General features: G+C 37.0%; 3 protein-coding genes across 3 annotated transcripts in view; all 3 read left to right on the top strand.

The window, feature by feature from the left end:
- LOC129740942 (UDP-glycosyltransferase UGT4-like) overlaps positions 1 to 18,904 on the top strand; it is a 20,671-nt gene extending 1,767 nt beyond the window's left edge. The window contains exons 2-5 of the mRNA XM_055732601.1: positions 7,496 to 7,745; positions 7,823 to 8,050; positions 17,682 to 17,897; positions 17,965 to 18,904. Coding sequence (XP_055588576.1) covers positions 7,496 to 7,745; positions 7,823 to 8,050; positions 17,682 to 17,897; positions 17,965 to 18,890 — 1,620 coding nt within the window. The 3' untranslated portion in view covers positions 18,891 to 18,904. The remainder of the gene's footprint in view (positions 1 to 7,495; positions 7,746 to 7,822; positions 8,051 to 17,681; positions 17,898 to 17,964) is intronic.
- An 8,822-nt stretch (positions 18,905 to 27,726) lies between these two features.
- On the top strand, positions 27,727 to 33,721 carry LOC129740943 (UDP-glycosyltransferase UGT5-like). Its single transcript, XM_055732602.1, has 2 exons — positions 27,727 to 28,005; positions 32,045 to 33,721. Exons 1-2 carry the CDS (start codon positions 27,753 to 27,755, stop codon positions 33,355 to 33,357), a joined length of 1,566 nt encoding a protein of 521 aa, XP_055588577.1. The 5' UTR covers positions 27,727 to 27,752; the 3' UTR covers positions 33,358 to 33,721.
- A 16,494-nt stretch (positions 33,722 to 50,215) lies between these two features.
- On the top strand, positions 50,216 to 140,114 carry LOC129740939 (thioester-containing protein 1 allele S3-like). The gene is made up of 14 exons (XM_055732591.1): positions 50,216 to 50,379; positions 57,400 to 57,577; positions 70,094 to 70,468; positions 70,525 to 70,858; positions 77,922 to 78,202; positions 86,046 to 86,143; positions 86,201 to 86,456; positions 102,980 to 103,192; positions 103,246 to 103,291; positions 103,355 to 103,768; positions 110,456 to 110,752; positions 110,810 to 112,077; positions 139,759 to 139,912; positions 139,968 to 140,114. Exons 1-14 carry the CDS (start codon positions 50,294 to 50,296, stop codon positions 140,057 to 140,059), a joined length of 4,092 nt encoding a protein of 1,363 aa, XP_055588566.1. The 5' UTR covers positions 50,216 to 50,293; the 3' UTR covers positions 140,060 to 140,114.
- Positions 140,115 to 144,179: the final 4,065 nt, after the last annotated feature.

Genomic DNA, 144,179 nt, shown 5'->3' with positions numbered 1-144,179 from the left:
TAATATTTTCTTAGATGATTGTTCATGCACCGTTAATTTTTTTTTTAAATGTCATTCTTTTAGCAACTCAAGCAATATGGATGTAAAATTTTCGATAGACTCAAAACATTACCATTACCAAATCATTTTTGATGAGTTTTGATAACACCAATAGAAAGTCATATAACTGATAAAAAATCACCTTTTTTTATTTTGGTTGATTTTTAGAAGATGTTAGGAATTTATCCAGTCAGTTTGAGAATTAAATGTTATCAATTTTGTGATTCCCAAGTAAATTGCATCACTATTATAAGAACAGATTGGAGGATCGGGAAACATTGAAAAATGCACACTACCTTTTATGCTCAGTGGTTAAAAGGAACTTTTCCAAAGTTTAGCTATATAGGACTCCGACTCTCAGTTTCAAAAGTCAGAAAAAAGGATCGTAATAAAAAATATCATCAAACTTAAAAGAATATAAAAATTTTACATTTAAGTAAAAAGCATGCCACCTAAAATTTCGGAACATTAAAGTAAAGAGAAAAATCTGAACCAATACACACAAATACAAAAAAAAAGTTTCGTACCAGATATCAGATCAAAAAACAATCTATCAAGCACAAGTGAGTTTAAGAATATAAACACTTGAACTCGATCAACAAAAATAAAATCAAGATCTAAGAAAATCGGCTTTTAAATTTAAGTTCAAATATAACTGAAAATCCAGATTCATAAAGCCAAATTCAGAATATTGATATAAATTAACAATAAAATTCAGAATTAAATTTAATTGTTTGGATTACAGTTTTTTATCTTATAATCATCAACTAAAATTTTAAATAATTTGTGATTGTTTTGAATTTTTATTCAAAATACTCAAAATAGATTTGCCTTGAATGATCAAGGTTTCAAATGCTAAGAGAAATGTAATCCAAAAACATGACAGTTTAAATCCTTTTTTTTTTAATTTCCTAATTTATAGTGTAATTTGCCAATCCCTAACTGAAAATTGAAAAAAAATAATGATGCCACTAATTTTAAAGACATTTTTAAACATTATGTTGATTAGAAAAGTGTTGCTGTAAAATGAGTTGAATACTGACTTTTCCTGTATTGTTAGATATTTGTCAAACTCAGCTCTGTCAATTCACAATAAGATTCAATAAGTGTATTTAGTACAAAGTCCGAAAAAATGACATTGAAATAATGAAAAAAAAAAATTAAAAATTTAGTTTATATTCATTATTCTTTAAATTTTCTGGTTTTGTCCAATTCATTTTTTAATTTTTCTATTTTGACGATCATGCTAAAAGAAAACTTCAATGTATTTAAATACAGAGGTAAACACAAATCGAAAAAAAACTCCGTTTATAACGACTCTAGCAGAAAGATCCATTTTCTGTTTAAATCAATCTTCAGCAATTTAAAAATACTTGATTTTTTTTTTGTTTTGATTATAGTCGTTTTACCATCATTATGGCATTCGCGACTTTATCAACGTTGCAGTTGGCGGATCGTTATTGAAAAACTATCCGGTACAACTGCGTTCGATGTTTTACTCTTGGGCTTGAACTCGCGGACATCGGCTCAGAAGGTAACAGACTTGCCAACCCGAGTAACAATTTTAGCTTTATTATGGTCAGCAAAATATCGTTTGGACTATCGCATTAATCTTCATAAAAAGCTAAAGCGCATTCTATAACATCACTTGGACTCTGATAAAGCCAAAATCAGGCTATTTGGCTAGAAACGTCATCAAGACGTATAATTGTTGGTCATTAATGTTGGTCACCAAAGCTTTTAAAAAGCTATTATTAAACATGTTAGAATATTTTGTTTGATAATAGCTTTTGTCTGTCAGTTTTCGGAGTTTTTTGTTTTCCAGCAACCATAATGGTTGATGAATGATGATTGCATTATTCAGATATGATCTGGTAAAATTAATTGCTAAAAAAACCAATGTTTTAACCATACATTTAGCGTCTTTTCTACTGCCAGTCAAGATTTTAGGTAAAATGTATATGAAATAGTATCTTAAAATAAATGCGCCTCGTCAAATCTGATGGTCAATCATGATGGAATTGATGGAAAAAGGCCTGAAAAAATATTTTCCAATGCTTGCATTGTGAATCCATCAACATGGCGTCATTTTGTGCCCTTCGATTTTGCAACCAACATGGCGTGAGTCAATTCATAGTTTTATTGTGGTTTAATGATGACCCCAAAAAAAGCTACGATTTGACGTTTCTCTCGCAAGCCAACCAATTACACGCTAAGGTTGAGTTCCTCATTTCTGAGTTGTTAATCATTAGTACAGTAAATGAGGACAGACTTTTTGAATGAAAAGGGATTGGTTTTGAATGACCCGTGGAATAAATCATGAGTTGAAGTAAAATTTCGTTGTCTGACGCCATCTTGAAATCCAAGATGGCGGCTTCCGCTGAGCTTTAAAATGGTTTAAATGACTTGAAATCGCATGAAACCCCCACAAAATGGGTATCGGGTGAAAGGGCTAAACGAGTAGAAGTTGAATTTCGCTATCAGACGCCATATTGAAATCCAAGATGGAGGCATCCGCTCAACTTTTAATGCTCAATGCTGACAAAAAGTCGCATTAAACCACCACTATACGGGTATTGAATGAAAAGGCTAAGCTAGAAGATGTCGATTTTTTTCTTTCCGACGCCATCTTGGAATCCAAGATGGCAGCTTCCACTGAATTTAAAATGCTGTTAATCAATGAAAATCACTTGAACACATCTTTTTTTCACGTAATACTACATTAAAACTACTATTTTAAGACAATTTAGATCATTTTAAATCACTTTTATTATTTTTTCATTATGTTTCTAATGCATTTAGAACTTTTCTTGTTTTGTTTATAGTTTTTGATTTTTTTGCCATTTATGTAACTCTATTATTCCTATCATGCTATTATGTCTAAATTGTATTGGTCTTATTCTAGCGAAAACTATAAGGTTATGTTGTTTCTGTTAACCGTCTTGTTTAGGCACATGTGCCAAATTCGATGTTGCCAAAATCGAATGTTGCCAAAAACGAACGGGGTCTGTATTGTGGTGGTTTTTGTGGGATTTTCAGTCACTTACAGATTTTCAGAGAAACGTGAAAAGAGATATTTGACTTCTATCATTTAGCCTTAGCACCCAATACAATATATTAGAGAGTTTCATGCTATTTTCATTCATTTACAGTATTTTTAAGTTCAGCTGAAGCCACCATCTTGGATTTCAAGATAGCGTCAGAATGCAAAAATAAACTTTTTATAGCTTATCCCAATTGACAAACACCCATATTTTGGAGGTTTCATGCGATATTCAATGATTTAGAGCATTTTTAATGTTTATAGAAAGCTGCCATCTTGGATTTCAAGATGGCGTAAGATAGCAATATTCGACTTCTACTCGTTAAGCCCTTTCACCCACTACCAATTTGGGTTTCATGTCATTTTAAGTCATTCACTACATTTTAAAGTTTGGCGGAAGCCGCCATCTTGGATTTCAAGATGGCATCAGATAGCGAAATTCAACTTCTACCGGTTGATTTCTTTCAGCTTATACCCCTATAATATAGGTTTTATGCGATTTTCAGTCATTTACAGTATTTTCAAGTTGAGTGGTAGCCGCCATCTTGGATTTAAGATGGCGACGGGCAACGAAATTTGACTTCTACTCGTTTATTACTTTCACCTAATAACCATATTGTGAAGGTTTCACGATATTTCCAGTAATTTACAGCTCTGAAAATAAAAACGGAAGCCGCCATCTTGAATTAATGATGGCGTCAAGCAACAATTTTTTTTCTACTATTTGGGCCCTTTCACTCAATAGTCATATTGTGAAGATATTCATACCACTTTCAGTGATTTCAAGTTTTCAAAGATGTATTTTTTAATTTTAACTCAAAACCAACACACATAACTTACCAAAAATGTGTAAAAATGGGAGTTCCAATTCAAATATGTGCTATCTAATCTGAGCGTGTCCTGTTTTGACATCTTGATCGAGAACTGTCACTAAGTTTTATGGCGGTTTAATAATCATGCACTGAGTGCTATTATAGAACATGCAAAAGAAAGCTTGAAGCAAACTTCTAAGTTTGTGTTTTATTATAGTTTAAAAAGAGCATTCATAACTCTTTCAAAATAACTAAAACAGTATGTTTAATGAAAGTTTTATTAGCGTTTCCAAAACCATCTGAAAACATATGATCGAAAAAAAGTTATAAGCATTCTGCATGACCATAATAAAACCGCCATAAAACGAGCTGCACAAAAAAATGCCATAATCAAACCATAATAAAACTTCCTAATGCTAGTTGGCATAATCTGTGTTACTTGGGAATTAATCCCTAGAGTTAAAAACAGTATATTCTTCTTTTGAATTGATCGTGATCATTGCTGATGGCGAGATTACTTATATTTATCCAACAACTAATATTTATTCAACAATTGTTTAATAATTAATTTTATCTTATTTATAGAAAATAGCGCCTTTAAGTATGCATTTTCATTAGCGTTGAGACAAAGTTATAGAATTATCTTCTTCTGTCAGTTATAAATTGTGAAATGATATAAAACATGACCAAATTAGTCAATTGACATTCTATCTTGGGGTTTTGTTTGATTTTTTTTTAAGGGCAAGGTCTTCGTGAATAAAGGATCAAGTCTCCTTCAATAGAGGATCAAGTCTCTCTTAACTTCAAATATATCGCAATTTTTTACTCCCACGAAAATGCTTCCAGTTCATCTACGGGTAAAAGTATTGTTCTAATTATTGGAGCATAGAAACTTGAAGTTACAAGCTGTTAGAAAATGTAAAAGGGTGTGAGTTGCCAAATTTTTTCAAAAAAAAAAAAATGGTGAAAATAAGAAAATGGGATCAAGTATCCCCACTCTCCCCTATATATGATGTGGGATCCTATCTCATCCTATATCCTCCACCTTTTCGATGAGGTTTACAAATATATATATTTTAATATTGTGAAAATGTTTTTTTCAAAGCGTTGTATCTCTGAAACAAGATAATTTAGGCAAATCCTGTATCGTTTTTTCCGGGAATTCACCACGGGGATTAAAACTCATGTTCAATTTTTCATTTAGGTAAGATACTTCATCAGTTATCAATAATTGATTTCACTCTAAACTGATAAATTTTAAAACTTCTAAACGCCATATCACTTAAACTATATACAGGTGATAAAAAAATCATGTTTTAGACGCAAAAATCCTCCAAAATCAGTTTAAAAAAAATAGACTCCTAAAGTATGTTTATGTATTCATTTTCCCAGAAGCTCCCAGCAGAAATCCAGTTTTAAACTTTGAGTTGAAAATCCATTATGAAAATGAAACTTTTGTTATTTAAATCGCGATAAATTTAGACTGTTCATCAAAGAATTGAATTTACTATCAGAATTTAGCCCTCAACTTCAGAGTTTTTATTTTATATTATAATTAAATAAAAAATTTGGAAGTAATCTATAGGATTTCTTCCTTTTTTTCGTAAATTTTTTTTACAAATTTGTTACTATTTAATTCGTTTCAGTTCAAATAAAATTTAAAGTTTGAAATTCCAGAGAAAATAAATGGCAATAATGATCCAAAAGCTTCATAGTTCAGATTCAGGTTTTGATAATCTTATTTAAGAATTAAATTTATATCTATAAAAGGAAGAGTCGAAACTAGAATTGATATCATTAATTCGATATTATCGAATCACGATTCAACAATAAACTTTAGAGAAAAAATAATATATCATAATTTTACAATCAATTTTGGATTTATAGCAATTATTATCAAAAACTTTTCTTAAATGTTAGGTTTAACAGATGTGTAGTCGTAAAATGAGAATCTTTCAAAATTAGATGAGAGCCTTGCGCTGATATGGAGAAGCTCAAGTTTAATTTTGTCGGAAATTTTAAGATTTTTTTTCTACATTTTCTTCTCCAAAAATGAGTGTATTATTTTCATTTGTAAAATGGCATTTATAACGAGAAATTCATAAAAAAAAGGTCATAGAGTGACAATTTTCAAATTGACAGACATTACGAAAATAATCTTTTCATGAAACTTTTTTCACTGTAAATGTTTTTGATTCACAGATTGTTTTATAAAATGATGTATAAATTGTATAAACGGATATTAAAATAAGTAAATTGAGAAAAATTATTCAAAGTTTACACAATTCTTCCCTAATTTCATATATTTCAGAATCAATAACTCTGATTTCGAAATTCTTTACTTTCAAGAGGAGAAGAAGGAACAGTTTTCAGCTAATGTTGAATACTCATTCGCCACGACGCCCCTCCCTGCCGCCATTCGGTTTCTCAAAATGAACGTTTTTTCATCAGTTATTTACTCCTTTTTATTGAATCAATCTTGAAAATTTGTACAAAATTGTTTTTTTTATGCATCAAATTAATAAATTCTTAGAAGCAACATAATGCAAATTGTATTCATATACGCTTCAACCTAATTAATCAATAAATCTGAAAGAAGCTATAAATGATGTGTATTATCAAGCAATAAATATACGAATTACAACAAATTTTTCTCCCTGTTGCCCCTTTTCACCCCATTTCAGGATACTGTTTTCAGTGTCGAAATGTTTACTTCTAAGCACTGAATGGCATAAAACCTTTTCGGAATCTACCTTAAGAAGCCCCTGAATCGAAATCAGAAATTGGAAAACCAACTTATTTTCGATGAAATCAGTATTTAAAAATGAAAAAAAAAATCAACCTAACATTGAGAAAATTCATTTTTGTTAAAAGTACCTACTAAAGGAAATTTTTCATTTTCAATCCTCATTTTTCATCAATCATTTCCACTGCCAAGCAACGGTACCGAAATCCCTAGGCTATTTACCTGACCATGGCCGAATCACACTATTATTAGAGTGAAATAATGATTTTCGTCGTTTTAATTATAAACAGTTTGTTTACATGCTGCGCATCCGAATACTTCTCTCTCTTTCGGATGAAACGTGTGTGTGTGTTCCCCCATTTGGGACGACGATGACCGGTTAGTTGGACTTGGGATAGTTTCTTATACCTGCTACTGAAACTGAGGAAACTAAACACATTCCTTCGGATGAAGATGAGAGTCGTCTATGCATCTTGCGGTTTCACGTCCTCCAGAATAAGATTGTTCATCGAATGATTTTCCTAAGAATAACCGCGTTTATCGTGTCCAAATTCACGAAATTGCGGTTAATGAGACGGATTTAAAACTTTCCATGAGTTGAACAAATTTGTACCGCAACATGGTACGTGATGTATTGCTATTGATATGCATCAAACCATTCAAATAGGAACACGTGTGTTCAATCTCGTAAAAATGATGGATTTTAACGACCATACGTTGAGCGCCAATGACGTGCGCTAAACGATTGCAAAACGTCTCAACGGATTGTCATTCGCAACGATCCCGAGAAATGACCGTCCACATCGACCTTATCTAATGTCACAGTCGTTCATTGTCCCACTTATCTACTTGCAGCGTTTCTCACCGATGCAATGTTTGCTGTTTGTGCTGGCGATCTTCGGTCCAACCGCGGTCAGCTGCTCCAAAATTCTTGTGCTCGTTCCTTTCCCAGCGCCGAGCCATTGGCTTTGGTTGGAGCATTTTGTCCAGGAACTGCTGAATCGGGGCCACATGGTAACGGCCATCACCAATTTTGCGAGCCCGGAGAAGCACGAAAATTACACGGAAATACTTATAGACCCACCCTACGATATCCCGTACTATTGTGAGTGATTGACTCCGGAATTCATTTAGCAAGTAAATGCCTTAATCATGCAATTTGCAATCTCTGATTGATTCCAGTTCCCATAGCGGATATTTTCGAGTCCAAATACTCCAGCGACATCAAGAATTTGTTCCTGTACTGGAATGTGGGACTTTCGACGACGAAATATGCCCTGGAGAATCCGAACGTGCAGGAATTCATCGAACATGACGACACCGATTTCGATCTCATCATCTCGGAGCAGTTCTATCAGGAGGCGTTTCTGATGTTTGCCCACAAATACCGAGCACCGATTGTAACCGTAGGTATGCGTTTAGTTGTAATTTTCAAAACGATCAGGATTGATATTGATAGTAACGTGTAACGGAGTAAACGTATACAGAATGAATTAAATACGCAGCGCTTATTATAAACCTTTTTATTAGTACAGTTCCACTTTTATACACCTGGGAACTGGGGGTAAAACGCCACCGTTAGAATAAATTTCTTATTACTCAAAAGTCAAAACTGAAAAAAATAATCTATTGAAATCGACAGTTTTGAAAATAGAACCGTTCTTTCTCAGAAATTCAAGTACAAAATCACTTTACTTGAAGAAACATCTGTTCATCATTAAATTTCATAAGGGCTTATAACATATCAGCACTAACATGTGAAAAGGGTATAAAAGCCAAAGTAAACAAATCCCGTTTTCAGTGAATTCAAGAAGCCCAACATGAGCTCTACTTATCACAAAACCCGTTTTTAGTTTATTAATCCATTAGATCTTAAATACAATTTGAGCAAAGAATCTTAAAAATATATAGCTATAATATGACATTATTTTCACAAAAATTGGTTTATTAAACCTTCACTCCACAATAAAGCAAACGGACTAGAAGCATAACATCAAAAGGGGGAAAGTGCGGAAAGACTCATAAGCGTTTGTCAAAAAATAGGAGAAATTTTATCTCTATTTCACACACACACCTGAGACTGACAGTACAAATCAAAGGGTGTGTAAACCATTTTGATGAAATTCATACTCCAGCTAGATTCTATCTCCATGTTTTTTTTTTCATTTTTCCTTGAGAATACTTTTTTATCGATAAAAACATATTCATAACGCTCCTACGCACCGTTTGGGTCATATCAACTTGAAGTACATACTCCATGTGAATTTTAATAAGCGATTTAAAAATAAAGGTTGCAAAATTTTCACATAGACCGTTTTCACGTGTTGATACTTATATGATTTGCAATGCAATTGAGGTAAAGTGCGCATAAGTTTGCTATGCATGAAACTCATGTATTTACGTTCAGGCGATTTTTATTGGTGCAAAGAAGTGCTTCCAAAAATGTAGGGTAAAACTGTACAAAACGCACCAGCTAAGCATAATTGCTATTTATAGCGATACCAATCATTTAAGAACCAAATTGAAAGTTGACGACGATTCAAGGATGAAATTTACGTATTACCGAGAAGAAAAAATATGATAAAAACTCGATTTTGACTATATTTTGGTAAAAAAAACTAAAATAGCCAGAAAACAAACCGCGGGGTAGAATGCCAAAACTAGTGGACAGAACGCACCAAACAGGAAGGGTGGTAAGAAATAGAATAATGATTATACGGAATGTAATTATTGAATCACCAAATGTTTAATTAAACTTTCATCGTATTTTTGTAAACTACCATTCTTTGGCTAAAAATCATTGCTGAACTCATCGAAAATTTCGCTTTTCAAAATTCACTTTTTAATATCCTTATATATAAAACGCCTTCAAGTAGGCAACGAAATTGAATTTTTTTGACTGATATAGTGATATCGCGGCAAACATGGCGGCCGATAGTTTTTTTCGAATCGAATATTGGTGCACCGTTTTAACTCGAACAAGGACGAAATTTGTTATAACTATGCATTGTTATCGTAATTTGGGAGTCAGCAAATAAAAAGAAAAGCGTTTTGTTTTGATATTCGGGTTTTCTCAAAAGTTAACAGCATTCAAAATTTGAGCGTAAAACACGTGGTATTGTAGGCATTCTGCCCCAATTTCCATATGATTGATTTTTGATAAAATTTGTAGGAAATTAATAAAATACAACAAAATATTTATAGTCTTCCGAAAGTGCACATGAGTGGTAAAACGATAAGCTGTAGTTTGGTCAGATTGCGCAGGCTGTTTTACCATAAAACCTTATATGTTACTTATAAAAAATTATAAGTTTCACGCTGATTCCATTAATTCCTCTGTTTCTAAGAACTAAAGTAGATTTTGTGAACTTTTCATCTATTGAATGATGAAAAAGCTTGTTTGCTACAATAAAAATGAAGAAAAACATCATTCGAAGCCGGTAAGTTTATATTTGAGAAAGAATGACATGGGCCATCTTACCCCGCTGGTGCGTCTTGTACAGTTCTCCCCTATGCGAGATGAAAGCAGTATCAATTTACCTCACGAAAGGAAATATGTATTGCTACGCACAGTGCTGCCAGATCAACAAACAGCCATATGAATAGTAAGATAAATCCACATAAAATTCATGAATTTACAATTATTTCCGTTTTAATTGTAATAATTTTATCCAATTTGACATTCAAACTTCTATGGAACAGTTTGTCTTCTGAGCGCTCAAATTTCGATCAAAAATTTGTAAAATACCAAAAAATAAAAAAGAACAACTGACAAAACAGAAATTAATTAAACAAAATAACATAAACTATGAAATAATAATTTCAAAAAAATAACAAAAATTACAAATTTATAAAAACAGACAAAGTAACAAAAATTACAAAAAATTTGTAAATTTTCAATATTTTCATTTCCATATTCTTTTAAAATTTTTGTGAAATCTTCAATTTTCCCAATTTTGGTTATTGTACCCAATAATTTTTGTTATTTGATTCCATTTCTTAAACTGTGGTAGGGGAGATGCGGGCATAACGGCCACCTTGGAAAGGACGCTAATTTAACCATAGAAAAAGGTATAATATTTATGTGAGTAACATCATTTTTTCGTGTTCAGATACTGAAAAAGTTTTCTTCCTAACTGGCTTTAACTTGAAAAAGTAGATATAAATGTTTGAAAATGCATTTGAATTTTTTTTTCATAAGTTGAAAAACAGTCAGTGTAGGGGCATTATGAGCAGTATAAGCACAATTAATAGGGGAACGATGAGCGTTTTTTGCCGTAGAATCTAACAGCGAATTCAACTCGATGAAGTCAACTGAATTATAGAGCTACTGAATAGTTTCATCTGACGATTTGGCCTATTGGTAAGGTGTCCAAGATCAGATGACTCGAGTTCGATTCCTAGTCGAGGAAATTTTTTTTTTCTTTTTCCCTTATAATCGATGCATTTTGCTCTAAACCAGGGATGAGCAACCAGCATGTGGTCCGCAAGACCCTTATGCGCGTCCCGCGAAGATTTTCCTTATTTTTATGCCTTAATTTTTTTTTACAATGGATTTTAGGGAAAATTTATATGACTTGATCAAATATGCATTTATCTGCATTTGCCCTACAATCATTCAGAAATTTAACTTTTTTCTGGCATTTAAGCATTATTTAGGTTTTTTTCAAGGCATAACGTAATATTGGATTTATTATTCTGGTTACATTTTTCCTATTTATTCAACTCCAACCACTCTGAAAAGCAAAATCCATTAAAGTGAGTCGGAAAGCAGCCAAAAATCAGAGGCTACACAAGATCAAGATCAAGTAGGCCTACTGTTCGGCAGCCTGATAGTAATAGTTACGCTCAAATAAGTATAAAAACTTCATTTTTGGCTCACTTCTATTGACATTTACACTATGAAGATCATAATTGGCCACTTTGAATTGTATATTGTTTTTTTTCTGATAGCAAAACTGTAAAATATGTAACCGAACTGGTCCGAACTCAGGAGATATAACCAGCGGTGTTTAAACTCGCCTCGGAAAGAATCATTCGGCTGATTTTTTCCGAGTTTAACTTGTTGTGTGCAGATCGATTTTATCTTCGTTCCAATCATGACGTGATTGCACACAAAACAAAGAGAACAGTTCCGAGTTGATGTTTTCCCCTCCTCGCAGGAATAAAATCACACCAATGAAACAACAGAACGAAGCTTACCGTAAACGAATGCTCACGAGCGATCGTTGCCCGACGGACCGAGTTAACATTCCTCGCACCCTTCTCTCGCTCGTTTCCCGTTCCCCTGTATCTATCACTTTTAGCCACGCCCCCATGCGTTGTCCGATTGATGTGTTCGGCTGCCGAACGAAAACGATTTTTTCTTTAATTCGCTGAACTGTTCGTTTGCTTCGCTGATGTTTCTCCCCCGATTGCTGTTTACTCCTGCCGAGTTTACCCGAAGCTTACTTCCTGATGCTTTCCGAGTTGAACTTTAGATAGCATCATTGCAGATTGAGTTTAACGAAATAAAATCGTTCTGCAAAGAAGGGCAAAGTGCGAGTATGTAGACTCGCGATTTTAACATCTCTGGATATAACCAGTTAAAAATGACTATTTTTGATAAGTATTTTCATCACTCGCAAAAAAATTATATTGAAAAAAAACTGAAAGTTGATATTTTTCTGAAAATTTTCATAACTGTGACAGTGATACAGTAATAAGTTCTATGGCAAAGTTGCTAGAATTGGTACAAGCTAAAAACTTTTCTTAGACAGCTTAGCTCTAAAATGGATATTCAAAAATTTATTTTTTCTAACTAACTACTAGGTGGATTATTCAATTTTTTAAAAAACTTTTTTATTAGCCCTTGTAATGTTGGTCATTTGTCTCGAAGACACTATAGGGCTGAAACGCATAGTTTCAGCACAAAATAGTTTTGATCGTCTTTTTCATATGTTGCCCCTGTGTGCGTTGGTTCAAAAGGTTGCTCACCCCTGCTCTAAACGGTGAATCCTAGATCCATCCAACAAAGCAAAAACATAGAAATATTTGTCTGTTCGTAGAATAAAAACAATTCACGAGTGTGTGTACATAATGTTTCTGGTGCTTTATTGGCGGATGATACAACTAGCCTTTCAATGCAACAATCAAAATAATCGATCATGAATGGTATATGAAAAAAAAATCGCCCCGACCAGGGATCGAACTCGAGTCTTCTGTTTACCTCTCCGGCACCTTACCAATAGGCCAAATCGTCAGATGTAAACAATTCAAATTGTAGCTCTATAATTCAGTTGACTTCATCGAGTTTAATTTGTTGCTAGGTTCTATGGCAGGAAATGCTCATCGTGTCCCAATTATAAGTGCTCTGTTCGCCTCGAATCAACAAGTTAAAATAAAAACGCGTTTGAAAAATCTTAAATTTAATGATGATGAAAATTGAAGAACAATGTGTTCATCATGTTACAGTGCGTACTTTATAGATCAAGATAATTTAATTATAATAAGAGCTTATTTTCCGGTGCTCGAAAATTATAATATTTTATTCACTTGAAAACCTTGTTGGTGTTTTTTAAATATCTCTGTAAAGATGATAAGGAGATTTCCGTGTTGCTGAAATATTAATTCTAAAGGAAGAACGAAACTAATCCTCATGAAAGTTTATTTACGGAAATACGAACTTTTGTAAAAAAAAAAAAAAAAGAGAAGTGCTTACTATGCCCCTGGGGCTCGTTATGCCCTTATCACCCTTATTTTTCATTTTATTCTTATTTATTATTCTGCTTTTGGTTTATTGGTTATTTTTAGGACCACCTTAGAAAAAAAAAGAAAGAATCACCTATGAAAAACTAATTTTAAGATATCTACTGCCTATTCGAATGCCTTCATTCAACACTGGAGCTTTAGAAAGAGACTATGATAAGTGATTTTGGTCAAAGATTCTTTCCCAAAATAATATCAGACCTCGACGTTTCATGCATTTAAAAGTTCCTAAGTCGGAATCAAATTTAATATTTCGATTTTACTAAGGTCTTTTTTAAATTTTGAGGGTCTAAAAAGGCATTTACAGCAACCTACGTACACGTGTTAATAGAATAGATTGGCATTTTCATAAAGGATAAAAAGTGTTTGTTCTGCGTATTGTAACCCCAGTTTCTCTAGGTTTTTTTTGCGCATGAGGTAAAATCTTGTTTTTGAAAAAGTATAGCAAACAATTTGAAGGGTTGTCATATATTGCAACAGTGTTTATTGCTGTCATTTTTTTTGTTTCGATTAAAGTCGTTTCAACATCTTAGGCCGATGACATAGTAAATACGATTCGATGCGATGCGGCGAATGCGAATCAATGCGGTGAACCACATTTAATGAAAATGTATGTGAATCGCTTAAACCTGACATACTCAACGCGGCGAAGCAGATGTCAATTTGTTCCGCCGCTCGAGTTCGCATAGGCTGCTTCCGTAAATTTTCCGCCAATTCGCATCGCATCGTATTCACTATGTCATCGGCCTTAATGTCATTCGCGACTTATATCAACGATGCAGTTGGCGGACAGTCATTGAAAAACTTTTCCGGCCCAACTGTGATCGATGTTTACTCTTGGGCTCGATCGCACGGACATCGCCTCAGAAACCAACTGACTTGCCAACTGAGCTATATCACAAGCCCAGCTGCTGATATGCTGACAGGTTATAAAGATAAAGATTATCATCCAGAATCAGGTTTAGCATCAGCATCCAGGGTTAGGATTTGAAAATTAGGACCAGGACTAGATGAGAAACCGAATCCTATCTAGAATCAAGATTCGGATATAGAATTAGAAAACTGATCTGTATTCTGGATACTGATCCTTATTTTAAACCTCATCAGTATGTAGTCTCTGAATTCGGCTCTTATTCTCAGCCCAGATTCTAGCCTTGATCCGAGGTCAAAGATCAGATTCAGGATTAGAATCAAGGATACAGAATCATGATCGAATGGTGATCACGATAAAGGTGCACTAAGTTCCAAAATTAAGGATCAAAATTGGAACAATATTTAGAATCGGGATCTACATACAGAATCAGGTTCAGAATTAGAATCCGGGATCGAACAAGAAGCATAGTCAAAGGGATCATAGGTTTTGAACCAGGATATGAAACATGTTCAGCCTACTAGATCAGAATTAAGCGTTGACTCAAGGTGTAGCTCAAGCATCTAAATCTTGACTTAAGCAACTCTTTTTATTTAGAAAAAAGCATTTTGAAAACTTAGGTGGTATCGTCGACATAGCCAGTTTTTTCATATCTGGTGGTTGAAAAAGGATCAATCAACCTGGCTGGTACCAATTACCGCAAAGCTCGGGTAGAATCTTCAATCAAGCGTTATAAAATTTATAACTTTATAATATAAAGACAACAGATGGCCCTGCCACAAAGAAAGCGCCAATGTGGTCTAGAGAAGAGGCTGACGCGAGTCTGGTTATGATTACCAGGCTTACTGGGTTCGATTCCCGGTATCAGCAAGAAAACTTTTGGGTTCTAATCCCAAAAGTGGCCGGCAGGTAAGATGTGTTTCCTCTTGAAACTGACTATAACAAATGTTCAATCAGTTGCCATTTGGTCAGGTATATACGGATGCCGGAATACCTCTAAGTAAACTAGCCCACCTGATTGACTCGTTCTTCCAAAAACATACTTACATCAACACACGCAATACATTCACTCCATAGCAACTCGTAAAAATTCATGGGGTCCGAGTATGGTGTACGCACAGCATTGGAGATTTGTCGAACTTAGTAATCTTAATAAGAATGCATGTGAGCTCATAGGCAGAAACTGCGGTGAATCCGTGCACCCATGGTGGTGGATAACCAACATACATACGTATACATACATGTTTGAACTAAATTTTACACTTTTCGGTCAATGAAGTTGTTTTAAATAAAAGAAGAATGCTGCATACAATTAGGGGTAAAAAAAAAATACAAAAAAATCTACTAGCTTAAATCATAAACATTAATGTTCGAATGGATGATATTTTGAAATCAACAAACGTGTGATGCAAAATAACCATATTCCAGAATATGGAAACGAGATTTCAAAGGTGAATCCCTGATTTCCAATTTGATATATTGTAGCCCAGACTGGTAACTGAACTATAAAAATGATTATTTAAAAATAAAATTGATGATCGCCCGAAATATACTTTTACACAAACAGTGTTGGTATAGGATAGAAAAAAAAACAATAAAAAGTTTGAAGGTGAGTTTATTAAGCCAATCCGTCGTACTGGGTAGTGATTTTTACGGCATCAAAAAACGCAATGTATTATGTTTTCTATGAAAATATAAATCTTAAAAAATTATCTTAAAGATAATTCGACCAGCTAAAACCTGTGTAGGGGAAGAGGTGGGACCATCATAAAAAACAGCATAAGATGTGAGAAATTATGGCATCAACGTTTTGTAATGATTAAATGATAACTCGATTATATTATTTTAAAATAAAATTTTAACAAGTTCTGTGGTATACAAATATTGTATCTAACTCCGTTGTTGCATGATGCCCCGTTTGACGGTACTTACTTGAGCGCGTATCAATTGTACTCTCATTACAGCTCAAAACTTATCCTTTGAAAGGCAATTTATAATCATAGAATCTATATATATAAAAAGCAATTTCTGTATGTTTGTTTGTTTGTTTGTTTGTTTGTTTGTTTGTTTGTTTGTTTGTCCTCTATAGACTCAGCCGTCTTAAGGGCTAGAGAGCTGAAATTTGGCATGGATGCTCATTAGGACCAGGAAGGATGAAAAATGTTTTTAGATTTTCCGATGACCCCTTCTGAAGGGGGTCGTCCATAGAACACAAATATTATTTTCGCGATATTGACGTTACTTTTCGTCGGATCGTGTTGAAAATTTGCACATGAGTGTTTTGAAAGACAAGCAATCGATTTCAGGTGTCAAATTTTATGTAAGAGGTCAGCCAAAGGGGTCGTCCATATTAACTGATCGCTGTTTTTGCGATATTGATGTTATTATACATCATATTCAGATGAAAATTTGTACACGATCGTTTTGAGTGACGTGCAATCGATTTGAGCTATCAAATTCAGTGTAAGGGGCCGGCAAAAGGGGTCGTCCATATTAAATTTTCAGTATCTTAGTGATATTGAAGTTTTTATACATCGGATTGGGGTGAAAATTTGCACATAGGAGTTATAAGGGACAAGCAACAGATTTCACTTATCAAAACTAAAATCAGAGGTCGGCCAAAGGGGTCGTCCATATTAACTATTCACTGTTGATGCGATATTGTCGTTATTATACATCGGATTCAGACGAAAACTGGTACACGAGAGTTTTGAGAGATGAGCAATGGATTTCAGGTATTAAATTCAGTGTAAGGGGCCGGCAAAGGAGGTCGTCCATATAATCATAGTCGTCCATTTCAATATTTTTGCAATATCGTCGTTATTTTACATCGGATTGGGATGAAAATTTGCACACGGTAGTTTTCAGGGACGAGCAACCGATTCCAGATGTCAAATGTTTTGCCAGGGGTCGACGAAAGGGGTCGTCCATATAAATTAATTCTTCACTATTTTTAGCAACATTGACGTTATTATACAATGGATTGCTTTGAAAATTTGCACACGGGAGTTTTGAGGGAAGGGCAATCAATTTCAGTCATCAAAGATTGTATAAGAGCCCCCGAAAGGGGTTTAGCTTTTTGGCAATAATTGCGTTGTTATGCAATGATCGTATCGAAATTTATACACGTGGTTTTTTGGCACGGTTAAAGGATTTCTGACTTCAAATTTAGTAGCAGATGACAGACAAAGTGATCGACCAATATTTTTGCAATTATTACTTAACAATGAATTCAGAAGTGCATCTGGAAAATGCTTAGCAATTGCCTTCATACAAACTGTTCATGACATATTCCAAGTTGAAAGCGAAACGGAGTTCGTATGGGATCAGCTAGTTTCAGTATAAAAATTAAACATGTCAACGATTTCTCCTTTGATGTTCTTCGTGAAACATACATTTTAAATTTCCTACTCCCCATTGCAGGAACCCTGGGTTACACCGATTCGATGGACCGAGCCATGGGTCTTCTGACACCCTGGTCATTTGTGCCGCATCCCGTTCTGCTGTACATGGACGAGATGACTTTCAGCCAGCGATGCTACAACTTCATGATTTCACTGGCCGATGCGGTGATTCGGCGATACTACTATATGCCTCAGCAGGATAAAATGGCGAAGACATATTTTGCCACAATTGAAGGTGAAGTGTTCTTACGTTTTAATTGAAATCCCGGAATTTGCTAACGAATCGCATTTCAATCCCACAGGTCCCGAATCATCCCCATCGGTTTACGAGCTTGAAAAAGGAATATCTGTGATGCTTATCAACAGTCACATCTCGACTTTTGCACCCAGACCAGCCATATCGGGATTGGTAAATGTCGCCGGTGCTCATATAAAACCGGCAAAACCTTTGCCCGCTGATATTCGTCGATTTCTGGATAATGCCAGTGAAGGAGCCATATTTTTCAGTTTAGGATCTTATGTAAAGAGCGCCGATATGCCAAAAGACAAACTGAAAGCGTTTTTTGAGGTTTTTCGTAATTTGAAACAGAAAGTGCTTTGGAAGTTCGAAGACGAAAGCATGAGAAACGTGCCGAAAAATGTGATGGTCCGGAAGTGGTTGCCTCAGAGCGATATATTGGCTCATCCAAACATAGTCCTGTTCATTACCCACGGGGGAATGTTTGGTACCCAGGAAGGAATCTATCGAGGGGTTCCGATGCTGTTTATACCATTCTATGGGGATCAACACCGGAATGCTCTGCGCGCTGAACGATCCGGATACTCACTGACGCTTAACTTTGCTGACGTTAACGCGATAACATTGGGATCCAGGATCAACGAACTGCTTACCAATCCCACCTTTAGTCGACTCGCGAATAAGGCTTCGGAACTGTTCCGAGATAACATAGTTCCTCCGATGGACGAAGCAATGCACTGGATCGAGTACGTGATTCGCCATAAGGGAGCGAAGCACCTGAAGTCCAATTCGGTAGATCTCAACTGGATACAGTACTTGCTGTTGGATGTGATTGCATTTTTCGTGGCTGTGCTTCTGCTTGTGCTATATATTGCTTATACTATTTATAGACTGCTGTTCGAGAAACCTTCTAAACAGAAATCCAAAGATTCAAAAGGTTCCAACGCCAGCAACAAACCAAAGAATGCCAAAAAGACCAAAACACACTGAATAAATTGATGTCAAAGCGTTTCATTACTTTTAATTTTAACAGTACAACCTCTTTCCGAAATTCTAGTTCATGATCATCTTGAATTGCCAATCCCATCTGACATCAGGAAGCGTCCATATCGGTTGAAAATCAAGAGAGATATAACGATTTTATTCACAGTCTAATCGCTAGGCTTTAGGACAGCATCCATAAAAAAGAAATGGTTTAAAATTAAAGATTTCATGAATTCATTAGACGTCCCAAAAAAAATGTGATTGCGTATACAGCCGTTTGACGAAACGGCTGTAAAATCGAGATAAAAAGCGAACAAGAAATCATTGCGACACCGAAAATGTCATGCCAGTTTCCTTATAATGTTTAGAGTAAAACCAATATTTTAGGGTAGTCTTATACATACATTTACTTCAAAAGGAAATTTAATCGATGGAGCTTTAAGTGTAAAATTGAACGCATTTTCGCTTGATACCCTCCATCAAAGTCTTTACAGTGCCATCCGGTACCAGTTTCCCAGTTTTTTAGATTTTCTTAACATGTCCTTCTCGTCTTTGACTGTCTTCTTGCTCTTCCGAAGTTTGCACTTCATTATTGCCCAGTACTGCTCTACCGTATGATGAATCTAGATATGGTGGTCTCCCTTTGGCAAAAAGTAGGCGAGGGTTGGATGCGGCGGTGGGGGCAAAACGCAGCCAAAATTTGACAGCTGGCTGCTGGCTGGCTGGGATGCCAGGTGCTCTGGGGTGGAATTATGAATCATATTCGATTCGAGTTACCCGTTTCGAGTTGAACTCGAATCGGATTAGAATCAGTATTACGAATCTCGTTCGAGTTCTAAATTTTAACGTATTAGATTTCGAGTAAATCGGGTAGTAGATCATCTCGAAACGTTCCATTCGAATCGAGATCGGTAATGCCAAAGTTGGTCGAATCGAACGAAACTCGATTAATTCGAGTTCCATAATCCCGCCCCTGATTTTAGTAAAACACGGAGTTTTGCCAATCATCAATATATTGCTCAGATAAAGATTTCGCCATGATTTTTGCAAATATAATCCATAGAAGCGAAAAAAATTAATCCGGCTAAGTTCCGGGCTGGTAAGCAAACCTGGAAGACGTTGAACCAATAGACGACGGTGCCAGTTTTGTCGGTAGCAATGAGTAACATAGTTATCCATTACTTATAACAGATTTATGCTTATTCAACACTATTTTCTTCCAAGAGCTGTCTGGAAGCAGCAGAAAGTCATCGAATCGAATGGTATCATGGCGATGTATGACATTCCATCGTCCGAGAAGTGGCTGGCCTTCCTGCAGGAACATCTGATCTTCATCGAGATGAAACAGCTGCTTCAGGAGGACCCCCGTCTGTTACCATCGTTGCTTCAGAAGATCCAATCGAGTAATCCGAATTTGGTGCAAAATTTGCTATACACATAACATACGACGTCTTATAGGACACGACACATAACGTTCTTACTTTACGGAAAAAAGGATATAAAGTTACTTTTTTGTCGACCGGTTTCGGGCTCGATGTTGTCCATCTACAGGACGATGTCCGACTGATTACACAAAGGATAATTAAAGCTCCAGTTTCATACTTGATGAAGTATTCGTCGAACGCAATTGGCATTATGCGGATTTATGGTTGATCAGGTTGAAGAGAGGTGAAATGATCGGCGGATCATCTTCGTTCATCAACAGTTTTTCAGCGGTGCTGATGAACATCGACTCCCAAGCCTTCAGATGTGATGTTTTTCGTACAAACTTCCTAAATTTGACCTTTTTCCAATCGATGGAATGGTCAAACTCTGTTGTGTGGGCGGCAACACTCGATTCATTTATCCTTCCATTCTCAACGGCATTTTTGTGTTCTTTGAGACGAACTTTGAATTTACGGCGAGTTTGACCAATATAAATAGCTGAGCAGCTGCTGCATGGAATTTCGTAAAATCCGGATCTACCCTCCTCAGGAATCTTATCTTTGAGCGAGACTAGACGATCCTTGAGGGTGTTTCCACTCTTGTATGCAATTTTTAGACCATGCTGCAGAAGAATCTGGCTGATTCCGTTAGTCAATTTTGGATAAAACGGTAGACTAACTCTTTGCGATTCTTCTTTATCCGGTGTTAGTGTTGTTGCATCACTTGGGTGCTTTTTTCGGGCATGCTTGTGAAAAATTTTACAAACGAAGTCATTGTCGTATTCATTCACAATCCCTGCATCACAAATTTTTTGCTTCTCGTCTTCAAACTCAGGCTTTTCCATTGGAATATGGTACAGCGGACGGGACTTAGAGTGAAGGCGGCTTGTTTTTGAGCACCAAAGTGATTTTAGTCGACCGTAATATACCTGTCAATTGAGGTTGGTTTCTGGTAGATTTCCAACTTTATTGTGTTGTCCTCTATCCTTGAGATCAGCAAGCCAAGTAGGGGAGTTTTCCCTTAACTTCTTTCTCAACCGTAAATTTTATCGATCTATGCTGATTATTCAGTAGTTCTAGTGTCTGTGGGAGGTAACGTTCTTTTACAGAAGCAAAAATGTCGTTCACGTAGCGCCACCAGACACAGGGAAAGAGTTTTTCCCTTTTCTCTAAATCGGTCTCAAAATCGGCAATGAATACTTCTGCCAGAAGGAGGGAAAGTTTGCTCCCCATGGTAAGGCCAAAGGTCTGTTTGTAAAACTTACCCCGGAACATGAAGTAGTTCTGCTTCAAACACACTACTGCGACAGTTATGTAGGTTTCAATCTGGTTGGGAGGAACTCGGCGGCGTTTCAAATGTTTTCGTAGGCTATGGAGGACATCGTAAGTGGGGACACTGGAAAGAGTGTGGAGACGTCAAAGGAGACCAGAATTCCGTCTCGACGCACTTTGAATCCTTTTAGGTGATCCACAAACTCAACCGAGTTTTTCAAACTTTTGCCGTGTTTCACCGGATATTTCTCCATTTCCTCAACCAACCACGCTGCCATTTTTTCAGTGGGTGTACAAATGTTGGAGGAAATAGGTCGCATAGCAATAGGGTTTTTATGAATCTTGGGTAAGCAGTATAACGAGGCTACTTAAGGATTTGGAACGAGGAATTTCCTTTCAAGTTTAACATCATCTATATGAGAAGCGCAGTGCATATTATACGACACCTCTTCGGGCACGGGTACTCATCATGACCGCGTCGTTACGTATCGCTAACCCAATGGACCTTTGTTGTACCCAGCGTCTCCAATTTTCACATTCACAATAGAAAAATATTTCAAATGAAAGGCCAAAGCAAGCTACTGTAAGTTTGCTTACGATGATTTCTGTTGAAATTCCTCGGTGTTTCGAATGATGATGACGTTAATGATTTTCAAATTGCACCTGATGATTTTCAAATGAAAATCGAGATCTTCAATTTCGAACGAAAATGATAATTGTTATTTTTATGTAATTTTTTGTTCAATTTAGTTTTTTTGTGATTATAAACTATTTTAAAAGGGAACTAAATCAAGAGCTCTAAATTCATTTAATATTTATATTAATTTTAAGTAAGAGGAATTGATTTAAAAGCATCAAAAAATTCTAATATTAAAAAAAATATTTTTTTGCAATTTTGATAGCTTGATTCTGTAAAAAACGTCCTGTTAATTTGTATTTTTAGACTAATAATTTACTTATTTGAAGATTTTCAGCAAGGCATGATCAAAGCGTTGATTTTCAATCGAAAAAAATTTCTTTCATTTGACTGTTATGCGGACTGGTCTGAATGTTTAACCCTTTCCTTCCCACGAGGTTATTCACGTTTTAAAAATAGAAATATTGATTAACAACTAAAGTTCTAAAACGAAAGATGCATTATTTTAGTCTACTTTTATGATCCAGTTGATAAATTTGAGTTTTGAGGTGGATCATATATGCTCCATTGGGAAGATTACAACACAGAGTGTGCAAATGAAGAATAAGAAATAGCGGCCAAAATACAGGGAATTTCATCACCTTTTTGATCACAAACTAAAACGATCCTATTTTCTGAAATATTTCTTGGGTATCAGAATGGGGGTAGGCTTAATAGCGGCACGTTATCCAAACATACGGGAAAATTGTGCCTATATTTTTTTGCCTGAAATTTTTGAAATTTTCAGTTTTGCTTTGAACAATGGCCGCCATGACACTTTTCACCAGAGAAACAAAACATGCCGTTTTTCGAATAAAAATCACGAGTTTTGCAAATATTTTGAGACATGTGGTCATTTCAGTAGATGAAATACCTATCCTGAAGAGAAAAAACTTTTGACGGAATGATTTTCATGAGTATTGATCAAAAACTTAGCAAGATGAAAAGTACCTTTTGTTCCCAGTGTATCACCTGTGATCCACTTTACTTATTTGAAAATTTATATGTTTTAGTGGAAATATAAGCAAACCATCATTTGATTTTGCTTACACAAGCAATTTTCTGCACGTCAGTATTTTTATTTGAGAATAATTATGAAAAATTGTGAAGTTATTGAACATCAAATGACGACTTGATTTAAATTTCAAAAAAATCCAACTTTTGCGCAGCTTTTAATCTGCCGAGCAAAAACTAGTGAATCGATTTTCTTCAAATTTTGTGCAATGATTCTTCATTCATACTTGCACATTCGATGAGAAAATGTTGTTGATCCAAAGCGCCCAGATCAAATGCGAGCTATGCGAAGTTGTGGATCACCTGTGCTACCATGGGAAGGAAAGGGTTAATGACTTTCATAGCAACCTGAAACTTATAAGTTTTCATTTGGCGGCAAAAAAAGTTATTCGATTGTGAACTTCCAAAGCAGTCTACACAGTATTAAATATTTAAATGTTATAACCTGCAAATAAATGGAACAAGTTATTACTACTAAATTTACATGACTTATGACGTAATGTAAATTCCCGAAAAGAAAAAATGCCATTGTGAATTTCATCAGCCTTGTAAAAAAGCATGACAATGATTAAAAAGATGTTCATGATGGTTAACCTAACCGAATTCCACGAGCTCCAGATTTAAAACGGCATTTTCTTGGCGCATCAAATCGAGCTTGCTTCTTACCAGTCGGCCGTTCGGTGTTTGTTTGTGAAACGATTCTGCTACAGGGTGTGTCTGAATTTTTTTGTAATTCCATTAATACTTTTTGGATGGATGATTTCGAAAAAATTTTTTCATTCTTTCCCAAAAGATAGCATGAAATTTATCCAGTATGTTTCTTGGTAATATTACTTGTTATTTGTTCGTTGGACATTCAAATATTCTTTGCAAAATGATGTAATGTGTGGAAGGGGTAATGAAACTTGTCGTTTGTTTGTTTGAATATTAAACAATTCCCATCGATTTACTTCTATAAAAATCTTTGGACTTGATTCTTTGACTTAAATTCAAGAATAAAAAGAAAAAAAGCTTTCTTGTACTGAAGTTTTCATAACGACAAATTAAGAATATTCGTGTCCTTATTCTGCAATATTTTATCTAAACCATAAGTATTACTTCTTTTTGTGCGATTCATTTTTAATTGTAAGATTTCATATTAACCTTATCGGTTAGAGTTATTCTTATATAATATAAAAGAATTAGGGACAAGAGGTGATCTGTAGCTTTGAACAAAATATCACTTCTATCCAATAAATTTTATGAAATTTTATCAAGTAATATACTATTTTGATTTTTTTTTTCAAAAAGGCAATAAAACATAATTTATATATGTTGTGAACAGTTTTAAAAGAATTCCCTTTTTATTTTTATAAAAATCGGCAAACAATTAGACACACCCTGTGTGCGACTGCAACGTTTTTGATTCCAAACATCGTTTCAAGCAAAAGTCGTGTAAAAATACAATAAATTGATCCGAATGAGAAACGCATGTTTTTTTTCAGTGCTGTTTTATAATAAACAACACATATGACTGAATTTTACATGAAATCAAACTTTACATGAAATGTAAAGCTCAGATTTATTTTCTGTGCAGTATTTCTCAATTGGGCGGAGCTCTGGCTTGTTGGGAGGGTTCTTGTCTTGGGAACCACCTGCACGTTGTTGGCGGCGTACCACTCCATGGCCTTTTTACCGTAATGGCAAGACGTCAAATCCGGCAAAAACAGTACGGAACATCCGTGTTTCTTCAGGAAAGGCAGCAGACGTTTATTTAAACAATCTTTCACGTAAATTTCTTGGTTGACAGTCCTGGAAGCTATGGAAATGCTGATTTTCAAGCCACAGGTACAGATGGCTTGCCAAAACAGATATTTCTTCGCGAACTTTGACAGTTTCATGTGCATGAAAATATCTGCTACCTTTCCCCTTCCTTTTGCCGTAAAAAAAACTCCTGTTCCGGAAGCTGCTTGTAGTCGGCTTTGACGTAGGTTACGTCGTCCATTACCACGCAATCAGATTTCGTCAGCATCGTCGTGTACAGCCTCCGGGATCGCGCTTTTGCCGTCGTATTTTGTTTATTATCGCGATTTGGAGTCACTACCTTCTTGTAAGTTAATAGTCCGACTCGTTTTTTGGCTCGATGCACGGTTATAGACAGGGGACTGAGAAAATGGAGAATCATCGACAATGATGAAACAAATTTTGCAGCCAATGATTGAATTTGTTATAATTTGTTGCAATTTGTTAGAGAGAATTAGAAGGTTTCAGTTAAAATGAGAGGAACCGGTGCTCAGAGAGAGTGAAAATGTGCTAATTGTTGCAAATGTTGCAAATTGTTACAATTTGTTAAGCAGTTGAGGAATTTTGATCATTACCATTCCAAATGCAAAGAATTCTCTCTCCACTGCAATCCCTTGGTTGTAGACAATACACCCAGCTTATTTGCGGCATCTGCGGAGAGAGGTTAGGGTTTCGCTTGAAACTACCAGCAGCTCTCTTTGTCGTCTCAGCGGCTTCCGGTTTTCGATTTCTCCCCGATCCAGACTTCCTGGCTGTCGACAAACGTTTCCCAAACACTTTAATTATATTTGTAACGGTTGATTTGGCAACTTTTAGCGATTTTGCCAGCTTTGCGTGCGAGTAGCTCGGGTTTTCGCGATGCGCGAGCAAAATTTTGATACGCTGCTCTTCTCCCTTGGACGGCATTTTGACAACTGAAGAACTCCAAAATCAAAATAGGAGCAACATTCTACACACGCACACCTTCAAAATGAGGGGTGTTCAGGTTTTTTAAACGCAAAATTGAAAGAAATACGTCAAGTTGATATTGACCAAATTTTGATCGTATCACCTTTTACAATATAATTATATGGAACCCCCACCTCCCCTCTCCTCACCACTCTGCAAGGCGTAAGGGTTTATAACAATCTTAGGAACATATCTCGTACCCAAATATCTTCCCTTGCCAAATTTGATTCCATTCTCTTGATTAAGGCTCAAGTTATGCCAACAAAATTGTAAAGGAGTCCCTTTCCTAACTCCCCACTAGAAGAAGGGAGTGGTTCCAAATATCGATAGGAACCATTTTTGTGCCAAATTTGGTTCCGTTTGCTCGATTTGTTCTCGAAATATGCAATAAAAATTGAATGGGATGCTCACTCCTCCCTTCCTATCTTCCCAATGGAGGAAAGATGGGGTCTCAAATAATCATAGAAATATTTCTCGTATTTCAATTGCTTGATTAGTTCTTCAATTTTATAAAAATAGTACATGATCCCCCTCTATCTTCCTATCTCCTCACTGAAAGAGGAGATGGATACTAGAGTTTCAGGGAAATATTTATCGTGTCCTACCCAGCAAACATTTGAGAGGGTATAACGCAGGAACTACAGAATTATTCAAACAAATATACCACATGAAAACGCTTTTTATGAATCAATTTTGTGGTATATATTTATTTTCATAGTATTCCGTCTCACGACATAACTTGACGAACATAATTTGTTAAATTCACTTTGTCCATGGCAACCGTTCTCCAATTTCTTGGACACCCCACATTCGCTAGATTACGCTCCACTTGGTCTAACCACCTCGCTCGTTGCGCCCCTTCTCGTCTCATTTCTACCGGATTCGTAGCGAACACCTGTTTTGAAGGACAGTCGTCCGGCATTCTCGCAACATGTCTTGCCCAGCGTATTAGGCTAGCCTTCGCCACCTTCTGGATACTGGATACGCCGTAGAGTCGCGCGAGCTCGTGAGTTATCCTTCGCCTGCACACCGCCAAAGATGGTTCTTTGGCAGTTGTCGCTCGAATATTTTCTCCGAGTGTACTCAGTTCCTCCTCGAGCAATAAATATCCATGTCTCGTGCCCGTAGAGAACAACCGGTCTACATAATGAGTGTCATGTGCAGCTTACACTTTGTGCGAGAACTAAGTTTAATTCACGTTGCTGCAACTGAGTTGCGTTTCCCGTCTCCTATTGTGGAAAAGGTCCTAGACAGGCCCGTTTTTTTTTTAATTCAAGCAACAACATCTGCGGATATTAAAAAAACGCATCTAATGCTTCCCTCAAAAAAACCTTGGCGATTTAAATCAGTTTGAAGATTCTAATGGTGTAAAATGTGTGCAAAGAATTACTACCCGTTAGTTTGTTTTTTCTCCATTCCTAGGAATATGTTAAGCTGTAAAAGACTTGTTTTTGGGGTTCCAAATGGTTGGGCTCGTTTATTTATAGAATATGGTAGAAGCGACAATTGTCAACCAAATCAAAAGCATGATTTAGTGCGAAAGTCACGAATTCTCATGCAAAGAAATTGAGCGCTTACCTTCAAAACGTTTGACTTTGATGGCTTGAAGACGTTCTTCACAAATCACAGCAACGAGTAAAAAAAATAAACCGGCGATAGCACAATTGAGCTTGATTAGAAAAGACACCTCTATGATTGACTTTATGGTTTCAGTTTTGCATAGATCTCGGTTTGGATCGGACGCACTCCAGAATGGGAACATCGAATTTAGTGATCGTTTTATTAATCGCTCTAATCAGCTGCCTTTCGGTTACTTCCGGGAGCAGCATCTTGTTTCTGGCCCCATTCAACGGACCCAGTCATTGGTTAATGTTGAAGCAAATCATCCGAGAGCTGGCTAGCCGGGGTCACGAAATCACCTGTATCACTGGCATCAAATTCGGCGAGAAGCTACCAAATTACAATGAAGTTTTCATCGATCCCCCCTACCCAATGTGGGACAAGTGTAAGTACGAATCGCATGTTTCTCTTAAGAATTTTTTTTTTGTTTATGATATATGTAATAGCTATAATTCCTTCATTCCAATTTCCTGTTAGATAATTGTGAACAATCTTTACAAAGTCTGTACGGTATTTTTTAAATGCCTGAACACTATAAAATAGATCTAAAGAATCTAAAGGAAATCTAAAAAAATAAATTTTTAGCATAATTCTTAAAACAATTCAAACCAACAAAATTATTTTTATAGCACACTATAATGCTAGAGGTCTTTCAAATAAAACTGCATTAGACATGTTGGGTTTCTTATTAAAATGTGTAAACAAAAAAAGTTCAAAAACTTTCTAGAAAACAGAACAAAAATTTTGTTCCGTCTCTGAAATTTGTACCCGTTAGAGTTCCTGGAGTATCAATTTGACACTGCTTACTAAAATCGCTATAGCTCTCTTGTTTCCCAACCGATTTTTACAAAATTCATAATTTTTAATTGAATGATTAATGGCATTTCGATGAGCTATACATCCTAGGAGGAAGAATATCTAATGGAAGTAATGAAAATTATAGACGGATTTAAGATTAGATTAGGAAGCATGAAAGGTGTTAAAATTGAGCCAAGAGCGTGTCATATTTAAGAAAAATTCTTGCCGTTCAAAACCATTTTTCTCGCACCATATTATTGTCTAGAAAAAGTAAAGTCGATAGGCCAATTTTGCATTGATCTATTCAATGATACATAGATGGATTGAAGTACTTGTTTCCGTACCCCGATTTCTTGTCATCTTCAGCCTCGTCATCTGAGGCGATTGGCAATGCTTGAGGTGTTGATCTTTTGCGGGGCGGCGAAACGGTCAAATGGATTCTTCGTTCTGTCGAGTGATGATGATGATTTAGTTTTGTTGTTGCTGTTGTTGGTCCTTCAGTTGGTTCGGTTCATTCAGTGTGGTGTGTTTTTTCGGCTGCTGTTTCTTCCTTTGTTGGTTGAAGATTTCGTTATAAGACTTCACTATTTTTGCGTTGCTGGTGGTATTCGCTGATTGAACTATTCTACGAGCGGCGTCCAGTGTAATGTTTTCTTCCGTTTATACTTTGAGAACAGCAGTTTCGTATACGTAATACGTATGCGGGGCAGTTTCTGTGAGCATCAAAGTCGGGGTTTCAATAATTCCAGTCGTTGTTTTTTTTTCGTTTTTCGTCTCACATCCAATATTTTTGCGACGATAGCTCTGCAGTGTATGCTGGTTTAAGGCGATCGATCGAAATTTTCACTTACTTGCCGTCCATGCTGATGACGAAATACTTCAATTTCCGATCGATGACTTCGAATGGACCAGAATATGGGCATGATAAGGATGATCTTATAGAATCGTTCCGCACAAACACCTACTTGCATGTGCTGAGTTTGTGATGAACGAAAATTTGGGATGAACATTGCCAAGCAGTTACGAAATAAGTTCGATTCGAAAACCGAAAAAGTGATGTTTGTCGGATATGCTCCGAACGGTTTCCGCTTGTGGAACGGAAAGAAGGTGATTATCGGTCGCGATGTGATCTTTTGCGAAGATGAACTGTTGTTCCGTCCGGAAAAGGAAATGAACCTTTAGCAGAAAAGTGATACCGTTGTGTTGAACGAGAGTGTTTCGAAAGATGGTGTCTTGAACGAGAGTGTTGAAGAACCAAATCCCGTTGATATTTTCTCGGATGTTGAAACCGAGGATAAGTATCTCGAGACGGACGACACCTTTCCAGGTGAAACCGTCGTTGAAGAATCGAATATCCGTCGCAGCGGAAGGCAGCGAGATTCACCAAGTTGGCAACACGATAACGATATGAATGTGTCTGTTCTTGCTCTGAGTACAGAAAATTTTGTCGATGGTATTCCTTCAGACGTGAAGGAGTTGTAGATGCGAACGGATTGGCCGTAGTAGGAGCGAGCGATTCGGGAAGAACTGGATTCTTTGGAGAAGAACGAGGCCTGGACGTTGGTCGAATCACCAGTCAACCGCAAAATAGTTGATTGCAAGTGGATCTTCAGGATTAAGAAGAAGAGTGACGGCACGATCGAGAAATACAAAGTCAGGCTTGTTGCTCGTCAATTTACGTAGCGCAAAGGCTTCGACTTTTCCGAAACATATTCGCCGGTAGCCAAAATGACCCGAAACTGCATCTCGAGAAAGGCGTGAAAGGTACATTCACGGACAAGCCGTACTGTGAGTTGGTCTGGTGCCTGGTACCTCACCGTGACTTCCAGGCCCGATATCTGTACTGCTGTGAATTACTTCGCCGGCTTCCAGTGTTGTGCAATGGAGCAACACTGGGTGCATCTGAAACGTGTCCTTAGGTATCTCAAGGGCACCGTGGACTATCAGCTGGTTTATCGACGATCGGATGCTGAACATCCGCTGGTAACATTTACTGACACTGATTGGGGCAACGATCCCAATTAAACGGAAGTCGATTTCGGGATTGGTGATCCAGATACATGGACAAACCGTCGCTTGGTGTACAAGGCCCTGTCGTCTACCGAAGCCGAGATGATGGCGCTTCGTCTAGCAAGCTGTGAGGTAATGGGGATCGTGAACTTGTTGAAGTCTGTAGATAGGGAAGTTCAATTGCCTGTTACAATGTTTGAGGACAATCAAGCGTGTATGTCAGTAGTAAATGACCCCAGAAAACTTAAACGGATGAAGCACATAGGAATTAAGCTTTTTTTTGTAAAAGAGCTTATAGATCAGGGCAAGCTGAAGTTGTGTTACGTTCCAACAGATAAGCAATTAGCAAACATCATGTCTAAGGGCTTAGCTTCATCCAAGTTTAGCACATTCAGGAAGATGTTAGGAGTAGTTAATTGAAGCGGGGCGTTAACATGGTAGTTATTAGTGCCAATTAGCCTGTTTAGAGTTTAGTGTGCAATCCCGAATGAGAAACACAGAATACAACCCTGTCAGAGAAACATCAAGAATAAATTTTCATTCCTGTTCACTTTTTATACGACTCAACACGTGTGTTTCGTTCTTCCGTGGAAATATTGAGAATTTAGACATTGCAGCACCAATTCACTTCAACAAAATACTACGCACATGGTACATTTGAGAACAAAACATATTTGACTCAAAAACATCAGTGCGTATGATAATTTTACTATGGTAACCATTCTTGTTGTTTATACTAATTAATGATCATTTATCATCAAATCCATGAGTAAGCAAACAAATTTTGAGCTGCTTTCAAGTTTCATAACTTTGAAAATTTTTCCAGACCATCGGGAGAACACACTAACATTGACCGACGTGTGTCGGAAGTGTGAATTATAATGTTTATAATTATGTAATTATGCATGCATGGAAATAAACAAACAAACAAACAAACATTGTAATTTTACTATTTAAATGAAGCTTCTCTCTCCTCCTAATGTTTACCATAACACATACTAGTTTCAAGACACGAAGTAAAACAATGCATCATTTCATTTACAATTTTATGAAACGCAGTCGAATTTACTATGCGCAGCCAAATTGAGCACATGGTAAAATAGCAGTGCTTAAGGTATTTTAAACAACAAAACATATTTGACTCAAAAATATGGTTATCCGTTGTTCATTTAAATCACGGATTCAGTAGTTTTACTATACTTTTTTTTGTGTGTAGGTGAGGCAAAGAGAAATAATTGTTCGACAAAAAAATGAGCAATTTTTGAAAAGAGTTGCAATCCATTAGGATGAATATTCATGCCGGAATCAAACAAAATCAACAAAACTGATTTTTTCTGTATAAGGCATGCTCAGTTGATGAAATTTGCCAACCTGTTGAATGAAAAATTCTCTTGAACACTTCAAAAAAGTTTTAATTTTGATTTTTTTTTCAAGAAACAAGATTTGTTACCCACTCACTGGTCGGTGATTAAATAAGTCCAATTTGACATTTAAGCAATTTTTTTTCACTTTTTTCTGTGTTCCAACCCTGGTATAGCAGTAGAGAGTCAAAATATAATTAAATAATAAAATTTGCATTGAAATTCTAATATAATATTTCTCATTTCCTTTCGCAGTTCCACTGGCAGCCATCTACAATACAAAAGGATACACCAGCGATTTCAACAATTTATTCCTGTATTGGCGCCTTGGGCTAGACAACAGTCAATATGGATTGGAAAGTGAAAACGTCCAGCGATTTCTGAACCGCGATGACCTGCACTTTGACCTGGTGGTTTCCGAACAATTCTTCCAGGAGAGTTGGCTGATGTTTGCCCACAAATACAACGCTCCGATCGTCACGATAAGCACCTATGGATACTCGGATTTCTTTGATCGCGCCATGGGACTTCTAACGCCATGGTCTTCGGTTCCACATATGCTACTGGACTACGACGACGGTATGAACTTCAGCCAACGAATCTACAATTGCATCATATCTTCTTTGGACTATATAATCCGTGAATTCGATTACCTTCCGAAGCAGAATGCATTAGCCAAACAGTACTTCGCTGACCTGGAGCGACAACGTGGACCTTTACCCAGTGTACAAGCGTTACAGAAAAATATTTCGCTCATCCTAGTCAACAGTCATCCAATGCTGGCAAAACCACGACCATCAATTACGGGTTTGGTAAACGTTGCTGGAGTCCATATTCCACCCCCAAAATCTTTACCGTCTGAGCTTCAACGTTTCATGGACGAGGCAAAACATGGCGTTATCTACTTTTCGCTTGGAGCATACATGCAAAGCTCAGAAATGCCCTTGGAGAAACGAAATACGATTCTGAAAGTATTTTCAAAGCTCAAACAACGCGTTATTTGGAAGTTTGAATCCGAAAAAATCGGAACGATACCCTCAAACATTCTCATACAAAAATGGGCGCCTCAGAGTGACGTATTGGCCCATAAAAACGTGATCCTATTTATTTCACACGGAGGCCAATTCGGAACGTTCGAAGCAATGCATCACGGAGTGCCCACCTTGTTTATGCCGTTTTTCGGGGATCAGCACCGCAATGCGAATCGTGCTATCCGATCTGGTTTCGCCATGAAGCATCTGTTCCAGGACATCACGGAAGAATCATTCGGAGCGCTAATCGAAGAAATGGTTGATAACAAAAAATACCTTGAAACGGCAAGGGCGATTTCGACTCTGTTCCGTGATCGACAAAACCATCCGATGAACGAGACAATGTTTTGGATTGAATATGTGCTGCGACATAGAGGTGCTGCACATTTGAAATCAAAAGCCGTCAATCTGTCGATTGCTCAATATCTGCTGCTTGACATCATAGGGGCATTAGTGTTTGGTTTACTAGTTACGATCTTCATTATGAAAAGTTGTTGTTGTAAGAAGGGAAGGGCGAAGAAACTAAAGAATCAATAAATAAACAGCTCTCACAATGAATTGTATTGTCTACAATAAATGATTAATTCACAGGAAAAATTATAATGATTATTGAGGTGGTCTATGCCGAGTGCCGACGATATCCTGCTCATTTCGACCTTCGCTTCGCCAGAATGGCCCGTAGTAGATTGCAGAGCGCTGTCAATTCGGTAGCCGATAGGGCTCCCACTGTTGATTTTCACCCATTAAATCTTCCCTCCTACGATTTGGCCCCAACAGAAGAAAGCTTGGCAAACGAACACCCACCCCCGAACGAAATAAAACATCGTACGTCAGGCATGTCAAACTCGTTTAAGCGTGCGGGCCGCATTAAACATTTTCTATGACGTAGAGGGCCGCAGCCAAAATCAGTTAGAAAACATAACATATTAGTTTCGTGGAAATTAGATATAATGAAATGGAATATAGTTATAAGTAAACTTGGAATGAAATTTTGCGTTAAATCTATTATAACAAATGTCGTCCAGATTGCAGTGGTCTATAAAAAGTTCCAAAACATTCGAATTACACTATAGAACGTAGGAATTTTTCCGTGTTTACTCTATTCTTATCGAAAATTAATGTTTTGAAGCATAAGAAATTGCAGAAAAAAGGGTGTAATAAGAAAACTTCAACAAGCAAATGTACCGAAATAGAAGCTGGAGAAATGTTGAAAGAAGTTAGTTTAGGAGGAGGAGCAAAATTTAGAGAATACAAACTTATTCAGTTCATAGAAACCTGGTGGTCCAAAATACCAACCAGAGTAATGATCAAAGAAACGAGTTTTAGCCTTAAATCTTGTTACATTGCAACCAACGACGATATGTTTCGATAGAAAAAGCCTAGATCTTCGTTATGAACAGACAGAGCAGTTAAAAATTGTAACATACCGTCAAACGGGGCATCATGCAAAAGCAAGGTTAGATGCAACATTTGTATACCATAAAACTCATTCAATTTTTATTTCAATATACTGTAATAAAGTTATCATTGAATGATAACAAAATGATGATGACATAGTTTTTAACATCGTAAAATAGTTTCTTTGAGTTTTTGATACTCATACAAAAATTTAAAAAATCACGCAATAGATGTACAAATTTTACATTTTTCGTTGCCGTAAAAAACTTTACCTCGTATGACGGATTGGCTTAATGATATCACCTACAAACTTTATATTGCTTTCATTATCAAATACCAACACTGTTGGTGTATACATATTTTTCGGATAATCACCAATTTTGTTTGAATAAATATTTTTATAATTCAGTTAGCTGACTGGGGCAAAATCACGGAGAATAAAGTAGAGTTTTTCCAACTATATTCCGTCTATATTGAACTATATTTCTGATTAGTTCTCGGCTAACTATAAATATTAAACTTTGAACTATATATATATAATAGATGATCTGGTTGATTTTTTGCATTCAACTGTACATATAATAGATTCGATTATAACCGTATGATTGATTTTGTGCATTCAACTATACATATGATAAATTCAACTATAATCGTATGATTGATTCTATGCACTTAACAATAAGTATAGTAGATTCAACTATAAAAATATAATTGATTCAATCATAAATATTATAGATTCTACTATATCTATATGATTGATTTTTTGCGTTCAACTATATGTATATTATTAAGATTACTATAATACAGTTGGCTTTAAGTTGTGTTCTACCGCTACATCAAAATTAATTTTATGTATCTAGCAATTTTTAAAATTTATTTCAAATCACTCATTCGTCATCCAGTTTGGATACATCAAGGAGGTACAATGGAAACAGCATGCTTGTTCGGTCTCCCGCTCCGCTGAAATGTTGTTTGAAGGCCCTCCGGAAGCTTCCAGTGCGGAACCAGTAAGTACATTTGACCCAAACTATAGATTTGCGAATGATTTCCTGCAAAAAAAAACTTATCTATCACTGATTTAATAGAAATGGGACAAGACACACTACTTGCCGTAGTTGGTGCGAAAACCAGTGCCTCCGCTCCCTGGTGGTCAACAAGGACCGTTTCGAGCCGAACAACGACAATCGGTGCCACCCAGCCGGGATGTCCAACAATTCCTCCAGCGGCATCGATTCCTTCGTTTTGATTTGAGCTGCTGCCGCATCTGGATTGAATTGACCTAAAGGGAGGAAAAAAATTGCCACAAGTTTATTTAAAAAAAGCAAATGTATGCACCTTCACTAATTACCTTTTGTTTTTGCGATTGGTAAACACCCAGCCACCTGCTGCTGAAGGCACTCTGACTACACTTATGTAAATACATTTCTATTCAAGTATCACACAATCAATCATAACAATATAACAAAACGTAGAATCAATCATACATTTGTAGTTGAATCTATCATATTTACAATTGAATCAATTATACCACTACAGTTGAATCTATCATATTTACAGTTGAATCAATTATACCACTACAGTTGAATCTAATATATTTATAGTTAAATGCCTAAAGTCAATGATACAATTGTAGTTGAATCTATCATATTGACAATTGAATCAATTATACAACTACAGTTGAATCTATCATATTTACAATTGAATCAATTATACCACTACAGTTGAATCTATTATATTTATAGTTGAATGCCTAAAATCACAATCACAATTGTAGTTGAATCAATCATATCTACAGTTGAATCAATTATACCATTACAATTGAATCAATTATACCATTACAATTGAATCTAATATATTCAAAATTGATTGCATACGGTCAATCAGCAGTTTGTAGTTGAATCTATTGTATTTATAGTTGAATGCATAAAATAAATCATACAGTTGAATGCATTATATTGATAGTTGATTGCGTAAGGACAATTAGAAGTTTGTAGTTGAATCTATTATATAAGAAGTTGAATGCGAAAAAATCAACTGCATTTCGATTATTGGTATAACAAGCTGAAATAATTGGAACAACTGTCGTCTTTTTTCTCCGTGATGCAACAAAATGCAAATCAGAACTAAATCGCGTTTGTTTGTTTACATGAAAATTTCATTCATCCTGAGATTTATTTACATGATTTAAGATAATAGAATATTTTGTAGTATTTTTTACCCCTAAAAGTATGCAGCAGATTAACACTTTTTTCTTAAAAACATTTTTGACAGAAAAAATGTAAAATTTTATTCGAACAAAACTAAAAATTACTGCAATCGGTGCTTTATGCATTATGACAACACAAACTTACCCCTTTTTCTTAGTAGGGTGAAAATCGCATGTTTTGGTAAATTTAAAAATAACTGGTAAAAACCAAAATATTTTCTGACTACGTCAGTTTGGTGTCCCATCAACCTTAAAACTTTTGATGTACAACAGGTATGATTATCTGTAAGCATTAAGATTTTAGAAGCCATTGAAGTTGAAAAGTGTTGCAAGTTGCCCCAGTTGACGGTATACTTTTTTATTCAAGAAAATAGCATAGCCACTTCCCTAAGCGGTCCAAAATAGGTCCGTTACCATACTAACAAACAAAACCAGACTAGCCCAGTGGTCGGCAACCTTTGGAGTCGGATGAGCCTAAAACTTTAAATGTTCAATATTTCAGAGTTTGAAAACAGAGAGTTAAAAAAAAAAATCAAAATATATGAAAGACCAATAAACATTAAAGTTTTACGAAAATAGCTTGAAGCCATTAGACTTTTTTATTCTTGCACCTGGATTTTTCTTTTAAATCTGTTTCTGACTACTATCAAGTACATACATAAATTTTCTTTTGGATCGTCAAGTCTTCTAACATGTTTTGATTGTATATCAATTTTTATACGTTGGCAATCATCAAGATTTAAACACATAAAGCTCAAATGAATATTTTGCACGATGTTGAAGTGAAAATATGAACATATTTACAAAGACAGAATATTTATAATTTCTTCGGCAAACAAAAACTTTTAAAATAACAAAGTAAAGGAATTTTTTTTTAAATTATCGAGCATTTTTAATTCATTCCCCAAGATTTAGCTAATTTTTGACTGAATCCAGAAGTATGAGGTATAATTAAACTACGATGTATGTAGTCAAAAATTTGAATCTTCAAAAATTGTGCTCCTGATAATTGGTAGCATTTTCAAAATTCATGACGCGATCGTGTCTTCAGAATTTTATGCATCTGGAGAATTCAAAAATTGTGCGTCCAATTGCATGGAAAATAAAATTCAATAAGGCTGGAACAAATATCAATTTCTTCTTTTGTCACCCTCTCCTTCGAAAGTTCCAAAAAACAAACCCCGGAGGGGAGAATAAATAAAGTTATAAGTATTTTATGTAAATTTCGACAAAAATACTCAATTATCCGACAGATTACAAGACCAAAATACAAATTTTGGAAGATGGAAGTTTTTTCACCTTTTGTATTTTTGTTTTTATTGAATTATTCGATAAAAAAATTGCGTGATTTATAGGTTTTGTGCAATAATGTAGCATGCAATTTTGTTGCTTACAAGCTTTCGTGCAATTTATTCCAATTTATTTGTTTACTCCTAGTTTTGGTGATATGATGCTTGAAATTTCTTAAATTTCTCAGTATTGATTTAAATCAATCTCTCCAAGACTTAAATTGATGAATAATTTTACGTAGATAATCTAGATTCGCATATAAAGTCAAAATTAAAAAAAATAATTCTGGCAGCAGTTCCTAGTTTTTTTATTTCATAATTTTTAAACTGTTTTTTTTTATTTTTGTTAAAGACTACACAAATTTTTTATTTTTTTTTTAACCAAGATTTTGTTTTTGGGATTTAAAATTTGACTAAGTCGCATATTTTAATTAATTGGTAAAAACCAACGGAAAAAAAAATCAGGAGCCCTAATAACAGGCGGTCTTTGCGAAAATTGATTATTGCTGAAAAACTTTATATTTGAATTAACTTTGTAATGCTATACAGTTTTGCAAAACCCGCATTTCGGGAGTTTAGTTACATTGAATTGTTTATTGTTATTTTCAAATCTTCGATGAATATTAATTATCAATTTTTTAAGCGTAGAAAAATGGTAAAAGTAGTCAATTTTTTATAAGTTATGTTATGATACTATGCACTACTCTGAAGTGTACGGTGAAAGAAAAATATCACGTTTTCCCGCTACTAATGCTTAGCTGTAAGCTATGATGGTGCATTGTTAAAGTCATGGGTCAGGCCTAATAACTTTTTATTTTGTCTTTAAACCAGCCCATATGCTTATCAAAAATGAAATAAAAAAGATTTCCCATGGGGAATTCCACATGGCTGTGGAAGTCCCTGCGTTCAGCAAACGAGATACTTTCACGTTTCGTCTGTCACTTCTGAATAATGTTAAGGCTTGAATACGAAATAGAAACGAAAGCACATTTAACCTTCCTTTGAGGTTAGGGTCTTCATGACCCGAAATGTACCGTTCCGATACGATATCTCAGGAACGGTTAAAGCTAGATGCATGAAATTGCCTAACTTTTTCTAAAATGAGAAGCTCTAAAATTTCTGATTTTTATATTTTTGAATAGAGCTACCAAAAAATGGACAATCAGCCTGTTAGGGTCATAAAGATCCGGATTACTGGTTTGAAGGTAAAATAAAAACTACTGAAGCGATTTTTATACACTGTACCATTTTGAATTTGATCAAATACCTCATCGGATTCGTTTAAAATAAATTTGGTTTTGTTTTTGTGGTCTTCAGAAATGATCATTTTCAGGCAAAAATGTACCAAGACGAATTCAAAAACATTAGATTTGAGACTCCATTCGGTTAAAGCATCCATATGATATGTTCTTTGGTTGGATATCACTGTCTTTGCTCTCTTTGTGTTTTATTTTTCACTGACGTTATTGTTGCCCAAAATCTTTGTTTTTTTTAGCTTTCAAGTGAAGGGTAATTTCATTGGATTAGAAAACCGACTATCAGCTACGTACCTAACGGCATGAGATTATGTGCTGTACTGGGAATGAGTTAAAATTTGGAAACACAATTTTCTTAAATCTAGTTCTTATCGCTTTCCTCACGGGAAACGTACAAATAGTGGAGACGCGGGTTAAATGCGTCTATGGATAGGTATCCTGACCAGATTTTATAGAATGTTTCAATAAAGATGTGTAAAATATATTTTTTTAAATCAACTGTTCTTAATTTTAACGATCTGTTTTTTTCCACGGTAAAAAATTACATCGGATAATTTTACTTTAAGATTTAAAAATCATTTTGATTCACTTTTAAGTTCTTGTGCCGCCAGCTGAGACATCAGCATGACATAATTAAAATTTTACAAAAAAAAATGATATACATATTATGATATTACGATGTTTTCTTATTTCGATGAATCAACATTTAGTACTCGTAGCATGTAAAAAAATATACTATTGTATCAAAAAGTCTATACAATCATAATAAGGAGATTGTAGCTCACCTCCGTCGTATCCCTTTTATTCGTCTTGATTCGTGAATGCGTGTTCAAGAGCGGAATAATTACTTTCTACTTTAATTGGCTACTTCACATGATAAACATACGCTTTTTAAACTATTTTTTTTTTTTTAATTTTTGTCCTTGATATCACGAAGTGAAATAAATTACTGGTGCACTCCGCCGTTTTGATAGTCGAACAGGGCCGGATGAGGCCATCGGGGGGCCCGGGGCATTTTTTCTCGGGGGACCCATATAATTCGTTTTTTTTTTCAAATGCTATCCAAGAAAATACAAAACCTTTTAAACGTGTAAAAAAACTGGAGATGCGTTTAGTAAACTGTCTTCAAATAGCCATGTTGTCTGCGTAGAAAATTGTGCAAACATTGCGGAAGAGTTCAGAAATTTTATAGGAATAAAAACTCTAATTTAAGCTGTAAAATGCAAAATTTAATTCTCATTTTTTTAAAACACTTATCACCAACTAAAATTCTCTAATTTGAAAAAAAAAAAAATGACCGGATAGATATCTTAAATGATGTTTATATCATCATTGAACGTTTGCTTGTGCTTATTCGAGAAATATTTACCTAGTGACAATTAGGAAGTATCATGAAGATTTGAAACATACAAAAAAACTTATATTCAAAGGTTTGAAGAAGTTCTCAATAGCTGAATAAAACTATGATTTCAAAGTAGTCGATGATTCCTTCATCGACTACTTTAAAATCATAGAAAAAAAAATTCAAAAAAAAATTTACAAAATAATTAAATCCACATTCTATAGACATACAGATATACGAGTTTAAGAATTCAAAACATTAAATCACGTTATATTCAGAACCAAAATTTAATGTCTCAAATCCAAATCATAATTTCTAATCAAGTTTTGAGAAACAAAATATGAATTAAAGAAAAAAAAAGGAGATACAAAGTTACAATCAGTGCAAAAGCAGAAATTGCACCAAATGCAAATTTCAACTCTGTCTTTGAAACACAAAAAAATGATTTCATGAGATGTTTTTGAATATGATTCTCATCAGATAATGTTGATTTTATCAAATTGTTATTCTAAATGTGACGAAAGTTTCATTCGATGCCCTCAAAGCCAAAGGGGTATTAGGGCAAAAATGATCGGTTGAAAAAAAATTGAAAATAATAGATGTTTAAAATACAGAAACAATTATCATTGAAAAAATCAAATAAGGAATCCAAATGAGTTTAGTACCTCAAACAAAGATCCTGAATTTTCAAAATTCAGAAAAATTATGAAACTGAAGAAACAACGCAAGAATTGAAAATCCCAATGAATTGAATCTGGAAAAAGATAAGATTTAGATCATAGAAATATCAATATAAAGAAAATCACTCAATGGTTCTAGCAACTCAACCATCAGATCGTTTTTATGATAATTTGAGAAAGATCATTTGGAAAATTATATGCTGAATTCAGGATCTTTACATCAGTGATTAAATCAATTGAAAATGTTCCAATACAAATTTCAAGTCTAAAACAGAAATTGGGATGGAAATTCAATAATTCCTGTACTGTCGATTGGTCCAATTTAAGCAACTACAGTTTTTTTTAAAGATTTAACTTTCAAAAATCGGGAGGGAAAATTTCAATAATAATAGCATAGCATGGGGTGACTACACACATCTTGCATTGGCTGACTGATAATGAAAACCAACACGAGATGCCAAATTGAGTACCTGGATTCAATACTCATTTCAAGCGCTACTTCTGAAGATCAGTGTGGTCATCATGGTGGCGAAGGTCTGAAACAGCAAAAAACTCTTTAGGTGCAGAGAACTCATACGACCAATAAAGCTGTTTCTGATGGGAATTGGAAGGGTAAACTATGTATAGGAAACCCTACAAGGCAAATAGGATTGACAAATTTCAACATGAAACAATCTCACCAAACCCATCGCCTGCCTGAAGTTAGACACTTTTATATTCTCATCCAGTAGTCTGCAGCCCATTGTTAGCCATGGACTTCTTGATTTTTTTAGATTTAATTTCAAATAATCACAGCAAGCCACAACATGATTTGTCAATCGATGGTGAATTTTCTGATAGCACTAAAATTCACATTTTTCAGCATTGGTTATTGAACAAATGCATTTTGTTTTCCACACACAAAGCGACACTCTACTATTCTAATTTAAACATTAAAAAAAACACTAATTTGGAATATAAGCCAACCAGTGTAAGATTCGTTTTGACTTCAATTGCAAGAGACCAAATGTTGCGTAGTACCACAGCAACAACATTATAACGCAAGCCCACGCGTGTGGTTTCCGAAAAAACACAAATTTCCATGTCGTATATCACTTCCAGTAAAATACATCTTCGGCCATCCGGTAACAGCTTTTAATCAAGTATTTTCATAAGTTTCACAACTTATAGTAACTAAAAATTGAAATTTTCGCGGAAGGTGAAAAAAACCAATTTCAATAATAATCATTGAAAGGTGAAAAGTTATTTTAACACGCGGTTTTAACCTAGATACTGCCCGGGTAAAATTCTGAAATGTGTAGGGTAGAAGCACTAGATATTGAACAGGTACCAGGTATTGAACACTAGTAAAACATTTACCAATTAAAACTGTAATATACAGTAGAAAAATGAATCAAAATTCGTTGTGCCACTGTTGAAGCATTTTCTACCTCTGTTCAAATTTTTATCAAGAATCTCGGACTTTATAAGCCCCAATCTCCGAAACTAGAATATGTGTTCAAATTTTAGCTTGGTTTTTCGACTGGATGAAAAAAACAGCCTATCTTTGATTGGGGGAACAATTGGATAAAAAATAAATAAACGTCTAATATAATGGTAAGAGTTTTTCAACTAAGTCTTTTTAAATGATTTCTGGAAGAGTGGCAGCCTTTATTATCCTTATTTTCTTAAAATTTAACAAATTAAAGTGTTCAATCATTGGATCACAGAAAACGCCAATGTATCAATTATTGAACGTTCAATCTTGCAGTACTTGTTTCGTAAAGAAATGCATGTACCAGTTATTGAACAAACATCGGTTGGTGTTTGGAAATGTAAACAAACTGTTTCTTGGTTGCCAGCTCAACCAGAATCGCCCCTGCAAAGCATACTATCAAGCGAAAAACCCCTTAATATATGCAATGATATTCAATGTTTACGTGTTCAATAATTAGATCATTGCTTGTTCAATATTTGAATCATTGTGTTTAATCATTGGGACAAAATTAATTTTGAATAAAAAGGCTTAAATAATAATTTCAAAACATATTTCCGCGAAAAAAATATATCGATTCGAAGCAGAGAAATAAGCTTAAGCTACGCTATCAAAATTATATCAGAAAAACTTTTCGTTATTATTCATTGGCCACAAATGTGTTGAATCCCAAAGATGGTGTTCAATATATAGTGTTCTTACACTATTATAAAGCGAAATTAGCTGCTATTTTAGTGCAAAAAAACAATAACTTTCCGCATAAATCAGTATTATACAGTGACTATTCCTATTATCTTCTTCCCAAGCCACCCAAATGATATAACATCTATAGTTTTGGATTATTAATGTAAGATAAGGCTTATCATTTTTTCATGAAATGGAATCGTTTCTTAACTTAATTTTATTTTTCAGAAATAATATGAGAAGAGATTCATGGAACTAATTTATTTTATTACAAATGCTTTCAAACAAATAATCATTTTCGTTTTCACACAATAATCAAATTACCCGCAGAGATATCGCATTAGCACCTTCCGGATGTTGCAAGAAGGACATTCCGCTGTCCCTTCCGGTTGTTTCAAACGCCTTCCATATGGCGCAGAACTGGTTGTTTTTTTTTTCATTTTCATGGAGTAAGGTTAAAGTGGATACATGAAAGTCAAAGATATTATAATAACTAAGGAAGCATATTTTTGCTGAACGAAGAGGGTCGTTGCTTCCATAACGCGTACTTCTCGGTTCCAGAGATAACCAGTTTCTATTTCGTAGAGTTCGTTCTGGCGCATAAATATTACAGCGAGAAAGTAGCCAGGAGCAATCAATTTCGTTCCGAAGAATTTTTGCCACGAACAGCGATTGACCGATGGAACGACGATCCGACAGCGTATGAAGTCCAAGCAGGGCACAACGTTGTGCGTATGGCGGTAAATTCAGAGGATTTTCCCAAGGTAGCTCTCGAAGAGCGTAACGTACGAACCGACGTTGAATTGCTTCAAAACGTGCTGTCCATGCGGCTTCAAAAGGCCACCATACAAGATTCGCGGATTCCAGTATTGATCGCACCAGACAGCAATACAGAGCTCGCAAGCAGACCGGATCTGTGAATTCTTTGCTCAGACGTATGATAAATCCCAGCATACGGTTAGCCTTCTCGAGTACCTTAGAGTAATGCCGCTTAAAAGTCATTTGACTGTCCAACAAAACGCCAAGATCCTTAATCTCCTCAACACGATGCAACTGCTCGCCCATAACATTGTAATCATACACAAAGGGATTTTTCCTGCGCCCAAATGTGATAATACAGCATTTCGCAACACTCAAGACAAGTAAATTGTTAGCGCACCAGTTCACAACTGTGTCTAAGAAGCGTTGCAACTCGAGGCAGTCAGATTGACTGTTTATGACTAGGAATATTTTTAAGTCATCCGCATACAGCAAAACTCCACACCCAGTGAGCAACAAATTGATGTCATTACAGAACAGCGTAAACAGTAAAGGACCCAAATTGCTGCCTTGGGGTACCCCGGACTTTGGAATAAAGTCAGAGGATTCAGCAGAACCAATTTTAACAGCCAATCGACGATCCGTTAGGTAGCTTCTAATCCACGCGCACATTCGTTCGGAAAACCCCAATCGATGCAATTTTTTCAGCAGAATATCGTGGTTTACAGAATCAAATGCCGCCGATATATCGGTATATATCGCATCGATTTGTTTGCCGTCATCCATATTTGATATGCAGAAGGATGTGAAAACCATCAGGTTTGAAGTTACCGAGCGTTTAGGAACAAATCCATGCTGGTTCTCAGAGATCCAGTTCCGGCAAGCTGAAAACATGACATTGTTGACGATCTTCTCAAATACCTTCGAGCAGGCAGCTAGCGATGTGACACCTCTGTAGTTAAGAACATCTTTTTTGTCACCTTTTTTGTATACTGGGCACATAAATGATTTTTTCCAGATGGCAGGGAATTTTTGCTGTTCTAGAGACTGATTAAAAATACGCGTAAGAGGTTTCACCAGTACATTGCGACAATTTTTCAGTACGCACGCCGGTATTCCGTCCTGTCCGGCTGAAGTCGAATTTTTCAAATTAATGATAGCTTCTGAAACCATTTCTTCGCTAACAGCAAAAACATCCAGATCGAGCACATCGACAGGTAGTCGTGTTACGGCAGCATTCGATTGACTGGCAGATGGCGACTTATCTGAAAAACCACTAGCGAAGTGCGTCGCAAAAAGATAGCATTTTTCAGCAGGTGACTTGGCAATACGGTTGTTCAATTGGAGTGTAGCTGGAAGCTCGGACTCCTTCCGTTTGGAGTTCACAAATTTCCAGAACTTTTTTGGATTGCGACGAAGCTCACTCTGAGTGCGATCCACATAACGGCGATAGCAAATTCGATTGTATATTCGGTATTGCTTAGTCGCAGCGTTCAACTTGCTTTTGACGAATGGACATCTGGAGTTACTAAACTTCCGCAGCAATTTCGAACGTATCTTTTTCAGCCGCTTCAAGTGAGCATTAGTCCAAGGGGGTCGGAGAGGAGGTCGCACCAGGGGAACGGTATTCTCAAAAGCGTCATCCAGAATTGCTCTCAATGTATCAACAGCCACATCTACGTCAGTACAACTTTGAAGATCAGACCAGTCAACTCCAGACAGAATACGGTTCATGGTATCAAAATCCGCACGATTGAAGTCACGAGCTGATGCATCGAAATTCTCAACAAAATCGATGGGACACGGGAATGAAATTTCGAACTCCAAAGGAGGGTGGTACCCGTCTATAGGGACAACGACATCGCTGACTTCGATTATGGGGCTAATCAAAATAGAATCATCCGAGAAAACCAAATCCAGCGTACGATTTTGAGAGTTTCGTATCCCGTTTCGTTGACTTACTCCATTGAGTGTCATTCCATCCAATAGTGAAGCACTAGCTGTATTTATCACTGAAGCAGAATCTAACACCATGCTGTTGTTCTGGCCAGGCATCCAGATTAGTTGCGATTGATTAAAGTCACCAAGCAGAATGACATTACATGCAGAGTGTCGTAGCCTGGCCGCTGATAACGCGTCAACATGTAAATCGATGACTGATCCATCGTGACTTTTTTCCGGTGGTACATATGCTGTCCCGATCAAAAATGAGCTGTTATCATAGGATATTTTCACCCACAAATTTTCTATGCTGTCAATATTAAGATTTTCGATTGATGATCTAAGTTTTTTTGATACCGCTATGAGGACCCCACCACCTCTACTACGGCGACTATTAGCATTACTTCTGTCACAACGAAAAACGTTATAGTCAGAACAGAATAATTGACTAGACGGTACGGATGAATCGAGCCATGTTTCAGTGAATGCATAAATTTCGTAGCCGAGCTCTGATGTAGCAACGAAGCATTCTGCGATTTTAGATTTCAATCCACGCACGTTTTGATAGTACAGCCGGAGACCACTGGGCGAATTGAATGAATGTTGTGGTGTATTCTGATGATGGACAGGACGGGTTCTGAAATTCGAGAAGCGGTCACTGAACGCAGCGGGAGATGAAGAAGAAAACTTGCCTGACTGCACAGGCTGGAGAGCCCCGTTGCCTTCTTCGCACACAGGGCCGGGACGACTGCTGTCGCTGGCTGGAAACTGCGCGACTGTGGCGAAGGGCTCGGGGGCCTCCATTGTGCTAAGTTCGTTGCGTCCCGGTGATCCAATCACCGTTTACCATTCGTGATCTATGAATTTTGCACTAAACGGTGAGTCGTATATCCAAACAAAGCAATAACGAAATAAAATATGTCTGTTTGTAGTATAAAAACAATTAACACACACATTATGTTTCTGGTGCTATTTTTGGCGGATGGTGCTACAAGCCGTAACAATGCAACAATCAAAATAAATGATCATGAAAGGTAAAAGAAAAAAAATCACCTCGACCAGGTATCGAACTCAAGCTAACGGCTGTTGCCCTATAATTCAGTTGACTTGAAAACGCTCATCGTACCCCGATCAATGGTGCTCTGTACTCCCCGAGGCAACGGGCTTTAAAATTGATTATAGAGAAATATCAAAAATTTAATGATGGAGAAAACAATGTGAACATTATGTTTCAGTTTGCGCAAAATTCGAGTTTTCATCCGATTGCTATCAAATTTTCAGGGAATGAAAATAACTATTAAACTTCATTTTACCATTTTACGCGTATTTTTTTTACAGTCCAAACGCAAATGCCCGCATCTTGGTCTTTTTTTTTTTTTTTGTATTTTATTTTTTTTTTTTTTGCTCACACCAAAAGGCTCAATTGAGCCTCCTGGTAATGGACGCTACTGTTCTCAGCATGTCTGGCAGCAAAAGGCATTAAAAAGTTATACGCGAGCAAAATTTTATTCATGCTGAGAACGCAATAATCGGTTATTTAATGCTGGGAAATGTGACGATACTAATTAAACTAACTGACACCATGAATCTCAATGGAAAGAGATTTCCTTTTAAGAGATTCATGTTAAAATTAAATTTTACTATTCTTTACAACAACAATTAAACAAATTTACAAAAAAAATAAAATTAATAAGATTTTAAATGTTATACTAAATTTAACCCTGGCCATAAGATTCTGCACAACCTATGAATTAACCGTTTTTTGCATGTAAACCCATACATTCTTCAATTCCTCGACTGTCTTCACTACCTAAGGTCGTTTAAGAAGGTGCTGCTTCATAATCGCCCAGTACTTCTCGACGGGGCGGAGCTCCGCAGTGTTGGAAAGGTTAATCATTTTTGGCACGAAATTGACCTTATTGTCCGCAAACCACTTCAGCACGTTCTTGGAGTAGTGGGCCTCCAGGAGAAAAAGCAGGCGCTTCTAGAGGAACTTTTTCGTGTACACCTGTCCGTTTATCGTAGCCTGGGTCACGAAAGGTGCACTTCGCGTCCCGCACGTGCAGATGGCTAGCCAAACAAGGAATTTATTCGCAAGTTTGGACATCTTCTGAGCGCGGACATGCTCCGGAACGCTGAACTTATCGATGGCCGTGAAAAACAGGTTGCCGGGGATCTGTTTGAAGTCGGCCTTCACATATGTTTCGTCGTCCATGATGCAGCATTCGACATTCGTCAGCATGATGAGGTACCATTTCCTGGCACGGGTTTTGGCGGACTTGTTCTGCTTCTCGTCGCGACTAGGGGCCTTTTGTACCTTAAACGTTCGAAGCCCAGCCTCAATTACGCGGTTGTGTTTTTTTTTAGTTGTACGGAATACTTTTTCCTTCACTTCTGGGCTTTCAAACGGTGCACACAGGAGTAAATGCATCTAATAAGCGATCAAAATTATTTGCGGACAAACGGTAAACGGTAGACATTTGATGTTTTCACAACATTTTTATATTTTTTGATGATCTATCATATTCTTGAAAGAATAAAGTGATGTTTTCACCTGGAAGGGAGATTAAAAAATTATTTCTTGAAATAATTAGTGTATAGACTTGACATCTTCACAAAAGTTGTAGATCTTGTTGTTTTAAGCAACTTTGTCGAAGACACCATCAAGATCGCAAGAAAATCATAAAAGTTACGAGCATTTTAAAAATAACGAGCATTTAAACAAGTAATTTTGAGTTTTTATTTAATATCTTTTTAAGTTTACAATTTACAAACTTGGTATATTTGAGAAAGTTTTTCAAATTGTTGAAACACACAATTCGGTTGAACATTTCAACTAAGAAAGGAGATATACTACAAAATATCCAAAATAATGCCTTTTCTCTGTAAGTTATAACCTTAAGAGTTTGGACAAGTTCGCATAATTTTTGAGTGGCTTTTGTTAGGTGGAATTCGCGATTCCCAACGTTTTAGCGATGGAACGATGCGAGAGATCCTTGTCCTCACGATGAATGAGCAAGATTTTATTACGCACGAGCTGTTCTTTCGGCTCCATTTTCGCGAGTTCTGATCACAGGACTTTAAAACTTGCAGGATGTAAACAATGCACTATGAATTCAGTGCAACCATATTTGCATTAAATTCTACCCAACGGTTAAAAAGTTAGAGCAATTTCATAGTGTGGCAATTTCATCGTGGACAGTTCACCCTCTAGATCCAGATGATTAAACGACCATAAAAGAGCTTATTTTCCGGTGCTCAAAAATTATAATTTTTTTGTCATTTGAGAATCTAGTTGTTTTTTTTATATTTATGTAAAGATGACCAGGAGATTTCTTTTTTGCTGATGAAAATCAATGCTGTAGGAAGTACGAAATTGTTCCTCTTAAAATTTATTTAAGAAAATATGTACTTTTGTAGAAAAAAGGAAATTGCCCCGGTTGCTCGTTATGCCCTTATCTCCCCTATATACATTAACTGTCAAAAATATATTTTTCACAGTAGTCCTTGGCTTCATTCGTCGAAACACGGAATTCTTTAATGACTTTTATAGTTTGAAAGCCCTGTATTGTGCTCTTGTGCGCAGCATTATCGAGTACGGAGTACAAATTTGGGCTCCATATCAAGCGGTACATTCGAATAGGATAGAGAGGATACAACGATGCTTTATTAGATATGCTCTACGACAACTACCATGGAACGACTCATCTGACCTCCCGCCTTATGAACAACGCTGCTTGCTACTAAATTTGCCGACGCTGGCATCAAGGCGCGTCTTCCTGCAACGGCTTTTTATTTTCGACATCCTTCATAATAACGTTGATTGTAAAGAACTTTTATCGTTGTTACCGTTCAATGCTCCTGTGAGAACAACTCGATCCCTGGATTTCTTCAGGCTTGCCGTTCGACGAACCCAGTATGGTCAAAACAATCCTTTAGATACATGTTGTGCTCGTTTTAATGAAGTAGTCAGTGATTTCGATTTTAATATTTCCAAGAATGTGTTTAAATCTAGAATAGGATAGCTTTTTAATTGTTTAAATACTTTGAACCATCTGCGAAGATCAAATAAATAAATCTTTGAATATGCAAAGGATAGTGAAGAAAAATTCTAATTTTGGGTAAAAGAAAGGGGTCCTCCATGTTGACTGATTTAATTTTTTGCAAAACTTTTGGATGTAAGTGAGGCTGTATTGAACAAAAAGCCACTTAGTTTACTATCCTCTGTTTGAACAACTTCTCTTCGGAATACATAATTATGGTTGAATAGGAGATTGTACGGAATCAGCGGAGTAGCTTATAAAATAGCTTATTAGAAGCTGGTGTCCCACCAGTTCAGTTTCAGCCGTTGGTTGGATCGGACACATCTTCGAAAAAAAGTGTAGTGATAGTGATAGTCGTGTTAAATTTAGCACTGTGAGCCTTGTTGGAAAACCCAAAAAAGATGATAACGAAGTTGCCGAATACTTGGGTTTTCCCATTTTTGTTGATAAGTGGTTGTCTGGCAGCTGTACCTAGGACAAGTAATCAGTATGTTTCCAAAACTCGTTCAACTTCTTTCTTAAGCCCACTAAGTTTATTTGAAAAGAAAATCATCAAAAAAAAATACCGCACCCTGAGAAAATTGTAATGAAAAAAGGATACATAAGCCATTAGACTGGCCCAAATTTGTATGGGATGATTTTTACAACAATTTTTCAACGCGACACCCCCTAGATTGATGTATTTAGGTGGAAAAATGATTTTCTGAAAGTTTCAGGTCATTTGGCAGAAGCACGCGCTGGCGCAAAGGACTTGAAAATTGTATGGATCGAAATCCATACATACAAAAAACCGACATACTTTCACTCTTTGTGTTTCAAAATATGTTTCCAGTATGCTAGAAAGCCCAAAGTATCAGGAAATGTAGTTCAAACAATGACAAACAAGTTTGTAGAAGATTGTGAAGCGATACGAGTTGACTGTGATGAGTTATTTGCAATTGGATGTGTGATTTTTTTCGTATTTTGTCGATATATCGTGAACGGTGTACCTATAGGTGGATTATTTGTTATAACTTGATCGCATTGTCACACAATGAGAATAACAGATAGAAAGTTGACTACAGCGCAGCTGATTTGATCAGTGTTACCGAGGACACAAACTTTCTATTCGTTATTTTCATTGTGTGACGATGCGATCAAGTTAGTGCGATTATTAGCCCATACACCGTTCACGATATATCAAAGAAAAAATTGCGGATAACTCATCACAGTCATCTCGTATCGCGTCACAATCTTCTACAGACTTATTTGTCTTTGTTTGAACTACAATTCCCCAAGTTCTGAGCACTGGAAACATATTTTAGAACACAAAGAGTTAAAGTGTGTCGATTTTTCATTCATTTTGCCAAAAATCTCCATACAAATTTCAAGTCCTTTGCGCCAGCGCGTGCTTCTGCCAAATGACCTGAAATATTCAGAAAGTCATTTTTTCACCTAAAGGCACCAACCTAGGGGGTGCCGCGTGGAATATAAGATTTTTTTTTGTTATGGGCCAGTCTAATGAGCCATGCTTAGACCAATTAACTGGTGAAAAAAGGTTGAACGGAAATTTGAACTCATTTTGTGTTCATAACTGTAAGAAATTTGGGTCTCTAATGTGCGGGACGAGAAAACCAGCTATTCATGTTATTCAGTGTGAAGTGAACCAAGTAAAATGCAATAATCATGACGGATAATGAAGAAATCGACCTTTGAAAAGAGTTACGTACACAATTTTTAGCAATGCCGGAGATTGATCTGTAATTTTTTTTTCAAATTTAAACAACTTTGTCCAAAAAACTAAAGCCCTAAAAAAGTATGCATTTTTTTCATGCTATCGGTGGACCCCTTATCAAAATATGCGCCATGTGAAACAATGTGTAATGAAACATAGCATTGAAACGAGTGAAATTAAAATCCATTGAATTTGCACAAAAATAATTTTCGTGTTAGAAGACGGTAAATCATAATTTATGATAATAATAAAATGGGGTTAATCGGGACAATTTTCGGACAATTTCGTAATATTTTTATCAAATTATGTAAGGTGGACCTAAACAAAACTCAATAAAAAAAGTAATTCGGATTTGTTACTATCAATTTGAAACAACTATTTTATTCACCCCCCAAGTGGGGTGGATAGGAACAGTGGCTTATTTATCGAGGACTATAATCTTTGAGCTTCCTTCTTAATGAAAGTGGATCAGTGCGTTGTTTTTCGTTTCGCAGATATTTTTTGTTTATTCCATTTCCCTGTAATCACCTTTAATTATTTTCGAAGAAATGTGAATTGTAGTTCTTACACCCGGGGGTAAAAATTATCGTGAGAATTTATTAGGTAGTTCTTATTTTTTTTTAACTCCATCCAAAATCCCAAACACTGTTATGTCCTTTTTTGATTAACACCAAGAAAAGTGCACCAAAGATTTATTTTATTTACATAGTATACCGTCTACGACATAACTTGACGAACATAATTCCTATAATTCACTCGGTCCATGGCAACCGTTCTCCAATTCCTCGGGCACCCCACGTTCGCCAGATCACGCTCAACTTGGTCAAACCACCTCGCTCGTTGCGCCCCCGCTCGTCTTGTTCCTACCGGATTCGTAGCGAACACCTGTTTTGCAGGACAGTCGTCCTTTGCATTCTCGCAACATGTCCCGCCCAGCGTATCCGGCCAGCCTTCACCACCTTCTGGATACTGGGTTCGCCGTAGAGTCGCGCGAGCTCGTGGTTCATACTTCGCCTCCACATTCCGTTCTCCTGTACGCCGCCAAATATGGTTCTTAACACTCGTCGCTCGAATACTCCGAGTGTACGCAGGTCCTCCTCGAGCAATATCCATGTCTCGTGCCCGTAGAGAACATGAGCGTCATATACAGGTTACACTTCGTGCGAGGGCTAAGTCTTCTCGACCGCAGTTGCTTGTGGAGTCCATAGTAGGCACGACTTCCGCTGATAATTCGCCTCCGGATCCCCACCAGTGAGCCGAGATAGACAAAGTCTTCGACTATCTCCAGTTCGTCGCCGTCGATCGTGACCTTGTTATTACTGGACAAGCGGGTTCGGTCGGTCTCGGATTCGCAGGCCAGCATGTACTTCGTCTTGGACGTATTGATCATCAATCCAATCCTTCCTGCTTCGCGTTTCAGTTCGCACACAGCACTGCGTTCCATCCATCGTCGCCTTAATCAGTCTGATCAGCTTCCCGGAAAAGCCGTTCTCGTCCATGATTTTCCATAGCTCGTTACGGTCGATCGTGTCGTATGCGGTTTTGAAGTCGATGAATAGCTGGTGCGTAGGGACTTGGTGTTCCCGGCATTTTTGGAGGATTTGCCGTAATGTGAATATCTGGTCCGCTGTTGACCGTCCCTCCATGAATTTCCTGCGCAATTTAAAATCAAAAGCCTGTTTTCCAAAACTCAAAAAAAAAATTCTTCAAAATTTCGTTGCAGGCATGGCACATCACTATTTGCAGTGAGCTTCGTCAGCTTTCATGGTTGAAATTACGAGATTTTTTTTATGTTTCAAATTTGTTTTACTTTAAGAAAATTTTCTTATTACATTTTATTTATCGTGATCTGTTACATGAAATACATTTCAATATCTTATCTGAGTTAAATGATCATCTTTTCAATTTACATTTTAAAATATTTATGAATATGTGAATGCGAATGACCTTTTTGCCTTTCTTACAGAAAGGTATAGTTATCGGTCGATTTGGGAGATCATTAATTATGGGTCTTAGATATACCTTTATAGGTACCTATCTAATCAGCTCGACGAGTTCTGATGATGTCTGTGTATTTGTGTGAATTTTTGTAAACTTTGTTCTCGACGTTTTTGTGAAACTGAGCAGTACAATAAAAATGTTTTTTATATTGAAAAATTTGTGTTTTTTCTTCTTCAACCTATAAAAGAAAGAAAAAAATACAAAATAGTTTGCAAAAAAGTTTTTCATAGTAAATATCAAAAATCATCACTCCAAAAAACGTGTCAATTTGGCTTGCTAGCCACAACCAGCAATCACTAAAATCAAGATAATCGTATATATGACGTCAAATTATACGTGGCGTCATAGATACGCGCTTGCTATCTAAATGTATGGATCTGTCGATGTGTGGAAGGGAGAACAGACAGGCTTCACTCCCACTCAGGTTCGATGACATCATGACAGAAACCGTGTGGGAGGAAGACGACAACTAAAATTTTCTCGGCCAATCTTTAAATTTTTTTATATTAATGATTCAATTTGCAACCGAACCATTCCAAAAATTTCGGAACCGAAGCTCCGAATTATTAAACATAAAAATGGTTTCACCAAGGGGTACGACCCCGAAATTAATGAAGTCGTTGATGAGTACGTCATGCCCACACTGCATGGTACGAAAGCGATAGTAACTTCGCCCAACATTATATTCAGGCACAGATTGCTCTGAGAAGGGGAAAACAACAAGGGTACGCGGGCGATGTATGCACATCCTCTCATCTTCTCACGTGCCGTTCGTGCTTACGAAGCTTTTTCTTAAGCAGCAACGACAGGAGAGTATTTCGCCCGTGGAAGCAAATTAAATCCAATAAGACAAATGCTACTGAATCCTCTCGAGCTTTAAGCTCTCGGGCTTGTTTTTTTGTTCCCTTTTCTCTTCCTCTCTTCAGATCTAACGTTGCATTGTTGTTGTTGGGGTTGGTGTCTAGAGAAAAACGATGACGGCTTGGAGGTCAATCTGAACTTTCACTTGCTGAAGCCAATGGAAGATGACAACCAAACAGTAGAGTTTGAAGCATTTGGGATTTTTTTTGGAACATGCATTTAATGCTAAAAAGCTAAAAATCATTATTGACAAAGTTGAAGAAACAGGAAAGAACTCCGAATTAACCATTTTCGCCAGGTTGACCAAATAAAAAAAAAATGACAAAATCGACAAAATGGACAAAATTGAAAACCAATTTCACTAAATTGACGAAATTGACAAACTTGACATAATTCATTGATTTGACAAAATTCACTTAGTTGAAAAAATCATAAAATTGATCAAATTTATAAAAATGACAAAATCGAGAAAATTGGCAGAATTGACGATGACAAAATGGACAAAATTCACTGAATTGACAAAATTGACAAGATTGATAAAACTAACAAAATTAACAAAATTGAAAAAATTGACAAAATTGACAAAAATAACAAAATTGACAAAAGAGATGACAAAATCGACAAAATTCATTAAATTGACAAAATTGACAAGATTGATAAAACTGACAAAATCGACAAAATTGAAAAAAATGACTAAATTAACGATGACAAAATCGACAAAATTCACTAAATTGACAAAATTGTCAAGATTGATGAAACTGACAAAAATCGACAAAATTGACAAAATTGACCAAATTGACCAAATTGACCAAATTGACCAAATTGACGAAATTGACAAACTTGGCTTAATTCATTGATTTGACAAAATTCACTTATCTGGAAAATTCATAAAAATTGATAATATTTATTACTATGACAAAATCGACAAATTTTACTGAATTGACAAAATTGACAAGATTGATAAAACTGACAAAATTGAAAATAATTACTAAATTAACGATGACAAAATCGACAAAATTCACTTAATGGACAAAATTGACAAGATTGATAAAACTGACAAAAATCGACAAAATTTACCAATTTGACCAAAATGACCAAATTGTCAAAATTCACAAAATTGACAAAGACAAAATCGACAAAATTCACTATATTTACAAATTTGACAAAATTGACTGGCGAAAGTCACAAAATTTACCCAATTGACCAAATTTACCAAATTTACAAGATTGACAAATTGACAAAATTGACAAACTTGACAGAATCGAAGAAAATTGACAAAATTGAGAAAATTGGCCAAATTGACAATGACAAAATCGACGAAATGCACTTAATTGACAAAATTGGCAAAGCTGTCAAAATTGACAACATTGACAAGATTGCCAAAATTGACCTATTTGATAAAACTGACAAAATTAACAAAACTGACCAAATTGACAAATTTGACAAAATTGACAAATTTGACAAAATTGACAGAATTTTCAAATTTGAAGAAGTTGCCAAAATCATGAAAATTGTAAAAATCGACAAATTAACAAGATCTAGAAAATTGGTTAAATAGACAAAATTTTACTGAACTAACAATGCTGACAAAATCATGAAAATTGATAAAATTGACATTATTGACAAAATTTAAAAATGACCAAATTAACAAAATTAACGAAATAGACGAAATCAACAAAACAGAATAAAAATCTCAAAATAACAAAATTAAAAATACTACGCTTTCAAAATTTTCAATATTTTTAATTTTCAAAATCTATTGTACCGATTTTATACATTTTGGTATCGTATTTTACTCTAGCATTTGAAATTTTATCCAATAATTTTTATCTATGTATATGTTTCCTCTACTTGAGAAGTTGAATTATTTGAAATACATGGTCAGGCATCTTTTTTCAAATTGTATTCTTAATTTTTATACCCCTTCCATTTTGAAGATATCATATGCTGTAACTCCAATAGGAGTAAATTGAGTGAGATAATAATGTCATAGAAACGGAATCATACATGATATTCCAGAATCTAGTCATTCAAAAAGGTTAATTTATATGAAAATTATGATTATATAAAAATACTTTTATCCTAATAAAAACTTTTAATCTTTATTTCCTAAATTCATTTTGGATTTATTGCGTATGAAATTCATTAATCATAATTCATAGTTCATTTTGTTTTATATGTACCCAAATATAATTTACAGGCTGTAAGAAAGGCTAAAATCCACTGTAAAGTGTATTAAATCGGGTTTTTTTAATTGATTTCTTTTATCATATTCTCCCTAAGCTTTTGAATTTCTGAAGTAAAACGAATCTTTTTTAACCTCTTCGAATTGAAATTATTCGCAATGATAAACGATTTAAATTTCTTGTTTAATGATAAAAGAATGATAAATAAAACTTAAAATTTGTAAATTGAATTTTGCTGCTAAAGCTTAGTTCTTTTGAAATGAGACATTAACAAATTAAGAGAATTTTCAAAAAAAAAAAATTGAATAAAATTTAAATTAAATTTAAATAAAATTTAAATTAAATTTAAATAAAATTCAAATTAAATTTAAATAAAATTGAAATTTAATTTAAATTAAATTTGAATTAAATTTAAATTACATTTAAATCAAGTTTAAATTAAATTTAAATCAAGTTTAAATTAAATTTAAATTAAATTTAAATTAAATTTAAAATAAATTTAAATTAAATTTAAATAAAATTTAAATTAAATTTTAATTAAAATTAAATTAAATGTAAATTAAATTTTAATTAAATTTAAATAAAATTTAAATTAAATTTAAATTAAATTTAAATTAAATTTAAATTAATTTAAATTAAATTTAAATAAAATTTAAATTAAATATAAATTAAATTTTAAGCTTTATTATATTTGAATACATTGATAACTAACACCAATAAAACTATTTTGTTTTACTTTTTTCAGCATATCCGTCATTGGATCAAGAACGATTTTCCCGAATGCTGACTTTGTCGTTGCGGCTACTAACTATATGTCAAGGCCTGTTAATCTGGAATTTACACTTCATGGTCAAAACATGTTGCGAAACATCACAAATAAGATATCTTTGCAAGGCAGACAAGCGAAAAATGTGAAATTTACGGTAATTTATTGATTTATTATTAGGATTAACTTAAACTATACCCTCGGAGTAATCGATCGTCCTTTTACACCACATATGGGTACTGGTATAGGAAATCAAACAGATTTTTTGGGATAAAATGTTTGGATCTCAGTTCACCAAACACAACCTCTTCGGTTCAATTCTCATGATAATTGATGTGTTCAAAAATGAACGAGTTTAGAGTTCCTAAATTAGTTCTGCCTAAACATGTCCTTTCCAGCGTATCCGGCCAGACTTAATCACCTTCTGGATGCTGGAAAAAGGTACTACGTACTGCCATTCGTTTGGAGGTGGTGAAATCTATGAGTCTTAGGCCGTTTTCGTTTGTCAGCCGGTGCGCGAGTTAAGAATTCTGCCAGAGGGACTTCTTTTAAAAAAAGGTCTACACCTGACTACTGTTCAACTAAAACTGAAAGAACACACCTGTTACATTCATACATGTTACCGACTCGTGGAATGCCTACTCAGCGCTTCCATTGTGGGAATCGGTCGTCCTCGTTGCCGGTTGATGATACTCGATGCCGCTACTGATTCAGGTGACACCCAAAAAGCTGACTACGACGTCTGGCAGGAGACGGCGTTAACTCGCGCTGAACCTTCCATTTGTCGGTTCGAATTCCTCTTCCTGGCCGACCTGAGCATTAAAATCCCCGATGACGATCTTGATATCATGTTTTGGGCAACTGTCGTATTCACGCTCCAGCTTGGCGTAAAATTCGTCTTTGTCGTCACCGGTACTTCCGAGGTGAGGGCTGTGCTCGTTAACAATGCTGATGTTGAAGAACCGGCCCTTGATTCTCAACCGGCACATTCGTGAGTTGATCGGCCACCACCCGATCACGCGCTTTTGCATCTTTCCCATCACTATAAAAGCTGTTCCAAGCTCGTGTGTGTTGCCGCAGCTCTGGTAGATGGCACGACCGTACCGTGGAGCCCTTCTAGCATACCTCCTGCAGCTCTACGATGTCGAATTTGAGGCTCTTCAATTCGTTGGAGAGCATGTGGGTACTGTCCACAAAATTTAGAGATCGGCAGTTCCATGTTCCAAGTTTCCAATCGCTATTCCCTTTTCGTCGCGTGGGTCTTCACCGATTTCCATCCGAAATTTGTTGTTCGTTGTTCGTTGTTCGTTGTTCGTTGCTTATGTTTTTTGTAGTCACAGGCTCGCAAGGCCCGCAGCTAACCCCACAATATCGCAAGAGGACCGTCGGGATGTTGCTGTTTTGGGTCCCGAACACCACAGGACGTTGTAGCACTCCGCACGCCGCCCCTGAAATGGAGAACAGACGCGTACGAAAGCCCCTAACTCAGTCTGCATGCGACCAAAGCATCCACCGGGGTTGAGTACCCGATTTCCGCTAAGGTTGCTCGCACCCCAGCTAGCACCACGGGGAAGTAGAGATTCGGAGTTTTGAGACAAGAGGTCATATGACCACTACCCGAAGGTTGGGTCTATGTGGTCTCGAGCTGCACAATGTCTACAGTTCGCCGTCCCACTAATTGAGCTGTCTGTTTTAGTCTGTTTTAGCACAGGAAAGCAAGTATCTTTTTAAAAACTACCTACCTACCTAAGGGTCCAGCGCCGATTGACCGGCGCATAGGGCTGAGATAAAAGATCTCCACTGCTGGCGATCCGGAGCCAGCGTCTTCACTTGCTGCCAGCCAAGGTTCTCGTCAACTGTGTGGATTTTAGCGGCTAGACTTCGCCGCCACGAGCTTTTGGGCCTGCCTCTTCTTCGATACCCATCTGGATTCCTTTCAAGCGCCTCTCTGCAAATCTCGTTTTCATCTCTTCGCAGCATGTGCCCAATCCATCTCCACTTACGTTCCCGAATCTCGATTTCTAGCGCCTTTTGATGACACCGGCGATGAAGTTCAACGTTTGAGATCCAGTTGCCAGACCACCAAGCGCGGATGATGTTCCGCAGGCAGCGATTCACAAAAACTTGCAGTTTTTGCGTCGTCACCGCATATGTGCACCAAGTTTCACACCCGTACAACAATACGGATTTGACGTTTGAGTTGAAGATTCGGATCTTAGTTCGTAGAGAGATCTGGCGTGACCGCCAGATGTTTCGGAGACTCGTAAACGCAAATCGGGCTTTTCTGATCCGGGTTTCGATGTCCTTCTTGGTACCACCATCAGGCGTAATCTGACTATCAAGATACTGGAAGCACTCCACTGTCTCAACCTGTTGTCCAGCTACCACGAAATTGGAACGATTTTCTGTATTGATTTCCATCGACTTGGTCTTTCCGACATTGATTTCGAGACCTGCTGCCTTGGAGCTTTCGGTGAGGTCGTCGAGTTTGCTCTGCATGCCTTGTTGTGTTTGGGTGAGCAAAACAATATCGTCTGCCAGGTCAAGGTCTTTCAGTTGCTCCATGGTTGAAGGATTCCACGGCAATCTTCGGTTTGGTCTACAGTCAATCGATCCAGTCAAGATCTCATCCATTACGATGAGAAAAAGCAGCGGTGACAAAATACATCCTTGTCTCACTCCAGCAGTTACCGGGATTGGTTCGGACAAGACACCGTCGTGCAAGATCTTGCACGAAAATGCCTCGTACTGTGCTTCGATGAAATGGACTAGTTTCTCTGGGACCCCTCGTCGTCAAATGCTTTTTCGAAATCAACGAACACCAGCAGAAGAGAGTCCTGGAATTCGTTGATTTGTTCTAGTATTATTCGTAGCGTTGTGATGTAGTCCACACATGATCGTCCGGATCGGAATCCAGCTTGTTGCCGTCGGAGTGTAGCGTCGATTTTCTCCTGGATCCTGTTCAGGATCACTTTGCAGAGTACTTTGAGGGTTGTACAGATCAAAGTTATGCCACGCCAGTTACCGAACTCTGTTAGGTCTCCTTTCTTTGGGACCTTTACGAGGATACCCTGCATCCAGTCGACCGGGAATGTTGCAGTATCCCAAATGTCAGCGAAAAGACGGTGCAACATTTGTGCTGACAAGGCAGGGTCGGCTTTGAGCATTTCAGCAGGAATGCAATCGATTCCAGGCGCTTTGTTGGATTTCATGTCCTTGATTTCCGCTTCTATTTCAGTCAGACAGGGTGCTTCCGAGTTGACGCCATTAATGCGACTTAATTTGGGCGCCTCAAGCTGCGGGTTCTGTTGGCAATTGCTATGTGTAACTCGGAAAAGTTGTTCAAAATGCTCAGTCCAACGCTTGAGCTGATCTGTTCGATCTGTCAGCAGCTGACCTGCTCGGTTTTTCAGCGGCATTCTTGCATTAGTCCTTGCATCACTAAGGCGGCGAGAAATATCATATAATAATCGGATATCTCCAATGGCGGCGGCTCTTTCTCCCTCTTCGGCTAGGGAGTTTGTCCAGGCTCTCTTGTCTCGTCTACAAGCTCGTTTAACTGCCTTTTCCAGCTCCGCATATCGTAAGCGGGCGACTGCTTTGGCTGACCCGGTACATGCCTGCTCAATTACGACTTTCGCCTTTCTCCGATCATCGATAATCCTCCAGGTTTCATCCGACATCCATTCACTTCGTCTTACCTAAGGGTCCAGCGCCGATTGACCGGCGCATAGGGCTGAGATAAAAGATCTCCACTGCTGGCGATCCGGAGCCAGCGTCTTCACTTGCTGCCAGCCGAGGTTCTCGTCAACTGTGCGGATTTCAGCGGCTAGACTTCGCCGCCACGAGCTTTTGGGCCTGCCTCTTCTTCGATGCCCATCTGGATTCCAGTCAAGCGCCTCTCTGCAAATCTCGTTTTCATCTCTTCGCAGCGTGTGCCCAATCCATCTCCACTTACGTTCCCGAATCTCGATTTCTAGCGCCTTTTGATGACACCGGCGATGAAGTTCAACGTTTGAGATCCAGTTGCCAGGCCACCAAGCGCGGATGATGTTCCGCAGGCAGCGATTCACAAAAACTTGCAGTTTTCGCGTCGTCACCGCATATGTGCACCAAGTTTCACACCCGTACAGCAATACGGATTTGACGTTTGAGTTGAAGATTCGGATCTTAGTTCGTAGAGAGATCTGGCGTGACCGCCAGATGTTTCGGAGACTCGCAAACGCAAATCGGGCTTTTCTGATCCGGGTTTCGACGTCCTTCTTGGTACCACCATCAGGCGTAATCTGGCTACCAAGATACTGGAAGCACTCTACTGTCTCAACCTGTTGTCCAGCTACCACGAAATTGGAACGATTTTCTGTATTGATTTCCATCGACTTGGTCTTTCCGACATTGATTTTGAGACCTGCTGCCTTGGAGCTTTCGGTGAGGTCGTCGAGTTTGCTCTGCATGTCTTGTTGTGTTTGGGCGAGCAAAACAATATCGTCTGCCAGGTCAAGGTCGTTCAGTTGCTCCATGGTTGAAGGATTCCACGGAAATCCTCGGTTTGGTCTACAGTCAATCGATCCAGTCAAGATCTCATCCATTACGATGAGAAAAAGCAGCGGTGACAAAATACATCCTTGTCTCACTCCAGCAGTTACCGGGATTGGTTCGGACAAGACACCGTCGTGCAAGACCTTGCACGAAAATGCCTCGTACTGTGCTTCGATGAGATGGACTAGTTTCTCTGGGACCCCTCGTCGTCTAAGAGCAGCCCAGATGTTTTCGTGGTTCAGTCGGTCAAATGCTTTTTCGAAATCAACGAACACCAGCAGAAGAGAGTCCTGGAATTCGTTGATTTGTTCCAGTATTATTCGTAGCGTTGTGATGTGGTCCACACATGATCGTCCGGATCGGAATCCAGCTTGTTGCCGTCGGAGTGTAGCGTCGATTTTCTCCTGGATCCTGTTCAGGATCACTTTGCAGAGTACTTTGAGGGTTGTACAGATCAAAGTTATGCCACGCCAGTTACCGCACTCTGTTAGGTCTCCTTTCTTTGGGACCTTTACGAGGATACCCTGCATCCAGTCGGCCGGGAATGTTGCAGTATCCCAAATGTCAGCGAAAAGACGGTGCAACATTTGTGCTGACAAGGCAGGGTCGGCTTTGAGCATTTCAGCAGGAATGCAATCGATTCCAGGCGCTTTGTTGGATTTCATGTCCTTGATTGCCGCTTCTATTTCAGCCAGCGAGGGCGCTTCCGAGTTGACGCCATTAATGCGACTTACTGTGGGCGCCTCGAGCTGCGGGTTCTGTTGGCCATTGCTATTTGTAACTCGAAAAAGTTGATCAAAATGCTCAGTCCAACGCTTGAGCTGATCTGTTCGATCTGTCAGCAGCTGACCTGCTCGGTTTTTCAGCGGCATTCTTGCATTAGTCCTTGCACCACTAAGGCGGCGAGAAATATCATATAATAATCGGATATCTCCAATGGCGGCGGCTCTTTCTCCCTCTTCGGCTAGGGAGTTTGTCCAGGCTCTCTTGTCTCGTCTACAAGCTCGTTTAACTGCCTTTTCCAGCTCCGCATATCGTAAGCGGGCGGCTGCTTTGGCTGACCCGGTACATGCCTGCTCAATTCCGACTTTCGCCTTTCTCCGATCATCGATCATCCTCCAGGTTTCATCCGACATCCATTCACTTCGTCTTCCACAAACTTTACCGAGAGTACCATGGCTCGTCGTGATAAAGGCATTCTTGATTCCACACCACTGTTCTTCGACTGTTCCGTCTGTCGGCAGCTCCGAGGCTCGGGATTCTAGCTGTTCAACGTATGCCCTTTTCACCTCTGGATTCTCCAACCGGCGGACGTCGTATCGACACCCGACTTTCTCCTCGCGCCGTTGGACACGCGCAACTCTCAGTCGTATCTCGCCAAGGACGAGGTGATGGTCAGATGCAATGTCTGCGCTTCGTTTGTTGCGGACATCAAGAAGGCTCCTTCTCCATTTTCGGCTGATGCAGATGTGGTCAATTTGATTTTCTGTTCGGCCATCTCGGGATACCCAAGTGACCTTATGTGCTGGTCGATGGGGGAAGAGCGATCCACCGATCACCATGTTGTTGTTGCCACAAAATTCTACAAACAGCTCTCCGTTTTCGCTCATCTGTCCTAGGCCATGGCGCCCCATGATGCGCTCAAAGTCCTGATTATCGGAGCCAATCTTTGCGTTGAAGTCGCCTAAGTGGATTTGAATGTCACCCTTCGGAATTCTCTCAACCACGCTGTTCAATTGACTGTAAAACTGCTCTTTCTCCTGCAAATCGGCAACGTCAGTTGGCGCATAACACTGGACCATTGTAAGGTTTCTAACCCGTGTTCTGAATCTGGCTACGATTATTCTTTCGTTTATTGGTTCCCATCTTATGAGGGCCGCATGGGCCTGCGGGCTTAACAGGAAACCAACTCCTCGTTCCCGAGTAGCATGTTCTCCTCGTATGCCAGAGTAAAGCAATACTTGCCCAGACTGTGTCTTGTGTTCTCCAGTGTAAGGCCAACGGACTTCGCTCAGTCCCAATATCTCTAGCTTGAGGCGGCTAGCTTCTCTAGCAAGTTGAGCCAGCTTTCCTGGCTGGGCAAGGGTCAAAACATTCCAAGTTCCAATTCTAGTCCGTGTTTTCATGCTAAAAGTCGTTGCCAAAGTTCCAATTCGGTTATTTCTTCTCTCAGTTTCTGTAACAATAAAAGATTTCAGGAGCAGTAGGTTGTTAGCCTAAAGTCCCTATCCCGCGATGGGGCTGCCATCTTGGACTTAGCTGGCGGGAGCCGCATTTCATAAATTCAGCCGCTTGCTGCAAGACAGACGCTGTTTGAGCCGCCCCTGACCTGGAGAACAGACGCTCGGTTGTTGTTGCACACCGCCCCTGACCTGGGGAACAGACGCGTGCGGCCACCTTCTCAGTCTGCATGCGACCAAAGCATCCACCGGGGTTGGGTACCCGATCTCCGCTTAGGTTACTCGCATCCCAGCCGGCACCACGGGGAGGTAGAGATAGGAGTTGTGAATAAGAGGTGATATGACCACTATGGGGTCTCGTGTTGCACATTATCCACCGTTTACCAGCCTTCACTTCGTCTTCCACAAACTTTACCGAGAGTACCATGGCTCGTCGTGATAAAGGCATTCTTGATTCCACACCACTGTTCTTCGACTGTTCCGTCTGTCGGCAACTCCGAGGCTCGGGATTCTAGCTGTTCAACTCTGGATTCTCCAACCGGCGCACAGTGGTCCAAAAGGGCCTAAGGTGGAACTTTTTTCATTGTGCTTTTGACTTTCATTTTACCTACTAAGTGTCTTCACAACATTTGCTTATTAGATAGTTTCCCATAACCTGAAAGTATTAAAAATAAGTCACAGCCTACTACGATAAAAATAAAAATACTAACTTTGATGTTTGAGAAGATAGAGACAAATTTTGTTCTACAAAGTTGAAGATATTATCAAAATATGAAACTTTGCTGAAATATTGAGAGCTATATCTCTATTCAGTGCAGAGTTATAAAGCTTTTAGTTTAAAACATACTTTAAATTTGTTTTTTATACTTAACTATTGTTAGTTTTGAACTTACATAAATATTGAGACTTTATAGACATAAATTACATAAATATTGAGACTTTAGACTTTTATTGAGACACTCATTACGCACATTTTGCATTATATCTTAAGTCGCTATGACCTTTCCTTCCGAAGTTATCGCAATTTTAAGTTTAATTTAAATTAAAGTTAAATTTTGAGAACTTCTAGGGTAAAATGGGGCAAGTGGATCCATAAACAAAGTAGCACATCTTGAAGCTTGATTTGAGTACTACAAACTCAGCTAGAAACTATTTGTCTCCACGCGCCCGTTTTTGAGTACAATTAGCATAAATTTGATGAATTCTTAGTTTTTAACAAGAAAAAAGAGATTTATTGTCATCGTTAAAATTAAACCATTTTTAGAATGCACATAACTTCAACAATTTTCTACTAAAATCAACAAATAGCATATCAAAACGCATTGAAATTTTATCCGCTTTTTAAATAAAATATTTTAAAAAAAATTCATATTAATCTTTTTTATTAAAAATCGTAAAAACATTTGAAAAATTGTTTTAAGATACTACCGGTATCATAAAATATTCTCCAAAAAATATCATTGAATAGCTCTCTTGATGTTGTAGCTTTCATTTGAAGACACCAAAACAGTTTATTCATTCCTTGAAAAGATCTGACAGAAATAATAACAATCAATCTCTATTTTCTCGATAAAAACTAAGAATTCATCAAATTTATGCTAATCGTACTCAAAAACGGGCGCGTGGAGACAAATAGTTTCTGGCTGAGTTTGTAGTACTCAAATCAAGCTTCAAGATGTGGTACTTTGTTTATGGATCCACATGCCCCATTTTACCCTAGAAGTTCACAAAATTTCGGTAAAATTAAACTTAAAATTGCGATAACTTCAGAAGGAAAGGTCATAGCGACTCAAGATATAGTGCAAAATGTGCGTAATGAGTGTCTCAATAAATGATGTGAACATCATATTTATGTAAGTTCAAAACTAACAATAGTTAAGTATTAAAAAACAAATTTAAAGTATGTTTTAATCTAAAAGCTTTATAACTCTGCACTGAATAGAGATAGCAAAGTTTCATATTTTGATAATATCTACAACTTCGTAGAACAAAATTTGTCTCTATCTTCTCAAACATCAAAGATAGTATTTTTATTTTTATCGTAGTAGGCTATGACTTATTTTTAATACTTTCAGGTTATGGGGAACTACCGTCAACTGGGGCAACATGCAACAATTTTCAACTTAAATGGCTTCTAAAATCTTAATGCTTACAGATAATCATACCTCTTGTACATCAAAAGTTTTAAGGTAGATGGGTCACCAAACTGACGTAGTCAGAAAAATTATTGGTTTCACCAGTTATTTTTAAATTTACAAAAACATGCGATTTTCACCCTACTAAGAAAAAGGGGTAAGTTGCAACAAACTCTGTAATTTATGAAAAATCAAATGAAAACGATTGAAAATTCATAGTTTTTGATACATTTGTGATGTCATTACTCATAAAACACCAATTGCAGTAAATTTTGGTTTTGTTCGAATTAAATTTTTGATTTTTTCTGACAAAAATGTTTTTAAGAAAAAAGTGTTAATCTTTGCATACATTAAGGGGTAAAAAATACTACAAAATATTCTATTAGCTCAAATCATGAAAATTAATCTAGGAATGGATGAAATTTTAATGTTAACAAACGCATAATGCAAAACAATCATATCCCAGCATATGGAAACGCGATTTATGAGATTTAGTTCCGATTTGCATTTTGTTGCATTTTACCCCAGACGGGTAACTGAATTATAAAAATATTTATTTAAAAAAATTGAGTGATTGTTCGAAAAATATTTCCACATGATCAATGTTGGTATAGGATGAGGAAACCAGTATTAAGTTTGTAGGTGATATTATCAAGCCAATCCGTCATACTGGGTAAAGTTTTTTACGGCATCGAAAAATGTTAAAAATTGTACATTCATTGTTCGATTTTTCAAATTTTATATGAAAATCAAAAACATAAAAAAACTATCTTAGGATTTAAGAAACTATGTCATCATCATTTTGTAATCATTAAAAGATAACTTTATCTCATTACATTAAATTAAAAATTGAATCTGTGTGGTGTTATATAAATGTTGCATTCTACCCCGCTGTTGCATGATGCCCCGTTTGACGGTATCTAACAAGCAAATGTTGTGAAGACACTTAGTAGCTTAAATGAAAGTCAAAAGCACAATGAAAAAAGTTACACTTTAGGCCCTTTTGGACCACTGTGCGGCGGACGTCGTATCGACATCCGAATTTGTCTTCTCGCCGCTGGACATGCGTGACTCTCAGTCGTTCCTCACCAAGGACGAGGTTATGGTCAGATGCAATATCTGCGCTTCGTTTGTTGTGGTTATCATGAAGGCTCCTTCTCCATTTTCGGCTGATGTGGTCAATTTCATTTTCTATTCGGCCATCTCGAGATACCCAAGTGACCTTATGTGCTGGTCGATGGGGGAAGAGCGATCCACCGATCACCATGTTGTTGTTGCCACAAAATTCTACAAACAGCTCTCCGTTTTCGCTCATCTGTCCTAGGCCATGGCGCCCCATGATGCGCTCAAAGTCCTGATTATCGGAGCCAATCTTTGCGTTGAAGTCGCCTAAGTGGATTTGAATGTCACCCTTCGGAATTCTCTCAACCACGCTGTTCAATTGACTGTAAAACTGCTCTTTCTCCTGCAAATCGGCAACGTCAGTTGGCGAATAACACTGGACCATTGTAAGGTTTCTAACCAGTGTTCTGAATCTGGCTACGATTATTCTTTCGTTTATCGGTTCCCATCTTATGAGGGCCGCATGGGCCTGCGGTCTTAACAGGAAACCAACTCCTCGTTCCCGAGTAGCATGTTCTCCTCGTATGCCAGAGTAAAGCAGTACTTGCCCAGACTGTGTCTTGTGTTCTCCAGTGTAAGGCCAACGGACTTCGCTTAGTCCCAATATCTCTAGCTTGAGGCGGCTAGCTTCTCTAGCAAGTTGAGCCAGCTTTCCTGGCTGGGCAAGGGTCAAAACATTCCAAGTTCCAATTCTAGTCCGTGTTTTCATGTTAAAAGTCGTTGCCAAAGTTCCAATTCTGTTATTTCTTCTCTCAGTTCCTGTAACAATACAAGATATCAGGAGCAGTAGGTTGTTAGTCTAAAGTCCCTATCCCGCGATGGGGCTGCCATCTTGGACTTAGCTGGCGGGAGCCGCATTTCATAAATTCAGCCACTTGCTGCAAGACAGACGCTGTTTGAGCCGCCCCTGACCTGGAGAACAGACGCTCGGTTGTTGTTGCACGCCGCCCCTGACCTGGGGAACAGACGCGTGCAACCACCTTCTCAGTCTGCATGCGACCAAAGCATCCACCGGGGTTGGGTACCCGATCTCCGCTTAGGTTACTCGCATCCCAGCCGGTACCACGGGGAGGTAGAGATAAGAGTTGTGAATAAGAGGTGATATGACCACTATGGGGTCTCGTGTTGCACATTATCCACCGTTTACCAGCCTTTAAAAACGTTGAACGTTTTATTAGTACTTGTTGAGACTTACGTTTTCTCCCGATTGAGGATCGATCCGATCCAGCAGCAACCACCGTCGAAGAACCAGAACAGTTTGTTTTGGTTCTGTTCTCTTTGCACCAAATCTCAATTGACGATTGCTGAGAACAAAAGGTTGATGATCAAGGAATATTTAAAGAAATTAGTTCTGATCTAGTATTTATACATACTGCGACGTCACAATCACGAAAAATCTTTTGATTTACAAGGAATCTTACATTTTTTCATTGATAGCTCTAAGGATCTGCTGGAAATGTTCCACTTAGTAAGCATGTTATTAAAGAATGATTTTTGTTATTTAACCCTTCATTTCATGATTTTTTATTTTTTGTTAAAACTCATTTCAAACAGTTGCCAATGATGCGTACATACAAAAAAAATAAAATAAAATACGATTTTTCACTTTTTTGTTGCAAATTTGTTACTTTATGAAACGAAGGGTTAAGATTAGTGCTAAAAAAATTTGGATTTTCGAGTAATTTTTTCTATAAAATAGACTTTTGAAGATCGAGAAAATGCTGAGTTTTCCCATATCAAATTTGCAAAACTTTAGAATTAGTTCATATTCCATGAAAATGTTCAAGTTTGTTCAGTTTTAGTTTTTTTTTTTTTCACAAAAAGTAATCAAAAAACAACTATTACTAACGAAACCACTGATTTTTTTCATTTTTGCTCGTTTTAGCTTCAAGATTAAACTGCATCAAATAATAAATTAAGAAAAAGTACATAATGCAATCTTTAAAGGACAAACAAACTTCATAACATTATCAATTATGGGCTATGCAGCACAATCATAAAGAATTCATTTGCATTCTTAAACATTTTTTTCTTTAATTTCTGCAATTCTCGTATAAATTTTCGATACAATCGTTTTTGTGACGTCACCAAAAAATCCAATATTGCTCTCGACACTACACAGTAAACGAAAATTACCGAGTTCGGTTATTTTTTTACCGAAATCCTAACATGTGTAAATCGTTAAACTGTGCGGTAATTTTTTTGGTAAAAAATAAACGAACATCGGTAAATGAAGAATCGATTTACCGATGTTCGTTTATTTTTTACCGAATAAAATACCGAACAGTTTAACGATTTACACATGTTGGGATTTCGGTAAAAAATAACCGAACTCGGTAATTTTCGTTTACTGTGTACCTCATTTAAATATTCCTTGGTTGGTGATGATGGACACGGTACAAATGTCATCATTGTACACGCAACCCGATGCTAACTCATATTGTGGTAAGCAGTAGCACTGTATTGTATAGCAAATAGCGGAGTGATGCGATGTAGGAAGAATATGAGTCCATTTTGTGCATAGGAGCATCCTAAATAGGTTTGCCAGCATGATTACATATCTCCAACTTTTGGCATTTTAGAACTGAAGTAGGCTCTAGGACCAAAAATAGGTCACTCACCCGATATAAATAAAGTGTATCCATTTCAGTTTGCCTCTCTGTAAAATCTCAACTCAAAATATCTTATTTTTCACAGATTGCAGACCTTCCGGAAGACACCTATGCCCTGGAGATTAAAAGTATTCCAATAAGAAATCAGCCTTACTTCAGTTTTGATAAATCAGTCGAGTTGCTGTACCAAAACAAGACAAACACAATATTGATTCAAACGGACAAACCTGTATACAAACCGGGAGATAAAATCCTATTTCGAGTTGTAGTGGTAGACAGAGAAACGAAACCTGTGAAAAATTTAAAATATATTCAAGTTGAACTACAATCCGAAATAGGTGATACAATCAGAAAGTGGCCTTATGGTAAGCTAAACAATGGTGTGTTTGAATCAGAAGTACAAATAGCTTCATCTCCACCGATTGGAAATTGGACAATTCTAGTTACAGCTGGTAACAACGTGAGTTTAAAAAAATCTATATAATTTTCGAATTAAAAAATTACTTTTTTTTACAGCAAGCTGTAAAAATGTTCCATGTGAAGGAGTACATTTTGCCGAAATTTTATGTAAAAGCGTATAATCCAAAGGTGTTACTGTTGAATGACAAGAAAATAGAGGTTGCAATTGAAGCAACTTATACCTTCGGTGAACCAGTAGACGGAACGGTAGAAGTGCTTCTGTATTTGAAACTAGAAGATCAAACGTACAAGAAACCTGAATTTAGTTTGAAAAGATTAATCAACGGTGCAACTACTGTGGAATTCACCTTAAATGAGGAATTGCAACTAGATGAAGATATGGACTATAGAGCTGTGTACGCTAATATAACCGTAATGGAAAGGTTCACCAGTAAGATGATCTTTACATAACCCAAAAATATTTAAAACATGTATTTTTAAGAGCTCCAAATCAAAAATATCAATTTTAATTCATGCAGATCGATTGGCAACACGGATTGCTCTACGTGCAGTTTTCTTATCAGGTCCGAGTAAATGGTCGAATTTTTAGCATTTTGTTTGGTTTTGTCGACGAAAAGATGAATAAAGTGATTAGGCATGTACCAAATATTCGGCGTCGAATACCGCCGAAAAACCGGTAAGCCGAATATTTGGATCACCGAATAGTTGAGCTAAGTATTCGGCCAAATAGGCCGAATAGTTATTTTTTTTTTAATTTATTCAATTATAGACTTGTCAAATTTTTCAACTTATGTTAGATAATTTATAAAATATCCAAAAGTTATGTATTTTGAAAAAAATACAAAATCATCAAAAACTTTGCCATCTTCGGACTTCTATCGTTTGGATCGTTCTATATCTATATGACCGCTGAATAAAAAATTCGATGATTGCTTGGTATTTTACCTCAAGCTACAACCTTTCTTAGAAGATTTTTATTATAAAGCCGGCGGAAAGCCCTCATCGCGCCATGCGTTTCTCAAATATTTGAACATATTTAGCGGTAGTTTACGTCATGCCGCAGCTAGACATTTTACATCCCGTTTCTATCTGATATTTGCACTGCGGGAGCCGAGAATCGTCACCGCCCATTAGAATGAAAGGTGAAAAGTGTACATGGAGCCACTTATTCGACATAGAGCTTGAGTGAAACTCTAATTGCGCTTAAAAGTTAACAACAAATTTGGGGGGAAATCCTCGAAATTCATAACATACTTGAAGGAAGTACTAATCGCGCCTTGAAATTCACTTCGATCTTGGCAGAAGTCCTCATCACACCTAGAAATTCGTAACAAACTTGGCGAAATCCTCATCGCGCTTCGAAATCCACATCCGTTTTGACGGAAGTCCTCATTGCGCCTCGAAATTTACGTCGATCTCAGCGGAAGTCCTCATCGCGCCTCGAAAATCATATCGGTTTTTGGCAGAAGTCCTCATCGCGCCTTGAAATTTACATCGATCTCGGCTGGAGTCCTCATCGCGCCTCGAATTCCACGTCGATGTTGGCGGAAGTCCTCATCCCACCTCGATATTCATAACTATCTTAGCGGAAGTCCTCATCGCGCCTCAAAACTGACGTCGATCTTGGCAGAAGTCCTACCCGTCTTGAAATTCATAACATACTTGGCGGAAGTCCTCATCACGCCTCGATATTTTGTATCGGTTTTTAGAGGAAGTCCTCATCGCGCCTCGAAATGCATTTCAAACTTGGCGGATGTTGACGCAATTAATGCGACTTACTGTTGGCGCCTCAAGCTGCGGATTCTGTTGGCCATCGCTATTTGTGACCCGGAAATGATGATTTGTGACCCGGAAAAGTTATTCAAAATGCTTAGTCCAACGCTTGAGCTGATCTGTTCGGTCTTTCAGCGGCATCCTTGAATTAGTCCTTGCACCACTAAGACGGCGAGAAATATCATATTTTTTTTAGTTTTGATTAAAGTCGTTCTACCATCTTTATGGCATTCGCGACTTAAGAAATATCATATAATAATCGGATATCTCAAATGGCGGCGGCTCTTTCTCCCTCTTCAGCTAGGGAGTTTGTCCAGGCTCTCTTGTCTCGTCTACAAGCTCTTTTAACTGCCTTTTCCATATCGTAAGCGGGTGGCTGCTTTGGCTGACCCGGTACATGCCTGCTCAATTCCGACTTTCGCCTTTCTCCGATCCTCGATCATCCTCCAGGTTTCATCCGACATCCATTCACTTCGCCTTCCACAAACTTTACCGAGAGTACCATGGTTCGTTGTGATAAAGGCATTCTTGATTCTTGTTCTTCGACTGTTCCATCTGTCGGCAGTTCCGAGGCTCGGGATTCAAGCTGGTCAACGTATGCCCTTTTCACCTCTGGATTCTTCAAACGGCGGACGTCGTATCGACATCCGAATTTGTCTTCTCGCCGCTGGACATGCGTGACTCTCATTCGTATCTCACCAAGGACGAGGTGATGGTCAGATGCAATATCTGCGCTTCGTTTGTTGTGGTTATCATGAAGGCTCCTTCTCCATTTTCGGCTGATGCAATTCGGCTGTGGTCAATTTGATTTTCTGTTCGGCCATCTCGGGATACCCAAGTGACCTTATGTGCTGGTCGATGGGGGAAGAGCGATCCACCGATCACCATGTTGTTGTTGCCACAAAATTCTACAAACAGCTCTCCGTTTTCGCTCATCTGTCCTAGGCCATGGCGCCCCATGATGCGCTCAAAGTCCTGATTCCAGGATGGAAGAAACAATTTCCGAAAATTTCATCTTACCATCAGCCGAAAAGCTGGGAAAACCATTCGACGTTGGATCAGATGCAGTTTCTCCGGAAATTGTTGCATTCCTGTTAACTACTGATGGTCCTGAATTCGAAGGGAAGCCTGGGGGTTTGACTTCCCAGAAAGTGGAGGGAAGTCCTTCGGGGACGGATTAAAACCCGGAGGTCTCTGAATAGGAGGGGTAGAATTACTATTTCCACTTTGAGGATTTTTACTATTATTATTAATTTTGCTGGCAGCTAATCGGGGTTGTGTGTTAGTTGTGCGTTTCCTTTGTGGAACCTTTTTTTTTTTTTAATTCAAATAAATTTATTAGGCCATTTACTTTTTGATCAAAGTTTTAGTGGGCCGAGGGTCAGGGGTTTTCTTAAGACTAGGGGGTGGTTGGAAGGGGTAAGGAGAAGGAAGGGGGCGTTGGGAGGGAATTGGAGTTTTTAATAATAACTGTTCCCTTGATCGGGTACTGGGGGATCCTTTTGTGTTGCTACGATCATCTGCCTCGTCCGATGATTGAGCCGGTGAGGGTTGAGGGGTAATTCGTTTCCGAGGAGGAGAGGCTGGTTTGAGGTTTGCAGTCTGTTGGTTTGTCCGCTTCTGTTGTGTTGGCTGCTGCTGTTGGTTTTTTTCTTCGGTCTGTTGTTTCTCGACTGTTGGTTGCGAATTTCTATTGTCCTTTGTTTTAGGTTGGTGCTCGTCCGTCGTCTTTAGAATGCTGGCGAATGTTGGTTGTTTGCTGTTGGTTTGCTGGATAAGTTTTCGGGCGGCGGCAATTGAGATGTACTTCTCGGTGCTAATTTTTATTGCTGCTGTTTCGGCTAGCCAGATTGCACATGCTCGATTAATGGGTGAATGGCCTTCTTGTTCACAATTCCCGCAGAATGGGTGATTCTTGCAGTCCTCGCTGTTATGGTTTTGTGAACTACACTTACTGCACGAAAGAGGGCTGGTGCAATTCTTTTTCGTGTGTCCGTACTTTAAACAGTTCCTACACAGTAGGGGCAGCGGGTAGTATAACCGAGTTCGCACTCGGAGAAATCCAAAGTGGATAAATTCCGGAATGACGGTACTACTGATCAGGCTTGCAATTTCTCTAACGAGAATCACCGATGTGCTCGGTTTTCGATTCTCGGTAGAGATTCTCTGAAACGCACCGCAGAGATTTTTAACCGAACCTCTGTAGAGAATCTGTAAATCAACACGACAGAGCTAACACACACTACAGTGAAAAAATGTTTTCACCAAGGAGAGCGACAGCGACGGCAGCTGGCTTGGCTTGTTGCGTTTACCAACACATACGAAGCTGAACCACTCGCCCGAAACATTCATCGTTTGTTGATGCTATTATTATGCACACCGTCGTGTTTGTTTTTGTCTTTGCTTTTTGGTGGCTTCAACTAGTGGGTTCTGTGTTTTCACCGGGGTGCTCTACAGTGACAAATCGTCGCACGCCGGAGCTATTAAACTTAGGTGTGTGTGGCTTTCGAAACCGGGGTGCGAATAATGTGTGGAGAGGATCGAAAAATCTCACCCGGGTGATTTGCAACTATCGCACGGGGGTGTTTTTTTCTCCGTTCTCCGTTTTTCTCGGCAGAGAATGGCATCTCTGCTACTGATAATTAGTATCAGTGTAGATGTACCAATTATTCAAGTGGGCGTTTTTTTGGTTATTCTGCGTACGTCAATCACTTTTTGGGGCGACAACTCATCCAACAACACTTTTTCTTCCATTTCTAGGGCTTCGTGGCAAGTAACAACACATTTGCGTTTGTTTAAACTGGGATGGCGTCCGATAATGATAGGAGTGCCATCAGTCAAACAAGTTAATTTTGCCAATTCTTTAACCTGCTCTTTACTCCTACACTTCAGCACATACCACTCATGTTTTTTCTCGAAGAACGCGCCGTCAATTTTTACTCCCGCTTTTTGCTCCACGGATCGCCCAATCAAAAATGGGTTTTGTGGAAGTTTATATCCATCTGCAGCTTTCAGGGTCAAGTAATATAAACGTCCGTGCAGGTTCTGTGGATCCATCCATGTTGGTATTGTCCTATCGGGGGGTTCACCCGGTGACGGACTCATCGCGCCACTCTCACTTTATACTTTTAGTTCGAAAAACAATAGCCTTTGTTTAACGAGGACCGAACACGAAAGCGACCGGTCTCGTTGGAGGCTGAGAAGGAACTCCCTTTGTGGAACCTGTGAAACATTATTTTTTAAAGATGGCCAAGTCGATGTTCCTTCACATGGATTCTCCCCTTCGGATTCATAGTCACTCAGAAGGCCAAACTGGTTCTCTGAAACGATTGGCAAAGGCTTCATCAGCATGTCTCTATATGATTTTTAGAGCGAGTTTTTAAAGAAGTCTTGATTTTTTCCCGGTGCGATATGTACTTCGGACACGCCGAGAGCAATAGAGCATGAGATTCCTCGCCTTACTGCTTGTATTTCACACGAAGCTTCCGCATGCTTCTCCCCGCACTTAGAGCAGCGTGTCTGATTGCAACGATCCAACGTACGTATGATCCAACTGCTTGCAATTCTGGCAGAACATGACCGAAGGCACATAAAGTCTCACAGGTAGACGAACCTTCCCGATCGCAACGTAATCAGGAAGTGCATTGCCGGAAAATGTAACTCTAAAAGAGTTTGACAGGGAAAACTTTGAAGATTATTGAAACGTAAACTGAACATCCAGCAGGATCGCCAAATGTGGGGTCTAGTCCAGACTATCATTGGCCCCGAGGTTCTTACGGCGCAGAATATTCCGATACGGTGTTCCGCGATAAGGGCTCTTACGGCGAAGGGGGCGAAGAGGAAAGATCTGACGTACGGGGGAATAGTCGATAGGAAACATGTAAACATCGTGTAATCGCTTACATCATTAGAATGCACCTCTGTGCATATCGTAATATAGCGCCACACACTCTATACATTGATTCCCACGCGTTTGAACGTGACGCTTTTCGTTACACATTTTTTCAACTTAACCTTATTCCATTTTAAGGAATGGTCAAATTCTGATGCCTGAGTGACCTCGCTTGATTTTGTCGTCGGCAAAGCAGTTAAGTTGACTGGATCTGTTGAAAATCGTGAACTCAGCATATCGCCCACCGCTCGTCGAAAAAAATCTTTTAGCGACACGTTGAATATCAGACAGGATAGACCATCACCTTGCCAAACCCCCCCTGCGCGATTTGAATGAACTCGAAAATTCACATATCCATTCCCAAGCAACCAAAAGTCCCATAAAAAAACGCTTACTCAGCTCCATATGAAGTACGTTCTATGCAACTCAAAATTTAAGTTCTTATTGATACTTTCAAGTTCCAAAACAAGTCTTAATGATCTTCTATTCAGCTTCAGCTTCTCTTTATCTCAACCGAACCCTTGGCATTGGTTCATAATTCAAATCGTGTTGCAGTCTTCAGGTGAAATATTTGTCTCAATTTGGGCCTTAAGAAAATTAACCATAAAAAACAATCGGCTAGTGAAGAAAAAAGTTATTGATGAGAAACCAGTATTGTTTGTTCCTCCCGGGCAAAATACCTTAGAATCCTATTCACGTTTGAGACTCAAGCAACCCCTCCCTATGGTCAGATCTTTCTGAAATTTGTCATGGGACCTTCTGGTAAGCTAATAAATAATTTTGACTTTGAGCGAGTGAGATTTGCGGTTCGTTAAATTATTCAAAAATGCAAAAATTACTGTTATGATAAAGTAGCCATAACTTCTTCAATTTTCAACCTATATTGATAAATAACCACTTGAAATCTGTGTTTTGAATTGGCATTAAAGGGCAATAGAAAATCAGATTGTTTAAATGTTATCATCGAGTCTAAAGCTTTCGCGGAAGCAAAATTTTCTCTAAAAAATGCGTTTTTTTATAATTATTTCTATCATAAAATCACTGATATCAACAATACTGTTGATCATACGCAAAAATGGTGTTCAAATGGTCGATAGCAAATTTATTCACCTAGAATATGCAAAAAAGCGGTATCAAATTACTTTTATGTAGTCCAAGATATTTCAATCTAAGTACAAGTTCTTTTTTAATTTTTCCAAAATTCCAAAACAAATAACTCAAAAACTGTTCCACTGCGATTTGTTTGAATTTCATTTTCTGATTCAGCGCCCGATTACACATTAAAAATATAGGTCGAATCATAAAGTTCATGATTTTTCTTTTATTTTGTAAACTAGAGTTATCTGCAAAAAAAAATCATGTTCAAAGTTTACGGTACCATTCTGGATTCAGAAATATTCAACTTAGCTATCATTACCAAATAACTATTCTTGAACTGAAAATTTAAACTGTAACAAATCTTAATGGGGGGAGGGTGGGAGCCAAACTCCTCCTCTTCTTGTTTTGACGGCCTTGAATGAGTTTAGTAACGAAATATGAATGTAAACTATTGTCTAGAATTTAGATTACGAATATCAGTGAAACGAATATAGAGTTTTTTCTTTCATCAAATAACACCTTATGTTATGAAATTTTCAAAGTTTCTAGTGAAACGAATTCCGTACGGGATCAGCTAGCGAACTATAAAAAAACGGCGATTATAAGAATCATGCTTAACAAAAAATCGCAAGTAAAACTAAAAATTAGATGTATTCAAAAATTATATCGAAGTACCCAATTGAAACCTCGTGTAATACCAATTTTCATAAAAATAGTTTTTTTTTTACAGATCTTACGGTGACAATCGATCACGAAATAAAATTTTATGAGTATCCGTATAAGGTAACACTGGTGTCATCGGAAAAAATTATTCGACCAGGAATTCCATATTCTTTCGAAATAAAAATACGAGATATATTAGGAAATGCTAATCGAGGTAGAAACGATTTCGAATTAATAATGCGTTCAGGAGATTCCGAAGTTAAACTACCTCAAAAGCTTGATGGATCGGGTAACTCATTGATAACTTATACACCGCGGGATTTGATCGGTAGTTGGCTGGTTGTTGAGGTAAATCAATTTTGTATTCATTTTGCTTAAACATAACCGCTCCTAATACTTCAATTCCTCTTAAGACCAAACCAACAAAAAAAAGTGTTTAAATAATAATTCCACCCATATCGAAAATAAAAATAGTTAATATTCCTTATTACCTGCAGTGCATTTTCTATGAACAAATCACTAACCACTAACAAAATGCTGCTTATTTCAAAGCTGTTGAGCGGTAGGATGAAAATAAAAAAAATGCAAATAATTGCTTTGCATAGTCAGTAAATTAGTTGGTTTTTATAATCCTGGCGAAAACATTTCATGAAATTATTGAAATCTCTAACATGCATATGCTGCCATTTTTAAATACATTTTCATGAATTCAGATTTTTATTCTTAAAAAGGTTACAATTTTTTTTCTTGATATACTTAACTTCTTCTCAGTTTAGCAAACAATGATGTTTAAAAATAGGTAAAACCAACTAACAAAGACAAATATCATTTCATTTTTGTAAGAATTTCCTAGATGTATTTACAGGTAGAACTCGATTCTTCGTTCCGCCCAATATTTTCTTAATATGATGATCACCCGCATAGTCAAATACGATATGCTGAATCTTCAGTATTATTCGGTTCTGATTACATTAATAGTAACGTTTCACATTGCGTTTTGGCTAAATGTGCCTCCGCTAGAACGGATGAAATATCATTCTTGAAAGATACGATTAATACTTCTTTGAATAAATGGATTATTATTGCAACACGCCGAAATGATAAAAAATTATTTTGGAAAGATTAGATTAATCATCTCGGGAATAAAAAGATTATTTTTGCAACGCGCATCGAATTTTCTGCTGTCACGTCAAAAAACGTGGCCAAGCGCGCAAGCTTTTCGTTTTGTGTTTCGGAATTGAGGGAGGTAGCTTTTGGACCCTCCGAAATCTACGCGGAAGCATTCGGGGACGACCAGACGACAGGTGCTGATGAAGGTAAGTGAAAACCTCTTTAATTAGAAGAAAATGTTAATTAAAATTGATTTTATTTTTGCGCACCGATAGATTCAAAGGAAATGTGGATACCGGAAAATTGTCAAAAGCACCGCAAAATGGCACATCCAGAAGATGCAACGGTTCTTGAACATCCGGAAGATTCAGGCGAGGTCGATGGAAGCACGGCTGCAGGTGGCCACGAGACCAAACCGGCAAAATATCAGCGGAGGAAGACGATAGCGAACTCTAACAATGGTGGCCGGAAAAGATACGATGTGTAACCAACAGCACCACTAGCCAGTTTCCCGGTTGATGTACCTCTCCGTCACCGAAGAATAATTAGGCGCAGCAGCACACGCTATCTTCGCGTATGGAGTTTTTTTTTTATAAAATTTTTATAAAAAGTGTAAAATAATATATGAATAAATAAACGAAAATTTGTTTCGTAATTGTAATCTTTTAATCAAAACTACACGAAATGCTGTATCGTTTTTTTCTTATAAGACGATCATTTAGTAAAGATTCCACGTATCATCCCACTCGCTTCAAAACGAGTAGAAAAAAGCAAAAAAAATGAATGGTTACTCTACTTAACGACCCGTTCCCTGTATCGTAAAGTGCGTCCAAACGATTCCATATCATGAAAAAATGAAAAGCCTTATCTTACATTAATAATCCAAAACTATAGAAGTAATCTTTTGGGTGTCTTGGGAAGAAGATAATGGGAATAGTCATTGCATAATACTGATTCATGCGGGCACCTTGCAAAAAGTTATCTCACTCAATTTTACATTTCTTAAATATTTATGGCCCGAATGGGATACAGCAATTTTACGAAAATCGGACATATGGACCTCAACAATACTTGAGAAATCAGGCAACGCTCATTATTGAAATTTATAACAGTGATTTCAATTAAATGATTTATGGCATTTCGGCGAACTATACATTGTAATAGGAAGAATATCAAATGAAAGTAATGAAAATTATAGACGGATAGATTGATTAGGAAGCACGAAAGGAGTTGAAAAAGAGCCAAAAGCGTGATTTCAGAAAACTTCTTACCGCACAAGACCATTTGTCCCGCACCGTATTTTTGTCTAGAAGAAGCAAAGTCGATAGGCTGACTTTGCATTGATCTATACAATACCAATAAAGTAGTAGCTCTGTCGTGCAAACAACGAAAACCCGAAAACAGTTTACACATCGATCGAACCAGCACTCGTAATAGAAAACTTCGCTTGAGCCGGCCGTACAATTCATTTTGTCCGAAAAATGCGGGGTATTAGTATATATTGACAGTTCTACACGAACACCACCTTAGCAGGAGGCCTCAGCCCTAACCTCGAACCATGGGAGAATAGAGTTGATTTTTGAAAAGGGCGCACGATAAACGCGATTTTTCGGTACTAATATCGACAAATTCGCCCTGTGGAAAAGCGATACACAGATGTTCGTGTTTTGATTTTTTGGGTGTTCAGGGGTGCCAAGTGCATTTATATTTGGAAAATGATTATAATTTTTTAATTGCATTGTTATTGAAAAACCTTTTCATAAGTACTGAGAATTTGCAACTTTCCCGTAGATTTCTATTCGAATGTGATATTAAACGCATCATTTATCTGAACAAAATAACAACTTACTGTATCTCACACTTAAATGATGTAGCGAATTATGTGGATAAGTTTTAAATAATCAGAGCATGTAGGCGATTATTTTCAAAATCAACATAGACGGGGCTTTCATTTATTTACTTGTTTGTAACAGTGAATAATTTTGCAATCGTTTAAAAGTTATAAACATCTCTTTTTTAATCTATCAAGCAGTACATGAAAATGTATTTCAGTTGTTTTGAATTCACCTTGAAATTCATTAAAGGGTGATACGGTCAAAATTTGGTCAATATCAACTTGAATTATTTCTTTCATTTTTGCATTTAAAAACCTGAACTCATTTTTAAGGTGTATGTGAGTAGAATGTTGCTCCTATTTTGATTTTGGAATTGACTCTTCAGTTGTCAAAATGCCGTCCAAGGAAGAAGAGCAGCGTATCAAAATTTTGCTCGCGCATCGCGAAAATCCGAGCTATTCGCACGCAAAGCTGGCAAAATCGCTAAAAGTTTCCAAATCAACCGTTACAAATGTAATTAAAGTGTTTGGGGAACGTTTGTCGACGGCTAGGAAGTCTGGATCGGGGGGAATTCGAAAGCCGGAAGCCGCTGAGACGACAAAGAGAGTTGCCGGTAGTTTCAAGCGAAATCCTAACCTCTCTCACCGAGATGCCGCAAATAAGCTGGGTGTATCGTCTACAACCGTGCATCGAGCCGAAATACGAGCCGGACTATCGACTTACAAGAAGGTAGTGACTCCAAATCGCGATGATAAACAAAATACGACGGCAAAAGCGCGATTCCGGAGGCTGTACACGACGATGCAGACGAAATTTGACTGCGTGGTAATGGACGACGAAACCTACGTCAAAGCCGACTACAAGCAGCTCCCGAGACAGGAGTTTTATACGGCAAAAGGAAGGGGAAAGGTAGCAGATATTTTCAAGCACATGAAACTGTCAAAGTTCGCGAAGAAATATCTGGTTTGGCAAGCCATCTATACCTGTGGCTTGAAAAGCAGCATTTTCATAGCTTCCGGGACTGTCAACCAAGAAATTTACGTGAAAGAGTGTTTGAATAAACGTCTGCTGCCTTTCCTGAAGAAACACGGTTGTTCCGTACTGCTTTGGCCGGATTTGGCATCTTGCCATTACGGTAAAAAGGCCATGGAGTGGTACGCCGCCAACAACGTGCAGGTGGCTCCCAAGGACAAAAACCCTCCCAACACGCCAGAGCTCCGCCCAATTGTGAAATACTGGGCTATTGTCAAGCGGAACCTAAAGAAGACCAAGAAACTGCTAAGGACGAGCAGCAGTTCAAGGCAAACTGGCTTCCTGCGACGAAGATGGTGGACAAGGTGGCTGTACAAATTCTGATGGCAGGGGTTAAGCGTAAGACCCGGCAATTCGGATTTGGAAAAGCGGAAGCGTAACTAAATATTTTTCCTGGATTTTATTTAATTAAACTTGGAAAAGAAATTTAATTTGATTTTTTAAATAAACGATTTCTCCGATTTACACGCGTTTTCCCTTGACCAAATTTTTACCGTATCACCCTTTAGCAAAAGATGGCTTATCTTCATCCATTTAGGGACGCTCCGTAATGAATTCAAACGTTCATCTGTTGATAGTTAAAAAAATTTATCAATTCAAAAATATTATAATTAGTTTAAATAAAACAAGCAAATACTGATTTTAATTACGCACCTAAATAGCATCACTGGTGAGACCGCCAGCAAATAAAAATTTGAGATTATGGCTGAGGCCAACTTTTCACCAATATTATCGTCCGTATAAACCCTTATAGATCAATGCAAAGTCAGCCTATCGACTTTGCTTCTTCTAGACAATAATACGGTGCGGGACAAATGGTCTTGTGCGGTAAGAAGTTTTCTGAAATCACGCTCTTGGCTCATTTTCAACACCTTTCATGCTTCCTAATCTAATCTATCCATCTATAATTTTCATTACTTGACCCATTCCAGCGTGACGTCACAACGTTTGCGAAGCATTTATTTTTTGGCATATTTTTTGTAGATTTTACAGTTCATATCGCACATTGGAAAAAATTATATCGCCTAAGTTCAAAATTTAATTCGTTTCAAATTTGAAATCAAAAGTATTTTTATTGAACAAATAGTTTTCAAAATCTGAGCAAAAAAATCGTTACGTCACAACGCGCCTTTTTTTCGCTTTTCAGTTTTTTTACAAAACCGTATTTTTCTGCTCTTCTATTCGATCAAATTTTATGAAAATTTTTGAAAAGCATCGTTTCATTACAACCAAAAAATCGCAGTTTTCGGTTTTTTCAAATGTTGAGTGAAATATATTTTAGAGTGATTCAGTTTCGTGACGTCACAACGCGCCATTTTTAAAGAAAGGTTTTGCAAAACGTTGTGACGTCACGAAATTTTATGGTCAGCTACGTGAAATAAATCAAAGAATAATCTCGAAATTTACGCTTTATTTACTAAAAATGCTCAAGAACTCAACCAATAATGTGATTTGGTGATGAAATCGATCAATTTGTACCCAAAAAATTAAGAGAATTGAATCTAAATGGCTCATATGAACAGATAAGGTTTGAAACACTGCGCACATCAAATTTATTAAAAATTTATTTGTGCGATGATGTGAATATTAATTTAAAAAAAAACTTATGCTAGGATATATTTATTTGTAAAAGCGTTGAAATATGTTTCTAAATCTTTTCAAAATTTAATTGCAAAGGAAAGGAAAAATAAATGATAATTTCAAAATCCTGCGATCTATTAAAAGTTTGGTAATGGACACTAGAGGGCCTGAATCAGCCGACTTATGAAAAGCTGAAATAGATCCCAGGCCTAGCACAAAGTCCAGTGCTAAATTTGGGGGATCGGATCACGAAAATGGATGGCGCAATAAGCCTAAAACTTATATGGAATTATGAGAAATTTTTCTTGGAAAAAACATGAATATCCAGTTTTGCACCAATTTCTGAAGTCCCTATCGGATGATTTGTTTTCGTTATAGTCATTCACATAGCTTTCGTAAAAAAAATATATTGAGTATCAAAAATAAACTTCTTATGGGTCAATTACAAAAAATACATGAATGATCGTCAATCGACGCTTTTACTCCTGTTTTTGAAGCTTAATAACTGTTTTATGATAACAATATTGTCATAATTTAAGCTTTAAAACACTGAATTTAAAAGAAAAATCGGTTAAAAAGGACCAATACTATTGGTGAAAAACTGTTTAAAAAGTTTTTTTGTTCATTCCGAACAAATTCCGCTCAATTCTTTACAAACTTAAGGTTTGTTGCGCGACCCCTTCTCGTAGTATAATCTGGCACTAATTTTAAGATAATAAATAAGACCCTGTGCTAGTACCTTCATATTTTAATTTTGTTATACAGTCAAAAGTCTCTTCATGGAATTTAATGTGAATACGGGGTTCGATTTGGATTTTCTAACAACATTCTTTCAGGTGGAAGTGTGGAAGCTTCAAAAAAGGACACGTTTTTAAAATATCTAATTTGATGAGAACTTTATTCTCCTTTAAAGTCTTATGAATTTGTTCGATAGAAAATGTTAATCTTTAAAATTTCCTTTGTTTTTAAAGTTTTTTTTTAAATAACCGCGTTTGTACGAAAAAAAAAATGATTCTTAATTTCGTTATAAACTTGATATTTGAATTCATTTATTGAAGCGCATTGTTATGTAAAACTTGTTTTGAATAAATACTATAATAGTGGTGAAGTAAGAAGTCATGAACGTTTCCGAAAAAAAGAAATCAAGTTTAGTGATGTCTTAACGCATTTTTTATCCAGGTGCAAATCACAACTTTCTGATCCGATTTTCATCCTGAAAAATGCATTGAATTCTTCTCAAAAATTTATGAGATCTCCAATTTTCGACAGTATGTGACGTTTAAAGGAATCATGAACTGAAAAATGGTAGAATTTTCGTGACGTCACAACGCTTAAAAGTATATACCTCCATTACCGATTCTTGAGCGTGAAGTTGCTGTGATTAATTTTAACCTTATATTATGCTTAAAATATGGCTTTTTAACAATAATTTTGCAATTTTTTTTATATAGCTGGTTTTTTGACAAAATTATGTTTCAAATAAAGAATAATTGTTAAAATCAGTTTACTTTCGTACTAAAATTTTAAAATTTCAACGTCATCATACTCAATTCCGAAAAAAGGTATCTGAAAATCTTTTGATGGAAAATGAAGCTCAAGAAATAAACTTTTAAATGCTGGGTATATTATTTTTGAATAATGAAAAATAAAAATCAGTTCTCCTGTTGAGGGGCGTTTGGGTCACTTTCATTTGATATTCTTCCTGTTAGAATGTATGGTTCACCGAAATACCATTAATCATTCAATTAGAATCATAAACCAGCGGTGATAATCTGTAAACACATAATAGTGATTTCTCAAACATAAAACTATAATGTGTTATTTTTTTAAAAAGTTTTAAATATCGAATGGGTCCATGATAACGCCCGATACAATATATCAGACTTGAACTGAAAAAAAAGATTTCTCTATAACTGTGGCATTTGTATGCATATTTCGACGACGAACACGAGCAACAAGCAATGATTGAATATTGAGCATTAATTTTTTGAACAAAGAGTGTCGGTTTTGACCTTATAAAATGTTACACAAGTCGTTTTTCTGATCATGAGGTTTGACAGCTCTACACGCTTGTGGTGACATCTTTTTGTAAAATAGCTTCATCCATCGATCCATTGCGTGGAAATATTATTAATAAAATCTTGAACTTCACGAATAAGAACGCTTAAAATTATTATTTTGTTGAAGAACTTTTTTTCCTCACTTACTATTATATTCACGTCAAAACGAGGTCTAAATTATTGCTTTCTAATTAATTTTCAAAGTAAGAAGAATCACAAAAAAAATTGAACGGATACCTAATCGAGTCAAAATACACGGATAATCAAATCAAGGATAATCGAGGTATCGGATAATCGGGTCAACGTAGAATCGAGCCCGCCCTGTATATGTAATAATTTCGTCTTTTATACAAATTTACATACATAATCAAAACATGTTGCATTAATTCAGTAATCAATTAAATCATCTCATATTTTACACTGATCGAAGAAGCATATGGAAATAAAAAGTCAATTTTTGCAGTGGTCTTGTTCCCATTGTTCCCCGTTATTCCCTACTAAATTCCATCCCAGTTATTTTTTTTTTTGGTTTTGAATTGATGATAATCTGGATTGATTTTTCATTGAATACAGGTTAACTATGAAGGAAAATCGTATATCGTGACCACAATCAATATTGCCAGTTCGTCAAGTCAAGAGTTTATTCATGTTAATTTGAAGCCTAAGACCAGGTAAGCATTTTCAACACTAGTGCATACTCCTCTTTAATCCTGATTAATTTTCTTTAGCATCGTAGTCCATAAAAAGGTAGAATTCCAAGTGACCTGCACTGTACCTATGACGATGTTTTCTTATGTGATAATTTCTAAAGGTCTCGTTGTCGATGCCAATGCGTTTCAAAATGTAAATGTCAAAAGTAAAAAATTCTATGTTCAACTGAAGCCTCAAATGGTTCCTAAGGCTAAAATTATAGTATCGTACATTCACAACGATTCTATAATTTTTGATGACGCAGAACTGATATTTGACAACTTCGATAACAAAGTAAGTATAAAAATGTTAGTTTTTAAAAAATTCTATTTCATAAAATTGTCGTGTCACGGTGTTAGTCCTCTCCGATCTGCCTCAACCGATTCTCACGAAGTTATTCTTGAGACATTCTTTTATTTTATGTTAGCAAAATTTGAAAATGATTATAATTTTAATGGCATGTGCGGCGGAATGAAAACTAGAGAGAATTTATTTTATAGAAATTTGAAAGAAATGTGGATAGACAGGCTTTAGTGCGCCAATAGGAGAAAGCTTGAGAGGTGTTGAAATTTTAGGCTAGAGGGCATGGTGATGAAAAGCTCCCATGAATTGCTCTCGCCTTTGCTCTGCACTAGCTAACTATACATGAGAAACTCAGAAAGAGAATTCCCATGTATAGCGAGAGCCCAGTGGTTTGAGAGCGTGTTTATTATTTATTTCGTCTTTGGTTTAATTACCGTACAGACTGATGACTTAAAAACTAGGAAATTCTTCTTAAGCCTATTGTTGTTGGTGGGGAAAAACGAAAAAACTGATTCCGATAGCGAAACGCTCCAAACTACAATTTATTGAATTCATGATTAGTTCAGATATAGTTTTAAGGAATAACAAACTTACATTAATAGTTTTCTCTTAAATTATTTCCAACAACTATTCTCGGTTAGCTATTCCTGCCGATGTTGTGAGGCTGATAAACAGAGTTTATAATAAGTATTTATGGGTTTAGGAAATGTAACCTCACATTCTACCTTGCGCAATAAGTATAGATTTCTTCGTAATCGCACTATATGGCTAGGCCCACGTAAACTCTCAGGCGCAACTACTAATAGTAAAGGGAAAATTAAATAAGATGTTTTATACATGAAAAAATTAAGTAGTTACAAAAGTTCTCTTCTTGATAGACCACGTTCTATGTCACAGCGAAATGTTATACTAAGTAACTATGGAAACGACGGATGTCGGTCGTTGTTGCGTCTGTTTGTTTACCTCTGCGTCTCTCTTCATTAGTTTCAAGAACCGTCGCTGTACTGAGAAGGCGCCTGTATGTACTCTCAGGCAGGGTGCCCAGTTCCCAACATCCTCCCCCCCGTAACGCTGGCCACCGGGTCACTGAGGCCCAGGGTTTCCCTTTGCTTTATATCCAAGACTGCCAATTTTGCGACCGACTGCCGTGTGAGCCCCTTATTTGTAAGAACGATTGCTTTACGAATACGTCCATCTGACCCGAGAATAACCTCATGTACCCGACCTCGCGTCCAACCGTTCCGTAGCGCTTCGTTCACTATAACAACCAAATCACCGACAGCAACGGGTTTCACGTCGTCAAACCACTTTGTACGACGCGTTATTGAAGGCAGGTATTCGCGCACCCACCGATTCCAAAAAACATCGAGCTGACCTTGAATTTGGTTCCAGGATTTTCCAATCGTTTTAGCATCATTCGATGCGTTGTCTTGCCTTTGTTTAACGCCATCAGAGCTACCAAGCAAGAAATGGTTAGGGGTGATGGCTTCCTGTTCTGCCGAATCCAAGAGTAGATAGGTGAGTGGACGGGAGTTTACTATTCCTTCGGCATCAACGAGAAGTGTATACAAAGCTTCATCATCGAGCTTACGTCCTGCGCAGACGCTTGCTTCCAATGCAGTTTTCACTGAGCGCACCATGCGCTCCCAACTTCTGCCCATATGTGGTGTTCCGGGAGGGATGAACACCCATTTCGTACGCGCATCCGTAAAGGTAGAAGCCATATTCGAATGCAGCTGCTGGATCTGCTTCTGCAGGATGTTGTCCGCTCCTCGGAAGTTGGTACCATTGTCCGAGTGGATTTCTATTGGGGCCCCACGCCTACCGATGAAACGTCGAATACTGAGTATACACGATTCAGTGCTTAGACTATGCACTACTTCAACGTGTACAGCGCGAATCGTTAGACAGGTGAAAATCGACACCCATCTTTTCACTGAACTTCTTCCGACTTTAACTAATAATGGACCGAAAAGATCCAGTCCCACGTAGCTGAATGGGCGAGTAAACTTCGCCAGCCGAGCTTCAGGTAAGGGAGCCATTCGAGGTGTTTGAGGTTGTGGACGATACACTTTGCAATGTTGACACCTTCGAGCTATTCTTTTAACAGTCGGTCTTAGTTGGGCTATGATGAAGCGCTGGCGCAATTCGTTGACTACTGTCTCTGTGTTGCAGTGTTGATACTTTCGATGATAGTAGTTTACGATCAGTTCGGTCACGTAGTGACCTTTTGGCAAAATGACGGGAAACTTCAGATTTATTGCCAAGTTCTTCGCTGTTCCGACTCTGCTATCTGCCCGTATCACGTCGTTCTCGTCCAAGTATGGAGATTGTTTATAGAGTAAGCTTTTCTTAGGTATGGCGATCTTGGTCTGTACCGATATTTTCTGGTTGCGTTTTAAAATTTGGAACTCTTCTAAGAACGATTGTCGTTGGCATAAGCGAAAAATAGCATTCTCTGCTGCTCTGAGCTCCTCTTGGCTAAGGAATCCGCTGTATCTTTTTTCGAATAACCGCACATAATAATTACAAAACCGATAGACGTATGCCATTGTCCGTACTAGGCGTTCCCATTTAGAAAAGTTAGTAAAGGTGACTATGGACTCCATAGCAAAAACTGCAGAATGCACACAAGAAACTCTAAGTTCCTCAGTAGTAGTTTTCAGGGTCTTCGGTTGAGGCCAGCTCTCTTCTGGACCCCGTAGAAAGGTCGGTCCTTTAAACCAGCTATCATTCGACTGTAGTGGAGGTCCTTGTCCCCACTTGGTAGCGTGGTCAGCAACGTTGAATCGGGATGGTACCCATCGCCACTCTGATACGTTTGTCGGGGACAAAATTTCTCCTACACGGCAAGCCACAAATTGTGAGAATCTACGATGATCTGATCGAATCCACGCCAGAACCGTACTGGAATCCGACCAAAACACAACACGTTGTGCTACGACTGGATGACCATCTGTTATAAACTTCCTTAATCGCGCTCCTGTTACAGCAGCTTGCAGCTCTAATCGCGGGATGGATATGTGTTTCAACGGAGCGACCTTAGTTTTGACCGCTACAAGAGTACATTCGAACACGCCGGGACTGATTGGAATACGGAAATAACCGGCTGCCGCGTAGGCATCCTCGCTGGCATCCACGAAGATGTGTAGCTCCAAATGTTTATAGTGGGTTCTGGTCACTCTGTCGAAATAACAACGTGGAATCTGAAGCTTGGATACGTGTTCGAATTGTGCGGTCCACCGTTGCCACTTCTCGAAAGCCTCACCGACAATCACCTCGTCCCATTCGATGCCTGAGCGCCAAATGTCCTGAAGCAGCACTTTCCCATGTAGAATAAAGGCCGCCAACAAACCGAGTGGATCGAAAAAACTCATTAGGCAACGCAAAACTTGACGTTTTGTTGGTCGATTTTTTAGCGTAATGATGTCGTGGAGTTCTTGTGGAAGTGCGGTAGAATATCCCAAGACATCTTCGGCAGGTAACCAATGCATTCCTAGAACGCGCTCGTAGCTCCGCGACTCAAGATCTAGAGTTTTGGGTTTTTGAGACGTATCCTCGCCCAGATCCACTAGTACATTTGGGTCATTAGACCTCCAACCTCGAATATGAAAGCCTCCTGCTGCGTGAATCATCCGGATTTCCGAAGATACTCTAGCTGCCTCTTCGGTTGTTTCAAAACTGTCTGCGTAGTCATCCACATAATGTCCTTCCGTGATACCTTCAACAGCTCTGGGATAGGTATCGACAAATTCTCTAGCATTTTTATTCTTGACGAACTGGGCTGCGGCCGGTGAGCATGTCGCGCCAAACGTAGCTACGTTCATTACGTAAATCTCGGGAGGTCCTTGAGGATCAGATCTCCATAGAAAGCGTTGAGCTTGTTGATCATCGTAATCGATCAAAATTTGATGAAACATCTCAGTAATGTCTGCCGTAACGGCAACAGAATATTGGCGGAAGCAAAAGGATCCAAGGAAGTGGAATCAGTTCATCAGGTCCCTTGAGTAACATGGTATTCAATGATATTCCGTCAACCGTAGCCGATGCGTCCCAGATCATTCTCACTTTCTCCGGTTTTTTGGGGTTTACAACCACGCCTAGTGGTAAGTACCATGTACGTCTAGGATCTGAATATCTCAGCTCTGCTTCTGTCGCCAAATGCGCATAGCCCTTTGCTTGGTAATCCGCTAACTGTTGCTTTAAGTTTTCTTTCAGGTGGGGATTTTTAGCCATTTTACGCTGTAACGTTTTGTGGCTATTAAAAAAAAAGTGAAAATCTTGAACAACAAAATCCGAAATAAAATACTGGCTTACGCGCCAAATTCCAGAAGGAATTTGCCAGCACTTCGTTACTTTTGCCCGGCGGCTAGCGGGAAGTCGTGGTCCGTAGCTTGTTATTAGGAAAATGGTTCAAGAAAGATTAACACTGTTTAGTTTACAAACTTTGTATTGATTACAATAGCTAGCAAGATAAATTGGCCAAAAAGAAAACAAATCTTCTCAACGTGAGAGCTCTCACGGATCAGCAGGGCAGCTTCCCTCGGCTGAATCCGCATTCTTCCAGACGACAAGCACAGGTCATAATAAAAAAAGGCCGATGGTGATTCTGGCGAAAACCAACGGTATTTAGCAATCTTCAATTGTAGGTTCTGATTTGGCAAACACTTACTCGGCCTTTCTGCTAGTGCTAACTCAGGCGAGTGAGAGCGATCATCCTCCGAAACTCTTTCAAGACTGTTTGATGGCAGTGAAAACAGCCGATTCCGCACGAAGCGGTTTCATGCGGAGAAACCAGCGGGCTCCGATCGCTCTCACGGTCCATCCCGTGTTCCGTGTGTCCGTAGAAGGTCAACCACCGAAAGCGTCCAAGGCACCTCCTCGAAACCACACAGCACAGTCACAAAAAAACGCCACTGCAGCACTTGCTGCCAACCGCACGGGATAACGCCCAAAAACAGAGTGAGTCGATCGCAGTAAGCGGTGCACCTTTTATTGATTCGCATCTGCTGGCGTTCGGCAAATTTACTTCTGCCGTCGGTCCGTGTTATCGGTGGTTTTGCTTTGTCGCTCGTTCCTCGCAAATCGTGCGATCGGGGTATTGTTTTACTTTTTCTACCTAGCAGTTGCGAGTGCCCAATCCCACTTGAACCATAGGTTGAATGCTACAACGCTCTAAGCATTCCAGGCGTTTTACCGCCATTGGGTAGCTATCGGGTAGTTCGAATTCATCGAAGCGCCAAAGCAGTCGAGTGGAAAACCTTTTTCCCAACCCTGCAGGTGTTTTTTTTTTCAAAATAGAACGGGCTCTTTGATCTGCTTCAGATTCTAAGATGACTGCAGTTGTAAGTCCTGCATCCTCCTGCGAGATGAAATTGCGTACCATTAAATGAAGAGATTCATCCTTTGAACAATCACAGGCGTGGAAGTTAATAGACGAGTTCGTTGGTTCACCTATGGCACCACCGTAGATGCACCAGCCCAAGCGAGTTTTCGCCGCCATGGGTTCATCTGATTGTCCCTCTTTGATTCTCAATGGCACGGTCAGATGAAGGCTATTCACGCCGATCAAGATCCGAGGGACCGCGTTGACGTAACTAGCCACTGGAAGGCCTTCGAGATGTCTGTATTTTCCTGCTGGGTATTTATAATCCAACGTTTGGGTCGGCAATGTTAGTTCTTTAACTGTACGTGCTTCTTTTAGGCTGGATTTTTGCTGGTTTATTCCGGAAACCACGAGCTCGACTATTTCGGAATCCTTTTCCATGCGCGACATGTTGCCGGTCCACTGAAGACAAAGTGCCTGTGCAATTCCTTTTATTCCCAACTCGTGAACTAGTGCTTCCTCTATCAGTGTGAGTGACGATCCTTCATCGATAAATGCGAAGGTTTCAATGGCTTGTCCGTTACCGTAGACTGTGATAGGAATCATTCGAAATAGACTCCCACGTTCCGGGCACCTATGAGAGTGTATTTCGCCAGAGGCACCTGGGTAGGAGGTTATCGAGGATAGGCTTTGGACTCCTGATTGCGGTTGTTCTGAAGCGTTTTGATGTTCTGTTGACGAAGGATGCGGTGCATTCGAAGGGGAACGGGTGGAGTGAAGAAGTGGATGATGACGAGAGGTGCAGCCGGAAATCCCACATCGATTGTTGCTTCGACAAGATCTTTTCCCATGCGCGAAAAGACAAATACGGCAGATTTGGGAAGATAGAATAAATTTCCAGCGACTGTCGATATTAAACGATTTGAAGTCTGCGCAATCCCTTAAATGATGTTGACCATTACATTTTGGACATCCCTTTTCCATGGTATCATATCTTTCTTGCGGCAGCTCCACGTGTGCGTGAACTGCGCCCCTCTTTATTTTATTTTTATCCTCCTTCACTGAAGATCCACTGTACGGACATACTTGACTCACTGTACGCGCCACGTCGTTCATAAATGCACCAAATGTTTTAAGATTTATTTCGTTCAAATTTTTACAGTGTTTTGCCCAGTCATATTTCACGAACGCGGGTAATCGATTCACAAGCTCGAATAAAAGAGTCGGATTTGATAGATGTTCATATAGATGTGCGGCCTCCAGGTGGCCGCACAAACTTTTAACGGAAACACCATAGTCGACTAGTGTTTCAAGCCGTTCAGATTTTGGAGTTGGAATCCCTCGAATTTTTTCCAGAAGTTCTTCTAACAGTAATTCGGGCCGTCCATAAACGAAGCGAAGTGTTTCGATAATTTGTGGAACACATTCTGGCTGAAGCAAGTCGCTTCGAACAGCTTCTAATGCGGGGCCCTTAAGGCAACGCTGCAGACGTACTAAGTTTTCGGCTGGACTAAAGCCACAATTAAGAGTGGTATTAGTAAAGGTACTAATGAAGACTGGCCACTCAGCCGGCGAACCAGTAAATGTAGGCAAATCGCGGCTCATTACCTGTCTAGCAGCAAGTTGAGAAGGCGTAGGTATGGGCGAAATTTATTTGTTCATTTGGGCCCAACCCAAGTTGCTGAATGAGGTGATCTAGGGGCTCACTTTGTTGGCAAGGCAGTGTGTTTTGTTCATGTGGGAAAGTAATTGGAACAGTCTTACCTGGGACTTGTTGATTCATCTCAGAAGGGGGGAGGTACTGATTACCGTTGATGAGAGGATGTGAATTGGGGTTCGTCCTGGCCACGGCTGGCTGCATTGGGCTGATACCTATTCCCGAAGCACTCAAAGGGAGCCTGGACACCGGCGGATGCTCCACAGGATGCCTCGGCACTGTTCCAGTGTAACGTCGGGGAGTTATCAGTTGAACCTCGGATCCATCGTGTTGAACTGCGCTGCTCTGTTGCTGCTGCTTGTTCTTTTCCGGTTCCATAATTCCTTGCGGTATGTTGACTGCACCATCTCGTCGGGATGAGTTTTCCACCCAGGTTTCCACCCTCTTCCGGCGAGATCGATTACTGATGAGGCTACGCACTTCTTCTCCTTTGCCAGAGATGTCGAGTTCTTGCAAGAGCTTGAACCTGCCCTCGATATAATCCTTTTCAGCTTGTATTTCTTCTAGCTGTGATTTCAGTTTTTCTTCATTGGCTTTTTCTTGAGCTTCGCGAGCACGTCGATCCAGTGCGCGCTGTTGTTCTAGCAGCTGCAGCTGAACTGTCTTCCGTCGTTTAAGTATGCTGGACGTTGTTAGAACAGAACTTTCACTGATTGCCGGTATACAATTTCGGCAACTCCACGGACGATCAGCAAACGATCCGGTTACGCCTGCACACGACTGGTGCCACCAGTTATTACAAGTGTCACATTGCACCAAGTTGCTGAAGGAGTCGGGCTTTTCGCAGGCCACACAATTACTTCCCTCGGCCGGTCTAGCAGGAGTTTCGTCCTGACCCTTTTGAGTTGATCCAGGCATATTAATTTTGGAGAATGTTGTTGGTGGGGAAAAACGAAAAAACTGATTCCGATAGCGAAACGCTCCAAACTACAATTTATTGAATTCATGATTAGTTCAGATATAGTTTTAAGGAATAACAAACTTACATTAATAGTTTTCTCTTAAATTATTTCCAACAACTATTCTCGGTTAGCTATTCCTGCCGATGTTGTGAGGCTGATAAACAGAGTTTATAATAAGTATTTATGGGTTTAGGAAATGTAACCTCACATTCTACCTTGCGCAATAAGTATAGATTTCTTCGTAATCGCACTATATGGCTAGGCCCACGTAAACTCTCAGGCGCAACTACTAATAGTAAAGGGAAAATTAAATAAGATGTTTTATACATGAAAAAATTAAGTAGTTACAAAAGTTCTCTTCTTTGATAGACCACGTTCTATGTCACAGCGAAATGTTATACCAAGTAACTATGGAAACGACGGATGTCGGTCGTTGTTGCGTCTGTTTGTTTACCTCTGCGTCTCTCTTCATTATTTTCAAGAACCGTCGCTGTACTGAGAAGGCGCCTGTATGTACTCTCAGGCAGGGTGCCCAGTTCCCAACACCTATTTTAAAACGACGTTTGCACATATTAAAATTAAACAAATGATACACTAAATTAAAAAGTTCACAACACTTGTCAATAGGGTGATTTTGGCCATAGGCAGTACGGTGGTGAGGAATTGAAAGAAACTGACGTTGTCGAAGTATTCTCGTTGGTACATAAATGTTAACACGTTGTAGAATGTAAGCGCAGTCAATACGGTTGGTCAATGTGTCGAATATAAAACCTTGCTGCAGTTCGACGCGTCGCTTTTCGAGTGAGGTTAGGCATATCAGAGCACACCTTTCCTCGTACGGTGGAAGTTGGATCGAGTCATTCCAGGGAAGACGCCGTAGAGCGTATCTTAGGAAACATCGCTGAACTCGTTCAAGACGATGGCGTTGTGTGCTTTGAGCCGGAGCCCACACTTGGACGGCGTACTCCAGTATGCTACGTACTGAAGCACAGTATATGGCTTTCAATGCATAAACGTCATCAAAATCTTTGGTGTTCCGACGTAGGAATCCGAGAGCAGCAAATCCTTTTGCAGAAGTAAGCGCGACATGTTCTGAAAATGTGAGCCTGTTATTGATCTTTACTCCTAGGTCGAGAATAGACTGCACATTCTCCAGCCTAATCCCGGTTAGTTGATAGGCAAAATGAATCGTTCTTCTTGCACGAGAAAAGTTTATAATCTTACACTTTTTTACGTTTGCTAACATTCCGTTTAAGCGGCACCACTCATCTAGTCTAGCGATGTCAGCTTGCAGGGCCAGACAGTCAACAGTGTTATGGATCTTTCGGAAAATCTTCAGATCATCGGCGTAAAGGAGTGTTTCGGACTGAAGTGTTGAGCACAGGTCATTCACAAAGATTATAAACAGCAAGGGTCCGAGATGGCTCCCTTGAGGAACTCCAGACGGTGTGGCAAACATTCGTGAGCGCGTGTTTCGTATTCTGGTGAAAGCCTGACGGTCGGTTCGATATGAGGCAATCCACTCGAGTGCCCAAGCCGGGAAACCTAGTCGATTCAGCTTTGCAACCAATATTTTGTGCGGCACACGGTCGAAAGCTTTGGCAAAGTCAATATAAACTGAATCCACCTGACAACCTTTCTCCATACTTTTATTCAGTGAACTTACGTAGCACATCAAATTAGTAACTGTTGACCTTTTCTTGACGAATCCATGTTGATATTCCGAGATCAAAGGTTTAACAGCGGCATACACTCCCTCGTGCATCAGTATTTCGAAGATCTTGGATATTGCATTTAAAATCGATATTGGCCGGTAGTTTTCCACGCTGTCAGCATTTCCAGACTTGTGTATCGGAGAAATAGCCGCAACTTTCCATGCATTGGGAAACGATCTTTCAGTTATCGATTGGTTAAGGATACTGCAGATCGGAGCGGATAAAGATGCAGCGCAATGTTTCAGTAGAGCGGGAGGTATTTTATCTGGACCAGGACCCTTGGAAGCATCAACTGTGGACAACTTTTCATAAATATCCTGTTCGGTGAAACACGGTGAAGGCAAATTTACATTGTAAGATTGCAACGATGCGAGATAGTTGCAGTCTGTATCAATACCAGCAGAACAATACACGTGTTGAAAAAAATCCGCGAACAAATTTACCGATTCAGCTTGAGTGCAAGCAGTGACACCATTGAAGCTAACATCTACGGGTACGTGGGCGTTTCGTTTTCTGGCTTTAAAATACTCCCAAAATGCAGATGGATCTTGTTTGAAATTTTCTTCGAGTTGAGAGATATATTGTCGGTAGAGAATGTCGTTTAGATGTTTGAGTTCATTTTCCAAGTACATCCAAGTCACATCTTAGAGCTTCTGTGCGATTCCTGTTGAAACTTTTGCGAACTTTACGTAGCTGGTTTCGTAGTCGTCGTAAATCGGGGTTCCACCATGCGTTCTTTGTTGTTTTGCAACGATGTGTACGTTTTAATGGTACATTTTGTCTTAAAACGGATTATAGTTTCACATAAAAAGAATCAAGAGAGGATTCCACGTTTTCAGCAGCCTGCAAAGATTCCCAATCTGAATTATAATCGCATCTACGAAAATCAAAGTCAAGCTCTCCAACGGGTTCTTCGTTGGGACTATCTTCTTGGTTGATATCGAGGCATAGAATGTATGCCTTATGATGACGGTCCGTAGGCAGAATTGGGACAGCTGGCTCGAAAACGTCCAGATTACGGGAATTATTTGAAAACGCAAAGTCTAAAAAGCGTAGACTGTTGTTCGGTATGCTAAGGACCTGGTACAAGCCGGTTGAAAGTAACCTTTCGACAAGAACGATTTCTGTTTCTGATGAGGGGTTCGTCGGTAAAACGCACACTTCAAACAAGCAAAAACGTAGCAACCCATGGGTCTACCGAGCTTTCCTTATGCGAGAACAGTTCTAGCGACGTTGCCATTTTTTCAGATTCGCTGCGAATAGTTGCTACTTGTCGATTTTTTCGCATTTCACATTTTATCTATTCCGCGTTCTTACTTTTTGGCCAAGTGTCAATTTTTGAACCGTATTTTCTTGTGGTATTTTTTCTTTTTGCCAATGATTGTTTGTTATATGAAATTGACACTTTCATTGTTTCATTTAAAGACATTTAAATTCAATTTTTCAAATCATTTAAACTATAAAAAAAGGACTATTCTGTTGAATTTGGTAGAGCACTAAATCAGTATTTGATATCATATAAATGAATAATAGAACCGGCTTTGCCAGTAGACAGTAGTGCTCTACAAAATTTATCAGATAATTTCCTTAATTTTTTTGGAGTTTAAATGATTTGAAAAATTGAATTTAAATGATTTATAACAAAGCAAAATATATAAAAGAAAACTACAACACTTTATTAATAAATTAAATGTTTTCAACGTTTTTAGTATAAGTAAAATAGGTCATTTTTATATAAAAAAAAGTATTTTCAATCATTCAAATCTCTACTAGTTCCACCGATTTCCCCCCTAATTTCAAATGGAAATGGTTCCGCTTATTATCAAAAATAATCACAAAAAGGGGGTGTTGCAAAAATGTGCACTTTTCGATGGACGAGCCTTCCAAAATTGCCAATAAAATACACTAAATACTTTCTATAGTGGGGTTCGTCGGTAAAACGCACACTTCAAACAAGCAAAAACGTAGCAACCCATGGGTCTACCGAGCTTTCCTTATGCGAGAACAGTTCTAGCGACGTTGCCATTTTTTCAGATTCGCTGCGAATAGTTGCTACTTGTCGATTTTTTCGCATTTCACATTTTATCTATTCCGCGTTCTTACTTTTTGGCCAAGTGTCAATTTTTGAACCGTATTTTCTTGTGGTATTTTTTCTTTTTGCCAATGATTGTTTGTTATATGAAATTGACACTTTCATTGTTTCATTTAAAGACATTTAAATTCAATTTTTCAAATCATTTAAACTATAAAAAAAGGACTATTCTGTTGAATTTGGTAGAGCACTAAATCAGTATTTGATATCATATAAATGAATAATAGAACCGGCTTTGCCAGTAGACAGTAGTGCTCTACAAAATTTATCAGATAATTTCCTTAATTTTTTTGGAGTTTAAATGATTTGAAAAATTGAATTTAAATGATTTATAACAAAGCAAAATATATAAAAGAAAACTACAACACTTTATTAATAAATTAAATGTTTTCAACGTTTTTAGTATAAGTAAAATAGGTCATTTTTATATAAAAAAAAGTATTTTCAATCATTCAAATCTCTACTAGTTCCACCGATTTCCCCCCTAATTTCAAATGGAAATGGTTCCGCTTATTATCAAAAATAATCACAAAAAGGGGGTGTTGCAAAAATGTGCACTTTTCGATGGACGAGCCTTCCAAAATTGCCAATAAAATACACTAAATACTTTCTATAGTGCTATAGTAACTTCAAAACTCATCATAATGTACGAGAAAATTGTAGATCGTGGCTTGTTACAACTTTCTTTCAACGACAGCGAACCATTTTATACAACCTACAACGTGTCAGGTTCAAAAAATTGTTTTTCAAGAGATTTTTTTTTACTTTGACTGTAACTCCTGAGGGTGATGTGGTGAGATTTTGACGTATTCAACAAACTTTTGTGTTTTGATCAGATAAACAACTCGACATCAAAGTCCTAATTTGAAAAAAAAAGTTAGCATTTTTATCTCGCCATCGGTGGACCCCTCGGCAAAAATTTTTATACTCGAATATGCTCCATGTAAAACTGTACAATGTTGCTGAAGACATCAAACGTCTCTTCATCCCTGGGCGCTATTAATTTCGTACAGCTAGAGTGATGTTCTGCACCACTGTGCGATGTTATGAAGGACATCGAATGAATTGGAAATTTCATCTTTTTTGGCCGATGGACCTGAATTAGGTTCGGCAATCCGTTTTCTTCCGACTTTGACGCCAGCCGATGATTTCGCCATGCTGGAAAGAAAAGAAAAGAGAAAAATATGAATAAAAGAAAATGAAAATAATTTAAGCACTGAAAAGTGCTGATTGAAAAACAGGTAAGAATAAAATAAATAATGTAAAATGTTCCTGCAGGTACACAGCAACGATACGATGCTCCGGCGTACGTGTTGACGGCTCAACGGTACAGATGGAGCGGTTTGTGGCTCATCTATTGGTATTTTTTTTGCCTTTCTTACAGAAAGGTATAGTTATCGGTCGATTTGGGAGATCATTAATTATGGGTCTTAGATATACCTTTATAGGTACCTATCTAATCAGCTCGACGAGTTCTGATGATGTCTGTGTATTTGTGTGAATTTTTGTAAACTTTGTTCTCGACGTTTTTGTGAAACTGAGCAGTACAATAAAAATGATTTTTATATTGAAAAATTTGTTTTTTTTTTCTTCTTCAACCTATAAAAGAAAGAAAAAAATACAAAATAGTTTGAAAAAAAGATTTTTAATAGTAAATATTAAAAATCATCACTCCAAAAAACGTGTCAATTTGGCTTGCTAGCCACAACCAGCAATCACTAAAATAAAGATAATCGTATATATGACGTCAAATTATACGTGACGTCATAGATACGCGCTTGCTATCTGAATGTATGGATCTGTCGATGTGTGGAAGGGAGAACAGACAGGCTTCACTCCCACTCAGGTTCGATGTCATCATGACAGAAACCGTGTGGGAGGAAGACGACAACTAAAATTTTCCCGGCCAATCGTTAATTTTTTTCATATTATTGGTTCAGTTTGCAACCGAACCATTCCAAAAATTTCGGAACCGAAGCTCCGAATTATTAAACATAAAAATGGTTTCACCAAGGGGTACGACCCCGAAATTAATGAAGTCGTTGATGAGTACGTCATGCCCACACTGCATGGTACGAAAGCGATAGTAACTTCGCCCAACATTATATTCAGGCACAGATTGCTCTGAGAAGGGGAAAACAACAAGGGTACGCGGGCGATGTATGCACATCCTCTCATCTTCTCACCAGCGTTGCCAGATTGAAAACAGTTCAAGTCCGTAGATTTTACGAAAATCGAAAAATGTACTGATTTCGCCCAAATAAAACTCGATGACCTTTTTTTTTTTTTTTGGTCGTCCGGTAGAATTTTCATTTATCCGCAGAATTCCTTGAATTTTTTCGATAATCCGTAGAAAATCCGTAGGAAATGGTGAAAATCCGTAGATCTCGAGCATCGATCCGTAGCTCCGTAGAAATGCTGAAAATCCGTAGAACTACGGAGAAATCCGTAGATCTGGCAAGGCTGCTTCTCACGTGCCGTTCGTGCTTACGAAGCTTTTTCTTAAGCAGCAACGACAGGAGAGTATTTCGCCCGTGGAAGCAAATTAAATCCAATAAGACAAATGCTACTGAATCCTCTCGAGCTTTAAGCTCTCGGGCTTGTTTTTTTGTTCCCTTTTCACTTCCTCTCTTCAGATCTAACGTTGCATTGTTGTTGTTGGGGTTGGTGTCTAGAGAAAAACGATGACGGCTTGGAGGTCAATCTGAACTTTCACTTGCTGAAGCCAATGGAAGATGACAACCAAACAGTAGCGCCACCAAGCCCTCCATAGTAGAGTTTGAAGCATTTGGGATTTTTTTGGAACATGCATTTAATGCTAAAAAGCTAATAATCATTATTGACAAAGTTAAAGAAACAGGAAAGAACTCCGAATTAACCATTTTCGCCAGGTTGACCAAATAAATAAATGACAAAATCGACAAAATGGACAAAATTGAAAGAAAATTGACTAAATAGACCAATTTCACTAAATTGACGAAATTGACAAACTTCACATAATTCATTGATTTGACAAAATTCACTTAGTTGAAAAAATCATAAAATTGATCAAATTTATAAAATTGACAAAATCGAGAAAATTGGCAGAATTGACGATGACAAAATGGACAAAATTCACTGAATTGACAAAATTGACAAGATTGATAAATCTACAAAATTAACAAAATTGAAAAAAAAATGACAAAAATAACAAAATTGACAAAAGAGATGACAAAATCGACAAAATTCATTAAATTGACAAAATTGACAAGATTGATAAAACTGACAAAATCGACAAAATTGAAAAAATGACTAAATTAACGATGACAAAATCGACAAAATTCACTAAATTGACAAAATTGACAAGATTGATAAAACTGACAAAAATCGACAAAATTGACAAAATTGACCAAATTGACCAAAATGACCAAATTGTCAAAATTCACAAAATTGACAAAGACAAAATCGACAAAATTCACTGTATTTACAAAATTGACAAAATTGACTGGCGAAAGTCACAAAATTTACCCAATTGACCAAATTTACCAAATTTACAAGATTGACAAATTGACAAAATTGACAAACTTGACAGAATCGAAGAAAATTGACAAAATTGAGAAAATTGGCCAAATTGACAATGACAAAATCGACGAAATGCACTTAATTGACAAAATTGGCAAAGCTGTCAAAATTGACAACATTGACAAGATTGCCAAAATTGACCTTTTTGATAAAACTGACAAAATTAACAAAACTGACCAAATTTACAAATTTGACAAAATTGACAAAATTGACAAATTTGACAAAATTGACAGAATTTTCAAATTTGAAAAAGTTGACAAAATCATGAAAATTGTTAAAATCGACAAATTAACAAAATCTAGAAAATTGGTTAAATTGACAAAATTTTACTGAACTAACAATGCTGACAAAATCATGAAAATTGATAAAATTGACATTATCGACAAAATTTAAAAATGACCAAATTAACAAAATTAACGAAATAGACGAAATCAACAAAACAGAATAAAAATCTCAAAATAACAAAATTAAAAATACTACGCTTTCAAAATTTTCAATATTTTTAATTTTCAAAATCTATTGTACCGATTTTATACATTTTGGTATCGTATTTTACTCTAGCATTTGAAATTTTATCCAATAATTTTTATCTATGTATATGTTTCCTCTACTTGAGAAGTTGAATTATTTGAAATACATGGTCAGGCATCTTTTTTCAAATTGTATTCTTAATTTTTATACCCCTTCCATTTTGAAGATATCATATGCTGTAACTCCAATAGGAGTAAATTGAGTGAGATAATAATGTCATAGAAACGGAATCATACATGATATTCCAGAATCTAGTCATTCAAAAAGGTCAATTTATATGAAAATTATGATTATATAAAAATACTTTTATCCTAATAAAAACTTTTAATCTTTACTTCCTAAATTCATTTTGGATTTATTGCGTATGAAATTCATTAATCATAATTCATAGTTCATTTTGTTTTATATGTACCCTTATGTAATTTACAGGCTGTAAGAAAGGCTACAATCCACTGTAAAGTGTATTAAATCGGGTATTTAAATTTACTACTGCGTACAAGGAACCAATCGTTATTGGCTGTTTGCTTGCTACAACATAATAAAAACATTTACATACTTCTATACAGAGACCTTTGTGTTAAGTTCTTTGATAAACAGTACCTGACATAAATCAGCACATTATGCAAGGGGCACATGAAAGCAATTTTTATATTTGAAATTTATATTTCAGTTGACATTGCGCCCAGACCGTGAAAAATATGAGCCAGGCCAAGAGTTTGATCTGACAGCATTCAGCTCTCATCATTCATACATAGCGTTTCAAGCAATTGACCAGAGTGCCCTATTACTAGGATATGATGGTCATGACTTAACTAAAGAAGACCTCATCAACGATTTGGACCAATATGAAGTAAAAGATGATTATGGTTTTAATAACTTTGGGGTAAGCTCCGGTTTCAGAAAGTTCAGCATTGATTATAATAATTTCATTTGCAGCTTCTAGGTCTTTTCATGGTTTCAAATGCTAAAGAGGAAGATACTGGTAAGTACAAAGTAAGTAATAATTTCCTGATATTTTTTTAACAAATTATCGCGGTTCTTGTAGCTAGCTCCAGAAACTCTTTATCGCGCCTTGGTAATGTTATTAGAAATCCAAATAGTGTCATTCAGATAAGAACCAGATTCATGGAGTCTTGGCTATGGAAAAACGAAATTTTGGATGGTAGAACGACTCAAAAATACATAAGAAGCACCGTTCCAGATACTATTACTTCGTGGTTCATCTCAGGATTTGCACTCAGCCCGTCACTTGGAATGGGGTTCATAGATAAACCCGTTAAAATAATGGTTACGAAGGCTTTCTACATCGTAGCCAATCTACCTTACTCCATTAAGCGTGACGAAACCGTGATGGTCCAAGTGACGGTTTTCAATTTTCTTGGCACTAATCGTACGGTGGATGTGACACTTTTTAGCAAACAAGGAGAGATAGAATTTAATGAAAGAGAATACAAAAATGGTAAGGATATATCAGAATTTAAAGTCAGTGGTCTTAAATTTTTACTTCTGATGTTAGCTCAAGATTTATGCAAGGTGGAATTCAGTCTTTTGTTGGATAACTGTTAAATTATTTTTTCCAAAAATGCGTATGTAAAGTCTGAGCTCTGGGTGCATGATTCTGTATTTTTTCAAATTTCTTTCCTAATGAATACGGTTATCAGCAAAAGCGCAAAATATATAAATAACACAGTATGGTTAAGTAAAGTAAGCCCATTTTTGAAGCCTAATAACTTTTTTATCTTAACTCAAGTCGAAATGCAGTTTTCGGATGATATATTTTTCCTGACTTAGGCTCGAAGAAAAACCGTATTCAAAAGAAATCGGCCGAAAAGGACCAAAATTATTGTTGAAAAACAGGATTTATATGTTGCTTTCGAACAAAATGTCTCAAAATCCCATATAAATTTCAGGCTAGTTGAGGGACCTCTTCCCGAGATCCGATTTACCCTAATTTGGCATGAGATCTTGTACTAGGCCTGGGATAAATTTTGTCTGTCAGCGCATAACATTTCACAAGCTTTCAAGCTGTCCCATATAAATTCAAAGCAGTCTAGTGCACGTTGAATTTAGGAATTAGAAATTTGAGAAATTGCAAATTGACAAAAAGTTAGAAAAGCATCTATCTTTCAAAATTCGTCTAAAATTATGTTTTCAATAACTCAAAAATCTGAAAATGCGAAATTATGCCAAATTACGTCAATTTTTGAACTCTTTTCAAAACTTATCTGGTGTGACAAAAAAAATTTTGACGGTTTATTGACTGAAATGTACGATTTTTACATCAATTTTTTACATTTTTGTGGTCATGGTTTTAAAGATTTCAAAAAAATTTCTACCTTTAATATGCAAAAAAGAGATTTTAAACTATTATTATGCATTTCGAGTTATTTGAATATGAGTAAAAGTACTTTTTTAATTTTCCCGAAATTTCGTATTCGGAGCATAACTCAAAAACTGTTCTACTGAGATTTTTTTTTGAATTGCAATTTCAGATTCATTGCCCGATTATACATTTAAAGTGATCATCAGTTTACTGATTTTCAAAAATGATGTAAACTAGTGTTATTGAAAGCACAAAGCAAATGCAAATTAAGTTAACTTCGCGAATAAAACTTCAGCTTTAAAGTGGCTATTTCGAATCATTTTTCGAACTCCTCAACGATAAATTCAAAAATCATGATCAATTTTTAAAAAAATAATCGCAGGTTTTAAAGATTCATGATCGTAGGAACGTGGGGGGGGGGGGGTTTGATGGTTAAACCCCCCTTATAAGGGTCCAAAAAAGCAAGCAAGGTATTCTACCCTACACTCAAAATTTGAAATTCATTATCAAGTTATGATAATGGAGTCAGGTTTTTCAAGAGTAACAATCTAGACTAAACCCTAATCCCAAAACCTCAAAAACCCTTTTCAAGTTCAAAATTCTGCTACAGTTTTTCCAAATTTTCTCACTTGTTCATAGAAATTCATGTCTAAATATTAAATTTATAATTAAATTAATTCGATTTCGGAGGTTCTAGTACCGTATTACAATACACAAATTTGTATTTTTAAATCGTATTTTGGATTCTGTACTCAGTTTAGGATTCTTGATTTGAAGTTCTAATAATCACAAGAAATTGGTAATGAAAAGCTTCTTTAACATCCTGATTTAAATTTGGTATTGCATGTTATATCAAATCTGAATCATATTTTGGCGGGAATTATTTTCATTTTCAATATTTTGATAATACATACATAGTTTTCCGAATATAAAAAATAAAAAAAAAATTGTTTTATATTCAAATTCGATGTTCTTAAACTTATTTTTTACACATAAGGCTGGAACAAATATCAATTTCTTCTTTTGTCAGCCCCCCCCCCCCCCCCCTTCCGAAATTTCCAAAAATCCGAAGGGGGAAATAAATAAAGTTTGCAGTTTTTAATGTAAATTTCAAGAAAAAAATCAAGAATCCAAAAGATTACAAGACGAAAATAACAAATTTTTAAAGATGGAAGTTACTTCACCTTTTGTATTCTTGGTTTTATTGAATTATTCGATTAAAAATTACTTTTTTTTAGGTTTTGTGCAATGATATTGTATGCAACTTTGTTGCATACAAGTTTTCGTGAAATTTATTCCAATTTATTTGTTTTTCACATTATTTTTTATTGTCCCCCCCCTCGCGATGTTCCAACTCCGAGTGACAAAAGAAGGATTTGAAATTTGTTCCGGCCTAATTCAAATATATAAAGCTTCAAAAAGGCGACCAAAAATCGTATACTCAGATTCAGCACTGATGAACTGAGATGTACAAGCTAAGCCTTTAAAAGTGTGTAAAGTCTAGATGACCGTTTTGAATCAATTTTACGCCTCCAAGGATACCAGAGAGAACTGTCAAGAAAAAAATGAAAAGAAAACAATGCAAAATAACAAACATTTAGTCAATTATGAAAAGGTCGTATTAATATTTGACTAGTTCCGAGCAAATTGATGCTGAAGATTCGTTTTCTGATGTTATTTTTCTCAGCTGAAATTTATTCGTGGTTCATCTAATTATTTGGAGCAATTCATCTAATTGTATTTAAATTTATTTATTTATGAGTTCAAATACCATTGCGCCCTTTCTTACTTTCAAAAGAGCTATCTAGAAACAATGCCATCTATTGCGCCGTTCAAAAGTTACAAATCAAGCAATAGATGGCACTGTTTTTCGTCACTTTCTAACGGCTTATTTAAAAGAGAGCACTGGAAACTTTACACAAGTTTCTGAAAATTTTTTGTTCGAGCTTGTACATCTGTTCATCTGTGGATTCAGATCCACCATTCGAAATTCAGATTCACAATACAGATTAAAAATAAGTAATTTTAATAATGAATTGTGAGTAAACCAGAACTACAAAATTTGCATTATTGATTCATGAAAGAGGTCTCAAAAACTACTCGTAAGTCGTAAAATTTTGATCTGGGATGAAGGTTCAGAAATCGTATTTTTTTGTACATTTCATAATCATTTAGAAATTCGGAAATAGATTCAAAATTGAATTTTTGAATGAAGGTCCAGAATACAGATTCAGAATGCAGATTAAAAATTCAGGAATACATGTAAATGTGTTTTACAATCAAATAAAACTTTTGAGGAATTCAAATTATGAACTTAGTTTTGTTTCATGGAAAACCCTCTAATTTAATTTAGAAAATATCATCTACAGGATTTTTATAATGCAATTGATTCTTTAAAAAAAAATTTTTTAAAGAAACATGTACCTTATCTTTACTTCAAAAATCTGCACAAAATTCTTTATTTTCTCGGTGTGTTTAACATAATTAATATTGCAGTTTTTTAAAGCAAATTCCAAGCTAAAATTATAAACTTGATTCAAGTTTGCATCAAGCAAGTTAAATCCAAAAATGTTTTATCTCATAGTATTATTTTTTTCAATTTGCTTTAAATCGTTAAAATCTATAAATTTGCAAAAGAGTTCGGAAGATTAGCCTTGTTACGAGGCAGTGTGAAGATCGATGATTTTGTTAATAAATCCAGCAGTGTATTTTATTACAAAATTCCTACAAATACAATTCATTAGTTTTAAGAATTTTGGAAGAACTAAATGTGACATACTTATAGTGATCTCCTGCCTTGCACAGGTATTCTACGCCTTCTTTAATCTGCTAAACTGGGAATGATCGGTTTGGTACCTATGTATGATGTTACATTCTAGGTTAGGTAATGATAGTGAAATCTTACTTTGAATGGCTCACCTTGAGTTTCTTCAATAACTAGCTCGAAATATCAATACGGTACAAACGATGGATAGTAATTGATAAGGAGACATTTGATAAAGGAAAACTAATTATTATAAATACTAAGTAAGATTTACAAAGTTCATACTTAATATTGCGCGCTGATGCGCTGTGGGCTGATATGAGCGGAAAGTGTTACGTCGAGTAACTAAAGGGCTTTTATGCCACCTAAATTAGGAAAAATTCTAATTACATTATCCTACTTCAAGTTACACAAATCAAGTACCTTGGATAAGTAAATGCACAAGAAAGTAAGTTTTGTGAACACTTAACAATTTTCACGCGGTTGCACGGCAAACACTCTTCGAATCTTCATCCTCTTAATTCGTTCTTCTCGGTACGATAATGACAACGCCTGACGTAGTCACGAGCTGCCGGACGATGGTGTTATGATTCATGACACAGAAAACGAGGGGTTTGCTGATTTAGTTGGCGCGAGTAACAAGCCTTGTTTGATTTGAGCATAGAATAAGTAAAAAAAAATGAAGGCTCTCCTAAAACTGAATTCAAATAAGTTTTGTTATTTAAAGTTCCATTACAAATTGATTGAATGCGAATTCCATTTTTTGTTATTTAAAGTTTCATTCATCAAATTTTGCTCGCCTTTTAGGTTTAGAACCAATTTTCTTAAGTTACTATTTAATACGAAAACTAATAATGTAAAACAAATTAAAAATGAATAATCATATATGTAGTTACAAACATTACCGGGTAAAAAATCAAAGATAAAAATCAGTCACCAAACACCAAAATTTCTCAAAATTTAAATATATTTGACTTTAAAATTATGTAAATTTGTTTAAAAATAAAAAAAAACTGCACTATGAAATTCGGTGAACTTATTTGAAAATAAAAACAAGATAAGAAGATGGACAAAATAAGTTTTTCAAATATTTAAGAAGGTAGTTTTTTTTTTAATAAACACATCTAACGTCAATGTTTTAATGATTAATTTGGTATCTCTTGATAAATTTGGCCTATTAGCTTTAGTTTTGATGGTATGAAGTTTGTAAGTTTTCAAATGTATAAGTTTTAAGTGAAATCAATCATTGATAATTGATTAATTAACAAATCTACATTTAAGGAAAATTCTGATTCTTAATTTGTTTATTATACTTCATTCAATTAGGGAGTAGCTGATGTATTAATTTGTTGGAACCTGCAAAACGATTAGACTTATGCATCAAAAATTATCTAAAATTCAATTTGGTTTAAAACTTTTTTTCAACTCGTTAAATGGGAAAAAGTAAAAAAAATAAAATTTCTATGATTTTTACGCAGAAATTCAAATTATAAAATTGCAAAGTCTTGGGGAAAATTGATAGTTGATTTAAAAATTTTATTTTAAAAAGGTATGTTTTTTTCCAAAGAAGTATAGGAATTTCTTAAATGATTTTTAACTATTTTAAAAAGTTATTTCAATAACAAAAGCTGATAGAAAAATTGAATATTTAGATTCAGAGCACCCATATTAGTCAAAATTAGCTTTCAATTGGTTGCACCTCAGCAAAATGTCAATTTTGTGGCCTTGTGTAATTTATTGAAACCTTGTTGAATGTTATGTTGAGCATTTAAAAAAACAAGACACAAAAAATGAGGTTGAGTCTGAAATTGGTTTTTTTGAACTAAGTTTTAGAGTTTTGTTTTGCTAATTCTGATGACCATCGCTAGTGGTAAACACATGGCCCCTCACTTATTGATGTATAAAATGTGCATTTGATGAAATAATTTTGAATAAATGATTGGTTTCAAACCCTGAACTTGTTTAGTTACAATTTATAATACAAACCCATTCTAAAGACGAGGTTGGGTTTTTTGTATTTCAAGTTTAGAGTTTCAATTCTAAAGGTTGATTGAATTGCAAATCGAAATCTACAATCGAAAATTAGTTTCAATACGTGAATGTCATATAGTGTCGTGAAATAAAATTTCTCATGCCTAGAGAAATATTAGACGCATTTTTTTTTACTTGCTTGTAAACACTGAGTCTTAATCACCTTTACAGATCAAATAATTTTCCGTTATTAAGGTGAAAATTTTACTTGAAAAAATCTCAAGAGGGGGGGTTAGGGGTTTACCCTCCCCGTTCACACGGCCTTGGAGGCAGTTCTTCCATAAGAAAAACTCTATCAAATCTGTTTTGAGATCATTTATTCTCTCTTAAGATGTTGATATAAGAGCTTAGATTCAAAGTTTTATTGATAACTTTGAATAACTTTTATTGATAGAGGCATTTTACAAAACCACCTAAGTTTGTTTTGAGCTTTTTTACGTATAATTTTTACAAGACAAAATATTACATCAAAAGGAATCAAAACCTTGTATGATTTTTTTTTTGGGTTGATTAATTCATAAAATTTTTTCTTGCCTTAGGTATGTTCAAAGCGTATCGCCCTCAAAATGCATTGATTAGATATGTTGTCTTGTCAGCCATTTCGTCAAACGGTCGTAGGATCATTCAACCCAATAGGCCCATTTAGGAACACTTTCCCCTATATTATACTCTAACAATTGACATATTGGAATAAATATTGTTATTATAGTTTTTTCGCGTGGAAACATTTAAGGTGATAAAATAGATCTTCAAGTCACATTTTGCTAGATATTTGAAAGAAAAAGTGCAATGACGCAAAAAATAATTTTTCACAATATTTTGAAATAACAGGTTTATTGTTTTGTTCTATTTGGCAAATTCTTCTAAAACATTTGATCTATGTAAGAAATTCCAGTTTTTAGATATAGCTAAGGAATCAAGTATCCCCAGAGATTCTCCCGTATACTTCTCGATATGGCCACATTGTGTATATTGTAAATGTTCCTTCCCCCTACTACAATGATAATAATATTTTGTTAAATTTCTAGCAACCAAACGTAAGAAGACATTCATATCTCATGCCAACATCGGCACACCTGTATACTTCTTTATAAGAGCAAAAAAAATCGGTGAAATAGCTCTCAGAATTGAAGCTACTACTAATAATGACGCCGATGCATTAGAGCACATACTAAGAGTAACACCCGAAAGCCTCGAGTTTGTAAAAAACATAGTTCGCTTCATTGAACTGCCTAAACACAACAAGCAAGGACCGTTCAATATCACTATTGGTATACCGAGTGATTGCGATGAAGGATCTGCTAAGATTATGTTTCATTTAGACGGTACGTACGATAGAAATCTGTATGTGAAAATATCTAATTAATAATTGTGTTTTTTAGAAAATATTTTAGGACAGGCTATCAAAAACTTGGATGCTTTGCTAACACTACCCACGGGATGTGGAGAGCAAAATATGATAAAATTTGTGCCCAATGTAGTTATTCTAGATTATCTATCTGAAACGCAAACCATCAACGAAGAGATTAAGACAAGAGCAATAAATTATTTAACACAAGGCTACCAAAACCAACTCAAATTCAAACGTTCTGATGGAACATTTAGCTTTTGGAGTGACACTAATGAAAAGGGAAGCACATTCCTGACAGCATTCGTAGCTAAATCGTTTTGTATGGCTGCCAAATACATCGATATTGACAAAAATGTGGTGAAAGAAGCTTTTAATTGGCTAGCCAATATTCAAAAGAAGGATGGGCGTTTCGAAGAAATTGGAAACATGACGATGAAGGAATTACAAGTTGGACTACAAGATTCCAGATATGCGCTCACATCATTTGTGTTAATAGCATTTTTGGAAAATCCAGAAACAAAAACAAAACATACAGCAGTAGTAAACAAAGCTATAAACTTTTTGCTATCCCACCTTGAGAACATGACAGACGTTTACGATTTATCAATGACAACTTATGCACTTTATCTTAACTCACACGAAAGGAGAAGAGAGGTTTTGAATATACTGATTGATAAATCTGAATTTGATTATCCTAACACTCGACGTTATTGGACAAAGCAGTCAGTCGCAGTAGAAGTAGCTGGCTATGCGCTCCTATCGTACATCGAAGCTGAATTATATACAGATGCTATTGCAATCTTCAGATATTTGAACAGCCGAAGATCTGCGCGGGGAGCTTTCGATGGTACTCAGGCCACATTCGTGGGTTTGAAGGCTCTAGCTAAATATACTTCTTATGTATTTGCCCAAAAGAATGACTATCGAGTAAGGGTTCATCACAAACCAGATAAATTACACGAATTTCACAGCAGAGGCAGTATTTCGTTCAACGTTCATGAACTGGAGATTCCAAGTCATGTTCGTGACGTAAGTGTAACCGTTGAAGGAAAAGGTTTCGGGGTTTTTCAATTTTCCTACCAGTATTACCGAAACATCAAAACCATCAAAGAGAGATTCAAATTGAATGCTACAGTTTTGTCATCGTCAACATATGAAGTGCAAAAATTGCGAATTTGCGTAAGTTTTAAACCAGCGAAAGTAGGGGAATTATCAGACATGGCTGTTGTAGAGGTTTTCTTCCCCAGTGGAATGCTCGTCGATATAAATTCCGTCAAAGATCACTCGAATAGAATCAAGGTAATTTTGTTTTACAATAACTTGGGTAATGAATATTTATCAATTAGATGATTAAATGTAAGTCCACCTTTCATTACACAACCATAGTTCCAGTTCGATTCATACAAATAATCATATCTAAAGGATATTCCATAAATTCTAATACAAATTTAAACAACAATAATTGCCAATAGACTGGTCAGAATTAAATTTTTTTTAATAGTAATGAAAGTCCATTTAATAATGATCAATCACACCTTTTGTTTGGGAAAAAAATACCTCACATAATTTGAACGAGCTAAAGAGGTTTCACAATAGAAAATCCGATTCAAAAACGAATAATAACGATTATAAGGCAAAATATTTCTAGAGTTTGTTTTGATTAGGTCGTATAAACCAACTGACGTGTTTTGAGAAAATCGCTATTGAAGTTTCGAATCAAGTTTTAAATTCTCACTTTGTGAGTGTTGCCTGAATTCGTCTCAGAATATGAAATCCAACATAAAGATAGGCCGAGAACATTCCGATGTACTTAAATTGTCCGTAAGTTAAGTCCTCACCAGTGAAAACGTACTTACGACCTAAAGCATTTCTGATTTGGCGCATAAGGCGTTTTACTAAACGATAAACATCGATAAGTTTGATTGCAAAATCTTGTTCCACTCACCTCAAGACCATAAAAGTTTGCTAAATTGTTCGCAGGTATGTACTTTAAAAACGTACTAACACCACAATCTGATTGAACAGTACGCGGAAGTTACCACCCCAAGGCATCCGGAATTGTCGCTTAATGAGACTGTCACCTAGGTCCCCTAGGGAACTCACAGGGTTTTTCTGGCCCGCACCCGTGAATGTTCAAGGTATTTGGAACGGTATCCATTATTTTCTGATATTTCGGCTGATTCTGTAATGAAAACAAAAACTTTTTCCAGCATGGTCAAAAGTAAAACTTATTGTACTCACCACACAACTAATTCAAGCCAGCAATTCTGTAAGGCATGGCTCGAATCACTCTAGCAGACAGTTCTTCTCAATAATTGCATTTTTTAACGTAGACTTTCGTAAAATTTCACAGCACTATTCGCGACGCAAGCAAAACGACGCAAAAACCAACCTACCGAATTGTTATTTTGTGTCCTTTTGCATGCACGGTAAAGCAGGGTGACGCAAAAAGTCGTAAAAACCAACATGCACTCAGAAATGTGAAAGTTATTATACGTCCAAAATTTAAATCAGTTTATCAAAGTTATCGATAAATCAATTAAAACCAAGTTTTTACCGAACATAGAATACATGTTTATCAAACGTTTGCAGCCAATAACTCAATTTTGTTTACATTGGTTCATACGACCTAATCAAAACAAACTCTAGATTTTTCCTGTATTTGTTTTTTACTCGACATCATGTATAATAAAACGAGTGTAATCGATAAAAATGCAACACTTTTTGTTGTATTTGACTACATGTTGGTGATTTATGATTCAACGTGTAATGTTCAGTCTATCTTGAATCGTCGTTATGTACGTATCGCTCTCGATAATAAAAGTTAATTAGTTTTAATAAAATGTAAATAATAATAGTTTTAATAACGGTGTTTTACTTCGAGTAAAACATGGTGTCAGAAGTAAATCCATGATTAAGGTAGACTGTTAGTGCCGCGTCATTATTACATCGCGCAAAACGTTTATTTCGTCACGAATCGAAAGTTTTCGTTTTGAAAAGTACCGGGCCACGCGAGGTGCCGGTAGCCATTTTGTTTTGGGCAGTGAAAAAAAGATCCTCGTCGACATGGATGTTTTGGAGTAGGTACCAATCGAAAATGTTCCAGCAATTGCTGCAATCGGTAGCGCCAGCAGCTGGCAAATCCGAAAGACCGCAGCATAGCGCCTCTAGTGTAACTGTTCCACAGCCGTCGCCATTATGTTTGGAAAGTGAGATGGCTGAAAATCTAGACTTTTTTGAAAAATCTTGGATTGAATATGTGAAAGCCGTTGGCATGGACAAGTGGCCACCGGCAAGAAGAAAGTATTTTAATTTTGTTCTAACGGAAGCGCCGCAAGTCGATCTGCCGTCAGCACTGGCGGCAATAAGAGCAAAAGTGTTAGTGAAAAGAAACATTATTCTAGATCGATTGGATTTCTTCGAAGCCGTTCAGAATCCAGTGGAATCCATCGATGAGTTTTACGGTCGTCTCAAACTGTTAGCGAAGATGGAGGAGGAGCGCTTGAAGAGGAATTCAACGTTTATAAGATTGTGACCACAAATGGAGCCACCTACGAACCAAAATGCTGACTATTGCGGATATCAACCTTGGAAAAGCTATCGATCTGTGCCGAGCCGAAGAGATAGCGAGCAAACGTTTTCAGGATCTAGCATCTACTTCTGCAAACCAGCCCAAGGATGTACTAAAAGTTAGCAAGCAACGAGGAAGTTTCAAGTCAAGGAAACCGAAAGGAGTTTGCCCTGCTTTTGGCAAGAAATGCTATCGATGTAACGGAAAAAACCACTATGAAGTAGTTTGCAGGTACCGCTCGTCGCAGAAGAAGCATAGCAAAAAGTTCAAACGTGGGAAGGAAGTGAAAGAAGACAGTCCTTCGGATACCGGAACAACGTCAGACAGTGAATCATCCACGGGCGAAGCCGAGAAGGAGTTGGAAATCGGCAGAATATTTGATAACTCAGGAACCGGTGGCAGCGTGTCGGCTGAGCTGAAAATGAAATTCGGAAACGTCTGGGAAAAGGTCCTCTGTGAACTGGACACACAGGTGCGAACACGAGCCTAATTGGGTACACTTGTCTGATGCAGTAGGTATACGGGTAAGCGAAACCCTTTGATTTTTCCTTCCAAATTAAAATTACAAAGTTTCGGTGGCAATCCGATCGATGTCATGGGAGAAGTTGAAATACCTTACCGAAGAAATGATAAAAATATCGATTAGTGGTTCAAGTAGTAGAAGGCAATCATCGTCCACTTTTATCGGCTAGAGCATCTCAGGAGCTAGGATTTGTGAAGTTTTGCCACAGTGTCTCCTTCGAGAAATCAAAACCTCCTTCTGAACCCCCAAAAAATCTATTCAGGATTTATCGAGTTAAAGTTTAAAAAAATCGTTGATAGCCACCCTAATCTTTTTTCGGGCTATAAAAGCTTCCCGGAGAAATTTCCTTGGAGATTGATCTCTACATTGCACCTGTAGGGAATATAGTTAGAAAATAAGAATAAATATCTCTGAATGAACGATATATGAACAGCTAGAAGATTGGCAGCACTTCCCAAGTAACCATAAGCACTAAAACATAGCCCTTAATCAACACTTTATTCCCATATATAACTCTGAATTAATGCTTGTTTTGCACTATATGCGTATATAATGCAGATTTAGTGCTAAAAAGGCGAAATAGCGGGCTGAATAAATGCTATCACGACATAGCCTTTAATAAGCACTACAAATGTTGAATTAGAGCACCATCAAAACGTCATTTTTCAACCGTATAAAAGCATTAACAATGCATACTTAGAACACCTTTTTTTTTCATTGATTGATCATGATTGATTTGAAACGGAAATTCGAAACAGGAAATTATTCTTTGATTTATTACAATGAACAAAAATTAAAAAAATTAAATCATTATCTACAACATGAATCAACCTTCCGAATGAAGGATAATGCTTACTTAATGAAGTGTTCTATGAAATGAGAAGTGATTATAATTGAATTATAAATTACTTTTGATGAGTCTCGAACCGAGGATCCCGCAGCAGCCTTTATCTTTCCTTGCGCCTTTACCATTTCGACCACTCTTGATGCTGATAAGGTAGGTAGAAAAACCCGTACTTCAAGCACTGTTCGGGTCACACAACTTCATAGACAATGTATGCGTGAGAAGGTTTGGAAATGTATTGGAAAATTTTGGGAGAAGACAACTGCAGTTGTCCGCTGCCCGCTCTGATTATTTTCGTTTGCTGTCTTGCTTACTCACACGCAGCAAATGAGGAAATCACTCTTGTTTACATTTGCGGGTTTGACGTTTCTACGCTTTGTAAAAGCTTTATATAACCATTAACAGGAAGTTCTAGTGCTTCAGTCTTAATGCTTGTTAACTTTATATAGTAGCTCTATATGTGCATATAGTGCTACCATTAGTGCTAATTTTTGTTATTGCTTCTACGCAATAATAATGCCTATATAAAACTAAGGAGCATTATGAATGTTGATATAATGCAAACTTGCATTATAAATGTTGATTTAATGCTGATTAAGGGTTATGGCTTAATGCTTATGGTTACTTGGGTTATTCATGAGAGTAACGCTCCGTGTACTCGGAAATTTTGGTTTTCGGGAGCGTTCGATTCAATAAGAGAGCCTGTGTAAAGTTTTCGCAGAAAACAAGTTGACAGATTCGACATGAGTGTAAAGAGCTTGGAAGTTCAGTTCACAGACTAGTTTTGTGAGCGACGGATCGCGTCAACTTCGCGCTATTAAAATATTCGGTCGGTTTCGACATTATGTATACTGGAAAACAACGAAAAAGAGATATTTATTCGCTCACAAATTTAGTCTGTAAACTGAAAAATTAGTCTGTAAACTGAACTTCCAAGCTCTTTACACTCATGTCGAATCTGTCAACTTGTTTTCTGCGAAAACTCTACACAGGCTCTCTTATTGAAACGAACGCTCCCGAAAACTATATTCCGTCTATCAGCACCGTCTATTCATAAACTTACAGCAGAACTCGAGTAATTGGAGTGAGATGGAATAATCGTCAAAGAAACCAACCACACCGACTGGGTCAGTAACCTGGTAATAGTACAACGAGGAGGCCCCGAATCAGGTGTACGCATTTGTCTTGACCAGGTACCGTTAAACATTCGGCATTGAAACGGCTGAATTTGCAGTTTGTCACACTAGACGAAATTCTATCCGCATTAGGAAACGCCAAAGTGTTCTCTGCAGTGGATGCCTCAAAAGGATTCTGGCACGTGGTGCTGGATAAAGCAAGCAGCAAGCTAACAACATTCTGGACACCCTTTGGGAGATACCGTTGGACACGTCTTCCTTTTGGTATTTCTTCGGCACCGGAGATATTCCAGATCAAGTTCCAGAAGGTCATCGAAGGCTTAGAAGGAGTGGAATGCATTGCCGACGATTTGCTGGTGTATGGTGTTGGTAATTCGTTGGAAGAAGCGTTGCATAATTACAACGAACGTTTGAAAAAGTTATAATGCAAACTTGACGCCAGCAACGTTAAGCTCAATCGATCGAAACTGAAGTTAAGCTTAAATTCAGTTAAATTTTATGGACATGTTTTAACTGACCATGGGTTGAAAGCAGATCAAGACAGAATCAGTCCCATAAAACAATATCCCGCTCCATCTAATGCCAAGGAAGTATATCGATTTATCGGCATGGTCAATTACCTAAGCCGATTTATCCCTAACTTAAGCGCTAGCATGTCTGTCTAACCTACGAAAATTGATTGTCACCATGACACCATGGAAGTGGACTGCTGTAGAAAACGAAGAGTTAAATCGGATTAAGTCTCTGGTAGCCGACACTAAAACGCTCTAGTGCTACGATATGCACCTGCCGTGTTTCAGCAGAATGGCATTGTTGGGTACGCTTCACGAACATTGTCTGCAGCGGAAAGAAATTATGCCTCAATAGAGAAGGAATTATTGGCTATTCTATTTGCGTGCATTCGTTTTGATTTGCTTATTGTTGGTAATCCCTCGACCACTATCCAAACTGACCATAAGCCATTGATAAATGTGTTTCGTAAACCTCTTCTGACTGCGCCGCAAAGGCTGCAACATATGCTGCTGAACTTGCAGAGGTACAATTCAGCAGTAGAGTTCATCACCGGAAAGGGCAACGTTGTAGCAGATGCAGTATCCCGTGCACCGCTTCCAGAGGCCAAACAATCGGAGGAATTCCAGAAGCACAATATTTACCAAGTGTTTAGTGAATTAAAAAGTCTGGACCTCAAGAATTACCTGACTGTCGGACGCTCGATTGAAAGAAATGAAGACCGAGACAGAGAAGACGCTTGTTGAATTCATGCGTAGTGGTTGCCCTTCATCTATTGATTGTGTGCCGGGTAATTCGCGTGTCTACCAAACCTATAGACATAAATTGACATCTCAAAATGGTTTAGTGTTCCGAAATAACCGTATTCTGGTACCATTTATGCTGAGACGAAAGCTAATAGATTGTTGCCACACGAGTCATAATGGCATCGAGGCGACTTCAAAGTTAGCACAAGCTAATTTGTTCTGGCCTGAGATGAGCTCCCAAATCAAGGAGGTGATAAAAAGTTGCTTCATTTGTGCCAAGTATGCAGCATCGCAGAAAAATTCACCTATGCAAAGCTATGCAATACCGTATACCCTTTTCAGCTGGTGTCTATGGACGTATTTGTTGCCGAGTATTTGGGATCGAAACGTTATTTTTTCGTCACTGTTGATCACTACTCCGATTTCTTCGAGATCGACATTCTTAAGGATCTCTCAGCTGATGCAGTGATAACGGTCTGCAAGATGAATTTCGCTCGTCACGGAATTCCCCAGCGATTGCTTACTGACAACGGAACCAAAAAATGATAAAGTTGGCAGCAGTCCGAGGCGGCCGTCAAACTTGCAAAACGACTGTTGAAAAAAATCGAACGAAAGTGGTGCTGATTTCTGGTATACTTTGCTGCACTGGCGAAACATTCCGAATAAAATTGGATCGAGTCCAGTAGCTTGTCTCTACTCAAGGTCCACACGGTGCGGGGTTCCATCAGCAGTTTCGAATTTGCAGCCGAAAATCGTCAAGGATGTACCAGCTAAAATTGAAGCTCATCGTCAACGAAGCCAAGCAAACTATAAAAGTTGTCTCGTAACTTACCAGACCGCAAACTGGATCTCCGGTTTTTGTTCAACTTACACCATCAACAGACAAACTTTGGACTCCTGGTATCGTCCAAAAGCGATTGACCGACAGATCGTATGTGGTACAAGCAAACGGAGAAAACTATCGCAGATCACTGGTTCACCTAAAGCCGAATTCAACGGAAGCTGTTGTTCCAGATATTTGTCCAAACCGAAACACCAACCGAGCAAATATAGCAGCTGATAATCAGGAAGCAGTACCAAGTTCGGAGAGAGCAAATCAAAACGAATCTGATAATTTGTTTACATCGCAAACGTCATCATCATCGTTTACACCAAGGTTTTTTGATACACGAGGTTCTCCGACTTTCACAGTAAGTAGGCGAGGAGTGAGCGGGGCTCTCAATGAGTTTGTTTACAAACATAAGATTATTTGCTCAGCATTTCTGTGGTTTGTTGGTAAACAAACTTCATGAGTTCCGCATAGTTGCATAGCCTGAATCAAGCATGGAAAAAATCGCATCGATGAACGTTCAATTTGCCATCGGTGGTGAATTCGTTCAGTTCTAACTACCAATCAAAGCAATCGGGAATGGAAAAAGTTCACACACCAAAATGAACGCTTACGATTGCAATCTAAAGCCCTACAGTAAAAGTGCGGCAGACTGAATTTCTCACCGATTCGGCAGCACTGAAAAAGCTTCTGTAATCCTTCAACACTGCCAATAACGAAAACATTCGCATGACTTCTTGTTGATGTGCAACTGTGTCGCAGATTGTGAAGTTGATTTTCGTTTTGTGAATATTATTTAATTTGTTCTCCGTTGTGTCAATTGTTAAAATAAAAATGAAGTGGTTCTTTCCGTTTGGCTCCAATGAATTTTCTCTGCATTCTTGATTAATTTCAATTAAAAAATTGAAAGTCACAGTCACACAGATTGCAATACTTGCCACGAATTTGAAATGGTAAAAATGGTTATGCTCGATTGGAACGACTTTTGACAGTTCGATTGGAACTCCGCAGTGACAGTCTGCCGCACTTTTATTTTAGGGCTTTATTGCAATCCCTAAAGAGGCTACATACAAAGAGGCACAATCTGATCCCTTCCAAAATAATAAGCTTGCAACCCTGCTGTGGGGCTGCCTTTACGACTGCTTGGTTTTGCTCGATTGGAATGACACTGACAGAAAATCGAAAATTCCAATCATGACATTTCGTCTCTTTGTTTACTATAGGCTCGTTAGCAATCCCGAACGAATAAACTTTGACAAGCTTCGGGTAAACGAACCGAAGCACAAAACATTTTCCGCAGTAAACTGGATCGCTTTTTATTTTCACCACGGACATTCGAACTGATTCGCAAACACAATCACCAAACGATTGCAATCGCGATTGTATTGGCGAATGTTTCGCAAAGGAATTTCCCGGTAAAGGATTAAGCCATCGGGTGTATATTTTGCGGCTAAATTTGTGTGTTACGGCAACCGCGCTAGCCATTTGCTCGGGTATTGCATATCATCCAGGCGCATAGCTCGGATCTCTCATGGATTTTATTTTTCTATTTAATCGACGTTTCTGCAAGTTTAGATTTTAAATTTACCAGAGAGGTCAATTTAATAGCTTAACGATATATCGCAATGATAAAAAACATTTTTACATGGATTTTGGACAAAAATAGTGGCTCGAATAAAGCGGAGGATCGGATAACCGAAACTTTGATGAGCGGGATTCAACTGTACATATTTCATGCTATCAGAGGTAGCACTGAGATATTTCAATGTAATCAAATACTGTTAATGTCTTGGAGGTTATGCGACTTTCATGACAATTATTAATAAAAATATTCTTGTACAATACCTGAATTTTGTTCATATTATTTACTATTTGCATACTCAAAGGCGCTTATCGGGCTCACTGTTTACAAGGACTAAAATGCATGTTTTTTTAGACCAATATTTTAAAGTAATATGTTGTTATCTGTATTGCTTTCGTAGCTTTTGCTTAAGATGTGAAACAACTTCAAATGGAAGAAATACCTTAGTTTTTCAGACCAAATGTCTTTCAACAAAAAATTTACATTTGGTAAAATTTCACAAAAAGAAGAGTACGCTCATTTCTCGATCGAAAAAGAGTACATGTACTTTTTTCGAGTTGCCGGGTGTGGACTATGCTTAACACAAGTTATAATAACATCATAACAAAACACAACGTTGACGAGCGCGGGAGTCGTAACGCACAAATTTAGCCCAAAAATAAACACCCGATGGCTTAATTCTTTACCGGAAAATTCCTTTGCGAAACATTCGCCAATACAATCGCGATTGCAATCGTTTGGTGATTGTGTTTGTCAATCATTTGCGAATCAATTCGCCCAACGAAACGTCGTGGTGAAAATAAAAAGCGATCCAATTTACTGTGGTGAATGTGTCGTGTTCGGTTCGTTCACACGAAGCTTGTCAAAGTTCATTCGTTCGGGATTTCCAATCCGACCAATCAGCGTTCGACTGGTCACATTCGCATCGCCGATGCTACCATCGTTAAAGAAGCGGCGATTGAGAATCATTAGCGTTCATGCTGGTGAATGATTTTTTCCATCCTTGGCCTGAATAGCCAAAATGGCTGAATCGGGAATTCGATATTCAGTAACACCTACTGTATGTACACACTTTGGTTTACACCAACGCAAGCATTGATGGAAAGGGTTCCGTCAGTTACACCGAACGAGATACACCGTCCGAAGAGAACCACCCGCATTCCAAAATAGTTGAACGACTATCAACTGGACTTTTGAATTTATGAAAAGGGTTGGTGATTTATGATTCAGCGTGTAATGTTCAGTCTATCTTGAATCGTCATTATGTACGTATCGCTCTCGTTAATAAAAGTTAATTAGTTTTAATAACGGTCTTTTACTTCGAGTAAATAACTTTTGAATACGTGGTTGGAAATTGATAATATTCATCATACTAATGTAACGTTCACATGTGCAAATTTTTGTGAATTCATGAAAATTTAAAATTTGCTAGAAGTTATCGTTTGTCCTCTTTTGGCACAAAAAAAAACCCATTTATCACTTCACCACAGTTTATGCGTAAGGGCACGATTCCAAATCCAGCCGAAATAGAATATGAACTTTGGGGGTCCTATTTAAATGGCATGCAGAGAATACGGTAACATTTTGAGGCAGTCTTCTTTGCCAGATTGTCAGCCTCCTCAAAAACTGAACATCAAATTATTCATTTGTTTTTCTACTTGTTTATCTCCGGAATAATCAGAAAAAAAAAACAAAAATCCGGAATAATCAAGCAAAATTTGTCAACTATATGTTTTTGGCTGGAAACCTGCCAGTTGCTTGGTAAAGAGTTCGTTTTGCAAGCCGTTACGAAATTTTAGAAATTATCTTTTAGCTAGCTGTCCAAATATTTTGCGCTCGATTTGACCTCCGTAATTTATTCATTTTACCGGTGGGCAGCTTTTTTTAACCTTGTTAACCCTTTAATGCATGACTTTTTTTTTTAATGAGAATTGCAGTTTTTGATTCAGTGGAAAAATTATATTTTAATTCGAATAACAAAACTTAACAGGTTTGAAGTCGTTATTTTGAGTATTCTAAAAGTTATGGCCCATCAAAGTTGAAAAATATTTTTTGAAATTCTTAGTACATTTCAATACGACTTTGCTTATTTCTTTAAAACCTTGTTAATTTTGTGCAGGAAAGTGTTTGTGATTGATTGAGATTAAAAAAATTGTTAGAATTTGCCAATCTTAAGAAAAAATAAATAAATTTGATTTTTGCAATTTTTCCGCACAGTTTGTTCGATATCCCACACATACATTAACCCTCATCCGCATTCGAGTGTCATTTTGACACTATTGCAAGTTTGAAGGCTTGTTACTTTTTTCAGAAGCTTCAAAAAACAAAAAAAAAAATTCGGGGACCCTAAATGAATTCAAAAGTTCTTTAATATTGCTTCTTTACTTTTTTAATGGACGAACCCTGGAAGCCTGGACAAAAAACTCCCTTTTCCGACTTTGAGTGTCAATTTGACACTCCAAAAGTAAAATCTATCTACAGTGAGGGGCAAAATAAAGTGTCCAAACTATTTTTTTTCAATTTCTTTTATTTTTCTGGTTAAAATTCAAAGAAAACACATCGTAATCATTTTTAAAATATTGTTTATTATGTTCTTTTCAATTTTTGTTAATGTTGCGCTGGAAAAAAAAGAAAGTTTTTCTGATAGATAAAAAAACAGTTGATATTCCAAAAAAAACAGGGGCAAAATAAAGTGTCCAGATCAATACAGCTTCAAATAATTCAAACTGAAGGCAAACAAGAACGATTTAATAATGGGTATGGCCTCCTTCAGCCTTCAACACCTCCTGCAAGCGCTTCGGCACACTTTCAACAAGGCTGTGCAAGTGTTGTGGGTCGAGTTCTTCCCACGCATGCTCCAGGGCATCAAAACAAGTACTTTTATTTGTCACACCAGTCTTATCAATCAGAGCATCGAGGATGGCCCACAGATTTTCGATGGGGTTCAGATCAGGACTTAGTGGGGGCCATTCAAGGGGTTTGATGCGGCGGGAACGGAAAAATGACTTCGTTAGATTCGCCGTATGCTTCGGATCGTTATCCTGCTGTAAAACGAAGCGCTCTTCGAGGCCTGTCTTGATGAGGGATACCCTGAGGTTTTTCCGCAGGATATTGCAATATGACTCAGCTGTCATAATTGCGTAAATTTTTACCAAATTGCCCACCCCACCCTAAGAAAAGCACCCCCACACCATCACGTTACTTCCTCCGTTGCTCCGTGCTCGATATCAATCGAAAACGCTTACTGAAGAAGATAGTAAGTTGCTATCGAAATACCGGTATCTGAACTTTTCATTTACCGTGGTTGAATTAAAAGGAATCTTTCGATTGCTTTGAAACATTGTTGTGGGCCGACGAATCCAAATTTGAGCTATTTAACCGGAAGAAGCAGGATCATATGTGGCGCAAGTCGGGTGAGGAGCTCCAAGACCGCCATATCCAAGGAACAGTCAAGCACGGAGGAAGTAACGTGATGGTGTGGGGGTGCTTTTCTTGGGGTGGGGTGGGCAATATGGTAAAAATTTACGGAATTATGACAGCTGAGTCATATTGCAACATCCTGCGGAAAAACCTCGAGGTATCCCTCATCAAGACAGGCCTCGAAGAGCGCTTCGTTTTACAGCAGGATAACGATCCGAAGCATACGGCGAATCTAACGAAGTCATTTTTCCGTTCCCGCCGCATCAAACCCCTTGAATGGCCCCCACAGAGCCCTGATCTGAACCCCATCGAAAATCTGTGGGCCATTCTCGATGCTCTGATTGATAAGACTGGTGTGACAAATAAAAGAACTTGTTTTGATGCCCTGGAGCATGCGTGGGAAGAACTCGACCCACAACACTTGCACAGCCTTGTTGAAAGTGTGTCGAAGCGCTTGCAGGAGGTGTTAAAGGCTGAAGGAGGCCATACCCATTATTAAATCGTTCTTGTTTGCCTTCAGTTTGAATTTTTTGAAGCTGTATTGATCTGGACACTTTATTTTGCCCCTGTTTTTTTTTTTGGAATATCAACTGTTTTTTTATCTATCAGAAAAACTTTCTTTTTTTTCCAGCGCAACATTAACAAAAATTGAAAAGAACATAATAAACAATATTTTAAAAATAATTACGATGTGTTTTCGTTGAATTTTAACCAGAAAAATAAAAGAAATTGAAAAAAAATAGTTTGGACACTTTATTTTGCCCCTCACTGTAAGTCGTATGAATTAAAATTAATTTCATATAAATCTTATATCAATAGAAACCTTGTTATGTCAGTAAGATATGTTCAGAACATTATATATAGCTAAAGCTACAAGTTTTCTCGTTATTCAGCATGAAAGAAAAAAAAAACCGAAAAAACATACCTCAGGAAAACTGCTGTTGTTCATATATATTACACGTCCAAAAAATGTTTGCCTTATGCATATGAAAGCTGAAGTTACATTATGTCTGCATCATGAAGCCAAGAAATATTATTTAAATTTTTTTTTTTAATGAAAAGGTCACAAAAAGTTCAAAAAAGTGGCGTGAAAAACACACTTTTCTTTCGATTGCTAGTAAAATCTGTTTGAGCTATGGTTGTTTAGATCGGTTGAACACGCCAAAAGTTATAACGATTTGAGCTTGTAGTGTTAAGGGAACATCCATAAATGACGTAGCATTTGAGGGGGAGGGGGGAGTTTGACTTTGTGTGACGATGTCTGACGAGAGGGGGGGTAGGGGTTCAAGTAAAGCTACGTAGCTTTAATTAAATATCTAAAAAAAATATCAAAATTGAGCAAAACTATGCCTAATTCAATCTAGTCTGAACATATAGCTTTTGGCTCCTACTGCCCGACTGTTTTCAAGCGTATCAAGGAGCATACATGCAAGAAATGCAATTTATATTTTGCTTCAAATGTTCTCCAAAAGGAGCATAGCAAAATTCGCAAGGCCCCAGCCTCGAATAGAAAGATTCGTCCAAAGAGAATTGTAGGCAAAAGAGGACACGAAGTGCTGGTCATCGTTGAGGACGATAGAGAGTGAGTGGAGGCAGTTGACAATTATTCCAGCCGAACAGACGATGGAGGAAAGCTGCCCAACGATTTCATTGGAATCCCGAATGGAGATAATTTGGACCGACGCAACTGATTGAATACTTACTAGCTATCCTGTTTGTTGAAAGGTAGCTTGATTGTTTTTGACTGATTGATATGCTTTTTTAAACTTCCATTTTTAACTTCTTTCCCTTTTTTGTATTATTCTTGCAAAATGCTGATAATAAAAGTAAAATTAAAAAACAGATTTTTAAAAATGGGGGGGGGGGTTTATTAAAGCTACGTTATTATCTAGGGGGGGGGGTCTATGACTTTGTGACGAAATGCTACGACGGGGGAGGGGGGGTATAAAAACTCGTTAAAAAAAGCTACGTCATTTATGGATGTTTCCTAAATTGACACTCCTAGTGCTGATTAGGGTAACGAAATCTAATGCGGATCAGGATTAAAGTATCGTAATTAAAATACCATGGTCCAATTTATTTTAATCTCAAGATTATTTTTTGTAAATACGTCACTTAAAAACATTCACGCGTATTCGAGATAATTGGATTTTGATGAGTGTTGTTTTAAAACAACACTATGCATTGAAGGGTTAACTCAGGCCAGTTTATAGTCAGCTGGAAGAACCAGTCAGAAAAATTGATCTCTTCATCACTTCCCAAATAGAAGTTTTCGAATTGCGTTTGATAAAACTCCTCACATTCTTCAACCCCATGGAATCAACCACCTTCACTTTTAATCAAATTTTAGTTCGCTGTTAGATAAAGCTTAGTTCTTTTAGAAATGGGACAGTTACGAAGGCGTGTATCTCAAAAACCTTTCGTTTGATCTAAATACTTTCTATGAAGGAAACGATGGTAATTTTATGATAATTCATGAAAAAATTAAAAAAAAAATATTTAGCGTTTTTTTGTAAGAATAAATACTACTTCATTCTTGGTACCTCCCTTCGGCCAGCGCACACTTTTTTCAGTCATGAAAATGATCAGTTTTTCAAACTAATACTTCGTCTAATCTGTATTTTAGGTGGCTACATCCTCCTCCTTCAATTTCTGATACTTGTCGAACCAATACTTCTCTTTTAAAAGAAACTGAGGCCATTTTAGTGGATACATCTTTTTCAAAATTAACAAATTTGATTATTTTTGAGCCACTTTTTGAACGTTTTTAAAGGAATTTCTGCTGGCAAAATCTGGCAATAACGAAATGAATCCATGAGGAGATTGAACTTAAAGTATAATCGGTAAGTGTAGATCGTAGGTTGCGAAGGGTACATAAAAGATTACTCTTTTTAGGCTTTTGAAAAGAGTGAAAACCATAGTTTTCGTTTTGAAAATGTTGTTTTTTTTTCCACAGGAGCAGAATTTTGGCAAATCATTATATTTTATACAAAAAAATAAGCAAATACATACTTTAATACACTCGGGACCTTGCCACGAGCAGAAGTGGTATAGGGTTCAAACGCTGGAATTTGTTTAAAATAGGGTATTTCATAAGTTTTGTCGTTCATCAGAAATCATCTGTCCCATAGCCTCGGAACCAGATATACAGCTTACGAGCTGTGGATCTGGCAAAAAATTTGTGTTTTAGGTTAGGTTTGAATGACTCATTTAGAGGCAACACTTTCAGCTTATCGGAAAATTTTTTTTTTGCAAATTTCAGCGATCTACCCTTAGTTTTTCGCTTATTGAAAATTAAAAATGCTGGTATGAGACTTGACTTCCCTGATGACCCTCAGCCGAAGTTGCCGATCATATGCTTCACTCCAATGGTTGATTTGAACTTTGTGGACATTTTTGACAGTATTTGCATACTTTTCCACCACTCACACACAGTAGTTCTTTGAATAATCAACGGTTTTGTCGGCTATCAACTTGATAATGATGGATTTTGAATGAAATTGTGCAAAATTATTTTTTCCTTTTTCTCCTGCATCGTAAATATCCCTAAAACGCGTAAATTTAAAATTTTGAAAAAAATAGGTCGGATAGTACTTTTTACAGGCAACGAAATGCTGTAAAAATTTTGAATTTCCGATTACTAGTAAACGAGCTATTAGCAAAACAAAGTGTCCCATTTCTAAAAGAACTAAGCTTTACTCTATAGGACTGCTTTAACGATTTTCCATATGAACTTTGGTCGAATAGTTGATTTCCAACTGTTTTTGGGTCTCCCACTGGGACTTTCCTGGATTTTTCTCGATCCTGCCTAAAAAATTTTAGCAATAAGTTTCTTTATTGGACCGCTATCTAAAAAACCACTAGGCAGCTTGTCGCCAATTTTTTTACACGTATACATTAGATTAATAGGCAGCATTACTGAAAATTTTGTCAATTTCCGTTTATGCATTTAAAAGTTATTAACAATACAAAGTGTTGCATTTTTTTTTGAATACTCTCCTTAGATTCATATTCGGAAAGCAAAAAACCTTTAATTTTAAGCCTAAATGTCCAAGAATCAGTTTTCCAAATGTGAAATATGGAAACTACATACATGATAAAGAACCCGAAGCCCCATGGTCAATTTACATAAACTTATCACAAAGTTAAACAAACTGTGTTTCTTCTATTTCTATCTAATCTCTACCATTTTTATGAGTTTTTTGATAAAATTCAGTCGGCACGGAAATCGAACATTTCGTATCGAAAACGAATAAATAAGGTTTTGTATACGACTAGTTTGGGTTTTCTGCACTCGTTTCTTCTCGACTACGTCAATGATCATGAAAATTCAGAAAAAAGTTGTTATTCATATGATTAACTGGGAGCCATTCATTTCGATCCAAAATATCGGTATAGTTTTCTTGTACCAATACTTGCGCACATGTGATCAGAAAAAGCCAACATAAAAAGAATCTTTAGTTAAAGTTGACTCTTCATCACCACGAATTGTTTTTGTGATGGTCGATCATGATAATTCCAAAAAAATATTTGATATATGCTTGTATGTGCTACGGTTTTATTACAACAACTTGTTTAAAAGTCAATCCGAATCTATTGAACACCCTGTTATATGTATTTATCAACTTGATTTAAGATTCCAAATTCACATTGACGTTGAAGATTTAACTTTCAGAGTAAGATATCAGATTTAGATTTAGATTTCAGGATTCAGATAACGAACTCAAATCTTAGGTTCAGATCTCAGATTCTGATTTTAGATATAGATTTCATGAAGAGAATATTCACCATTATTTATGTTAGTTACTTAATTTATCGGCCATATCGGCGAAAAGTGATGTAAGGTTTTGTTGCTCGTTAGGTCGTTCTTGTACTTCTCGTTTAAAACGCGTGATAAAATTGGGTGAGTTGCACCGGTGCCAAGTACGTGTATGACAATGCCACGTTAGGACCTATTTGCTCTAACTAAAAACGCGATGTACTCGATAGTGTGTGACGTTAAATATTTAACTTTGCTTGGAAGGCAGTGCTGGGTGCGGATTTCGGGTGAATTGTCGAGTTCATTCGAATCGCGCAGGGGGCTGCGACAAGGTGATGGTCTATCCTGCATGATGTTTAACGTGGCGCAAGAAGGTGCTATTCGACGAGCGGTCGGCGAAATGCGGGGCACGATTTTTCAACAGATCCAGTCAACTTATATGCTTTGACGACGACATTGATATAGTCGGCAGATCATCTGCGGCGGTGGAAGAGATCTACCGCAAACTGAAACGCGAAGCAGGAAGGATTGGATTGATGACTAATACATCCAAGACGAAGTATATGCTGGCCTGCGGATCCGAGAGCGACCGAACCCGCTTGTCCAGCAATAACAAGGTCACAGTCGACGGCGACGAGCTGGAAACAGTCGAAGACTTTGTCTATATCGGCTCACTGGTGACACCAGCCGTGAGATCCGCCGGCGAATTATCAGCGAAAATCGTGCGTATTATGGCTCTACAAGCAACTTCGGTCGAGAAGACTTAGCCCTCGCTAGAAGTGTAACCTGTATATGACGCTCATTAGCAGCGATGGAAATGAAATGAATATGATGCGATAAAGGTTTTATCCTGAACTGTACACTTCGCGATCTGTACAAGTAGCGAACAAACTTGGTTCCTCTCAATCCATAACAAAATGTTGGTCGGTTGTCACTCGGAGATAACGAATACATTGTTAGACAACATATAGCTCTGACAAGTGAGTAACTTTCAGTGCAAGCTGAAATGCTGCACGGAGAATGAGTGTCGATAACATTTTTGACTTGTGACAGTCGAAGATTCTGTTGGTCCTCTGACTGTCGGATTGACATTTTTGAATTTTTGATTCCGTGACTGTCATGTAAAAATTTTAAAAATGTCATGATGCGACACATGAATAGAAAGCTCTTGACCTGTACATGATGGGAATTGATAGAAAAAGTGGTTCGGGGTCATCTGGTCTTGGCCACGGCCAATCTGGCCGGTTCCGGAATCCGAAAAATCAAAATGATCAGATTTTAACTTGCGACACGCCAGCGGCTTCGGCGTAGTGGTTAGAGTTCAAGTCATCTACGCCAAAGTCCATGAGATCGAATCCCGGTCATGGCATACATAGTACACTTTCTGCGGTCTGGTGGTTTTAGCATTTGTGAGATGCTAGCCATCATTACTTCGAAAGATGTGCGCTCAGAAAGAGACGAACCAACCCAAGGCTGAAAGTCTCTATAATAATAAAAAGAAAAAAAAAAAAAAAAAAAAAAAAGAAAAAAAAAAACTTGCGACACATCAATAGAAAGCTCTTAACCTGTACATGATGGGAATTGATAGCGAAAGTGGTTTGGAGCCATCTGGTCCTGGCCACGGCCAATCTGGCCGGTTTCGGAATCCGAAAAATCAAAATAATCAGATTTTAACTTGCGACACATCAATTGAAAGCTCTTGACCCATGATGGGAATTGAAAGAAAAAGTTGTTCGGGGCCATCTGGTCCTGGCCACGGCCAATCTGGCCGGTTCTGGAATCCAAAAAAATCAAAAATGATCAGATTTTCACTTGCGACACATGAATAGAAATGGAACAATGATTATATGGAAAGTTAAAATTGAAACATCAAATGTTTTATTACATGTTTATTGTGTTTTAATAAACTAAATATATTTTGGAAAAAAAATCATTTACTATTGCAAAACTTATCGAAAATTTTGCTTTTCAAAATACACTTTTTTATATCCTTTTAGGTAAAACGCCTTTATGTAGGCAACGAAATTCAATTTCTTGAATTTTTCGAATCAATTATTTTTTTTTTTTATCCTTCAAACATTTATTATAGACTATAACAAACAGGCTCTTGATGCTTGATCATATTGAGCCGACCACTTCTTAGTTTTAAATTTGATTTGATTTTTACAAAGGTTTCGTACATGACATATAAATTCAAATTTATTTGAAACACTTGTATCATGTGTATCTATTATCTTTCGAAGTTTCCTTCTGCATCTCGACATGTGGACCATGGATCTCATCTTGGATTGATCTTGGACCTCGTCTCGGGTGGATGATGGACCTCGTCTGGGGTAGACCATGGACTTCCTCTCGGGTTTACAGGTTATAGTTTTGTGGTTCTTGGCTTGAGGCTCTTGGTTTGCGACTCACAGCACTCCTACTCCGAGTTCTTCTTTCGTCTCCATTTAATTTTCAAAGCTTCAAGTCAGCTCTCTTCAGGAAATCAAAAATTGTTTTCATAGTTTGCATGTCACGTTGACTAACAATATCTCTTATGGGTATTTGGGGAAGATTCGATGAATTAACAAGAATATCTTTGAAAGTTGATCTTAAACACTCTCATATATTGAACAACACCACACAACATGGTCTATATCCTCGTATCCTCGGCCACATTGACAAACATTGGAATCTTTTAAATTTATTCTATACAGGTGGGCTGCTAATTTATAATGATTAGAAATTATTCTCGAAAATATTTTAATAAAATTTCTTTGAAGATCTTGATTATGAAACCATGGCTTTTCTTTAACTTCCGGTAAAATTGAAAAACAAAATCGACCTAGTTGACTATTACTCCATTTGCTTTGCCACATGGACATTACCAAGGAATGGGCTAAAGGATAAAGTTCGTTAGGTTGAAATCCCCTATCATAAACCAAGTCACCGAGAGCTCCTTGTTTGGCAAGATGATCTGCCTTTTCGTTGCCACGTATACCATGGTGTGATGGAATCCAAAATAATGATATTGAATAACCTGAATTATGTAATTCAAATAAAATTTTCTTTATTTTATAAATGTATATGTTATTATGCGGTTTCCAACTATTCGATTTGAGTGCGATCAGAGAACTCATGCTATCCGAACAAATTACATATTTAGATGAAGGCAAACTCTGTATATACTCACATGAGTGGAATATTGCAATTAATTCTGCTACGAATATTGAACATGGTGCTAGCAACTTAAAGCTCTGTGAAGACTGAGAATGGTACAATCCAAACCCTATATTATTTTGCATAACAGAACCATCAGTAAAAATTAGACTACTTGCTGTACAACCTTCAAACTTACTATGAAACATCTGATTACTAGTTTGCACCCTTAGACTAGGAGGTATTTTTTTCTATTTCTTTTTTGAAACTCAAATCAACGATTGGAGTAAACTGAATTTCATCAAGCTTATAATCAAATATAGTTTTATCTGGAGGATCAAAGGATTCAATTGATATAAATTCTCTTTAAAAAGTTAAGAATTTAGTTCCTGGATTGAGTTCAAATAAATAATCTAATTTATTTATTATTTTCTTCCGCCTTGCTTGAAAACGGAATAATTGACGTAAATTAAGTTCAAGAAAATTAAGCTCAAGAGGCATTACTCCAGCAATAACTTCTGTCGACATTGTATGCGTAGACATCATGTTCCCTAGAGCTATTCTTAAACAACGAAATTGTATTCGAGCTAATTTTAATAAATGACAGTTAGAGGCACTTGCAAAACAAAAACAACCATACTGAAGGACTGAAAGAATTGTTGTCTTGTACAATGTTATAAGATCTTGTGGATGGGCTCCCCACCAAGAGCTTGTTACAGTTTTAAAGAAATTTATCCTTTTTTGACATTTTTTAACTAAATATTCGATATGTTTTCTCCATAAAAGTTTACTATCAAACCAAATCCCCAAATATTTAACTGAGAATGATCTTTCAATTTGAATTTGTTTCATATGCAATGATACGTTCAGTGGCTTTATTTTTCTTGTAAAAACCATCATTTCCGATTTTTGAGGTGAAAATTCAAGTCCCATGTATTGTGCCCAATCACTCAAGTTATTTAAAGTTATTTGTATTTTTTCTTGCGTATCAATAATATTCAAACCTGACTTATAAGTAACGCTGTCATCAGCATACTGTAACATAAAAACATTTTCTTCTAGACATGTGTCAATATCATTAACGTAGAAGTTGTACAGAAATGGACTTAAAGTAGACCCTTGTGGTAATCCTAAATAGCTCGTTCTTCGACATTTAAACTTGTTGTTTATATAAAAGTTCATTTCTTTTTTGTTTAATAAATTACTCAAAAAGTTTACCAAATTTAATGGAACACCATGCTTAGCTAATTTTTCACAAAGTATTTCTATGTTCACAGAATCATATGCACCAGCTATGTCTAAAAACACAGCAACTACATCTTCTTTTCGTTCAAAGCTTGTTTGAATGTCAATGGTTAATTCGGATAAACAATCTAACGTCCCTTTACTTTTTCTAAAACCGTATTGAGATTTAGATGTTAATTTATTTTGCTCAGCCCAATTTTCTAATCTATTCAAAAGAATTCGTTCCAAAGTTTTTCTTGGACAAGGAAGTAAACTAATTGGACGATAAGAACTATATTCAGAGGGATTTTTTCCTGGTTTAATTATCGGTACAACTTTCACTTGCCTCCATGTTTCTGGTACAAAATTCTTCTCTATAAATTTATTATACAAATAAAGAAGCATACGTTTGTAAGAATCTGGCATGTTTTGTAATAACTTATACTTTATTCCATCTAAACCCGCTGCAGTATTTGAGCAGGACAATAACGCAGTTGAAAATTCTATCATTTTTATTGGACTTCCTAGATATTCAAATACATTTTCGCAATTATACTCAATTTGCGATTGCTCAACATAATCTGGGCATACTTTATTGGCAAATTCATATATCCAATCTTCAGAATATCTATCAACATTTCCAACATTTGAATTACGCATATTTTTCGCAGTTCGCCAAAGAAACGTGAGGGAAGTGGTTCTTGAAAAACTTGATATTTTTTCTTTCCAATAACTTTTTTTCTTATTTTGAAACAGCTTCCTACATTCGTATTCTAACTGTTGGTATATTCTAAAATCATCTATCTTCCCCGTTCTTCTAAATTTTTTGAAAGCATAAATTTTTTGTTTGTATTTCTGAGAAGATTCATCATCCCACCAAGGTTGTCCTTTGCGTCTTGATATATGATTTGGGTTAAATTTTTTAGTTTGAGCTTGTAAAGCGCATTCAATTATAGAATCATTGAAAAAGGAATATACATTTCCAAGATCAGTATTATCACAAGTCGATCTTTCAAATTCAATGATTTTATTTGATAAAGGGTTCTGATAATTTTCCCAGCTTATATTTTTAGTTAAATCATATATAAAATTTATTTCTTCTAATATTTTGTCGTTTGCCAACTTCGTTATAATTGGTAAATGATCACTGCCATTCAAATCTTCAATAACTTTCCATGAACTTGATAAGGCCAGGGAACTAGAACATAAAGTAAGATCTACCGCAGAATCTCTCGAGCTTGGTGCTCCTATTCTTGTGACATTTCCTTTATTTACGATAGTCAAATTGTGCTCATCACATATTTCATAAATTGCCAAAGCTCTAACATCATCATTAGGCTCACCCCATGCGGATCCATGTGAATTTAAATCTCCTAAGAGTAATCTAGGTTGAGGAATCAACTCAATTAACTGATTCAAATGTTCTTTACTCATTCGATATGGAGCTGGTGGAATATATATTGAAGATACCGTACATTGAAAACTTCCTACTTTGATTGTTACAGATATTTCTTCAATTTTTCCAAAGCATGGTAAGTCTAATGGACAAAATTCTATACCATTTCTTATTCCTATGAGTACTCCTCCATAAGGCGTATTTCGATCTCGTCTTACTATATTAAATCCTGGAACAACAAAATCGATTCCATTCATCAACCAAGTTTCGCATATGCAAAATATGTCAACATTATTATCGTTTAATAATACAATTAAAGACTCTTTTTTTGATAACACACTTCTAAAATTCCATTGCATGAATAATAACTCTCTAGTCATCACAGCTAAACAAAGATTCAATGAGGGGCATTTTTTCACACAATTTTCTAAACACTTTTTTAATGAGGGGCATAAACTTAAAAACAATCGATTTTATAAATTCTGAAAGCTCTAGAGCTTCACAAATCATTTCAATTATATTTTTAATTGAAAAGCCTTCATCGTCACTTTTTGTATTATTGAGAGTAATATTATTAGTTTCATTGCGAGTTGTTTTTTCAGTATAATTTGATTCAATTGTATGATTATCGACTAATTGGTTATTTTCATTTTGAATGGACATCTGAGGTTTTGGAAGACTAGGAAATATATCTGAATATAATTTATGTTTCGGAAGAATTTTTGGTTCTTTTCGCAGAATTTTCGGCCGATTCACCTGTTTACGTTTCCTGGAATTAGATAATTCAAAAATGGAAGAATTCGTTTCATCTTCTAAATCGGATATTTCTGACGATAATACCTCAAACCGATTGCCTACATGTAATTCATTTGATTCTACTGTTTTATTTAACATTTCAGCATATGAAATTTAACGCGATTCCTTCACTGATTTTTTCCATTCACCTTTTGCTTTTTTATATAAAGGACAATCTGTAATATTTAAATGTTCCATATGACAATGGAAACATACATTTTCTTTAATTGAACACTCTATTCCAACATGACTTTTTCCGCATTTTCCACATTTCTCTTTGTTCGCACAGTATTTCTCGGTATGATTAAGTTGTCGACATTTTTGACAATACATCAATTTAGGGATGTAAGCTCGTACAGGTAGAAGTACTTTTTCAATTTCTACATATTCTGGTAACACTGTACCTTCAAAAGTAACCCTAATCGAATTAGATTCTTTGTATCTTTTTATACCGTTTTCTATTACAACATCATGTAATCGTTTGCTAGCAAGAATACGAACTGCCGCGATTGCACCATTCCGCCATCTTCCCTTTCCCAGCACATTAAGATCACCAATATTGACATAATTATCATTTATAACACCATCTACCTCTACTTTTAAACTAGGAATATAAACTAGATATTCTAAATTGAATAAGGGATCATTAACAATTTCATTGGCATGTTTTCTCTGATCGACTAAAACACGTAGACGATTATGTGCCGTTTTTTTTAATTTCTACAACGGATGAATACTTTTTATGTAGTTCTCTAGAAATTGTAACAATATTCAAAGCCTTCACTTTTGGTCTAAAATAAATCTGAAACGGCCCAGAAGCAGATTCCGGATATTTTTTAATTCGGATAGATTCTTTAGGCTCAACATGCTTCTCCCCAATTGTAGAAGCATGTGACCTTGAAGGTTGTGTCATCATATCACCATCAGCTGCTTGTATCTGTTTATTTTGGTTTGAATAATCAATTTTATTTGAAAACCGATGGACAAAGTTCTGGGTAACAGGTTTAAAAGAGGTATCAATAGGGAAGGAAGGAGGAGAAATAAACGTTGGCAAAGCACATGGAGCAAACAACAATTGCGAATCTGTTGAGACCGAAACATGTGGTTGAGTATCACGAGATATAGGATTTGTCGGTGGAATGTCCAAATATGGCACTTTCGTCAAGTTAAAATCATCACTGTTAGAGGCCCCCGGAAGTGGGGAACCCCCGCTTTCACCACCCATCCAAACAGCAAACAAATGAAATTCTTTTGATATGAAGAGAAACTGTACTCACTTGCTCTGTTTCTTCTATTGTTCTGGTGATCTCAAGGTCAGCTCACAACTTTTACGAACTATAGTGTTCTAGTAATATTCTTATCGACTGACTGCACCAACGGTTGGAGAACGAATGCGAATCAATTATTGGTGCACCTTTAAAACTTGGAAAAGGACGAAATTCAATATAATTATGCAATCTTATTGTAATTTGGGAACCAGAAACTTTTCTCAAAGGGTAACAGCATTCTAAATTTGAGCGAAAAACACGTGATCTGTCAGGCATTCTGCCTCAATTTTGATTGATTTTAGTTAAAATTTGTGGGAAGTTAATAAAATTCATTGAAACATTTATAGTCTTCCGAAAGTGCATACGAGTGTAAAAACGCTAAGCTGTAGTTTCATCAGACTTCGCAGGCAGGTTTACCATATATTACCATATATATATTAACCATGCAAAACTCAAGAGCTTTCTATTCATGTGTCGCAAGTTAAAATCTGATCATTTTGATTTTTTGGATTCCGGAACTGGCCAGATTGGCCGTGGCCAGGACCAGATGGCCCCGAACCACTTTTCCTAGGCAAGAGCTTTCAATTGATGTGTCGCAAGTTAAAATCTGATCATTTTGATTTTTCGGATTCCGGAACCGGCCAGATTGGCCGTGACCAGGACCAGATGACCCCGAACCACTTTTCCTATCAATTCCCATCATGTACAGGTTAAGAGCTTTCTATTGATGTGTCGCAAGTTAAAATCTGATCATTTTGACAGTCGTTTTCGTACTGATGAATGTCGCTCTAGGCATCACTGCTTATAAGATAGAAAATCATGATCTTTGACGAAATGATTATGATAGGATCGCTTCTGTTCGTCAGATGTACATTTTCCGATGAACTCTTTATACCCAGTTGTGCACTTTGAGATCCACATCTTGTGGTCAGCGCACACTACAAGAGAAATATGGTAAGAAGGAGAGCGTAAAGTCTGAACCAACACGGATAGTATTTAGATGGTGTTAGAGGTCTGTTTGCAATTGTGAGAGGAGTATGTGAGTGTCGTCAACAGGCAACGATGTCAATGCATCGTAGACGAGGTTTGTATGTATTCAATTATCGCTAGAAGCGATTTTTTTTTCCATCGCTGCTCATTAGACCGTTTGTTCTCTACGGGCACGAGACATGGATATTGCTCGAGGAGGACCTGCGTACACTCGGAGTATTCGAGCGACGAGTGTTAAGAACCATCTTTGGCGGCGTACAGGAGAACGGAGTGTGGAGGCGAAGGATGAACCACGAGCTCGCGCGACTCTACGGCGAACCCAGTATCCAGAAGGTGGTGAAAGCTGGCCGTATACGCTGGGCGGGACGTGTTGCGAGAATGCCGGACAACTATCCTGCAAAACAGGTGTTCGCTACGAATCCGGTAGGAACAAAAGGAGCGGGGGCGCAACGAGCGAGGTGGTTAGACCAAGTGGAGCGTGATCTGGCGAACGTGGGGTGTCCGAGAAATTGGAGAACGATTGCCAGGAACCGAGTAAATTTTAGGAATTATGTTTGTCAAGTTCTGTCGTGAGACGGAATACTATGTAAATATAAAATAAAATAAATAACATTGCTTTGATCACATCCCTTCCCAAAGGGAATCCAGATCTTATTTACGTTCCCCACTAACACCTTCCTGTGACGACCGTGGAGATTTAGAGGTGTATTCGGTCTCTTGTAGCAACGGAAGTCGAACTAGCAATCCTTCCCTTTCACCGATGAACCGTAAGGACGTGGCCGGCGCCGTTATTGACCATATAAGATAAGGAACCTTCGAAACGTGTACACAGAAAATAGTAAGCTAATCCCAAGCCCCATTTATTTGGATCTGTGAACAATTTTGATGGTTCTTGTCAATCACGGAGTAGCAACTACTGAAATGTACGGTTTATCTAAGCTCAAGCTTATCGGTGAAAAGTGATGTTAAGTGAAGGTATAAAAGTGAAAGTGAAAAGTGAAGGTACAAAATTCCATAACCTTAAGATGTTCTTACTCAAAAGGACATCACTTTTCACCGATACGGCCGATATATTAAGTAACATTCCGATTCAAAATTTCAAATCAAATAAATATGTATACCGTCAACTGGGGCAACATGCAACAATTTTCAACTTCAATGACTTCTAAAAAACTTATGTTCACAGTTATTCGTATCCTTTATGCATCAAAAGTTTTAAGGATGCTGGGGCATCAAATTGGCGTAGTTAAAAAAATTATTGGTTTCCTCAGTTATTTTTATTTTTCTAAAAACATGCGATTTTCACACTCCTTGGAAAATGGGGTAACTTGCAACAAACTTTGTTTTTAATGAAAAATCTTATGAACACGTACACAAATTCATAGTTTTTAATATATTTGCGATGCCTTAAAGACCATTACGCATGACAACACCAATTGCAGTAGTTTTTGGGTCTGTAAAAACAAATTTTCACATTTTTTCTGAAAATTAGGATGCTGCATACATTTGGGGGTTAAATAATACTACGAAAAATTCTACAAGCTGAAATCATAAAAATAAATGTTTGGATGAATGAAATTTAAATGTTTACAAACGCGTGATGCAAAATATCATATTCCAGCACATGGAAACGAGATTTACAAGGTATTTCTTTGATTTGCATTTTGTTGCATTTAACCCCAGATACCTAACTGAATTTTAAAAATATTCATTTAAAAAAATTGGGTGATTGTTCGAAAAATATTTTTACACCAACAATGTTGGTGTAACATGAGGAAACTTGAAAAAAGTTTGTAGGTAATTTTATCAAGCCGATCCGTCATACTGGGCAAAGTTTTTTTCGGCATCAAAAAATGTTAAAATTTGTACATTTATTGCTCGATTTTTCAAATTTTACATAAAAATAAAAAACTTAAGACAACTAGCTTAAGATGCGAGAAATTATGTCATCTTCATTTTGTAATCATTAAAAGATAACTTTATTACAATACATTAAATTAAAAATTGATTCAATGTAGTGTTATATAAATGTTGCATCGAACCCCGCTGTTGCATGATGCCCCGTTTGACGGTATTTCGTATTCAAATCTTAGTTTTGAGTTTAATTTTTTTCTGGCTCAGCTAATTGAAACGTAAAATGCTCTTTTTATACCTATATATACTATTAAATCTTTTTTGGAATGTTGAACTTAGAAAGCAAGTTGTTTTTGTCACTTTTCTTATCAGATGTCAACTTTTTTTTTACGCAGAACAAGGAGTTGAGATTTTCAGACACATCACTCGTCGTGTATTACGAAAACATGGGTACTGAGAATAATTGTTTCCATGTCACATCCTACCGGAGATACAAGGTGACAATGCTCAGACCTGCGATGGTTAAGGTTTATGATTACTACAACACAGGTATTTGCGGTACATTACGATTGTCACACAGAATAAAATAGTCATTTTTTTTCAGATCGGTTGGCTATTGTTCAATACGAAGGGAAAACGGCAGAACTATGTGATATTTGCAGAGATGAAGATTGTAAAGCTATGTCATGCTCATAAAGATTCTCGCAAAGGCTTACTCATCCAATCAATTATTGAAATATCTTCGCATTAAAAAATGACTTTATTAAATTATCGTTTCTTTTGGATACCTTAGAGAGAAGGAAAAGCAGTCAAATTGTTTTCCGGGGATGAAATTTGAGGGATGTACTTATATTCTTTAAGTTTTATACATAAGGTAGTAGAAAGAAATATTAACTGGAAATGAAGGCGATTGGAGTTCTCAAATGCCAGGACGCATATCTTCGAAATTCCTTGATCTTCACCGGGTTTGCCACTCAGGCACCAACATTGTGTCGATATGTTTTCCTCCTAAATCAGCTATGTGAAGATGTATCTGTACCTTATCTTAATAGAATATAACATTGATCATTATATTTAACAAGCTGACACGGTAAACTTCGTTTTACCTTTAAATAAATAAATCGTTATAAATGTTTTATTTCATCTAACGTCCTTAACTTCATCGTTCTCGGTAATCGATTTTTTTAAAAATCGTACCAAATTGTACGGCCTGTGTCTCATTTAGGGACCCCCATCCATTAAAATGGAACTTGAAACTCGGATACCAAATTTTACTTCATTCCGACCGTCCGTTTATTCGTGATGGTGTTACAAAGAAAACGCTTTCATTTTTATATATAAGAAGATGTGAACTAGAGATAATTTTGTATGGGAACCCCTCTTCCATAAAAAGTGAGATTCTTGTCCGTGAATTCGAGTCCAAAAGAACTCAGTTGTACCGAATAAGCTTTTTTGATGACTTTCCACCAAATGCATCGTTGATAAAAGTCGCGAATGACACCAGAGATGTTAAAACGACTGTAGTCGAAACATTTATAAGTGATTTAAAGAATGTGATTTATAAGTGATTTAAAGAATTACATTTCAAATAACAACTTTTCGTGTTTACTTAAAGTAGCAAGAATTCTTTTAACCACAAGCAGAACGATTATAAGCATTCGTGAAATTGTATCAAATATTCAGAAATAAGAGTAACAAATCAGATTTACGGTTCAAATATGGATTATTTTCTTCTATTGTATTTAGCTTTTATTTTGAAGAATCTGCCATATAAATAATGTTAAAAAATAAATAAAACTTCTAGTTGAATTTCACCTGAGACGAGATCTTTTATCAACCAAAATTATCAATAAAAATTTACTATTTCTGAATTGAAACCTCATAAATAAAGTTTTCAAAACAAAAATCTAGATTTTTCAAAAAACAATTCTTTGAAATTAATCCAAATCCAATTCTATATTTGTGATTTTCACCAGGTTTGTTTTTCTAAACTGATTCTGATTGTATTTAAAAATTGTATTTTGAATAATTAATCAAAGTTATAAATCTACGATCTCCCTCAACGTGAATTCTTGATGAAATTCGCTTATTGATAGATTTAGCTTGATTATAAAACTTAAAATCAAGCTGAATCTGAATACGAATTTTGAATTTTATTTCCGAGTCTGAATTCTGCTTTTTTAACCTAAATTAATAATCTGAAGCTAAATTCCAGATAAGTAAGAGAATAAGTAAGAATTTAAAACCAAAATGCGAAATTTGATGAGAACCTTCAACCAGAGATCTCTTACTCGATTTTGAATCTAAGGGTTTCTATATAAGTTATTTCATTTTTATTTCGTAATTCAACTTGTGAATTTGATCAAAAATTTGGAATGACGAAATTGTTTCAGATTTTTTTCAATCTGGACTCATGAATATTTCTTATGTTTCAATTATGTACCATATACATTGATGATACAAATTTCAAGTCCAAATATTGTAAACGGTTTGAATTTTAAGCATTTCAAATTAAGAGTTTCGAATACGGAAAAACCATCTTATTTTAGTTTGAAATGCAAATCAAGATTCGAATCAGGATTCTATCCCAAGATGATCCAAACCGAGAATCAAGAACAATAAACTTAGTACCGTAAAACGGGGTAACATTGATCACCGGGATAGCTTTGATCAACATGAAATTTTTCCACTTAATCATCAATAACTAAGTCTGAAGGTAAAAAATCTTAAAACTTTTTTCAACGTTTGAAAACCTACATGTACAGTTTCAGATTGGGAAAAATTTGGTTTGTTTTTGAAAATTTTAAATGTAAGTAAAAATGTTAATTCAAAATCTTGAAATATCTATATTTTCGAAGGCTCGTAAACAAACATCCTTCCTTATGAAATCAAAGCGTTTAGAAGCAGCAGGTTGATTTATGTGACAGTTCAACTTTTTTTCCAGTAAATTTACAGTTTTTGTGTAGTTTTTGTGGAATTTTGAGGTAAATTTTTGAAATTTAAAAAATAGGGCCGTTTTCCAAGAGTAAGCCGGTCTAGGACAAAAGGCTAGAAACACTATCAAATGGTATAGTTTGAAGGAAAAAATTAAAGAGGAATAGTGCGAGGGCCTAGAGAATTGAATGAAGGCAAAATTTAATTTTTTTTTTGAAGTTACAATTTTTTAAGTAATGTTAGAAAATTTAGCCCCTTAATTTAGGCAGCATCATTGTCCATCTTTCAATTTTAATTGTTGTTCGGCCTTAACACATGAACTGCCTTAGTTTATCAATTATAAGCATTTGTAAATATTATGAAGGCGTTTTGTATCTTTTATTATCAAGAAAACTCTTTAAAACCGTCAAAATAGAGACTGATCAATGTTTCCCCAAAGCATCACATTCTAAACAAAGACGAAATCGATTCTTAAATCAAATTTTAAAGTAGTCTAAAAAATTTCTGCAACCATCTTTTATGTTTATAGGAGTCCAGTACTGGTTTAAAAAATATGAAACATGCCAAATTCCCCTTGATGGAAAAAAATCGAGAAATATTGAAAAAAAGTTATCAATATTACCCCGTCTTACGGTACTTGCTAAATATGCTTCCGCTAGTATCCAGGCTGGGCAAGTCTGGGCTATTTTATCATAAAATCTTGCATTATACCAGGCAAATTGTTTCAGAATTTTCCCCAAAATTCGGCCAATATCCAGGCAAATTTCGGATTTATTCCATTAAAATCAAGAAGAAAAACACTTGAAAATTTGATTTTTTTTTATCGAAACAAATCAACCGATTCAGAATCATATTTTAGGGTTCCAAAGAATCGTTCATGTTTATTTTGACAAAATAAGTTTAAACAATTTTTTTTTTTTCGAAGAATGATACTCAAGTCTAAGAACTTAATTCCTTTTTTTTAATTTTGCAAGTAAAGTGGCAAGCTAAGTCTAGCTTTTTGGAGCCGTGGAGTAAGACTCCGAAGAGTCTAAATTTTGGAAATATATATTCGGAACTGAATCACTGTCATCAAATGAGAATTTTTTTTTTAAAAGCTGTAGTAAAATTGTGGACCTGAGATGAGATCTTGAGGTTTTGAAAGAAGTTTTGAATCGAGAATTTTACTCTTGACTAATTTCAATTATAAATCAAAATTTGATTAGAAATTTCAAATTTGAAGTCTAGTGATAAAAATTTCGCTTGACATTTTTGGACCCCCATGGGAGGGGAGGGGGTTAACACAGACACTGACACACTGACAGAGTGCGGTAACTGGCGTGGCATAACGTTGATCTGTACAACCCTCAAAGTACTCTGCAAAGTGATCCTGAACAGGATCCAGGAGAAAATCGACGCTACACTCCGACGGCAACAAGCTGGATTCCGATCCGGACGATCATGTGTGGACCACATCACAAAGCTACGAATAATACTGGAACAAATCAACGAATTCCAGGACTCTCTTCTGCTGGTGTTCGTTGATTCTGAAAAAGCATTTGACCGACTGAACCACGAAAACATCTGGGCTGCTCTTAGACGACCAGAGGTCCTCGAGAAACTAGTCCATCTCATCGAAGCACAGTACGAGGCATTTTCGTGCAAGGTCTTGCACGACGGTGTCTTGTCCGAACCAATCCCGGTAACTGCTGGAGTGAGACAAGGATGTATTTTGTCACCGCTGCATTTTCTCATCGTAATGAATGAGATCTTGACTGGATCGATTGAAAGTAGACCAAACCGAGGATTGCCTTGGAATCCTTCAGCAATTGAGCAACTGAACGACCTTGACCTGGCAGACGATATTGTTTTGCTCGCCCAAACACAACAAGACATGCAGAGC

Source organism: Uranotaenia lowii, chromosome 2 (genome assembly GCF_029784155.1).
Source record: "Uranotaenia lowii strain MFRU-FL chromosome 2, ASM2978415v1, whole genome shotgun sequence".
In the NCBI taxonomy this organism is placed as follows: domain Eukaryota; kingdom Metazoa; phylum Arthropoda; class Insecta; order Diptera; family Culicidae; genus Uranotaenia; species Uranotaenia lowii.
This window is presented reverse-complemented; position numbering and strand designations above follow the sequence as displayed.

What these genes read in the sequence shown, in the direction of transcription:
- LOC129740943 (XM_055732602.1), top strand. Translation starts at nt 27,753, where the DNA reads ATGGGAACATCGAATTTAGTGATCGTTTTATTAATCGCTCTAATCAGC. An exon ending in CTACCCAATGTGGGACAAGT is followed by an intron (nt 28,006 to 32,044) that starts GTAAGTACGAAT and finishes TTCCTTTCGCAG; the next exon opens with TTCCACTGGCAGCCATCTAC.
- LOC129740939 (XM_055732591.1), top strand. Translation starts at nt 50,294, where the DNA reads ATGATAACGAAGTTGCCGAATACTTGGGTTTTCCCATTTTTGTTGATA. An exon ending in GTAGTTGGCTGGTTGTTGAG is followed by an intron (nt 78,203 to 86,045) that starts GTAAATCAATTT and finishes CATTGAATACAG; the next exon opens with GTTAACTATGAAGGAAAATC. An exon ending in TTATGATTACTACAACACAG is followed by an intron (nt 139,913 to 139,967) that starts GTATTTGCGGTA and finishes ATTTTTTTTCAG; the next exon opens with ATCGGTTGGCTATTGTTCAA.